The sequence below is a fragment of the Oncorhynchus masou genome, chromosome 1, assembly GCF_036934945.1.
Source record: "Oncorhynchus masou masou isolate Uvic2021 chromosome 1, UVic_Omas_1.1, whole genome shotgun sequence".
Taxonomy (NCBI): domain Eukaryota; kingdom Metazoa; phylum Chordata; class Actinopteri; order Salmoniformes; family Salmonidae; genus Oncorhynchus; species Oncorhynchus masou.
In genome coordinates, this window is record NC_088212.1 from 41,282,031 (window position 1) to 41,403,926 (window position 121,896).

The 121,896-nt window shown below is 43.3% G+C and overlaps 3 protein-coding genes across 5 annotated transcripts; 1 reads left to right on the plus strand and 2 right to left on the minus strand.

Annotated features, from left to right (window-relative positions):
- Nucleotides 1-23,906: 23,906 nt before the first annotated feature.
- LOC135544369 (zinc finger SWIM domain-containing protein 6-like) lies at nucleotides 23,907-73,139 on the minus strand. The gene is made up of 14 exons (XM_064971925.1): nucleotides 72,581-73,139; nucleotides 40,317-40,673; nucleotides 39,803-39,951; nucleotides 38,795-38,945; nucleotides 35,593-35,772; nucleotides 35,185-35,355; nucleotides 34,798-34,944; nucleotides 33,250-33,396; nucleotides 32,575-32,835; nucleotides 31,389-31,524; nucleotides 27,975-28,132; nucleotides 27,679-27,842; nucleotides 27,516-27,597; nucleotides 23,907-27,362 (listed from the first exon to the last, which is right to left on the minus strand). The coding sequence occupies exons 1-14, from the start codon at nucleotides 73,005-73,007 to the stop codon at nucleotides 26,497-26,499; spliced, it is 3,396 nt and encodes a 1,131-aa protein (XP_064827997.1). The 5' UTR covers nucleotides 73,008-73,139; the 3' UTR covers nucleotides 23,907-26,496.
- A 3,688-nt stretch (nucleotides 73,140-76,827) lies between these two features.
- On the plus strand, nucleotides 76,828-80,366 carry LOC135544389 (small integral membrane protein 15). Of its 2 annotated transcripts, none has more exons than XM_064971963.1 (2): nucleotides 76,828-76,934; nucleotides 79,292-80,366. In XM_064971963.1, exon 2 carries the CDS (start codon nucleotides 79,317-79,319, stop codon nucleotides 79,539-79,541), a length of 225 nt encoding a protein of 74 aa, XP_064828035.1. In that variant the 5' UTR covers nucleotides 76,828-76,934; nucleotides 79,292-79,316; the 3' UTR covers nucleotides 79,542-80,366. The 2 variants fall into 2 exon arrangements, with proteins under 2 accessions (XP_064828035.1, XP_064828030.1); XM_064971958.1 differs by having other exon boundaries at nucleotides 76,840-76,939.
- A 63-nt stretch (nucleotides 80,367-80,429) lies between these two features.
- ndufaf2 (NADH:ubiquinone oxidoreductase complex assembly factor 2) lies at nucleotides 80,430-115,856 on the minus strand. 2 transcript variants are annotated; one of them, XM_064971938.1, is made up of 4 exons: nucleotides 115,647-115,856; nucleotides 84,773-84,862; nucleotides 83,925-83,965; nucleotides 80,430-82,086 (listed from the first exon to the last, which is right to left on the minus strand). In XM_064971938.1, the coding sequence occupies exons 1-4, from the start codon at nucleotides 115,759-115,761 to the stop codon at nucleotides 81,844-81,846; spliced, it is 489 nt and encodes a 162-aa protein (XP_064828010.1). In that variant the 5' UTR covers nucleotides 115,762-115,856; the 3' UTR covers nucleotides 80,430-81,843. The 2 variants fall into 2 exon arrangements, with proteins under 2 accessions (XP_064828010.1, XP_064828018.1); XM_064971946.1 differs by lacking the exon at nucleotides 84,773-84,862.
- Nucleotides 115,857-121,896: the final 6,040 nt, after the last annotated feature.

Consider the following 121,896-nt stretch of genomic DNA (forward strand, 5'->3'; position numbering starts at 1 on the left):
CAGAGTCTAGACACTTGTGGAGATCAGAGAGGGATTGATGGCTTTTGAGATGATGAGAGTGCCACCTTACCTTCCAGTATGTTTGGTGGAATTCTTGCAGTACTGCATCTCCACAAGTGTCTAGGGGTTGGGGCTCGGGGTTGCTTCTGGACACTGCCCCACAACCCTTTGGGTGTGTGGTGAACCTACAGCACGACACTTGAGGCATTGGTTGGATGTTTCATTCCATTGCTACACACACACAGATTTGCTCAGATGTAAGTGGCCCAGATTGTAAAAAATATATATAACATTTTTTTATGAAATATTACATTTGCATAAGGATTCAGACCCTATTACCTTGTACTTTGCTGAAGAACCTTAGGCAGCGATTACAGCCGTAGGGTCATTGTCCTGTTGGAGGTGAACCTTCGCCCCCGTCTGACGTCCTCAGTGCTCTGGAGCAGGTTTTCATCTAGGATCTCTCTGTACTTTGCTCCGTTCATCTTCCCTCGACCCTAACTAGTCTACCAGTCCCTGCCGCTGAAAAACATCCCCACAGCATGATGCTGCTGCCACCACCATGCTTCACCGTAGGGATGGTGCCAGGTTTCCTCCAGACGTGAAGTTTGGCATTCAGGCAAAATAGTTCAATCTTGGTTTCATCAGACCAGAGAATCTTGTTTCTCATGGTCTGAGAGTCTTTAGGTGCCTTTTGGCAAACTCCAAGTGGGATGTCATGTGCCTTTTTCTGAGGAGTGGCTTCTCTCTGGTCACTCTACCATAAAGGCCTGATTGGTGGAGTGCTGCAGAGATGGTTGTCTTTCTGGAAGATTCTCCCATCTCCACAGAGGAACTCTGGAGCTCTGTCAGAGTGAACATCGGGTTCTTGGTCACCTCCCTGACCATGGCCTTTCTTCCTCAATTGTTCAGTTTGGCCGGGCTGCCAGCTCTAGGAAGAGTCTTGGTGGTTCCAAACTTCTTCCATTTAAGAATGATGGAGGCTAAAGTGTTCTTGAGGACCTTCAATGCTGCAGAACAGGCCCCCATTAACATCGCCGGGGCTGAAGTGGAGCGGGTTGAGAGTTTCAAGTTCCTTGTTGTCCACATCACCAATGAACTATCATGGTCCAGACACCCCAAGACAGTTGCAAAAAGGGCATGACAACACCTTTTCCCCCTCAGATCCTCAATAAGTTCTACAATTGCACCATCAAGGGCATCCTGACCGGTTGCATCACCGCCTGGTATGGAAACTGTCGGAATCTGACCTTAAGGTGCTATAGAGGGTAGTGCGTACAGCCCAGTACATCACTGGGGCCAAGCTTCCTGCCATCCAGAACCTATATACTAGGCGGTGTCAGAGGAAGGCCCCAAAAATTGTCAAAGACTCCAGTCACCCAAGTCATAGACTGCCGTGCGGTAGCAGAGAGAACAATCGGTACTGGAGCGCCAAGTCTAGGACCAAAAGGCTCCTGAACAGCTTCTACCCCCCAAGCCATAAGACTGCTGAACAATTAATCAAATGGCCACCCGGACTATTTACATTGCTGCTACTCGCTGTTTATTATCTATGCATCGTGACTTTTCAAATTACCTCGACAAACCTGTATCCCCGCACATTGACCCTGTACCGGTACCCCCTGTATATAGCCTCATTATTGTTATGCTATTTTCTTGTATTGCTTTTTTATTTTATTTTATTACTTTAGTTAATTTAGTAAATCTTTTCTTAACTCTATTTCTTGAACTGCATTGTTGGTTAAGTGTTTTTAAGTAAGCATTTCACGGTAATGTCTTCACCTGTTGTATTCGGCGCATGTGACAACATTTTAAAATTTTTAAATGTTTTGCTACCCGTCCCCAGATCTGTGCCTCGACACAATCCTGTCTCGGAGCTCTACAGACAATTCCTTCAAACTCATGGCTTGGTTTTTGCTCTGACATGCACTGTCAATTGACTGAATTTACCACAGGTGGACTTCAATTAAGTTGTAGAAACATCTCCAGGATGATCAATGGAAACAGGATGCACCTGTGCTCAATTTTGAGTCTCATAGCAAAGGGACTGAATACTTATGTAAATAAGGGAGAAGATGGGGCCGGAGGGGAGGGCTGCTGTTTTATAGTCTCTGACCCAACTGTGCTATTTGTGTACCCCAACCAGAAGCCATGGATTACAAGCAACATCCGCACTGAGCTAAAGGCTAGAGCTGCCACTTTCAAGGAGCGGGACTCTAACCCACAAGCTTATAAGAAATCCTGCTATGCCCACTGATACACCATCAAACCGGCGAAGTGTCAATACAGGACTAAGATCAAATCGTACTACACAGGCTTCAACGCTCATCGTATGTGGCAGGGCTTGCAAACTATTACAGACTACAAAGGGAAGCACAGCCGAGAGCTGCCCACTGACACAAGCCTACCAGATGAGCTAAATAAATGTTATGCTCGCTTCGAGGCAAGTATCCCTGAAACATGCATGAGAGCACCAGCTGTTCCGGATAACAGTGTGATCATGCTCTCCGCAGCCGATGTCAGTAAGACCTTTAAACAGGTCAACATTCACAAGGCCGCTGACCAACTGGTAAGTGTCTTCACTGACATTTTCAACTTCTCCCTGTCTGAGTCTGTAATACCAACATGTTTCAAGCATTCCACCATACTCCCTGTGCCTAAGAACACTAAGGTAACCTGCCTAAATTACTAACGACCCATAGCACTCACATCTGTAGCCATGAAGTGCTTTGAAAGACTGGTCATGGCTCACATCAACACCATTATCCCATTATCCCAGAAACCCTAGACCAATTCCAATTTGCATACCACCCCAACAGATCCACAGATGATGCAATCTCTATCGCACTCCACACTGCCCTTTCCCACCTGGACAAAAGGAACACCTTTCTTAGAACTGCATTGTTGGTTAAGGGCTTGTAAGTAAGCATTTCACTGTCTACACCTGTTGTATACGGCGCATGTGACAAATAACATTTGATTTATTTCTGTTTTTTATTTTTAATACATTTGCAAACATTTCTAAAAACCTGTTTTCACTTGTCATTATGGTGTATTGTGTGTAGATTGATGAGGGAAAACATTTATTTATTCCATTTTAGAATAAGGCTGTAACGAAACATAAAGTCAAGGAGTTCCGTTCATTTTGTAAACTGGTACCAGGCTACTTTCAGACTTGTCTTGTGAGGCTCGTGAGCGTCCTAGAGCAAAACGGAGAGCACCGACATGTACTTGTTCACGAGAGTCTCACCTTTCCATAGAGGGGTCATATTAGTGTGTAGCCCAAACTGTTCAGTCGCTACAGACAGAAGTTTACAGATCGGCAGTACTTCCGTCAGATGTCCTATGACGCTTGTGGAGGACATGCAGCAAAACGGAGAACATGATCGTGTCCGTGAGTGTCTCATCATACAATAGAGGGGTCAAAGTTTGTAGGCCAAACCCACTTGGACGCTACAGAGGTTTTCGTGAGAAGACCGATTTTCATCTCCTGGTCTGACAAACACGGCGGATTGAGACGCAGCCCATGCAACAACAAAAAATCATATCTCTAGCTCAAACAGACACATTTGTATTGGAATTTCTGTTTTGTGCTAAGTACATTTCTACAGAGGCATGGACATCGACGACATTTTTTGTTTTTCATGTGACTCTGTGCAGCCTATGCCAATGCCCACTTTAGGTATAATGCCAGGAGCAGCTTTTGGATTTGACAGCTCTAACGCAGTTCCATCTCTGACACCGCCAAAACAACTGCTATGCGGATGCCGGTTAAAGCGGATCGGATTGAATAGAGCCCTTAGTATATGATAACAACAAACAACAGCATAAATATAATGAAAGAAAGGTGGCGTTTTATGTTACAGGATTTTTGCTAAAACTTTGAAGACTCCAAGCATGAGAAAGGTTTTAAACATTATATCTTAATGTATTTACATGAAGAAAGAAAATGCTAATTATTATTCATGACTTTGTAACGGACCACGACAAGGAATGCTCACACACTCTTCGAAAAAAAGGGTTCTTCAACTGTCCCCATAGGAGAGACCTTTTTGGTTCCTGGTAAAAACTAATTTGGATTCCATGTGAATTAGAACCCTCTGTGGAAAGAGTTCTACATGAAACCCAAAACGGTTCTTCAAAGGGTTGTCATATGGGGACAGCCGAAGAACCATTTTAGGTTCTAGATAGCACCTTTTTTTCTAAGCGTGTACCTGGATTGCTTCCCCATTGCTTCCCAAATGGCACCATGTTCCCTCTATAGTGCACTACTTTTGACCTGGGCCCATAGATGCAGACCTTGATTCAGAACATGTTGGAGGCAGATGTTGCAGTGTACAGTACAGTATATGAGGAGTGGTATAGAGTTGCAGCATTGCATTCCTCTGGGGCTGAAAGGATGGCTGAGGTTGGGGAAGGTAATAATCACACAGTATAACTCACGTTAATGAACGCAGGACCAGTGGATCAGCCATAAAGAATGATAGGGAGTCACTAGGGGAGCACCTCATGCATTTGGCCTACGCTGGCAGCACTCCATGTAGTATAAATCTATAGTTGCTTGAGTTCAGGCTGCTTAGAGAGAAAGAGAGAGAGAGAGAAGGAAAAGAGAGAGGGGGAGAGCAGCAGCAATAGAGATAAACACAGAGAGAGAGAGAGAGAGAGAGAGAGAGAGAGAGACAGAGACAGGTCAAAACTCTCTCTGATCTTCCAGTAAGGGAAATAAATAGCTTCTCTTCATTAAGCCAGTGGACCAGATATTTCATGCTACGGCACTATGAACTGAGGAGAATAGAGCTGCAAATGTGCATCTTTGCTCATGTGATGGGTGCATACAGTCATCGAATTAGAGGTAAATCTTAGACCAAGAGTTAGGATTAAATTAAATTATCTCCTGCATTTAGTTTGGTATTATTAGTATTTCCAGCAGGGGGAAAGACGGTACACTTTCAACTCGCCAGCCCTCCTGGAATGTATAGTCCTCTACAGGGTAAGACACACACACACACACACACACACACACACACACACACACACACACACACACACACACACACACACACACACACACACACACACACACACACACACACACACACACACACACACACACACACATTTGTAACTTCATGGTTCTCCTCGAGTGACCATTCTCCCCCCCCCCCTCTCTCTCTCTCTTCCCCCCTCTCTCTCTTTCTTCTCCCCCTCCCTCTCTGTTCATCGGTATGCAGGCAGGGTCTGGCTGTAGCAGGGAGGGAGGTGGGGGCAGGCTGAGCTGCGCTGCTCCCTCTACATGTCTGCTAAATGACAGTAATTATTTTCCTGGGCTGCAGGCGACTCATGCATGTTTTATTTCTACCTCCACCTCCCCCATCTGCCTGGCCACGGCACACTGTGGTGAATTCAAAAACAGATGAGTTCTCCTCTCCACATCTCTCCCTATTGGGCTTCTCCTACCCTCAGTCCCTCACTGAGTTGGCCTATCCCAGTATTTTATTTAGTAATACTGGGATGTATGGAGAAATGGACAGACGGTGGCACATTCACACATGATGTGGGGAACACTCTGGCACAAAATGGCTGCCGTGCATCCTCAAGGTGGGTGCTACACATCACTGGTCCGTGAGGAGAGGTGAGTTACTCTTCTCGCAATGTAAACAGATATGTGGAACTTCAACAGACCAAGATGCATTCTCTTCCACATCAACGGTGGATACCACTGATAAAAAGCTACACTACATTACCAAAAGTATGTGGACACCTGCTCTTCTAACATCTCATTCCAAAATCATGGTCATTAATATGGAGTCGGTCCCCAGTTTGCTGCTATAACAGCCTCCACTCTTCTGGGAAGGCTTTCCACTAGATGTTGGAAAATTGTGTGGGGACTTGCCTCCATTCAGCGACAAGAGCATTAGTGAGGTTTGGCACTGATGTTGGGCGATTAGGCCTGGCTCGCAGTCGGTGTTCCAATTCATCCCAAAGGTGTTCGATGGGGTTGAGGTCATTGCTCTGTGCAGGCCAGTCACGTTCTTCCACACTGATCTGGACAAACCATTTCTGTATGGACCTCATTTTTGTATGGACCATGTTTTGTACACGGGGGCATTGTCATGCTGAAACAGAAAAGGGCCTTCCCCAAACTGTTGCCACAAAGTTGGAAGCACAGAATTGTCTAGAATGTCATTGAATGCTGTAGCGTTAAGATTTCCCTTTACTAGAAATAAGGGGCCTAGCCCTGACCATGACAAACAGTCCCAGACCATTATTCCTCCTCAACCAAACTTTACAGTGGGCACTATGCATTGGGGCAGGTAGCGTTCTCCTGGCATCCTCCAAATCCAGATTTGTCCGTCGGACTGCCAGATGGTGAAGTGTGATTCATCACTCCAGAGAACGCCTTTCCAATGCTCTAGAGTCCGATGGCGGCGAGCTTTAAACCACTCCAACTGACGCTTGGCAAAGCACATGGTGATATTAGGCTTGTGTGCGACTGCTCGGCCATGGAAACCTATATCATGAAGCTCCTGAAGAACAGTTCTTGTGCTGAAGTTGCTTCTAGAGGCAGTTTGGAACTCGGTAGTGAGTGTTTCAACCAAGGACAGACGATTGTTACGCGCTCTGCGCTTCAGCGGTCCCATTCTGTGAGCTTGTGTGGCCTACCACTTCATGGCTGAGCCGTTGTTGCTCCTAGAAGTTTCCACTTCACAATAACAGCACTAGCAGGGTAGGAATTTGATTAATTGACTTGTTGGAAAGGTGGCATCCTATGACGGTGCCACATTGAAAGTTACTGAGCTTTTCAGTATAGGCCATTCTACTGCCAATGTTTGTTTATGGAGATTTGCATGGCTGTGTGCTCGATTTTATACAGCTGTCAGCAACGGGTGTGGCTGAAATAGCCAAATCCACTCATTTGAAGGGGTGTCCACCTACTTATGGCCATGTACTGTATGTCAAAGCTAAAAGAAAGGTGCTGGATAAATACCATCCATTAAAACCGCATCTTTTTATTCATTAGCCACATCCTGTTGTGTGTCATGCCGTCGTATGACAAACGGCCTGCTTCGCGGGGATCTGGGGATCCCTAATACCCTAGCAGCCTTCATCAGGAACATGTGGCTGTTCTCTCCTGGGCACAATTTAGTGTCATTCATAACCGGAGGACAGGGCATTAGCCAGATGGTGCGTTGGATGGCATCTCTTTTCCGGCCATCCATTAAGACAGTGTTTGTGACATACTCTAGTCTTGTGCAACCAGCCACCCCACTTTAATCCTGGTCATGGAGACTGGGCTGTTGTAGGCTTTTGTTCTAGCCCAGCTATAACAAACCAGATTCAACTAGGCAACGAATCGTCAAGCCCTTGACGAGCTGAATTCCCAAGGATTGGGCATAATTGAAGAACATTCCACTGGACAAAAACGGGTTAATTCAACGTTGTTTCCACATCATTTCAACAATAAAAATTCAATGTGATGACGTTGAATCAACGTGGAAAACTAGTTGGATTCGAATGTTAGGGAATTGTGTATTTTTTACCCAACATTTAACCCAAAGGTGGATGGTGACATGGTGATTTTTTTATTTTTTTATTTTATCCATGTTTGTTGACAACTCAACCAAATGTAAATCAAAACTAGACGTTGTACTGATGTCTGTGCCCAGTGGGATTGTTCTGTTTTTAATGGTTTTACTATGTTTCCTTTGGATTTTGCATCTGAAGCGGGCACAATAGAACCCATATACATCAACATGCAGGTAAACCAGATCAAGTTATATAAACATTAGTTGAAATTGGTTAAATCCGAACAAGCTTGAGCTTTATAATGATCTCTGTCATTTGATTCCTGAATAGACCTCCCTGTGTATTTCTTTTTGTTTTGCAATTTAATTTGAATAAAAGTTTGCTCAGTCTTTTATTGAAATAAATGTTATTTCTGTATGTGAATTATGCCTGTTCGATGTATTTAAAACATGCAGGGCAGCCAGCACTGACATTTCAATAATCAAAGAAAGGTTATTGAAGGGAATGAAATCAAAATAATATGAAATGTAATACCATCAATTCAAATGTTTAAAGGGATACCTCAGGATTTTGTCGGTGAGACCCTTTATCTACTTCCCCAGAGTCAGATGAACTCGTGGATACCATTTTTTGTCTCTGCGTGCGGTTTGAAGGAAGTTGCTAACTAGTGCAAGCACAATGACTGGAAGTCTATGGGTAACTAGACTTCCAGTCATTTGAACTGCACTGTTGATTTTTAAGGGCTTGTCAGTAAGCATTTCAAGGTAAAGCCTACACTTGTGGTATTTGGCGCACGTGACAAAACATTTGAGTTGATTTGAGCTAACGCTAATTAGCATTGGCTCTCGAAACTACCTCTAACTTCTTTCAAACTGCACGCAGACTTAAAAATGGTATCCACAAGTTCATCTGACTTGGGAGGTTGATAAAGGGCCTCATTGACAAAATCCCAAAGTATCTCTTTAAGTTTGAATAATTGAAATAAATGAACAAACAAACACACACACACCTCTGCATCTCAGTCTGGCTATTGCTCTCAAACTCTCACTTCATCAGCGGAGGTGTCCGGGTCACCATGGCAACAGTATAATGGGCTGCCCTAATCCAATCCCAGTGGCGAGTGGGGGCCTGATGGAGATTGGCTCTGGGCCTGAGTCCTATTCAAGTCAAGACTAATGTGTCAGAGAGCAAGTGGATGCACAGACACTGGAGAGAGTGACGCTGTCTCAACTGATATTGAACTCTCAGCAGCCTTGCTCTGTTTACTCTCCCTCTCGTCTATTCAGTGTCCCACTTTATTTTCTCTTTCTCTGTAGTTCTCGCTTTCCTTTTCTTTCTCTTTATTCAAACCCCCACTTTATCCACCTTCTTTCTCTCCCTCCACCTCTATCTTCCTTCTCTCGCTGTCCTCTTTTTTTCTTCCTTTCCATCTCTCTCCCCCTAGGATTTCATTAGTACCTATATCCTTTTGTTATTGTTTTCCCTCCCTGTAGAAGACATGGATTATCACCCGATTCAGCGACAACTTAAAGTAAAAATGTGGAACTGGCAGCACACACACACACACACACACACACACACACACTTGCACAAGCTGACAAAAACTCATTAACACTGTCACATCTCAGTGAAAATGGAAGAAGTAGAAAAGAGGAAATTGAGGTAGAGAAAAAGGTGGAGTACATACAGTTGAAGTCGGAAGTTTACACACACCTTAGCCAGTTTTTCACAAATCCTGACATTTAATCCAAGTAAAAATTCCCTGTCTTGGGTCAGTAAGGATCACCACTTTATTTTAATAGTAGAGGGAATCATTTATTTCAGCTTTTATTTCTTTCATCACATTCCCAGTGGGTCAGAAGTTAACATACCAAATGCTAATTGAGTGTATCATTGCCTTTAAGTTGTTTAACTTGGGTCAAACGTTCCGGGTAGCATTCCACAAGCTTCCCACAATAAGTTGGGTGAATTTTGGCCCATTCCTCCTGACAGGTTTGTAGGCCTGAGTAAGGTTTGTAGGCCTCCTAGCTCACACACACTTTTTTAGTTCTGCCCACACATTTTCTATAGCATTGAGGTCAGGGCTTTGTGATGGCCACTCCAATACCTTGACTTTGTTGTCCTTCAGCCATTTTGCCACAACTTTTGAAGTATGCATGGGTTCATTGTGCATTTGGAAGACCCATTTGCGAACAAGCTTTAACATCTTGACTCATGTCTTGAGATGTTGCTTCAATATATCCACATAATTTTCCTCCCTCATGATGCCATCTATTTTGTGAAGAGCACTAGTCCCTCCTGCAGCAAAGCACCCCACAACATGATGCTGCCACCCCCATGCTTCAAGGTTGGGATGGTGTTCTTTGGCCTGCAAGCCTCCCCCTTTTTCCTCCAAACATAACAATGGTCATTATGGCCAAACAGTTCTATTTTTGTTTCATCAGACCAGAGGAAATTTCTCCTAAAAGTACGATCTTTCTCCTCATGTGCAGTTGCAAACCATAGACTGTCTTGTTTATGGCGGTTTTGGAGCAGTGGCTTCTTCCTTTCTGAGCAGCCTTTCAGGTTATGTCGATATAGGACTAGTTTTTCTGTGGATATAGATACTTTTGTACCTGTTTCCTCCAACATCTTCACAAGGTCCTTTGCTGTTGTTCTGGGATTGATTTGCACTTTTCGCACCAAAGTATGTTTATCTCTAGGAGACAGAATGCGTCTCCTTCCTGAGCGGTATGACGGCTGCGTGGTCCCATGGTGTTTATACGTGCGTACCATTGTTTGTACAGATGAATGAGATATTCAGCCACCATTACAAAACAACATGTTTCATCATTAAAGCCTTCATCGGAGTGCCTGGTCCAATCACAGCCATCCATACTGAGTGATGGACTTCCAGAGATTGACACAGGGGCAGGTTAAGGGGAACAGTTTGTAACAGTCGGGAGGATGGTGTGTAACGCCTGTCACTGGTTCTGCATATAGAGAAGCATGGGACTAGCCTGGGGCCATCTGCATTTGCATGCGGGGGAGGGGAATGGGGTAGTGATGAAATGTGCATCCCTTTGACTCCCTATCTCTTCACAGCAGAGCAAAAGGAGACTGGTGACTGCAGAGGTCGAGAACACAGGATAGGATAATCAAACCCGGCTGGTACGATAGTAACGAATGTAGAACCTTTCCACACTATGTGTTAGGTCTATAGAACAGCAACTGACCCGTGCATTTCATTCAAAAACAACCAGTATTCAATCAACAAATCCTATTTTATGTACATAGCTAATACTTTTCACAACTTCATTTTTTACTTAGCAGCCTAGGCCAGCACCCTCAAAAGAGCCAGCTACCGGCAACAGTTATGTTGTACTGGTGGCAGTGTCCCTACCACCTCACATAGGTAGTGTGGGCTTCACCCAGAAATGGAAAAATGTTCTGTCCCCAGGTGATATAACACTGGGAGATAATGTAAATGATCATGTTAGATGTTTGGTAGCCTTCAGGTCTGCTCTCCATGCGTTGTATGTGAGTCTCACTGACTGAATGCCCTATCCCTCGCTTTCCTTCCTTTGTCTCTGCTCATTGGGCACAGGATGCCAGCTGCAGAGGAGAGAAGTAGAGCTAATCTCAGTTTCTTATGTGATATAGAATACCACAGTACTTATGTTACGAATCCCTTTTGGCCCGACAGTCTAGGGGGATGGTAATGAGACCCGTACCATAACTCAGGCAAATTATAATAGTGACAAAGTAAAAGGGTGAACGAAATAACCAGGACAATTGAAATATATCGAAACTCAAGGTTTATTTGAAAACACACGGTAATGGGGGGGCAGGAAAAGGGGCTGAGCTGGACCTAAGGAAAGAAACAATAAGTATTCAAAAACACCCCTAACCTAGACTAGCCTACTTTAACAACATCTAACTAACTAACCAAAAATACAGTGGGTGGTTTGCCCAGTTCTAACTAGTGTATTTAACAAAGTCTACCTACGGGTAGTGTATGCCCATGGGCGACTTGTCTTGGTTTGCCCCTTTTCCCACCAGCAAACAAACACCATAACCAAAAACAATACTCATAGGTGAGGACAAAGTGCTATGGAGGTGCTCAAACAAAAGAGAGGTTAATACACAAAGAGAGAGTGAAACACAGACCTACAGACATGGGATTTACAGAGAGATTGAGCTCTAGTGCAAACAACTGATAGGGTTTTTAAACCAAGGGAAAGGAACTGTGATAGGGTAGGAAACATGAGGTGTGTCTTCTGATTGATGATTGGATTGGTGACTGATTGGGGAGTGATGATTTTCACCTGTGAGAGAAAAGAACACAGGATACACACACACACACACACACAGGATACTGGTATCCGTAACACTCTCACCCTTAAAAGAGCCACCCTAGGTGGGATTGCGTCTACAGTATTTCAATGAATAACCCACAAGATCAACAAAGTCAACCTCACAAAACATACAAAAATCATTTTTACACACGAGACAAAGCATCTGCCAATACATTATCAGAACCCTTTTGTGGCGGATCTCCAAATTATCAATTTGTACAATCAGCGCCCAACGCATAAGGCGCTGGTTCTGGTTGTACATCCGGTGGAGAAAAACTAAGGGGTTATGGTCGGTATATACAATCACTGGTAGGGCACTGGAACCAATATATACTTCAAAGTATTGCAGAGCCAACAAAGCAAGAGCTTCTTGTTGTATTGTTGCATAGCTTGTTTGACATTTATTAAATTTACAGGAAAAATAACAAACAGGATGATCCACTCGACTCGTCCTGCTGCAGTAGAACAGCACCAGCCCCTCTGGCACTAGCATCTACCTCAAGCTTGAATGGTTGTTCAAAATCCGGAGCAGCAAGTACAGGGGTACGACATAAGAGTGCTTTCAAAAGCTCTCTTACAATCAGGGGACCACACAAATGATTTAGCCGGACTTAGCAAAATCGGTCAATGGAGCAACTACTGCAGAGAAATTTTTACAGAAGCTACGGTAGTAGCCAACCATCCCTAAAAAGCGGCGTAGCTCTCGTCTGGTGGTAGGTGCAGGGAATGCAGTTATAGCCAAGACCTTGGCATCAACAGGGCCAACCTGTCCATGGCCAACCTCTTTACCGAGATAGGTAACAGTCGCCTTCCCAAACTTGCACTTTGCCAAGTTCTGGGTTAGAGAAGCAGCTGCCAACCGTTCACATACTACCCTTAGAGAGTCAACATGATCTGACCACTCAGACGAATAAATCACTAGGTCGTCAAGGTATGCACTACAATTAGGAACGCCAGCTAATTCGGAGTTAATCAGTTGTTGGAAAGTGGCTGGTGCATTTCGCATCCCAAAAGCCATGACTGAGTACTGTAGGAAGTTGTCTGGGGTCACAAAGGCAGAAATCTCAGAAGCACATGAAGTTAACGGAACCTGCCAGTAACCTTTTAAGAGGTCCAACTTAGTTACATACTTAGCAGCACCAATAGTGTCGATACAGTCGCCCAGTCTGGGTAACGGGTACGAATCTGGCATTGTGGCAGAATTTACCTTTCGATAATCCGTACATAACCTGGACTTACCGTCAGGTTTAGGAACCAGAATGCAAGGAGAACTTCAAGGGCTGGAACTTGGCGTAGCCAGGTCATTCTCCAACAAATATTTCACCTCATCCCTCATTATCTTCCTCGTGGAAGCGTTAATACGATATGGGTGTTGCTTGATAGGTGTAGCATTTCCAACATTAATGTCATGTTCCAACACGTTTGTGCGAGTAGGAACGTCATTAAAGAGACATGGAAAACTGTGTAGTAGCCTCACAATATCATCGGCCTGTCCGTCCGTTAAATGAACCAGACCTGACTGGATAGACAGCAGCATTTCTGAGTTGGGCAATCTAACACACTGCTGCTGAGTATTGCGCAACTCCAATCCATCAACAATATGACAGTCCACTATCATAGCAGTAGTAGCAGAGGAGACAGCAGTACTGTCCTCAGTTCAAAAACTATCTAACTGTGTGATGGGTCGGGTGTGGTAAACTGTCAACATGTTAATGTGACACACACGAGATTGGCGTTGTCTATCGGGAGTTTGAAGCACATAGTCAGATTCACTTATTTTCTTTTCAATTAAATAAGGACCAGAGAAACGAGCTGACAGTGAAGATCCTGGAACAGGTAATAACACCAGTACTTGGTCACCTGGCTGTAGTGGACGAGAAATAGACTCTTTATCATAGTGTCTTTTCATGCTCCTCTGTGAGGAAGACAGAGCTGCCTTTGCGAGAGCACAAGCTTGGTGTAGGCGCTCACGAAAGCAACTAACGTAGTCCAACACATTCTCGTCTCCTGTACACAACTCTTGGGACAAGAACTGTTCTTTAAGGACTTTCATTGGTCCTCTCACTGTGTGACCAAACACTAGTTCAGCCGGGCTGAAACCTAGGGACTCCTGCACAGTTTCACAAGCAGTAAACAAAACTAGAGGAACTCCCTCATCCCAATCTTTCTCAGTTTCCAAACAATATTTACGTAGCATAGACTTCAGTGTCTGATGCCATCTTTCAAGCGCACCCTGAGACTCTGGGTGATAGGCGCTTGACACGGTGCGTAATTGACAAGGATTTTAACACCTGCTTGAAGAGCTTGGATAGGAAATTGGTACCTTGATTGCTTTGTACCACCTTAGGTAACCCAAATGTCGTGAAGAATTTTATTAAGGCTTTACTCACTACCGGGGCTGTATTCCTTCGCAGAGGAATGGCCTCAGGGTATCTTGTAGCCATGTACATAATCGTTAACAAAAACTTGTTACCCGATTTTGTCTTCGGTAACGGTCCGACACAATCAACCACCACATGCTCGAATGGTTCACCTAGGACATGTATGGGACAAAGAGGAGCGGGAGGAATAACCCGATTTGGTTTTCCTGTTATCTGACGTGTGGCATATCCGACAGAACTGAGCCACATCTTGATTTAAACCCGGCCAAAAGAAATGTCGAAGGATCCGATCATAAGTCTTTGCGATTCCTAAATGACCAGACCACTGGTGATCATGAGCAAGGGATAATACATTTTGTCAAAAGGCTGTAGGAATCACTATTTGGTAAACAGCATTCCAATCTCCACTCGAGTCAACATGGGATTTCCATTTACGCATGAGGAGATTACCATCTACGAAGTAAGCCACGTTCTTCTTCTTTACATCTTCCAATGAGACAACACTAGAAAAACATTTAGCAAGCTTGTTGTCAACCTTTTGGTTAGCAATCAGCTGCTCACGAGTGACTGGTAACTGTATTGCATCAGCAATAAGTTCAACGTTCTTTGATTCTTTCCTGGGCTGTTTGTCAGAGGTGATCAGCTTCTCAGAGGTATCACACAATCCATCCTCTTGATCAACCTCTGAACAGAACAGTGTTCGACAAATCTATCACGTCACCCTCTTGTCGTGCCTGAGTACGAGTGACAGCACAAGCGGGGAACACATGTGGATAACTCTGTGCCAGCTCATTGGAGAGAGAGTGGTCACTTTTATCCAATACTTCCAATACGGGTACTACCTTTCCTCCGGCAATATCGTTACCCATTATAAAGGTCACACCTTTCACTGGCAACATAGGACGTACCCCCACTCTGAATATTCCACTGATTAACTCAGAGTGTACTTTCACAAAGTGCAATGGCACTGGGACAAAACCCATTTCAATACCCTGCACTAACACACTGGAACCACAGTATGTATCGTCAGATAAGGGCAACACATCAGGCAATATAAACGAAAGCGCCGCACCAGTATCTCTAAGGATTTTAACGGGACGCTGAGACGCGTCGTCATTCGTTAGGGACACAAACCCCTCAAATGAATGGTTCATAATTGCGGGCAGGGCCTGAGACTTTCAAACTACAGTTACCCTGAGGCACCTGTTTTGTTGCAGACCTCACAACCGTACAAATTAGAGCAACACCTGTTGGCAGCTTGGCACCAAGAGGCATCCCTTGTTTGCGTTTAAGCATGAAGCAATCATTAATAATATGTCCCACTTTATGACAATAGAAACAGGGACGCTCATTCTTCTGGCGTGCTTGATATACTATTGCTGGCTGACTAGGGCTAAAAGTAGGCAAGTCTGTGGCTCTACTCTCAGTTTGAGCCGAAAACACACTCTTGTGCGTAAACACAAACTCGTCTGCCAACACAGATGCTTCTGCCAGGGAGGATACTTTCTGTTCGTTTAGGTAAACTACAATGCGTTCGGGTAAGCAATTTTTAAACTCTTCCAACAAGATTAACTCCCGGAGAGAGTTGAAATCAGTTACCTTACTAGCAGCATGCCATTTATCAAACAGATTTCCCTTGTCTCTAGCAAATTCCACATAAGTCTTACTAGAAGACTTTCTATGAGACCTAAATCTCTGTCGGTATGCCTCAGGCACAAGCTCATAGGCACAAAGAACAGTAGCTTTGACCACTTCATAATTCAAACGGTCCTCCAGAGGTAGCGCTGACAAAACCTCTTGGGCTTTACCAGTTAATTTACATTGAAGCAATAGGCACCATGTGTCTTCAGGCCATTTCAATGCTACGGCTATACGCTCAAATACACAAAAATAAGAGTCAACCTCCGACTCTCTGAACAAAGGTACTAAGGCAATCTGCCTACTAATGTCAAACGTGTTTGAGGAGACAGCAGGTGAGGACGACTCACTAACAGTGACAGCAGGACCGGAGGCTAACCTCGCCGTCTCTGCCTCCAGTTCCACCTGGCACATTTTAAACGTCATCTGCCGCTGTTCTTTATCTGCCTCAATTTTACACATCTCAAAATCTAACTGCGGCTGTTCTCGTTCTTTTTCTGCCTCAATTTTACACATCTCCAACTGGAGAGTCTCTCGCCTAATTTGGGCTCTCTTCCGCCTCCAGTTGGAACTGTGCTAAACGGACATCCCTCCTGGCATCACCGTTTGACAGTGGATCAAAACGGGACAATGTGGCTGGTGTTTTAGCCTCGCCCTCATTATCAGACACCAATGGGCTTACAGGAGCAGCAACATCCCCTACAGGGGTAGTAGGCTCAGGCAGCGGTAACACAAGCACCTGCTCTTCCAACAATACATTTAACACTAGCTGTTTAACCTCCATCTTAACTAAACTCTGCGGAATTGATATTGAATAATGGTCAGCCAAGGTCATTAAATCAACTCTACGACATTTATCAAAAATCTCCCGCGAAGGGTTATCCAAAAAGGACTTAAACTCAAAAGTAGCCATCTTAAACGACTTCACAAGAGCCAACCAAAATAGCAAACACTAATGCTACCTCAGCTATAACGGTCAACACTGAACTATACCAGGAAAAGGGGCTGAGCTGGACCCAAGGAAAGACACAATAAGTATTCAAAAACACCCCTAAGCTAGACTAGCCTACTTCAACAACATCTAACTAACCAAAAATACAGTGGGTGGTCCGCCCAGTTCTAACTAGTGTATTTAACAAAGTCTACCTACGGGTAGTGTGTGCCCATGGGCGACATGTCTTGGTTTCCCCTTTTCCCACCAGCAAACAAACACAAACACCATAACCAAAAACAATACTCACAGGTGAGGACAAAGTGCTATGGAGGTGCTCAAACAAAAGAGAGGTTAATACACAAAGAGCGAGTGAAACACAGAGACCTACAGACATGGCATTTACAGAGAGATTGAGCTCTAAAGCAAACAACTGACAGGGTTTTTAAACCAAGGGAAAGGAACTGTGATAGGGTAGGAAACAGGAGGAGGTGTGTCTTCTGATTGATGATTGGATTGGTGACTGATTGGGGAGTGATGATTTTCACCTGTGAGAGAAAAGAACACAGGATACACACACACACACACACACACACACACACACGGGATACACACACAGGATACTGGTATCCGTAACAACTTACTAGAATTATATAGTAAACTGTAGTATACTGTTGAATACGACACTACACACGATCATGTGTAGTACTTATTATAGAATGTTGTAGTACTGTAGAATACTATAGTATTATCCACACAAAAAAACTGTAGTAAATACCACAGTAAAGTCAGCAAAAACTCTAGTCTGCAAAAACACAACACTTTTCACGAGTAAATACTAAAGTATTATCCGCAAAAACACTACACTTTAACAATAGTAAAAAAAAACGACTGTATTTAATTTGCATATACCCTGTCCATTCCCCTCCCCCGTATCGCAATTTGTGCCACCTGTAAGTGAGAAAACTACAGTACATGCCATGTATAGGCCATATATTGTTTTCCCTAGAGGTTATAGAAAAGAGCAGAAGCTCTGAACTCTCCATTCAGACCTCTGTCCTACAAGTTGTGAAACATTTCTATTTGACTATTTCTCTGGTAGGTTTCCTGAAGGAGAAAGCCTCCACTTCTATGTCAAAGATAAAACGAAAACATCTATAGTAAATACTACAGTAATGTCCACAAAAACACTACAGTAAATACTACAGTATATTACAGTCCACAAAAACACTACAGGAAATAGTACATCATAGTACTATTACATCATCTGACAAAAACACTACATTATACTACAATCCCCAAAAACAATACATTAATTGCTATAGTATACAGTATAGTACAGTTTTATTTAACTACAGTATTTATACTATGGCTAACTGTAAATACTACAGTATACACTACATTGAATACTACAGCAAAGTATTATACCATAGTATACTATCGCATTTTTTCAAATGGGGTATATCTCCAGCTCAGCACATGAACCATTGTCATGCTATTGATCATGCCTTTAACCGACTCCCATACCGTAGCTTCTATTGAATAATCAGAAATATTCTTTATTGGGGTCCTTTACTGTGAGACAATAAAATGTAGAAAGCATTACAGTGAACAATAGGAGAGTTATATTAAGGCATTAAGAGGATGACTGGGCAGCGCAGTGGGTTTTTCCTTCATTTCTCCATGTTCATATAACAGGATTCTAAACACCGGGAGAGAGATTTAGGAGGCTTGGACGCAGATCCGGCAATGTCCTGGCACTGACAGTGTGAGATGAAGTGAGAAAGTGTTTTTGCCAACTGGTCACTGCCACATAAAATGTCCTTATATTTGTTAATTGTCCTTGGAAACCATTTCATAGCAACACTCTCGGGCCCAGCTCATTTCTGAGCCAGAAGGGTAGGCCATTTGTGGAGCAGAGAGATGGGAGTGTCTTACTGCCACAGTTGACTCCCGGTGTGCACTATGGCATAGGATTTTTTAACGCTGTACTATACAGGAGCACGGATATGAAGAGCAAGTAGAAAGAATGGCTACTTGCATTGGAACTGATGACCTTCACGGCACTTATCCTGATTATACATATTATATTAGCAGTTGATTGTTCTGTTCATGAACTCTGAGCTTATTTTTTTTAAATAGTTTTATGTAGAGATTGAAAAGGCGAATGATTGTAGCTCACAGCTTTCAGCGCAGGGTCGTTGGAGCAAGCACGGCTCCAGCCAATCCCTGTCAATCACCGCATAGTATTCGGTTCAAAGTCTCGTCCCCTCTGCCATTTCAGAACGAACATGAGAAACACAAAATGGAGATTCACCAGGACTCTGAAGGACAAGGTTCTCGTGTTTAATGAAACGATCACCCTGGGACTGTTCAAGCTGCACTTGGCTGCCCTGTTACCATGTATAACATCTACACATTCTGATGAGTTCTATTGGAACATATTCTACCTTTGTGAGCCAATGATTGTGAAAGTATAAAAGTCAATGTACCGTCTAACATGGTTCTATCAAGTTTATATGCCTCTAAAAGTTATCCTGGTTTTTATGCTTGAAAAGGTCTACTTGTCAAAAGGAATAAAAAGACAAGTCTTCGGTGTTTCCACAGGGTATAACTTATGGCCCCTAACTTTCTCACTGTGTCAGGCGCTTTAACTCTCTGTCCTGGAGGACATATTAACTTGGTACCCTTAAATAAAGTCCTTTAAATAAAACTGGAGTTAAATAATGAGAGCTGCTCCCGCACTGAAGTCCCCTCGGCTTGAAATGAACTTCTCTCTTTTTATTAATGTCCCCGTATCGCTCATCGCGCTCACTGACCCGCTTCGCCAACCCCTTCCCACTCAACCAGAGAGAGCGCTCCAGCAAGTGGTCGCTCACTGTCGATGTAATTGAGGGCAATTTTCAAATTAAAATGTTAAAAACCTCCTCGATCTCCATGAGGCAGGTAGCGGGAGGGGAGTGGGGAACGGATGTCTTGATCAGGTTCTGTGGGCAGGTATCCCGGGCCGGTGAGGTGGAATGATAAACGAGGGGCATTAATCTCGGTGACAGAGAGAGGAGTTAGCGCCAGCGATAGCATGGCTAACGGCTTTAATTAGCATTTAATCAGACGCCCCGGGGCTGGTGGAGGGGAGAGAAGAAGATCAAACTGTAACAGCTCTCTCAGAAGAGAAAGAAGTACAGTCCCACGGGTGACCAAACCGCTGGGAGCACTGCTCGCTAGCGTATCACGAGTCGGCCTATGATCTCTCCTCTTGTACGGTGGTTTATGGCACAAAGGCTAGAAAAACTCTCTCTTGTGCCATAAAAGGTCTGGAACTTTTTTCAGGGGGAATCAAATTAAAAACAGCCAGAGAACAGGAGGAGGTCCCACTGATGACCAAAACACTATCCAAAACCTTTTTCGATGGTGGTTTAGTGAGAAAGCACACTATCTTTTCAGAGGGTGTTGTATGCTATCCTTCGGTAAGGTTGTTGGTTCAAATCTGGTCTCGAAGGACCATGTAAAAAAAGGGTCACCTTGCAAACACTGGCACTTCTTTCGGAGTCCATTGACTGCAAGGTGCCACTCGTTTCCAGGGAGGATACACTGACAAAAGACATGCATCAAGACTCTCCATACTACATATACAACCTCTTTCCGTAGTATCACTGATTTTCCACCGACACTTGTGATAAGATGCAATTAAACATGCATTAGGTACTGCATGTATCCGCAAAATGTTTACAGTATAGTACTAATGGTTTTCTCAACTACACAGCAAATTCTCCAGTATTAATTCAACACTGACTGTGTTAAATTTAACACTGGTCCAGTGGCTATACATTTTCAGTGTTAAATCAACACACCGTTTAGTGTAAAACCTTATTTGCATATTTCCTAGAGTGCCTTGCCCGTCGAGTGAATTGTAGTTATACCACCCATGACTGTATTTGTTAGTGACAGAGACATGTTTGTTGCATTCATTACTTTTCAGCCCTGAACTGACAGGATTTTTATGGGAAGTTCTTTATGATGGAAATTACAGTTCTGTGGGACATGGACATTGACTCTAGGGGGTTTAAATTAGAGCTTATTTTGAGGGCCTAGTTTTACCATAATACAGTGGCCTGAAACTCGTGGTTTTCAGGCCTGCAAATCACATTATGATGGCTTGCAAAGTGATGTGTAATTCCTATTGTAATCTAGCCAGAGTGGGGAAATCCAACATTTGCATTCATAATGAATGTCAAGTTGGGAAGACTAAGATATGAAACTGCCTAAACCATCTTAACTGGAACAACCATTTCAGTAATGGGTGCAATAAATCTAAGTAACAGATTGGATTAGTTTAGAAAAATGTATCCTATTTATTTTTGAGTAGCATAACGTTAATGAATCAATGTACATGCAAAAACATAGATATTGAAAACAAACAATTCTAAAAAGCTACCTGCAATAGAGCATGCTTGGAAATATGATCTGAATGGTTTTGGTTTAACTGGTTATTAACACCAACACTGGGGTTCTTTAGCACCAATGAGCTTTAATTTAACACTAGAAATGCTACACTCAAAAATCAACACTAGGTAACACTGGCCAATTTGCTGTATAGACATCAAGTATTAGGGTGATATCTGAAAGTGATTTGACAGATGTTTTAGAGAGTTTGTGTGTATGTGTGTTAGAGACATATAGGAAGATGTGTGTGTGTATGTGTGAGAGATTGATGTTGATGGGGAGGAAAAGGGCTTTTGGCACAAGGGGACTGTGTGTGATCATGATTTCATTAGAGGTATACAGTGAGACAGGTCTGTACAAGCTGCTGTACAGTAGGGACCCAAGGGACGTCATTAACACCAGCACTGCACCGGTTTTCTATGCTATGGCCATTCCCTACCACACACACACACACACACACACCTTGTTCTCTCAACACTTTGGGGAATTGAGATGGTGTGGCAACATTGTCAACAGGATTACAGACTCACAAGCACCAACTGTTTGTCACAAGAATGTATCCATCACATCACAACAAATGGACAGCTCTAACTTTCCTCTGACTGTTGTAATTGTGATTAATTGTGAAGTATCTGCATGTATATCTCTGTGGACAAACGTACCTTATTACTGTACCAACACGTACACACAGCTTGTGCTGCTGTGTTGCTGTGCCCACCTCTGTGTGTCTGTGCTTCATTACTGTTCACACACAGACAGTTCCAGTGTTTCTGTGTCAATATTTAATGAGGGATGGGAGTCTAGGGACCCTACGGCTGTCAGGACTGCCTGTAGTCTTGAGGTACCACCTGTTCCCACTCCCTCCCCTAACGTCTCTCTCACACACACACACACACACACACACACACACACACACACGATAACTGATAAACCATGTTCTCTCAACACTGTGGGGAATGTAACATACATGTTTGTTACATACAGTGGATTCAGAAACTATTCACACCCTTTGACTTTTTCCACATTTTGTTGTGTTACAGCCTGAATTTAAAAAAGGTATCAATTTGGATAATGTGTCACTGGTCTACACACAATACCACATTATGTCAAAGTTTTTTTTTTATACAAATGAATAAAAAAATGAAAAGCTGAAAATGTCTCGAGTCAGTAAGTATTTAACCCCTTTGTTATGGCGACCTTAAATAAGTTTGGGATTAAAAATGTGCTTAACAAGTCACAATAAATTGCATGTACTCAATAATAGTGGTTAACATGATTTTTGAATAACTACCTCATCTCTGTAAGGTCCCTCAGTCGAGCAGTGCATTTCAAACAGATTCAATCACAAAGACGAGGGAGGTTTTCCAATGCCTCGCAAAGAAGAGCACCTATTGGTAAGATGGGTACCAATAAGAAAAGCAGACATTGCATATCCCTTCGAGCATGGTGAAGTTATTAATTATACTTTGGATGATATATCAATACATACAGTCACTACAAAGATACAGGCGTCCTTCCTAACTCAGTTGCCAGAGAGGAAGGAAACCGCTAACCATGAGGCCAATGATGACTTTGAAACAGTCACAGAGTTTAATTGCCGTGATAGGAGAAAACTAAGGATGGATCGACAACATTGTAGTTACTCTACAATACTAACCTAAATGACAGAGTGAAAAGAAGGAAGCCTGTACAAAATATAAATATTCCAAAACACGCATCCTGTTTGCAATAAGGCAAACAGGTCCTGAACACAAAGCGTTAAGTTTGGGGCAAATCCAACAACAGTACCACTCTTCATATTTTCAAGCATGGTGGTGGCTGCATCATGTTATGTGTATGCTTGTCATCAGCAAGGACTAGGGAGTTAAGGATAAAAAGAAACAGAATAGGGCAAAGCACAGGCAAAATCTTAGAGGAAAACCTGGTTCAGTCAGCTTTCCAACAGACACGGGATGAAAAAAATTCACCATTCAGCCAGACAACCTAAAACACAACGCGAATTATACACTGGAGTTGCTTACCAAGATGACATTGAATGTTCTTGAATGGCCTAGTTACAGTTTTGACTTAAATCAGCTTGAAAAACTGTGGCAAGACTTGAAAATGGCTGTCTAGCAATGACATTGTTGACAGAGGTTGAAAAAAAAGTAACATGTGCAAATGTTGTGGAAAGATCTTAGAAACTTACCCAGAATGACTCACAGCTGTAATCGCTGCCAAAAGGTGATTCTAATATGTATTGATTCAGTTTGTTATTATGGGGTATTGTGTGTAGATGGGTGAGAAAAATAATATATTTAATCAATTTTGAATTCAGGCTGTAACACAACAAAATGTCAAAGGGTATGAATACTTTCTGAACACACTGTACAGGTTTGTGGGATTGGCCTAGGCTCCCCTAAATCTTGATTCACAAACTATGGATGTGAATTAATACTGCTGTATTAATTCACCCAGAGGTGATAGTTTAACTCTGCGTATTTGTTCTTCTTCTTCTGGTGTGGTTGATGTTGCTGCTGATCCAAACTCTCCTGATTGAGCTCAACTCGCTGGTCTGTTTCTATGTCGACCAACACATCTTGTCGAACAGTCTTATGTCTCAGAAAGAGATGTACTGTAACCATTCACAAAACCAAGGAGGCCAAAATGTACCTTAAAAAAAAAAACTTTAATTAAAACAAAACACAAATCAATTGACTCATTAATTAACAAGATTATAAAACAGTGATTTTAGTTACATAAATAAATTGATATTGGTGTATCAAATCTTAATTTCATAAGCATGTATACATGGATCATTGTAATAAATAAAATGGAAAAACAGAAGACTATTTCCTACACGAACAGAACAAAAAGAATAAAACAGCTAGAAAGAAAGAGGAAATCCTTTCATTAGAAGATGAGACACAGGACGACGTTTTTCCACCAAACACACGAGGAAATGCTTTGTTAAAAGCACAGAGTTTACAGAGCCCATTCAGTTACTAATTAAGGACACTAAAGCTGGGACCAAGGCGGCTTGGCTTTCACTTCTTGGAACGCATTTGTTTGGTTGTTAGAACTCCTGTTTGGTTACTTTAAAAAGTGTTAAGACAAGGCAAGAGAAAAGTCTGTTTCTTCTTTCAAAAGAACAAGAGAAAGCGCTTAAAAAACAAAACAAAAAAAAACAAAAAAATAAAGAAACAAGGCAAGTTATGAGTACAATTGCCGACCTTATACAGAGAGAGAGAGAGACACACTTGGTCTGTGCCGTGTTCAGATGCAAGCAGACAGGAGGAGAACTGTAGTACATTGCAGCGGAGCACAATTCCTGTCCTCGAGGGTCACAGTCCTTCTGGTTTTAATGGATCAATCAGTGTCATTGATTGACCAGAGATTTCACACTACTGGTTAGCCAAAGTTAGAGCTCTAAAGTAATTTCTCAACAGCTGATCAATGTTATGAAAAATCTATGCTCAGGTTGCCATATGCCATGTACAGTGTCATTGGAATATTGCACATCAGTCAAATTCATAAATTTGTTAATTGTGAAACAATAACATAGCTTCACGGTAGTCTAATAAATTGAATAGATACCAATTGAACCGTCAATACCGGTACAGTAATCTCAACCAATGTTTTAGTACTGACACTATTCTTGTGGGCCTACAGCAACCCTCCATTAGCCAATTCAGTCTTTCTGACATGTTCTGTGGTAAATAAAAGTACAGAAAGACTAACAGAAAAAGAGCGAGCTACAGCGGCTTCAAGTATTTCACATTACATAGAATACTCTGTATAATTTAGTTAACATATACTTTTGAATCCTCCATATTCAGACTTATACTATTGTATATATACACACACACAGTACAATAAATGCTCGCTCGTGTCGTGTCACGTTTTTGTTTTCCTGTACTCGTTCGCTCTTCCTTTTTCAATTTTCGTTTTAGAGAAATCCCTGAGAACGTCTGTTGACAGTTGCTGAAGGTTCTACACATAGAAGAGGCCTATTAGAACCCAAATTCTAAATGGTATTCTAATTATTCTATGGTTCCACACGCACAGAAAGCATTGACCCTGGCCCGTTCTGGAGCTACACACAACTAGAACCATGATCTGTAGTTAGTTACCCAGTCCGACACATCTTCCAGTAGCCTAGGTCACTAGTTGGTGCCGGTCTTTCTTTTTTTAGCTAACCTGTGTCTGGTTGTCCTGCCACGGCAGCGATGTACTGTAGCATTGAATACAGAAAAATCCAGGTAACCAGGCTAGTCTTCCGAGTACAGAAACAGTCAGGTAACCAGGCTAGTATTCTGATCCACCTGATCTCTAATGGATTTCTTCACTTTCTGAAACACCAATACAGTACATTTAGCAAAGACTGGGTTAAAAGGAAGAAGGTGTGAGACAATGTCTCCAGCAACAGTTTCTTTTAAGACTTCAACCAAAAAAAACAAAGCCACAATTACAAGTTTGATGGTTCTAAGTACATTTTGAGATATATCTGCCATTATACAGCAAAATGCTAGTAAATCACTTTGATAATACTATATCCTCATCTCACGGTGCATGTGGCATTACCGTAGTCCTGTACTGCCATCTTCAACCTAACAGATATTCATTATTACCACATCTGAAACAACGAGTCTGTTAAGAGCATTATTCTACAACCTCTCGCATGCCTAATGACCGAGAGAAAACGCAAGTGCCGAGTCAACAGAAATGCTAATGGTGGTTTTCTCAAGGAGCCAAGCTGTGCAGTGCATCCTACGTTCGGTAGCCAATAGCCAAGAGGTGCTGTGTGGTTTTAAAGCCATAGTGTCTCTTTGAGGCTGCCAATGCGTTTTTACACAAGCGCTTTTGCACAAGGGCCTTTAGCCACTTGACAACATATACTCAGTATAAAACCAAAATGAAAAACACAATAAAAAAAATGCTAATAATAAAAAAAAAGAGCAGAAAAAGCCATTTTCGTTATCCTGTTTTTCCTCTCGCACACACAGAGAAACACTCACAACATTCACAACCTGACACATTTCTTCTTCTGAAAATAGAACACGTCTGTACACATAGCAATGACAGTAACAACGTTCATAACAATAACAGCAAATCACGATAATACCGTGTGGCTCTGTTGAGTATTTTTTCTCTCCTTCTTTCGCTTCGTCTCCCTCTTTTACTTGTCCATGTTCAAGCCCAAAAGAAGTTCAAAAAGGCAGACTCGAGTTAATAGAAAAGTACTAGGGACCAACCCTGGTCAGCCAAACCGCTCCCTCACCAGCATCATGAGTTTCTTCTTGCCCTTATAGATCTGTTTGAGATTGTCTATGAACTGGGTGAACTGGATGTGTCCGTCGTGGGCCATGAGGAACGTCTCCCGGGACTTCCCCAGGAACTCGATGAACTCGCTGTAGTGCCGCGGGCTGATGTGCGTGAGGCGAGAGTGCGTGGTGTTGATATAGGCCCCGATTGTGGCGTCCAGCAGCTGCCTGAGCGGCGCCTTGTCCAGCGACATCAGCTTCCCAGAGTTCCTACGGCTGTGCAGCGCCGACACCATCCCCGGCGTGGTCAGGGTGCACCGCCGCAAAATGTCGGAAAGCACCGTGGCGCACTTCACGCTCTTCACCACCAGGGGGATGACGGCAGCTAGCTCGTTCTTGCCCAGCGAGTGACTCAGAGCGCAGGCCCACAGCACGTCGTTGATAGCCGGGTGGGTATCCTGGTTGTAGCTGAGGTTAAGATGAGCCATGGCTAACGTGGCTAGCTTGTACGCCCTCATAGGATACCCTCTATGCTCCATGTACCTAGCTATCGTAAACAGCTGCGTGTAGCTCATCCCCGCGACGGCCGCGTCCAGGACGATCTGGTAGGCCGTCTCGAAGGCGATGTGGTCCTTCTCGCAGAGGGTGAGAGCGGAGAGGGCACAGTTCTGGGGATCCTTCATGGCACACTGCAGGGCCAGGGTCCGGGCGGAGGAGGCTAGGTTCTCCTGCTGGTGACAGTCCAGGCGCAGGCGGACAATGGTGGTGTTGGACATGACGGTGGTGGCCACGATGCTGGTGGCCTCAGTCGGGGTGAAGAGGGTGAACCAACTCTGCATGATGCTGTCCAACGCATACACACCTGGGAGACACACACACACAAACAGAGGGAGAAGTCAGGGGATTAGCAGAGTGATTTTAATAACAAGACAATCCATTTCAAGCCTCATCCTGTCCACTAACTAAATATGTACTATATTATAGAAAGTCAAAAGGGAAAACGTTGTACACGTACCTACTTCGGTTGCACAGGTAACTAACCACCGTACCATTTCCCTCCTCCTCCAGTTCAGCGTAGACAGGGTTATCCTCATCACCTGATGAATGAGAGACGGTTAGGGATGGCAAAGAGGTGTGTGTGTGTGTGTGTGTGTAACTGTATGCCTGTGTTTGTGTACCTGTAGCCCAAGCTCCAGTGAAACTTTGAGCAGTGTAATGTCTGGCAGGCTGTCCATCAATGTTGCGATCTTGAAGGCATCCTGGGCCAGTTTAAAGATGTGAGACGAGGAGTGGATGTTCTTCTGGATGGACTCAAGCACCGTCTCCAGCTTACAACTATCACCTGGGACAACAGGGACAACACACATACAGTACAATGACAAAGGAACCCAAATGTGTGTGTGTGTTTACGCACGTGTGCGTGGTTACGTAAGTGTGTTTACATACGTGTGTGTGTGTGTGTGTGTGTGTTTACCTTTGGCTGCGGTCAGCATGGTGGAAGCCAGTTCACACTGCTGGGACTCTATGTGGGAGAGTGTGAACCAGCGAGGGTAGCGGTTGGGGACCACAGACACCATGTGATGGGGTCGCGACAGGTCACCTGACGAGGCTGTGGACTCCAACACAGGCAACCTGAGGAGCACAGAAAAACCATAGGATCACACACAGATTAGGATCACACGCAGACGCACACGAACACACACAGGCGCGTGCACAAAGTGCAATCAGAAACGCACCTCCAGCAAGGTTGAGACAGTGTTCTGGAGTGCATTATGGTTGTTGGCTTATTACTGAACTGTACTTCCAACCTAGTCCTTAATTACAGAACTGAATCAACTGCAGCAGAATGACTATTTTCTTGCAGTTAATGAAAACATGGGCTTGGAACACCTGCTAATGTATAAACAGGCCCTATAGGACAGAATGACAGCAGACAGAAACACACGGTAGTCTTCATGTCTGCTACTGTGGGCAGCTCATCTCTAATTCAACCCTCTTCTTCCAGCCCAGTTTCAAAGGTCTCGCTGCCTTTGAAAGAGAAGAGAACCTGGGCAGATCAACCAATCACAAAGCTAATTGAGTCCGTGGGGAAATTAGGGGATTCACCTTCCAGGCCTCTACGGCTGGACACACATCAAACACATCAGCGCATGTACACACGCACGCGGGTGCACGGACACTCACACGCTTCAGAGAAAAGGGCCAGAGATACCATTGCCACGTGAGCACCAACAAAATCTGTATTTAAACATCTTGATCTGATGCCTGTCGTGCCTAGACAAGGTAATAGGGGCCGGTCTGGCCAACAGTCTTGCTAGATAAAAGGTGGGAAAAAAAGCAAGGTGAGAGCTGTGTGAGTGTGAACACAGACTCGGTGTGAAACGGAAGACGTGCTGATGCCATAGCAACAAGGGGTTCATTCCAAACACATCTAAAGAGCTGCTAAGAGCTCCACCACATCGGGGGTTCATGGGGTGGAACGAAAGCAACAGCAACAAAAAAGTATTCCCTAAATATGGAGCCTTCGTCAACATTCCTGTCTTTGTGTGACTTACCTGAAAACCACTGGTCGGGGTTGGTTGCGGAGCTTCGATAAGCCAAAGCTTGGAAAATACTCCATGTTTTAGTGAAAATTGTACATTTTATTCTGACGCTGCATCTTCTATTCCACCTCAAAAACAAATCCATTGCTAGGGCTAGTATTCTCCTGCTCGTTCTCTTTCTCTCCTACTCAAAACAGCCTACTGCAGGTATATAGTGCCACAGGACCAATGGGACACCGTAGCTGTCCTCATCAGTGGCTTGGGACTGAAGGGTGTGTTACTACGGCTCACTGTTAAATGGATACACGTGTCATTGTAAAAATGGGACTTTTACGCCGCTGTTTTGGGTATTGGCTGTAAACACGGCATTGAGTGTTTTACAGTGTCATTGATATGGTAAGATCATAATGTTTATGGTTGATGTATAGCCTAGCTTGTGCAGCACGTTAAGTCAGCGTACATGCCTCAGGGCAAGGGGCTCTGAAATTGTGCACAAATGTTGCATTTTAAACGGCTGTTATATTAAATGAAGTGTCCTTTAATATGGACGATGTGAAAAATGTCAAACCTTTATTTTTCATTTTTATAATGAATAAAGACTTGCGAAACTGCCAAACTGCATTTTGACATGTCCCTCTGTGCGTCCTCTGTGACCTCTAGGAAGTTTAACCCACTTTACTCCAACATTGATCCAAGTTCTCACCATCATTGTAAAGTCCTAGTTACTTTTGTTGCTTTGACAAAGTCATTTCTGAAGATGATTATTTATTTCATGTGATTCTATGGACCCCAAGAAGAGTAGCTGCAGTGTTTAAAATGACATAAAAATAATCGAAATGTGTCCCTAATTTTAAGGTCAACCCTCTTACATGAACTGAATTCTCATTTTAATATGGTGAAACCATAACTTTTGAAATATATATAAAAAAATAAAGAAATATTGAATATCTAAATAGTCAAATAATAGTTTAAAAAGTAGGTGAGCTGGTTCTACTATTTATGACACTTTTCTAGTGTTTTGTGGTGGTGGGGTCAAGTGCAAGTGTTGGTTAAGAGAAATAACAGAACTCGGGAAGGTTGAAAACCGGGCGGGCTGCTACGTTCCAGATAAGTTGCAGGCCCTTCCTATAGTCATTTGTTTTTATTTAACCTCTTGAAATGGGAAAACTAGTTTTTTTTTTATTATTAAGTTGAATGGGTGCTCTTTATGACAGAATGTTAACATTTGCTAAACAAGTTACCCTACTTACTCACACTACTCAAAAAGGCACCTATAAATTGGTGGAACGACCCATAGATGGATGTGAAAGAGAGCAACTATCCAGTTCCTTCACAGTCTGGTCCTGGTTTCTGGTGAACATCAGTGAGACTACTGAACTCTCTACCTCCTGGTCTTCACCCTCAGACAAAGTAAACACTTCACAAACGTCTATCCACTTCCCCAACCTATCAAATCCCGGCTTCCGCTGGAAGACTTCGACTCAAGATCTCTTCTTCATACAAAACACTCCCGAGGGCCCCGCGAAGACGAGTCGGGGCTCCACGGTAGAGACATTAGAACATTTTGATGGACATGTGTCTTCATCAATCTTAAACTCCGGAAGCGTTAACAATACGAGGGTATTATCATGTCTTTCTAGATAATATTCCATCCGCCCTGCACTAGTGAAATCAGCTGGGTGTGCTTTTTGTGCAATCCTTGAGCTGAAGATCAATTCCTCCTTAGCGTTAGGCAGAGGTGTGAATAAGGAGAGGCTGTCTGAGTCTATGATAGTGTTGTAATGGGCCATTAAAAGCCAGTCCTTTTACCTAGCACTATATTTAACCAGCAGCACCTTTCCCATGAGGGTGGGAAAGCATACACTGCTATCATATTACGCCAGCACCACGCTACATTGCACACATTCATTACATGCTGAGCAGACAGACAACCAGGACCCCGGAGCAGCTAGAAGTAGTGGCCACATTATTCTACCTCACCCCCTTCCACAGGGCTGGGTGGAGCCCTGTGGAAATGCTGTGGTGATTTTCATTACACTCCGGCTTGCATCTTTCAGTACTCGACGTAGCTCCTACTCGTTCACAGTCATTTAGCATCACCACATTGTTAGCATTGTGAAATGGTAGAGAGATGTTAGCATTAGCTACGTAGCTGTCCTGTCCCTGTAGACCAGGCGTGTGCAAGCCTGCTCATTACACACACTAATTAAACTCTCATTAACATCATTAATATTCACTGATCCAGGTCCCCCTGCGAACATCAAAACAGAGCCGCCCCATCTGCATAACACACGCGCACGCAAAACACAAACGCAACACAAATAATGATAAGGTGAGAGACTCACCGCATGGCTCTCAGTGCAATCTTGTACGCCAGTTCAGCGTCATGAGGTAGGAGAGAGGTGAAGAGATAGCGGGTAAAGGTATGCATGGGAACACTCTCTCTGTGGACAATCTCTCCCAGGCCACTGTATGGCCCACCTGGAGACACACGGAGGGAGGAAGAACATGTTAACCCACGGACCAGTGCGAAGAGAGGGGGTAAAACAGTTTGGAACAAATTAAAAGAACATTGAAATATCAGATGCAAAAATAGCAAATACATTTAATTATATTTCGGTCTGTGGCGCCGTATAAAAGGAGAATGTGTGAGTACAGCATACTTATAAGTGTGTGTGTGTGTACTATTGCGTGGCTAGACAGTGGCTATCATAGTTTCCTCCTCCCAGTCTCAGTCCAGAGGAGAAAAGGCCACGCAGCACAAAGCGGTCACCATGACGTGGTGAATGCCATATGGCCAGATGTGCAGACTATGCTTCCCTCCCCTCATCTCCACTGGGTTATTCTAGACTGAACAGCCCCTCCCCACCCCCCGACCACAAGCCCCATTACACCCCCCCAACCACAGACCACGAGCCCCATTACAGTCTCCAGCAGTCTTAGGCCTTAGAGCCTGGGACTCAATTACTAACCAGCCCAGAGGTGGGTGGTCATCCTGGGCAGAGGCAGGGGTTAGGGTGGGACTGGAAGTTTGAGGGCTGGGTCTACCATCTCTCCCACTCCCATAACCAAACCACAGCAGTCACATTCTGTCCCAGTACAAGATGTCAGTACAGTGTGTGTGTGTGTGTGTGTGTGTGTGTGTGTGTGTGTGTGTGTGTGTGTGTGTGTGTGTGTGTGGCTGCCGACACCGCTAGTTTTACTGTGAGGCTTATTTTGGTCTGGCTTAAGGCGGTTCTAGTTATATTTACCCCACTGAATGAAAGATAATAAGATAATACATATTGAGATGGAGGAGTGAAATGTGCTTCAGCATAGAGCCTCAATGCTTGGAGAAGGAGAGAGGGAAGGAGAGAGGGAAGGAGAGAGGGAAGGAGAGACCAAAAGCCCGCTCTCGTTTTACCTCACACAGCTACAGCTCAGCCATGGAAACACACACTCCACACATTCATAACAACGGTATGGAAGATTATTTGACACTTTATCCGATAACCAAAATAAAGGACACTGTGTGTGTGTGTGTGTCCTCACTCTCTAACAGGAAGACAGCTTGTTTGCGGAAGATCTTGACCAGCGTGTCATCCAGCTCCACTTCCTGCAGCTTGGCCAATAGCTGCTCTTCGTTGCGACACACCTTCTCCTGGGCATACAGCCCATCAGGCATGACCCTCTGCTGGCCTAAGCCAATCAGAGCAGTCTCTACAGCCAGCGCCCCGTATGATTCGCCCTCGCCTAGTAACCTCTGCACTGGCAACCGCTGCAGCTCCGCACGACTCACCACACTGGAACAATCTAAGCGAGAGAGAGCGAGAGAGAGAGCGAGGGAGCGAGAAAGAGACACAAAGGGTCAGTACCTAGTAGTCAGTTTTTCAGTGTTCTGAGGTTTGGAGCCTCCCTCCTAGTCCACAACACCAAGGGTCAGTCTGTCCTAAACAGCACCCTACAGACTGCACATTTGACCACGTCCCAGGTCAAAGTATTTGGGACGGGCCCAAGACCTCCAGCTAGTACTTTTCCATATCACCGGGCCAGCGTAGCGTGTGCCGTGACAATTTTTTTACTAGGAGAGGAAAGACAGAGGGATAAGAAAAGGGGAATGTGAGGGAAGGGTTGAGAGAGGGACCATCTGAGTGAGAGAAAAAAAAGGAGAAGAGTAGAATCAAAGATGGAGACAAAGAAGACTAGATTGATTATTATTTTTAGTACCTGAGAGGTCAAGGCAGGTGTTGGCCCCCTCCTCTGCCCCCCGTCCCGTCTCAGTGAGGGTGCTGAACAGGGTTCCGATGGGATCTAGGGGGTGACCCACCCAGCCTTCCATGTTGGTTATGGAGGTGATGGCTTTATGGAGCAGCTCTGTCACAGACAGGATGCAACACATGTCAACTACAGGGCACATACAGTGAGGGAAAAAAGTATTTGATCCCCTGCTGATTTTGTACATTTGCCCACTGACAAAGATATGATCAGTCTATAATTTTAATGGTAGGTATATCAACAAAATCCAGAAAAACGCATGCCAAAAATGTTATAAATTGATTTGCATTTTAATGAGGGAAATAAGTATTTGACCCCCTCTCAATCAGAAAGATTTCTGGCTCCCAGGTGTCTTTTATGCAGGTAACGAGCTGAGATTAGGAGAACACTCTTAAAGGGAGTGCTCCTAATCTCAGTTTGTTACCTGTATAAAAGACACCTGTCCACAGACGCAATCAATCAATCAATCTGATTTCAAACTCTCCACCATGCCCAAGACCAAAGATCTCTCCAAAGATGTCAGGGACAAGATTGTAGACCTACACAAGGCTGGAATGACCATCGCCAAGCAGCTTGGTGAGAAGGTGACAACAGTTGGTGCGATTATTTGCAAATGGAAGAAACACAAAAGAACTGTCAATCTCCTTCGGCCTGAGGCTCCATGCCAGATCTCACCTCGTGGAGTTGGAATGATCATGAGAACAGTGAGGAATCTAGGGGGAGGATCTTGTCAATGATCTCAAGGCAGCTGGGACCATAGTCACCAAGAAAACAATTGGTAAGGCACTACGCCGTGAAGGACTGAAATCCTGCAGCGCCCGCAAGGCGAGCGAACCTGCTCCCCTCAGCCAGGGTATTGAAAATGGGTCGTGGATGGGTATTCCAGCATGACAATGACCCAAAACATACGGCCAAGGCAACAAAGGAGTGGCTCAAGAAGAAGCACATGTGGCCTAGCCAGTCTCCAGACCTTAATCCCATAGCAAATCTGTGGAGGGAGCTGAAGGTTTGAGTTGCCAAACGTCAGCCTCAAAACGTTAATGACTTGGAGAAGTTCTGCAAAGAGGAGTGCAAATCCCTCCTGAGATGTGTGCTAACCTGGTGGCCAACTACAAGAAACGTCTGACCTCTGATTGCCACCAAGTACTAAGTCATGTTTTGAAGAGGGGTCAAATACAGATTTCCCTCATTAAAATGCAAATCAATTTATAAAATTTGACATGCGTTTTTCTGGATTTTTGTTGTTGTATTCTGTCTCTCACTGTTCAAATAAACCTACCATTAAAATTATAGACTGATCATTTCTTTGTCAGTGGGCAAACGTACAAAATCAGCAGGGGATCAAATACTTGTTTCCCCTCACTGTAGTAACATAGTGTCAACCCTATTGACACTACTACTTTAGTGCAGATCTAGAGCTCTGTTACATACTATGAGACTTTATAAGAGTCCATTGAGACTTTACAGCAGTCCTATGGCATCTAGTAAGTGCAGTCTGACCTTTCTTATGTCGGCGGAAGTGCTCCAGTTGTCTCTGCTGCTGCCGTCGTAGTGTGTTTACCACGGCAATGGCCAATCGAAGTGCTTCGCGGGGGTAACCATGGGAACGCAGGGCGTCCACCCGAGCACAAGCCGTCGGGACGTGTTCTGAGAGACACAGAGAGATGAAGAGATGTTGCCTTTATCCCTTTCTATAAGGCTTTTGGCAAAATGTGACCACTTGACATAAGACGACACACAGTCCTCCGTTTCCCCTTTACATACACCAAGCGTCACGATACACACAAAAAATAAACACACTCACAGTTCTCGGTTTCCCCTTTACACACACAAATCATAACGTTACACACTAAAGATAAACACACTCTCAAACACAGACACACTCACCGTGCCACATGGGCCATCCACGTGTGTCGAAGAGCGAGCCGTCCTGGTTGTCGTGGTAACAGTAGTTGGCATAGAGGTCGCTGGCAATGATGTGCTGCAGGTGACGATCCTGCCAGTGGAGGTCACACGCCTCGATTGCCCGTGTGAACACCGTCCTGTGGGGACGTGACTCTGACAGGATGGAGAGGGAGAGAGACTCGGATTAGACAGAGAAGAGAGAAGGGAGGAGGGATAGAGGGATGAAGTGGGAGAGGGTACTGGAGGGAGGGAGAGTTCAAACGTTAGCTGCAGGCTAACAAAAGAGAGAGATGGAGCGTGGGAGACCGAGAAGACAAGAAAGACATATACACACAGAGAGAAAGAAAGATGGAGGGTTGATGTGGAGAAAGAAAGAGTCCCGTCTCTCACCTTGGTTGCCATGGGCACCCTGAGGCAGGGAGTGGGTGAGGTTGGGCAGATCGTTGCCATGGTTACCATCCTCCCAGGGGCACACGTCCACGCTGTTCCACCTCCTCAGCTCTCTGAGCCACGAGCACTTCTGCTCCGTCTTACAGTGGGGGTTCAACACAATACACATCCACAGGGCACCTGCACACACAAACCACACGTGCACACGCGAACGCGCACGCACACACAGGTTAGGTCTTATCCTACCCAAGGTCATGTTTGACTTCAAGCTAAAATCAGGAGAGTAGTCTGAAGGTGGTAAACCCACAGAACCAAACTAAACTGCAGGTAAAACAGATCTCGTCAATCTTTTGTTTTGAACCCACATTCTTTGGTCTATTGTCGTGTTGTTATTTAGAGATGGGATTTACAGTTTATCCAACTTTTCAAAGAAATCTAAAGTTTAGATACTCCGTAACCCCCCCCCCGCAAAAACGTAAGGGAGTTGCATACTTTGTAGTCTTGCGTTGACGCACAAAATTTCCTTGTCGACAAACTCTTTGAAAAGCGGGAACTGTATTTGTCCTTCACGCACTGTCACAGACACACACTGCATGCATCAATACCAGGTAAACAGAAAACTAAAAGTAAAGAAGTCTCCATGGATATCATAACACATTCAGGAAGATGTAGGACAATAGTGTCACAAAGACAATCCAAAAACACATCAGCTAACACACACACACACACACACACACACACACACAGCTATTACAACTATGATGTGGCCATAAAGGGGGATGAAAATGTTCAGAAAGGCAGAGAGAGAGAGAGCAACAAGGACAGATGGTCAGAAAAAAAGAAAAAGGGGTGGTTCGCCAACAGAGATGAAGTAGAGGAGAAATGAAGGAAGGATGGCTGTGTCTGGATGAGAGGAGAGAAGTAGCGGCCCTGAGGAGGACTAAAAGACTAAAAGACAAAAGTGGAAAGCAGCCGAGGCGAGAAGCAGCATTTGCCACATATCAAGCAGTCAGAAAAGGACTCCGAGAGTCTGGACGTCAACGCATTGTTACACTTCTAAAAATACAAATAAAAGCAGAAAACTGTCTGTCTGGGAAATAATAAATGTGAGAATACAGAAATGAAAATAGAAGGCTGACATCCAGAGACTTTTTTGTCCCCATTTGCACATTAGCAGGAGAGAACAACTAACATAACAAAGGCTGCATAACCCAAAAACCTCAATCAGTGTGGTGTGTGTGTGTGTGTGTGTGTGTGTGTGTGTGTGTGTGTGTGTGTGTATACAAGTAATCTGTACTGAAGGCCACAGTGGACATGTGAGTGCTTCCTATCTTAAAGTCGATAAATAAATAATTAAGCAGAGATAAAGGGAGTATGGTATGGTGATTACATTTGTAGAAAATGGCAGCAGAGTTGAATGATAAATACAAAAGTATGTAAGGTTGCCATGTGTTGTCTGTATCAGTAAATATGTACAGTACATAAAGAAGCATACAGTATGTGTGTGAGCATGCATTTTTGTTTGCAAATGTTAATTTATCCTTCAGTTCATTAGTGTGTGTGTGTGTGATATATACAGTGCCTTGCGAAAGTATTCGGCCCCCTTGAACTTTGCGACCTTTTGCCACATTTCAGGCTTCAAACATAAAGATATAAAATTTTATTTTTTTGTGAAGAATCAACAACAAGTGGGACACAATCATGAAGTGGAACGACATTTATTGGATATTTCAAACTTTTTTAACAAATCAAAAACTGAAAAATTGGGCGTGCAAAATTATTCAGCCCCCTTAAGTTAATACTTTGTAGCACCACCTTTTGCTGCGATTACAGCTGTAAGTCACTTGGGGTATGTCTCTATCACTTTTGCACATCGAGAGACTGACATTTTTTCCCATTCCTCCTTGCAAAACAGCTCGAGCTCAGTGAGGTTGGATGGAGAGCATTTGTGAACAGCAGTTTTCAGTTCTTTCCACAGATTCTCGATTGGATTCAGGTCTGGACTTTGACTTCGCCATTCTAACACCTGGATATGTTTATTTTTGAACCATTCCATTGTAGATTTTGCTTTATGTTTTGGATCATTGTCTTTTTGGAAGACAAATCTCCGTCCCAGTCTCAGGTCTTTTGCAGACATTCTTCCAGAATGGTCCTGTATTTGGCTCCATCCATCTTCCCATCAATTTTAACCATCTTCCCTGTCCCTGCTGAAGAAAAGCAGGCCCAAACCATGATGCTGCCACCACAATGTTTGACAGTGGGTATAGGGTGTTCAGGTTGATGAGCTGTGTTGCTTTTACGCCAAACATAACGTTTTGCATTGTTGCCAAAAAGTTCAATTTTGGTTTCATCTGACCAGAGCACCTTCTTCCAAATGTTTGGTGTGTCTCCCAGGTGGCTTGTGGCAAACTTTAAATGACACTTTTTATGGATATCTTTAAGAAATGTCTTTCTTCTTGCCACTCTTCCATAAAGGCCAGATTTGTGCAATATACAACTGATTGTTGTCCTATGGACAGAGTCTCCCACCTCAGCTGTAGATCTCTGCAGTTCATCCAGAGTGATCATGGGCCTCTTGGCTGCATCTCTGATCAGTCTTCTCCTTGTATGAGCTGAAAGATTAGAGGGACGGCCAGGTCTTGGTAGATTTGCAGTGGTCTGATACTCCTTCCATTTCAATATTATCGCTTGCACAGTGCTACTTGGGATGTTTAAAGCTTCTTCACAACAGTATCTCGGACCTGCCTGGTGTGTTCCTTGTTCTTCATGATGCTCTCTGCGCTTTTAACGGACCTCTGAGACTATCACAGTGCAGATGCATTTATACGGAGACTTGATTACACACAGGTGGATTGAAGTTATCATCATTAGTCATTTAGGTCAACATTGGATCATTCAGAGATCCTCACTGAACTTCTGGAGAGAGTTTGCTGCACTGAAAGTAAAGGGGCTGAATAATTTTGCACGCCCAATTTTTCAGTTTTTGATTTGTTAAAAAAAGTTTGAAATACCCAATAAATGTCGTTCCACTTCATGATTGTGTCCCACTTGTTGTTGATTCTTCACAAAAAAAATACAGTTTTATAACTTTATGTTTGAAGCCTGAAATGTGGCAAAAGGTCGCAAAGTTCAAGGGGGACGAATACTTTCGCAAGGCACTGTATATATATATATATATATATATATATATAAAAATGCTCACCTAGTTCGTCCCAGAGCTGTCTGTACTTGTCGTTCATGGTGGTACCCTGCTGTCTCCACAGTGCCAGACGAGGGTCGGCCATAAACTGTTCTGTGATCAGTGTTAACATCCGTGCTCCGTTGGAGTCACGCATACGCAGCATCTCCCTCACCTATGGGACAGGGAGGAAAGCATGAGTGTGTGTGTGTGTGTAGAGCTTAATGCAGGCAGATGTTAAAACTAGGGGCGGAGGTTCTATGCTAAATACTTCACATTAGCGCTCGGCTAAACATTTCACATTAGCGCTCGGCTAAACATTTCACATTAGCGCTAGGCTAAACATTTCACATTAGCGCTAGGCTAAATATTTCACATTAGCGCTAGGCTAAATATTTCACATTAGCGCTAGGCTAAATATTTCACATTAGCGCTAGGCTTTAGGATGTGTCCCTAACGGCACACTTTGTCCTATGTAGTGCACTACCTCTGACGAAAGTCCATACCCTATTCTATAAAAACTACTTTTGACCAGTCTCCAGGTGGGCCATTATCAAAAAAAGTGCACAACATAGGTGACAGGGTGTCATTTGGGACACAAAGTATATATTTTAAATTAGGCTAAATCTACACTAGAAGAGCATATGATATTGCTGAGGTTGGCACACCAGCCAGACTAACACTCATCTGGTGTAGAGACAGGTATACATCAAGGGCTAAAAACAACATCAAACATCAACAATTGTACTGTTTAATGTATGTGCCAACTGCCATGCCAATGGCTCTTTAGACTAACAGAGCCACTAACAGTGGCTTTGAACTGAACAGAAACAACTTGGCTGTGGAAATACACTGGGAGAAATGCAATGTTGATGATAATGCGTTTATTATATGAAAGGAGATATAATGCAACGTTTCAGCCTCTTCCACTGGTAATAATAGTCATTGCAAAGTTTTACACAGAGACGCGGTGTGTCTAGAGGAGGGGAATGTGTGTGTGTGTCTGATGGGCATGTGTGTGTGGTGTGTTACCTTGCTAAACAGGAGGTTTAGTTGTTTCCCAGAGCCATGGTATCCTCCCTGTGACAGGAAGAGTTTCACCTGCTCCTGGACCTGCTCCTCATCTAAGTGCCAACAGTTCTCATCATCCACACTGGCCCCTGCAGTGGGGTCCGGGGCCCCTACACACACAGAGACAGAGAGAGAGAGGTTTAGTTACACACACATTTCTCGTCATCCACACAGGCCCCTGGGATCCGAGGCCCCTACACATGCAGGCACACTAACACACAATGAGACATTCTACATTTGATTTGTTTTATAAAGAACTCTAATCTAATTTAAGGTAACTTGTGGAGCTGTCGAAACCTTTCACCCTTTAACCTAACCGTATCTCTAAGGTAAATAAAGGCCAGGTCTTTAGTGTTGTTTAGAGGTGGACAGAGCTTTAGTTTACAGGCAGGATCAGACTAATGAGCAGCACTGATCTGCCCAGCCTTTACCTTTAGCCCCGAGTCAATGTCCTCAGTGGGGCCTACACACTCACCGTGGACCTGGTTGATCTCAGAGTTGGTTGACAGGATCTCATCTGCCAGTTTCTGTGCGGTGGGCAACACCTCTGTATGATGCACTGATATCAGGTACTGGACAAACTTCTGCAGCTGATCTCTGCTCATCTGGAACAGCGTCTCTGAGATGGGCAGGTGCAGTTTGACCTGCTCGGGCTTCCGCACGCGGTACAGGGCCAGCGCTACCACGTGGGCGCAGTAGAATATGTCCTTGTTGCCGCAGCTACAGGTCACCGCGGTGATCTTACAGCGGTCGAAGCTGACGCTCACGCTGCAGACCATCTCAGGCTGAGAGGACGTGGCCGGGTCTGTTACCGTACCACTCAGATGGAACCCTGGGAAGGAGGAAGAGAGAAGAAGAAAAAACAATGCGTTTCAACAAGCCTTTATAGTGCATCCACTATAAAACAAAAAGAGGAGAGGTGAAAGAAAGGGGCGTGAGCGATAGGATATAAAAGAGGAGGATATATAGAGGGGGAAAAAAAGACAGGGCTATGAACTTCAAGCCCATTATGATTGGGACGTCATGCAGGACTTAGGACACAGAAGCCCAAACCTGTCGAAAACAACACAAAAACATCAGGGAGATGTTAACTAAATCAAGCAATTGACATTTTATTGAATTAAAAATGACTAAGCCATGTCCTCTCAATAAAAGGCATGTCATGGGTAAGGATCACGTAAACCTTCCTAAACCTTATGAAAAGGGGTGCAAAGATATTCCATATTCTCCGAACATAAAAGCATGGCCACATTGAGTACAGATAGATGTCCTGTGGAAGGTCGGGTCAACAACGATAGCAGCACAGATAGAGAGAGAGAGATGCAAAGTATGTGTGTGTATCAATAATGGAGCCCGCTCATTTGAATAGTGTTTGATCTCCTCCCGAGCGCTGCTTTCCAGAGGCGGGGGGGGGGGGGCATTATTCCACTATGAATATGCATGAGGAGGGCAGGGCTGCTAGCGCTGGTATTAAAACACACACTGATGAGCATATGAAAGAGACGCTGCCAGCGTGAGATCATGCATTTATTAATATTGGGGAGGGGCCAGGGGGACAAGAGTGGTATGATTTAATTTATGTGCTTCATAGAGAGCGCGAGTGAGATAAAAACATATTGGGGCCAAGTGGAGACATACATGCATAAATACGCTTATCAAAAGGGATGAGGCTTGCTGTGATATCAGCAGTGTAATAACAGGGATATCAAAGCTGCTGCCGCTACTCAACATGGGGCCGTGCATTACCAGAGGGAGGCTTGAATACGGCATCCCATACAAGATGAGATCGCAACGAAAGTGGTCGCAACCCGAAGCCTACCCCTATGCTAAAATAAACCCTTTATGAAGAATGAACGGCAAAAATGGGGGAGCAGGTAGAGGTAGACATCTAACAACCCTGCTGATCCTCAACACTGGGGCCCCACAAGGGTGTGTTCTGAGCCCTCTCCTGTACTCCCTGTTCACCCACGACTGTATGGCCACGCACGCCTCCAACTCAATCATCAAGTTCGCAGACGACACTACAGTGGTAGGCTTGATTACCAACAACGATGAGACGGCCTACATGGAGGAGGTGAGGGCCCTCAGAGTGTGGTGTCAGGAAAATAACCTCACACTCAACGTCAACAAAAGGAGATGATCGTGGACTTCAGGAAACAGCAGAGGGAGCACCCTCCTATCCACATCGATGGGACAGTAGTGGAGAGGGTAGTAAGTTTTATGTTCCTCGGCATACACATCACAGACAAGCTGAATTGGTCCACCCACACAGACAGCATCGTGAAGAAGGTGCAGCAGCGCCTCTTCAACCTCAGGAGGCTGAAGAAATTCAGCTGGTCACCAAAAGCACTCAAACTTTTACAGATGCACAATCGAGAGCATCCTGTCGGGCTGTATCACCGCCTGGTACGACAACTGCTCCGCCCACAACCGTAAGGCTCTCCAGAGGGTAGTGAGGTCTGCACAACGCATCACCGGGTGGCAAACTACCTGCCCCCCAGGACACCTACACCACCCAATGTCACAGGAAGGCCATAAAGATAGTCAAGGACAACAACCACCCGAGCCACTGCCCGTTCACCCCGCTATCATCCAGAAGGCGAGGTCAGTACAGGTGCATCAAAGCAGGGACTGAGAGACTGAAAAACAGCTTCTATCTCAAGGCCATCAGACTGCTAAACAGCCACAACTAACATTGAGTGGCTGCTGCCAACATACTGACTCAACTCCAGCCACTTTAATAATGTAAAAATGTATGACAAATGTATCACTAGCCACTTTAAACAATGACACTTCATATAATGTTTACATACCCTACATTACACATCTCATATGTATATACTGTACTCTATACCATCTACTGCATCTTGCCATCTTGATGTAATACATGTATCACTAGCCACTTTAAACAATGCCACTTTTATATGTTTACATACCGTACATTTCTCATCACATGTATATACTGTACTCGATACCATCTACTGCATCTTGCCTATGCAGTTCTGTACCATCATTCATTCATATATTTTTATGTACATATTCTTCATTCCTTTGCACTTGTGTGTATAAGGTAGTTGTGAAATTGTTAGGTTAGATTACTCGTTGGTTATTACTGCATTGTCAGAACTAGAAGCACAAGCATTTCGTTACACTCGCATTAACATCTGCTAACCATGTGTATGTGACAAATAAAATTGGATTCGATTTGAACCGGTGAGACTCCATGCTGTTTGTTTGATCCCCACGGCCTTTGGATGGAAGGATTCGGGCCTAAGCCGCGTCTCAGAGCAATAATGCTACTCTTAAAAACAGTGTGTGTGTGCGCGCGCGCGCGTCTCAGAAACCGGTTCAGCGTGTGCTCTCCAACCTTTCACAAGCAAGTCCCAGTCCAAAGAGCGCAATAACAAGGACATCAGAAACACGTGCGGTTCATAAAGACAACTCGGGCAGCTCTGATACACGCCTGTAGAAAAACTAACATCTACCTGTCACTTATTGTTTTAGCAGAACAGAAACATACACCATACAATGACGGATAGTGATAAAAGGAATCAAATGGAAACGTTAAACCTATGGCAAACTCTGAAAAGCAGAGTCCAGATAGATTCCAATACACAAAAACACCAAAGCCGATCACATTTTAAGACTGCTGCCAAGGCTCTTTATTGTGGGCTCTCTCCATCTCTTACACACATGCAAAACATGAAAACGCACAAAAAACACACACACACCTTTCTCTCCCTCTTCTTCCCCCGACTGCTGGTTGGTATGAGGCCTTCAGTATCTCATGTGCTAGCTATTAGACTGTGTGTTCCCGTCACCTGCAGCTGCATAGTGCAGCTTAGGGCTGTTGCTGTGTGTTGGAAAGGCCAGGGCGGACTTTCAAAGGAACCGTGGCGGACATTTTTAGAACAAGGCCTCTGTGAGGTTGCCCTAGAAACCCCTCATGACCGGTCTGGTGAAATCACACTTGGCTTCAAGCACACCCTGAGTGTGTGTGTGTGTGTGTGTGTGTGTGTGTGTGTGTGTGTGTGTGTGTGTGTGAGAGAGCGAGTGAGTGAAGAGTGAAAGCGGGAGGAGTGTATGCAAGCAGTAGAGAGTGAGTGTATGTGTAAACCCACAGGGCCTCCGGACCACCCATACACTTGGGGCCCCACATCAAAGCACTAGCCTAGATACTCTCTCTCTCCCTCTCTCTCTCTGGATTTTGAAACCGTATGAGTGGTGATAAGCCAGCAAGCTCTCTCGACCAGCTTCAAGCCCTCCTTCCTCTCATTCAACGACATGGGGCCCTCAAAATACCAAAACCCTGATCTTATTTCAGGGAGAAGGAGAGGCCAAAGCCCCTCCAGAATTAACCCACTCCGACCCACAGGAGGAAGAATGTAGGCTTTATATAGGATTTGAGCATTCCCACATTAAAAGACCTAGTTGAGGCTGAGAGGCTGCTTGCCTAAGCACAAAAGCTTTCAGTTTAAAACCACTGGGGTAAATTTGACTGAGCATCATACATATATTTCCAAGTCAATGCAGACAATTCAGCCACAGCGGTGGGTGGTTCATGAAATGTATTTGCTGAATTGGTTTATGAGTAACTGTCACTTAGATATAATATGACACAGTCCTGTGTGTGTGTGTGTGTGTGTGTGTGTGTGTGGGGGGGGGGGTTATAGAGAAGAGGATAGAGAGAAGAGAAGTAAGGCTCATTCGCCACTTTAGCTTTGAGATCTAATCAAATTACCCCAATTTGAGCTTAGCAGAAGAACTCAACAGAAGGGGATCCTATGGTAGCCAGAGGGATCCTATGGTAGCCAGAGGGATCCTATGGTAGCCAGAGGGATCCTATGGTACCTGAAGAGCATGTTGCTAGTCTGGAATTTCACCGGTCCTGAAAGAAGATATACTGTAGAACCAGAGTTGGGATGCATATCCGTATGGGTCCTGGTCAAAGGTAGTGCACTATATAGGGAACAGGGTGCCATTTGGGATGGACACTTGAGAGTTCTGGGTGGAACTAGGAACCCTTCGAAAAGTGAGTGATGTCATCCATCTGAAATGACCTCAAATGGCTTAGTTTATATGTTCATATAAGAAGAAAATAAAGAATCAGAGGTTTCAGGGTGTACACCTCACATGTGTGCAGTCTTACTGGGAGAGGGAGGGGGCATAAGAGGTGTTTATGTGTATTCCCATGTGTGTGTTAGAGAGAGAAGAGTGTGTGTGGTCCTATAAGGAAGACCCCGTACAGAGATCATAAACACAGATCAATGCATTAAGCAAGGGACGCTGCTTTAGTGGTGTTAAACTGTGTGCGCTCTAGGTTAGGGACAGGCTGGAATAACACAGCTGAGCACCAAGGGCGGCCCTGTTTGTGCCATGACCCCTCTAACAGAGCAAAGGACTTGTACTCCACAGGTGCTGACAAACACAGACACACACAGCTAAGTGTATAAAATATATATATATATATATAAAAACATTCAAACATTCCGTGAATTTCAATTCCATTACTTCGACATGCAAATGTTACTGTAAATCTGCATATTAATCACCGGGATGGAGTGTGTGTGTGTGTGTGTTCACGTCTTTGTATGATTGGAGGTGTCATCCTACGGCTGCTGAAATGACAGTCTACTCTGGTCTCCTCGGGTGAAGCCGCCGCTTAGTTGTCACACGATGCGTCAGGAATCATTTCCAAACTATCCCTTACAAAATGGAGTCTAATTTGATTGAATTGGACTTTCAGGCACAGACAGTTTACTGGTCTGTTGAGTGATTCTGTAGCTTGGCAAGAGGATGGCTGTCTTGAATATCCGTGGGACATTCAACTGAACTATCTGGACAGCAGGGCTTTGGCTAGCCTATGTATGAAACCACATGCCTCAAACAAGGCTTTGGTCTATACATCCCCCAACCATGTGTGGAGTTCATTAAAATGGGAGAGAAATTATATATGCATGGAAATGAGCATGCGTAATTACCAAGAGAAAGTCCCTCAACGGTCTCTTGGCTGAAGATGAATGTAACGGGTTGGTGTGAGTGTGTGTGAAGATTAATGTACTAGGGATCCATTGAAAAGCCAATGTCAGCTCTTTAAGGCAGAGTGTGTTTGTAAGGACAAGCCTCTACATTAGGAAGGGGATTACAGACTGGCAGAGGGCAAATGAGGCTAGACCTACATTAAAAAAGCCACAATGGCCATAAAGTCATGAGAATGGTACAAATCCACGCTGGAAAAAAACACACTTTAAAAACATTCCACTTGGAAAGTCACCCAAGACACTCCTGACTCCTAAAGTATATATCCTACTCCTACTCCCACAAACACACCCATCCTCTTTCCTTGTTCCTCTCTCGAATATGAGACTCCTCCCTCCCTCAGTGATGCCTAGCCCTAAAGCGTACTACAAGCTCTACACAGACACAAGATTTGGAGTGTTGTAATACAAGTATTTTTTTTCATTATAAATCGGAATATTTCACATGGAGATGTAGGAAGCTGGAAAGGCTAGCTAGCTTAATATATTTTTTAGCCAGGCTAAAGCCAGCCTGCCAGCTAGCTACTACTAGCAAGGGAAGGCAACTCTTTGCTTTCACAAAATGAAAATGAAATGTAAACGTTGCTATGGGAGTGGGACTGGCGAGGATATCGTGTTACCGAATGGTGTTCACGACACACACTAAAAATCCCACAACCCACGGATGTAGATCAACGGCGTGACGATTGTAGTGACCTTAAACTGACCTGCTGTGTGTGTGCTGACGTCACACACCAGACACACACACCCAGAGGGGAAGCTGCATTCCAGCACGGCGCACGCGCACACACAAACGCAGAACAAAAACACACACATGGGTGGGAAGCATTGGGAGCGCTCAGCTGTAGCGAGGGAGAGAAAGGTTTCGCCGTCTGGGTTCCTCTGAGCGCAGCACTTCGCCTTTCTGCTTCAGCCAGCTGCTGTTAGCGTAACGCAGCCCTGCCGGCTCGGACTTAACCCCTTCCTTCCTGGAGTCACTTGGGTCGTTTACCCTCAACTATTGACATCCAGATTTACTAACACCTCAGCCCCCACCCTAACCACAAACATACACAGCCAAAATGAACACACACACGCTGCCCACAGTCCAAGATAACGATGACTAAAAGCCTACACACCCATACATGCCAATTTAACAACTAGCAATCCTGAATGTATGGGTGAGAGAAGTAGTGGGGGTGCTGTGGAACAAACACACACACCTCCCTGGTCCCATCACACAGAGAGAAAAATTAAACACCTAGGAAAACGACAGCTTGGAAGAGCTAACCCCCATAAGCCAATATTTCATTGTTTGGCATTTTGCATTCACAGTGTACTGCCTACTATCCTGAGAGCCCAGATCAATAAGCCTAGCTCTCACACTTCTACACTACTCAAATCTTTTTTGCAACAGTGTCATTTAGGATATAGTCTACATTTACTATCCATTCGTGAATGGCCTGGTTTCAAGTAGTAGCCCATAGACAGGTAGCCCATAGGCAGGTAGCCGTTGAGGGGTGTGTAGCCCGTAGGCAGGTAGCCTAGGTCGCTAGCTCGAATCCCTGAGCCGACAAGGTGGAAAAAAAAATCTGTCGATGTGCCTTTGAGCAAGGTACTTAAAGGGATAGTTCACTCAAATTACAAAATGACATTATTTCATTACCCTAGAAGTAGTCTATGGCCAAAGTATGACAGCAATCCATGCCTTGGTGTAGTTTCCCTTGCACGGTTTCCACATGATAGCATTCATGGCACAAATCCCATCAAGTCATATATATTAGATTTGTTCAAAACATCTATGAGTGACTTTTGTTCAGCTTTACAATCCATTTTAGATACTTTCCGATTATTTGGATATGAAATAAATAAATCGGTCCAATGACTTGAATGAGATTTGTGCCACAAATGCTAAAACATTACCATGTGGAAACAGTGCCAGGGAAACTAAACCAAAGCATGGATTGCAGTCATAGCTTGTCCATAAACTGATTACAGGGTATGGAAACCAATGTGTCATTTTGTAATTTGGGTGAACTATCCCTTTAACCCTAATTGATAATGGCTGTTTCACACATGTGTATAATACACACTTGTACATGTGTGAATCAGGACACATATTTACACCCACCAAACTATTATATTATAATTATTATTAAATTCCTCATTGAAAGGACAAAGGCTGCAGAGAGTGAACGGAACCACAACAGCTTACAGACGAATTCATTAGCAATTAGATTAGCTAACGTGTCCTAATAGTTCCTCACTGCCGCAGGCCCTGATTAGCTCCAATATGAAATCGCAAAAGCATGTTACTGCACATATGGTACAAGACACATATCACTACGCCGTCTTACCTTTGCACTTAGGCTACTTCACATAGACATACACTGGGCCTTGTCTATCAATTGGCACCAAATTCCATATAAAGTGCACTACTTTCGACCAACACCACTATATAGGGAATATGTTGGGGATAGGGTGTTATTTGAGCTTGACTTTGTCCTTCCTGAAGCTGCCTTTGTCTATGTAGGACAGAGTGAGCCCGGGTCATGCTGCCCAGCACGATTGGAGGGGTAATACATCAGACATGCCATTTTTTTTTACCCCCAAACAGAGACGAGACGTGTCATTCTTCACACTAACCACAGTGGACAAAGCCAGGAACGAGAGGGGAGGAATGGAGGGCTCTCACGTTTAATATCACTTGACACACGTCATCTAGCATCTCTCAGCCCTCCGCTGAGTCTGTGTCAAAGCCTCAGCCGTCACACACAAATATCAAAACAAAGAAAAGGAAAAAGTCAAACATCTCACCAGCCCAGTGCTGCTATCGACAGATACTGAGGAGGAGAGAGGGAATAGAGAGATGAAGAGGATGAGAGAGCGAGAGAGGAGATAATACTGTTCTTAAGAGGTGGTCGATTCTCCTGCCTGTAGGCAATTCCTGTAAATATTGACGTTGAGGTTAAGGATATTCCCTAAATGGATAGGCTATAAAATGCATAGCTAACATTGTCTCTTAACGCTGTAAGCATCCGACATTATATGCAGGGGCACTTTTCTTTCCTCAAACAAACACACACATGGAGAAGCCAAAGAGTGGGCCTATTGAACGCGTCAACAACTTGCCTAAGAGCGGTTACGAGAATAGGGAACCGAGCACTCTGAATGGGTCTGCAGCCACTTTTGGTTTCGGTCTCTCCAGCTAAAAAACGCAGACAGCTGATATTATCAAAACCCTTTCAGAATCCTATTTCCCTGAAATGGCTCTCATTACTTGTAAATAGCTACCCTTTACTGACAGATGATTGAGAAGAATTGCCCGCTACAAGACAGAAAGGAATATCCCCCCACAGCTTTGTTGACATGCGAGGTGCCATGACAACGCTGTCTGTTGTGTGTGTGTGTTCAGCATGGCTAGCAGACCTATGTAACTGTGTGTAAGTGACCCCCACACACAGTGAGTGGTATCTGACATCACCAGGTAGGCAGCCACAACACATGCTTCACGCTATGGATGGTGTTAGACGGGTGATGAGCTGTGCCTGGTTCTCCAAACATAGCGCTTTGCATTCCGGCCAAAAGAGTTCCATTTGTGTCTCATCAGACCACATAATCTTTTGCCTTATGCTCTCAAGAGTCTTTCACATGCCTTTTGGAAACTCCAGGCGTGCTGTCATGTGCCTTCTTCTCAGGAGTTGCTTCCATCTGGCCACTCTACCATAAAGCCCAGATTGGTGAAGTGCTGTCGAGACTGTTGTCCTACTGGAAGGTTCTTCCATCTCAGCCACGGAACTCTGTCGTTCTGTCAAATTGGTCATTGAGTTCATGGTCACCTCCCTGACCAAAGTCCTTCTTACCCAGTTGCTCAGTTTGATCTGACGGCCAGCTCTAGGCAAAGTCTGGGTAGTTCCATATTTTATTTATGGAGACCACTGTTTTACCCTTCCCCAGATATATGACTCATCACAGTTATCTCAGAGATCTACAGACAGTTCCTTGGACTTCATGGTATAGCTTCTGCTCTGACATGCACCGTCAACACAGAGTTGGAATAGCCTTCATTTCTCAGAACAAGAATAGACAGAGTTTCAGAAGAAAGTTGCGTGTTTCCAGCTACAAGTCATTTACAACAATGCCTAAACTGTATTTCTGATCAATCTGATGTTATTTTAAAAAGGACATAAAATGTTACTTTCAAAAACAAGGACATTTCTAAGTGACTCAAAACTTTTGAATGGTAGTGTGTGTGTACACCAAAGGTTGACCGATTAATCGGAATGGCCGATTAATTAGGGCTGATTTCAAGTTTCCGTAACAATCGGTAATCGGCATTTTTGGACATCGATTATGGCCGATTACATTGCACTCCACGAGGAGACTGTGGCAGGTTGACTACCTGTTACACAAGTGCTGCAAGGAGCCAAGGTAAGTTGCTAGCTAGCATTAAACTTAGAAAAAAAGCAATCAATCTTAACATAATCACTAGTTAACTACACATGGTTGATGATATTACTAGTTTATCTAGCTTGTCCTGTGTTGCATATAATCGATGCAGTGCCTGTTAATTTATCATCAAATCACAGCCTACTTCACCAAACGGTTGATGATTTAACAAGCACATTCACGAAAAAAGCACTTTCGTTGCACCCAATGTGTACCTAACCATAAATATCAATGCCTTTCTTTAAAATCAATGCACAAGTATATATTTTTAAACCTGCATATTTAGTTATATTGCCTGCTATGAATTTCTTTTAACTATGGAAATTGTGTCACATCTCTTGCGTTCTGTGCAAGCAGAGCAGGGTATGTGCGGCAGTTTGGGCCACCTGGCATGTTGCGAACTGTGTGAAGACCATTTCTTCCTAACAAATACCATAATTAATTTGCCAGAATTGTACATAATTATGACATAACATTGAAGGTTGTGCAATGTAACAGGAATATTTAGACTTAGGGATGCCACCCGTTAGATAAAATACGGAACGGTTCCGTATTTCACTGAAAGAATAAACGTTTTGTTTTCGAAATGATAGTTTCCGGATTTGACCATATTAATGACATAAGGCTCAAATTTCTGTGTGTTATTATATTATAATTAAGTATATGATTGGATATTTTATAGAGCAGTCTGACTGAGCGTGGTAGGCAGCAGCAGGCTCGTAAGCATTCATTCGAACAGCACGTTCCTGCATTTGCCAGCAGCTCTTCGCTGTGTTTCAAGTATTGCACTGTTTATATAACTTCAAGCCTATCAACTCCCAAGATTAGGCTGGCAATACTATAGTGGCTATAAGAACTTCCAATTGTCAAAGGTATATGAAATACAAATGATGCAGAGAGAAATAGTCCTATAATAACTACAATCTAAAACTTCTTACCTGGGAATATTGAAGACTCATGTTTAAAGGAACCAGCTTTCATATGTTCTCATGTTCTGAGCAAGGAACTTAAATGTTAGCTTTTTTACATGGCAAATATTACACTTTTACTTTCTCCAACACTAAATTGATTTTATTGATGTATTATACAGTGGGGCAAAAAAGTATTTAGTCAGCCACCAATTGTGCAAGTTTTCCCACTTAATTTTCATCATAGGTACACTTCAACTATGACAGACAAAATTAGAAAAACAATCCAGAAAATCACATTGTAGGACTTTTAAATTAATTTATTTGCAAATTATGGTGTCAGCTCGGGGGATTCAATCTTGCAACCTGACAGTTAACTAGTCCAACGCAATAATGACCTGACTCTCTCTCATTGCACTCCACAAGGAGACTGCCTGTTACGCAAATGCAGTAAGCCAAGGTAAGTTGCTAGCTAACATTAAACTTATCTTATAAAAAAACAATCAATCATAATCACTAGTTAACTACACATGGTTGATGATATTACTAGATATTATCTAGCGTGTCCTGCGTTGCATATCATCTGACTGAGCATACAAGTATCTGACTGAGCGGTGTTAGGCAGAAACAGGCGCGTAAAACATGAATTCAAACAGCACTTTCGTGCGTTTTGCAAGCAGCTCTTCGTTGTGCGTCAAGCATTGCGCTGTTTATGACTTCAAGCCTATCAACTCCCGAGGCTGGTGTGACCGAAGTGAAATGGCTAAATAGTTAGTGCGCTAATAGCGTTTCAAAATGTCACTCCTTCTGAGCATTCTAGTAGTTGTTCCCCTTGCTCTGCATGGGTAACACTGATTCGATGGTGGCTGTTGTCATTGTGTTGCTGGTTCGAGCAAGGAGAGGGACGGAAGCTATACTGTTACACTGGCAATACTAAAGTGCCTGTAAGAACATCCAATAGTCAAAGGTTAATGAAATACAAATGGTATAGAGGGAAATAGTCCTATAATTCCTATAATAACTACAACCTAAAACTTCTTACCTGGGAATATTGAAGACTCATGTTAAAAGGAACCACCAGCTTTCATATGTTCTCATGTTCTGAGCAAGGAACTTAAACGTTAGCTTTTTAACATGGCACATTTTGCACTTTTACCTTCTCCAACACTTTGTTTTTGCATTATTTAAACCAAATTGAACATGTTTCATTATTTACTTGAGGCTAAATTGATTTTATTGATGTATTATATTAAGTTAAAATAAGTGTTCATTCAGTATTGTTGTAATTGTCATTATTACAAATAAATAAATCAAAATTGTCCGATTAAAAATCGGTATCGGCTTTTTTGGTCCTCCAATAAATCTGTATTGGTGTTGAAAAATCATAGTCGGCCGACCTCTAACTAGTCGGTCGACCTCTATTGAACATCTCTGGAGAGACCTGAAAATAGCTGAGCAGCGACGCTCCCCATCCAACCTGAGAGGATCTGCAGAGAGGAATGGGAAAAATTCCCCAAATACAGGTGTACCAAGCTTGCAGCATCATACCAAAGAAGAAGTAAATGAGTAAAGGGTCTGAATACTTATGTAAATGTGACATTTCCGGTTTTTTTTATTTGCATAAATTTGCAAAAATAAAAAAAATAAAAAATAAACCTGTTTTTGCTTTTTCATTATGGGGTATTGTGCGTCGATGGATGGAGGGGAAAAAAACTATTTAATCCATTTTAGAATAAGGCTATAACGTAACAAAAATGTGGGAAAAGTCAAGGGATCTGAATACTTCCCGAATGCATCACGCACGCACACACAGGTCCCCAATCAATACTTTAAATTGCCCTAACAGCACCAGAACATCAAGATGAAATGTATTTTGAATTTTGTTCCAGCAATACGGTGCATTAAAAACTAAATGGTAAATTTACCTAGCTCAGTGGAAACCCTAGGAGCCTCAAGAGTTAGCCAATCCTGTGAATGGGTTAGGCAACTCAGGTGTCTATACTGTATGAATAGTGTGTAAACAGTATTTTTGTTGTCTCTTGATTTCTTTCCAATATACGCATTTTATATTTTATTTTATACGTAAAAAAAGGTACAAAAATTATTTTAAATGTCCTTGTCTATTACTGTTCTGTACTTTGTCATGTATTTGTATGTTTTATGTAGAACCCAGGAAGAGTAACTGATGCATGTGCAGTAGCTAATAGGGATCCAAAGTAAACTAAATACCAATGATTCACACACCTAACTGGTATCTATTCTATTCAAATGTGAATTCTATTCCATTTGTAGACACAGTATTCAAGGCTGTTATTAACTGCTTGAATCAGGCCTATTACAACATCATCTGTAAAAATGCTAACTCTGACTAATCATATTAATGCAATGTTTCATCTTTTGTTACGTGCCTGTGGTCGGAGATCGTCATTAGCTCAATTTGAGATGGTCCACTGGTTAAGCAGGGCGTGGTTTGGGTGGTGAATGGGGGGGGTACAACCAATGACCGTCGCAATGATAATGGGGGTTCAGAGACCCCTCTGCTGATCAACACGGCATCCATCCTTGAATTAGGTCAATGATATTTTGTCTAAATGCCGTGCTGTTCTGGACAGACAGCCAGAGTGGGAAGAGAGGACAGGTGAGAGGAGTCTCTGGACTAATGTGGTTATGGGAGCAGAACCAAACAGCTGACTTGAGCTGAGTTCATCATATTGGTTAGATAGCTAAATTACTGCTACAGGCCAATAAAATGCAGAAACACACTAGCGTGCACACACACACACACACAAAGGCATCTTCTTCACATCAATCTTCAGCCAAAACAATTTCTCCTCCACAAATATATCTGATCAAACACTCTGCATGCATCACAGATTTGTTTTGATTGGAAACGCTCTTGAAAAGCAGTCAGTTTCAGTTACAACGCTTTTAGGTATAACCATTTGCCTCTCCTCTCCACCCCCCCCCCCCCTTGCTGTTTGGCTGTTTTCTTCTTCATCATCCTTCTGTTTCCCCCAGAGGCAGGCATTTTGAAGAATCCATATATGGTATGTGAAGTTGTTCTGTTCTAGTTAATAAATGGCAAAGCAGAGAAGACTTTGAAGTCCCCAACAGGTTTGATTCACTTTCATCAACAGCGCTGTCAGCGCCTGGTTTAAACAGCTCAAAGAAAAGTGGGGCTCCAAAGGAAACTTTGAAAGTTCTCCAAAAAACGACCACAACAGCAAAGATTGTATTGAGAACCAAGCCGTGGTTGGCCTAATTATCAATGTTGCTGTACTGGAACCATCCTCTGTCACCTCACTGCTGATTCTCAAATGGGTTGTCTCGGCCTATTTTACACAAAGGGTAGTAGTATTTGTGTGCGAGTGTCACAGTGCATGTGATTGCATGTGTGCGAGTGCCCCACAGCATGCTACAGCTATGTGTCTCTCTCAACTTTCTCGTGTCAGTACTGTCTGATGTGTCCCCCTGCCCTAGACTAGACTTACAGTCGTCTGTCAAACACACAGAGAAACACTGACAGGTGTCTGACGTGGTTCACGTCTCCCACTGTTATGTGACGCACCAGAGGCCTGGCTCGGCCTCATCACAGCATCCTCCAGCTCCTCCAGTCTGACAGACAGGGATGGGGGGACAAAAGGCACTCCCCCCTGGGCAACCATCAAACTGGTCTGGCTTGCCTCGGGACGCGAGAAGGCCCACTTCTCCTGCCCATTGTGTTTCCCTACCTCCCCCAACGCCAATCATATGTCACGTTTTATTTTTCAGAGAGCGTGTGTGTGTGTGTGTGTGTGTGTGTGTGTGATTCTGACCCCCCCCCCCCATCAATCATATGTCACATGTTTTATTCTCTCTCTGTGTTAGTGTGTGCCCAGGCTGTGTGTAGGGTCGGGCGGGGGTTTGGGAGACTGCTGTCTATATTGGTTATGGTGAAGAGACAGGCAGAGCTGAGCCCATAAAGCATGATTTACCATACAGCTGAGTGACAATTACAGAAAGCAACAAATCTGGTTTCAACCCTGCTTCTCTGGAATCAAGTCTTGTACCAGCCAGAACTGCTCATAAGGCAGGAGCCTATTTCCTGTTTATGTAGGCTAGCATGATGTACACATCCTACGAAGCAAGCTAGATCTACTCAGGCTTTTATAAAGCTAGCCTGCTTCAGTTAGCTTCACATTCCAGGCCAAGCTTCATCAGTACTATGACGGTGGATATTGCACGTCGTCTGCCTGTCGCTAACTCTTGCAGGCTTGTAACTGAGCATGCATGTCTCACATGGCTAGTTGAAAGCTGAACTCCGAGACAATTCCCGAAACATCAATCCATTGCGAGTTAGCGCCACATGTTAATTTATGCCGAAATCAAAATGAAAGAAAAGTTCTTGTAAATTCAGCATGCTATGACGTGAAATAGGCTTTTAGAATTTCCATCTTTATTTTATTACTCATTATAAATGCCGTCTTTGGTTTGCTTATCAATGCACGACCACCTTTTTCGCATTCTATCGATCCTTCTATATGTGGAACCTCTTGTTGCGTTGTGGCCATAGACAAATAACCCATAGAAGGGCTTTTAAACTTCTAAACCTGGCAATTTGACTGTTAAAATCATGGATATGCAAGCAATGGCTGCAAGTCTTGACTTGAATGGTAACTGCCATCTATGGATTATGTCTATGGTTGTTTGCAGCTGTCGGTTTGCCTCTTGCAAATTTCAACATCAGACAAATGTGTAATGTGATAGGTATTAACATAATTTTTTTTCCACACACCAAAAAAAAACATTTGATTAATAAAATATTTAAAATCATTCCTCTTCCTCAAATGAAGGGGATGACAACATTTGCGAGAGGAAGGGTATCTAATTTCATTGGTCCTCAACTCGTGGCTCTGACACGTCATTCTGAATAAATCTCGTTAGCCCCGAGTTGGCCTGCCCGGTGCAGGTTAGTTGTGAAGGACGAAATCAAATCACATTTTAATTGTCACCTGCTTCATAAACAACAGGTGTGGTAGCACAAGGAACAAATACACAATGAGCAATGATAGCTTGGCTATATAAAAAAAAAATATATATATATATATACACACACATACACACACATGGGGTACCGGTACTGAGTCGATGTGCAGGGGTAAGAGGAAATTGAGGTAGATAATGTACATACAGTATAGTTAAGGGTAAAGTGACTATGCAACAGAATAGATAAGACAGTAGCAGCAGAGTATGTGATACATTGTGTAAGTGTGTGTGTGTGTGTGTGTGGCGAATGTGCCCGTGTCTACATGTTATGTGGGTGTACGTGTTGTGTGAGAGTGAGTGTGTGTGTTGGAGTGTAAGTATGTGTGAGTAGAGTCCAGTGTGTATGCACAGAGTCAAATAGAGTTAGCGCATAAAGGGCCTTCCTCTGACACCGCCTGGTATAGACAATCCTGGATGGCAGAGAGTTCGGCCCCAGTGATGTAGCGTAGAATTGTACCTGGCTAAAAACGTGAGCCACTTTTGTGGTACTGGTTATCCCGAGTCGAGCTCAAGAGTTGACCGAATTTACCTGGCTAATTCCTATAATGAATATGTTGTATTCATGTCTCCATGAATACATTTTTGGGGAGGTGCTAGAGCTAAGCGATATGGCCAAGAAGTCATATTGTGATAAATGTAACCATTTTTCTCAATAAAAATAAATATAATGTGAGAAAAATGTTTAATGGACAGTTACACGGAACCCAAACCGGCTGCGCACGTGTGCCATCATGCATAAATGTATTGTGTCCCCCCACACCAAACACGATCACGACACACAGATTCAAATATCAAAACAAACTCTGAAACAATTATATTAATTTGGGGACAGGTTGAAAAGCAAATAAACATTTATGGCAATTTAGCTAGCTAGCACTTGCTAGCTAAATTGTCCTGGGATATAAACATTGAGTTGTTATTTTACCTGAAGTGCACAAGGTCCTCTACTCCACCAATTAATCCACACATAAAACGGTCAAACGAATAATTTCTAGTCATCATCTCTCATCCTTCCAGACCTTTTCTTCTCTTGACTTTATATTGCGATTGGCAACTTCCATAAATTAGGTGCATTACCACCACTGACCTCGATCATCATCAGTTACCCACGTGGGTATAACCAATGAGGAGATGGCACGTGGGTACCAGCTTCTATAAACCAATGAGGAGATGGGAGAGGCAGGACAATCTGCATCAGAAATAGAACTGAATTCTATTTTAGCCCTTGGCAACGCAGACGGTCATTGGCGCACGGAAGCAGTGTGGGTGCAATAATTTAATAATATAGATTTCTACATTTATTTTGCAACGCTCGCGCACGTGACGTGCCAAATAAGTGCCAAATTAGACAACTAACACGGTAGCCTATTTCATCTAACATATCCAGGGAATGCAGAATTTATATGTTGATGTGCAACCTGTCAAAATGGGATCCAGAATTATCAGATTTCTATTTGGCTCTTTAGAATTTGCCGACATCTTTGTGCATATTGACTTAAACAGTAAGAGAGATTCCTACCTCTAAATGTGATATTGTTGCTCTATAGCAATGTATGTTAATTGCCTAATCGAACAGTAAATGTAGGATAATGTCCTACAAAAAGTTTCCAGCACTAGGCCTAGGCTACATGTTCGCGCTATGCTCCGTGGGCGCATCAAAACTATACTATAGCCTACACCGGTTTTAAAGTGGGCCATGAACTCAATATTAAAGAGGTTTGAAATCAAGTATATACTTACAGAAAGCTGCGACTCTTCCCCTGTATCTAGAACAACAGTAGTTGCTTTTAACCATAATTACATTTGAGCAACGGTCATGCTTGTGCTTCTCAGAATGCATCTCTCCCTCCTACGTGTGCACAGTGGGGATAGGGAGTGAGAGTGGCTCACTCAAACAGCAGCCAACAGCGAAACAGACAGGGAGATACTTTTATAGAAGGAATCCACAATGCATTAGCCATTACTGTTGACCAAATAATTAGTTTTAGAACAAAGTGTGGCAAAATCAGCAAAAATGACCCACATATGCAAAATGCTTTGGTAAGAGGAAGGCAATGTGAGATCAGTCATTTTAGGGTTATTGTCCTAGCTCAACTAAATAGTATCATGAATGATATGACTTAAGTATGGTTACATTTCATTTGCTCGGTTATATCAAAGCTAACCAGGGCTGGGCTTGGTTAAAACCCTGGATGGGAGACCAAATGGGTAATCCAATGTATTTCCCGCGTAGATTCCATGTCATAATATGTTGAAACAATGTTGATTCAACAAGTGTGCCCAGTGGGGAGTGGGTTTGGATGAAACTAACTATCCATCAAGCAACGCCAAATCAAACCATCCCATATGAGCTCAGTCAAAGGTTTAGACTAAACAGCCCAGAGAGGGTTTGTTGTTTCAGAACTATATAGTACACAAATATGGAGCTAGGACCAGAACTAACTGGAGATGAAACCCCCCCCAAAAAGGCCTCTGTAGGGGCCTCCATAGGGTAGGGCTCGGGCTGGAGCAGGAACATGGGCTGGGAGCCAGACAAAGGGAGGCTGTAGCTGAGGCAGGGCCAGGGATAGAGATAGCAGCCAGCCAGAGAGAAAGAGCCAGGGCTGGGACAGAGCAAAGGCTGTGGTGAGGTGGTGTGTCTGTTCATACGAGTGTGCATGTATATGCGCATGTGTACGTGCAGGGTGCATGTGTCTGTGGAAGCTAGAGTGTGGTTGAAGGCCAGGGCTAAAAGTGGGGGCCAGAGAGAGCCAGCGCTAGATCCAGAGCTCAGCTGGGGCAGGACCAGAGCTGGGGCTGGAGCCAGGGCTAGGGGCCAGGGGAGGAGGCTGAGTCTGAACCAGGGCCACAAGCTCCAGATATAGTCAGCTGTTCTCCTGGCCGCTGCTGGAGGGAGAGGCAGGATAGAGAGAGAAAGGAGAGGGAACAGAGAAGATGGAGAAGGGATAGGGTAGAGAGAAGTAATGGAGGTTTGGAAGCAGGACAGTGGAAAACCCATTAGAAGCTTATGAGAGAGAGAGAAAAAAAACAGCACTCAGCACAGACAGACAGAGGGTGGGAACCTCTTAAGGCTCTAGGGGAGTGTTTGGAAGTTCGGATGAATGACGCGCAAAGTAAACTGCCTGTTACTTAGGCCCAGGAGCTAGGGTATGCACATAATTGGTGGCATTGGATAGATCACACTCTGAAGTTTCTACAACTGTTAACATAATGTATGTGAGTAAAACAGAATGGATATGGTAGGCAAAGACCTGAGGAAATTCCATCCGGAAAATATTTTTTTACATTTTATTTGTACATTATTTTTACCCCTTTTTCATGGTATCCAATTGTTTTAGTAGCTACTATCTTGTCTCATCACTACAACTCCCGTACGGGCTTGGGAGAGACGAAGGTTGAAAGTCATGCGTCCGCCGATACACAACCCAACCAGGCCACACTGCTTCTTAACGAAGCGCGCATCCAACCCAGAAGCCAGCCGCACCAATGTGTCGGAGGAAACACCATGCACCTGGCAACCTTGGTTCGCGCGCACTGCGTCCGGCCCGCCACAGGAGTCGCTGGTGCGCGATGAGACAAGGCTATCCCTACCAGCCAACCCCTCCCTAACCCGGACAACGCTAGGCCAATTGTGCGTTGCCCCAGGGACCTCCCGGTTGCGGCCGGTTATGACAGAGCCTGGGTGAGAACCCAAGGTCTCTGGTGGCACAGCTGGCGCTGCAATACAGCGCCCTTAACCACTGCGCCACCCGGGAGGCCCAACATTTATTTTTTTAAGGTCACAGGTCATTTCAATGATAGCCTATGGAAAAAACAAATAGATAGTACCCATATTGCAGTTCCTATGGATTCCACTAGATGTGAACAATCTTTAGAAAGGGTTTTAGGCTTGTTTTTTTTTAAATGAACAAGTAGTTTTTCCAAGGTGTCCCACATTAGAAAGGTAGTCTTGTTGAACGCTGAATGAGGTACACGGTCTTCGTTATTCATCTTCCCTATTGAACATACTATTCTCAGTCTTACATTTTATAGTTTATTTAGATATTAGAGGATTAATGAGAAACATCGTTTGACTTGTTTGGACGAACTTTACCGATAACTTTTTGGATTTGTTTGTATGCATGTTGAACAGGTGGATTAATGAAATCAATGGCGCCAACTAAACAGACTTTTTTGGATATAACAAGGGACTTGATCGAACAAAACAACCATTCATTGTGTAGCTGGGACCCTTGGGATTGCAAACAGGAGGAAGATCTTCAAAAGGTAAGTAATTTATTTTATTGCCATTTGGGATTTTGTGACGCCTGTGCTGGTTTGACAAAGTCTTTTGATATGGGGCGCTGTCCTCAGATAATTGCATGGTATGCTTTCGCCGTAAAGCCTTTTTGAAATATGACAACACAGTTAGATTAACAAGAAGTTAAGCTATTAAACGATGTAAGACACTTGCATTTTCATGAATGTTTAATATTACAATATTGCAATTTCACCGGATGTTGCCGTAGTGAAACGCTAGCGGGACACCGATCCCAAAGAGGTTTAAAGACTCACTGGGTTTGCAACAGCTCTTCCCTTCCTCTTTCACCACTCCTACATCTCTCCATCCATCCAACCCTCCATCCCTTCTGTATTCACTCCCTCCCTACCAGTTGTGGCTCTGCAACAGTCAAGCTATTCATCACCCATGGTCTGTAGTCATGACCCCAATCACACACCCTAATACTCACACAGAGCTGAAAACCCATCCCTGCTGAAGACCCATGTGACGGAATGAGTGTTGAGGGGAACAGAGGGGGACTTTGGTCTGTAATGTATTTTTCGTGATGCGTCAGACACCAGTAAGACTAGCTGTCGCCTCTCTGCGGGTTAACGGCAGAGGGATACAATGTGGAATATAGATCAGTGGAAGATGGATGGAGGACCAGGAGCTCTGGTCGGTCCCGCAGGTCCCAGACCAGAGATTAACTAAATATTAGCTGACACAAACACAGGGGAGAGACACAGCTGCTGCTGCCTGCCTCCAGGACAATGGAGACTGCTTTTATCCTCTATAGTAACTGAAGAGTCTCTCTCTCTATCCATCGAACCCTCCCCTCTCTTCTCCATCCATGCTGTATTCTCTCACTGCCTCCCTCCCAGTTGTGGCTCTGCAACAGTCAAGCTATTCATCACCCATGGCCTGTAGTCATGACCCAAAACACACGCCCCAATACTCACAGCGCTGAAAACCCATCCCTGCTGAAGACCCATGTCACGGGACGGAATGAGAGTTTGAGAGGAACAGTGAGAGAGGGAGAGTGAGCGAGAAAGCGAGAGAGAGAGAGAGAGAGAATTCCCATACCTTAACGATGACAGCTTCCCTATCATAGACAGGGAGATCAACCACTTGCAGGCTCAGGGACATGTACTAGTCTGTGGCGACCTGAACGTCAGAACTGGACAAGAACTTGCCACTCTCAGTACAAAGGGGGAAAAACACCTACCTAGAGGTGACAGCATTCCCTCCCCAATATGCCCCATACAACGAAACAATATATATAAAAAAAGTACAGCTCATCTCTTGGCAGTAGCGCTGCAGATTACTTTATCACTGACCTCAACCCAGAGGTACTCAGAGCGTTCACAGTCAGCCCACTGACACCCCTATCAGATAACAGCAAAATTAGTCTACTTGTCAACTTGGATGGAAAATGACTGAGGATGATCGTTGACGATATCGCCATCTCTTCAATCTAAGCCTACATGAGTGTGTGCACTCAGACCTGGAAGGTAGCAAACATCATTCCGCTACCCAAGAATAGCAAAGCACCCTTTACTGGCACAAATAGCCCAGGATGTTACCAACCCTTAGTAAACGTTTGGAGTGAAAAAAATGGTTTGACTAGGTACAATACTATTTCACAGTAAACAAATTAAAAACAGATTTTCAGAATGATTATAGGAAAGGGCATTCAACATGTATGGCACAAATGACTGACGAATAGCTGAGAGAATGTGGGAGCTGCTTTGTTAGACTTGAGTGCAGCTTTTGACATTATCGATCATAATCTGCTGCTGGACAAACTTGTGTAATGGCTTTACATCCCCTGCTACATTGTGGAACGAGAGTAACCTGTAACAGAACAGGGTGTTCTTTAATTGAAGCCTCTACAACATAATCATGGTAGAGTCAGGCATTCCCCAGGGCAACTATCCAGGCCCATTACTTTAAAAAAAATCTTTACGAATGACCTGGCACTGCGTAAAGCCTGTGTATGCTAATGGCTCAAAACGCCAGGTAAGTAGTCCAGGTGCTACCACAGCAAGTGAAATCACTGCAACACTTTACCGAGCTGATGTCAGCTTTAGAATGGGTGGGAAGAGATAAGTTAGAAATATTTAGGACTAAAACTGAAAGCATTGTATTTGGGACAAATCATTCACTCAACCTCAATCTTGTAATGAAACATTTGGAAATTGAGAAAGTTGAGGAGACTAAAATGCTTGGGATAACTCTGGATTGCAAACTCTAATGGTCAAAATATATTGATGCAACAGTAGCTAAGATGGGGAGAGGTCTGTCGATAACAAAGAGCACCTCTGCCTTCTTAAAACGCTATCAACAAGACACTTCCTACATGCCCTAGTTGACGCACCTGGACTACTTTCCAGTCGTGTGGTCACTGGTGCCACAAAGAAGGACTTACGTAAATTACAAATTGGCCCAGAAAAAGGAAGCAAAAAGAGAGCTAACATTAATAATATGCATGTCAATCTCTCCTGGCTCAAAGTAGAGATCGACTTCATCACTACTTGTATTTGTGCGAAGTATTGACATTTTCAATGCACAGAGCTGTCTGGTGGGAACTGGAACACGCTGTTGTACACATAGATCCAAAGCATCCCAAACATGCTCAATGGGTGACATCTGGTGAGCATGCAGGCCATGGAAGAACTGGGAGATTGTCAGCTTCCAGGAATAGGGTACATATCTTTGAAAAATGGGGCTGTGTATTATCATGCTGAAAATGAATGGCACGACAAATGGGCCTCAGGATCTCGTCAAGGTATCTCTGTGCATTCAAATTGCTGTCAATAAAATGCAATTGTGTTCAGTTGTCTGTAGCTTATGCCTGCCCATACAATAACCCCGCTGTCGCCATGGGGCACTCTGTTCACAACGTTGACATCAGTAAACCTCCCGCTCACAGAACGCCATACACGCTGTCTGCCATCTGCCCAGTACAGTTGAAACCAGGATTCATCTGTGAAAAGCACACTTCTCCAGCATGCCAGCTAACATCAAAGGCGAGCACTTGACCACTGAAGACGGTTACGAAGCTGAACTGCGGTCAGGTCAAGACCCTGGTGGACACACAGATGAGCTGCCCGGAGACGGTTTCTGACAGTTAGTGCAGAAATTCTTCGGTTGTGCGAACCCAGTCATGGACTGGCGTGGTTACACATGGTCTGCAGTTGTGAGGCTGGTTGGACGTACTGCCAAATTCTCTAAAACAACGTTGGAGGCAGCTTATGGCAGAAAAATTAACATTCAATTCGCTGGTAACAGCTCTGGTGGACATTCCTGCAATCAGCATGCCAATTGCACGCTCCCTTAAAACTTGAGACATCTGTGGCATTGTGTTGAGTCACCAAACTGCACATTTTAGAGTGGCTTTTTATTGTCCCTTGCACACTACCTGTGTAATGATCATGCTGTTTAATCAGCTTCTTGATATGCCACATCTGTAAGGGGATGGATTACCTTGACAAAGGAGAAATGCTAACTAACAGGGATGTAAAGAAATTTGTGAACAACATTTTAGAGAAACAAGCTTTGTGCATATGGAACATTTCAGGGATCTTTTATTTCAGTTCATGAAAAATGTTGAGTTTATATTTGCACATTGCTACATTACTGAACATAGCCATAATATAACATTTGAAATGTCTCTATTCTATTGAAACTGTGTATGTTTACTGTTCATTTCTGATTGAAATAAACACTTTTCCTGAGGCAATGTAAACATGTTTCCCATGCCAATAAAGCCCTGTGAATTGAGAGAGAAAGAAAGAGATGCGCACACACACACACACAGAGAGACATGTGAACTGCATAGTACACACACACACACACACACACGGGGGCACCCTGGGAAAACCAGGCTGCTAATCACATTCTCTCTTTCCCTTCCCGGCGGATGGAGGGAGGGAAAAAAGGAATACATCTTTATTAGGAGACGTGTCCCTGCTCTATCGATCCGACCGCCCCCCCTCTTTCTCACCCACTCTCTCTTTGCTTTATTTTGTTTTTATAGGTGTGTCTGCCATCCAGTCCAATAGACTGACTATGTCAGAGAGTGGGCCATTACCCATCTCTCCCTGGAATAACCATGTCTCCAAGGGCCCTGCTGAGACTGCAAGGAGGGTCGGAGCATAGAAATACAATGACTTTCTGACCATTCTATTTCTATGAGCCTCGGTGGGTTGGGCTGGGAGGGCCTGGGTGGGTTGGGCTGCCCGGGGAAACAGGCAGGACAGAATGGGCCACGTCAGACAGACACAGGCACAAATCTAGAACACTGCATCAATTCTGCTAAGCCAGCATTCCAAATGGTAGTGTACACCAAATATGGCCACTGGTGTTCGCACTCCCCACCGCTGAATGCTGTTTCGGATAGGAGTGGTGTGGTTCAGAGAGCATAGAGCCTCAGGTCATGTCTGGCTCATGGTACTAGAGCAGGGAGTAGAGTTTCCTGTGGGAGCCTTACGGACACAGGAAGTAGTATAGAAACACTGTGGGCCTATCTAGATGGACGAGTGTAAATAAGATATGAGCTTCTATTACCATGCTTAAAAAGGATGTCCTCCAGTGTTTTTTCTACTTATCCTATTGAGTATAAATACAGTAAAGCACACACACTAAAGGGTAAAAAAAATAAAAATGTTGAGCAAAATAGTTGTTTTTTTGACAACTGCAAACTTCAAGGAGTAGGGCACTCAGGGAGTTGGTCTGAATGCCACTTTATGTCATTGGTCTCCTACTTGACTGAGAAACAATAGAGGCGCACTAGAGAACAAAAGAGGAAAGGCCACCACCTCACTTATGTCATGTCATGAGGATACCTGGACCACCTATTGTGAGGTACCTTTTGTTAAGTAAATCAGGTGTTCAATTAGTTGAAAATGGGACAAATTTAAAAGGCCCAGTGCAGTAAAAAAAATAAAAATAAATCCTGTGTTTTATGTGTATTTCCACATTTGAATAATACTGTGAAATTATGATAAAACTAAAAACGCATTAATATTGAGAAATTGGTCTTTGCTAAGAAGCTATTTCAGTTGATTTTTCACATATTTAATTGAAAACTATCACAGTAAGGTACTTAATGGTTACCCAGAAATGATTTGATATTGAGAAAATAAATGGCTGCATTGGACCTTAAAAAATGTATAAGGATCTGATAGTAGGGAAGAGCTTGAGAACAGACAAAGAGAGAGATAAATGGTGAGAGTGAAAGAATCTAAGATGGAAAGAAACTTGAGGGCCAAACTAAATTCCATTGGTCCTTTAAAAACAGCTCTCATCCCCCTCATGCCTGAAGAGCCATTCACTTCCACTTCCACATAGCAGTGCATACCTGACATACCACCCAACTCAAATACAGCAGTAGCCTCTGAATAGCCACAGGCTCCTCACACAGACACAAAGACTGTCTCAAATGGCACTCTATTCCCATATAGTACACCACTTTTGACTAGAGTCCTAGTGGAATAGGGTGGCATTTGGGGACATACACAAAGGTTCCAGATACAAATTGAGCTTAACCTCTAAAAGCAGTTGTTACTAAGATAAAACAATTCCATATGTTAAGGATGGTCATACCATGGATCATTTAGCCATTTGATTTGGAATTTTAGGACCTCATTAGGTATAAAAATAAATTGATAAAATATTGAATTTGGCCTTTACTTCTTTAGCTCATAGAAAACACATTGAATAACATTCATAAATTGAAAAAAAAATGAAATCACAAGAAATAGGGTTTTAAAGTGTCTTTTTCCCCCCTTTTTGGAAACACATTTAACCCCTTATTTTTGTTAGCATAAAACTACCTCCATACGTTTGTATTGTTGACCTTCATATGAGTCCCGTGACACTTGTGAGGGTCGTAGAGCAAAACGGAGTGGTCATAATAGTTTTGTAGACCAAACTGTTTGGACAAAAAATACATTTTTGTGAGAAGACTGCTTTTTTTTGGGATGATCTGACAAACACCGCTGTAGCCCGGGCCACCTTCCACCGCAGATGCGGAAGGCAGACAATAGGCAGGTGCGGTGGATTGAAGCTCAGCCCATACAACAACAAAAAATATCTAGAGTAAACTGGTGGATTTTGATGCAGATTTTTAAAATTATGTTACTTAGACTTGACACACGGGCCCGTCAATAGACTTAATTAACCACACATACGGGATCAAATTCAGATATTCATCATCGTAATACCAAGTTTAAGCATACAGCAGTTATATCATATATGCTACTGCGATATACAGTAGACCTGCCTACATACTCAGTGGTGTCATATAAACTTGTGCTTTTTTACTCAGTGTCATATTGTGCTTTGTGTTACTCTGGGGGTGTTTATGTGTCCTCAGCCAGATACCTGTAGAGGGTTTTGCTACACTATTTAAAAACACGTCTTCTGATGCGTGTAATGTGTATCTGGAAAATGATGATCATGCACCTTCTCTCTCCAATCAGCGTGAGTGACAGACAGCGTTGACATCTCTCCAACGCGAACAGTTAGAAACAGCTTCCTCGATATCCACATACAAGCTCTTTCTGCTAGTGAAGTTGTGTTTATTGGAAAACAATCATGCGACTCTCTGACTATTCTGAACCTCGTTGTCACTGAGGAGGGCGGAGCCGTTGAGTGAACACCTTCACCCGAAGTGAGAGTGCGTGCGTTGCCTCATAGCCAGGTAAAACCCTCATCCTCGTCTGGTATTGCTTATTGTGTGGGCACCAGAGAGAAATAAAAATATATATATATATATATATAACTTGCCTGGCGCCCCAAGGCTATGAGACAAGTGTGTGTATGAGAGAATGGAAACAAGATAGGGTGAGAATGCTGATTGACGGGAATGCCATCCACCCTCTTATCATTACAGTGCCTGAACTATATCCAAGTTGACACACACACAAATGACTAGAGTAGGCTATACTGTATCTACAATTTATCTTTAGAAACTTATTTCAGATGAGAATTTCCCTATCCAAACACAACAGTAACCGTTGAGCCGTAAACAACACAAACCAGTCTTGGTTCAGTTAGGGACAGGAAGCAACAGTCAAACCGCCCATTCCCCCCAGTGGTGACTGGTCGCTCACCATGTTTGTTTTGGGCAGATAGAGATGTTTGTTCTCAATCAGTAACGACAGCAGGTAGGCTAACCATCCACCTCTCTGCTCCAGGCTTAAATGACTGAGGACCTGGACGGGGGAAGACATGTACACACAAACCGGGATCCAGGTGCTATGGGGGCGGGGAGCCTGTTCATCAGGTGCTGTGGTGGAGCTGAAAATACAGAGAACTCTTTCAGACACGCACCTTTCAGTTTTTGCCTCTGGGCTGATTCAAAGCTCTTTAGCGACTGAAGGTGTGAAGGAACAAACAGCTGTTGACCACACACACACCACAGAGAAGCACTGTTCCATGGTCATAATGATAACGTGTATAACATGGTTAGTACACACACACTGTATAGAAGCGCACACACAGGATCACTTTCCTCCCACAGTCAGCGGTGGCTTGGAGAGATTAATGCTTATTTCTGCAGCAGCCCATTGCTGCAAAGAGGAATTAATTATGAAGAAAGAGAGAATAGAGGAGAGGGAACACTGTTTTCCCACCAAACACTCCTTACCCTTGGATGGTGCTACTGTTCCCTTTGGAAAGTCAGCTGTTTACACTACCCCAGGCCGAGCCATGTTTCCATGACGATAGGATCCCAGGGTCAGTCACATGGCAAGGGGGAGAAGGGAGTCTCAGGGCCCGATTCAATAACAACAAGCTAACCTGGTTACTGGGTTAAGGTAAAAATAACATCAGAGTAGGCCTTAAGTCTGAAAGATTACATGCCGGAGTTTGTTTTCTATTTCACACAGTAAAATAAATTAGAGAAACAATGTCAAAAAGCCCTCTGAGTATGCTTTAGGAGTTGGAAAAGGAGATAAATGTAAACTACCCCTTGGCCATGTCGCTATTGTTTTAAAATAAAATGTGTGCTCAGATAACTAACCTGGAAGAAATAAAGGAGCAAACTATAAGTAAATAAAGGCTCCTCTAACCCCCCCCCCCCAAAAAAAAAAACAACTTCTGTGAACAAAATGCTTAAAATGTCAAAGCAGGCCCCTGAAAAGGCCCCCGGATAGCCCTGGTAAATTCTTTAAGTGGCTTTTGCTGAAGCACTGAAGCAGAGAAAATCTAATAAAATGTTATGTCACATGCTTTGTAAACAACAGGTGTGTGTGTGGGGGGGGGGGGGGTGTTGTGCATTTGTTCAATACACACATGCTTAATGACACCGTCTCTAAGTCATAGACATTTAAAATATCTTACAAACACGTACAACAACCTGTCCTCTCAAGTACGAGCGAGTATGCACACACACACGCACATGTTGTTTTATCCCCTGCTAAGGAGGCTAGTCCTCTTCCTCATTTACCCCAAGGTGATTCAAAAGAGTTAGTGCAAAGGGGGTGGGTGGGGGTCCAGACTTGCCATGCGGTAGCTGGAGTGGCTGGAGTCTTTGACAATCTTTAGGGGCTTCCTCTGACACCGCCTGGTATAGAGATAATGGATGGCAGGGAGCTCGGCCCCAGTGATGTATTGGGCCTTACTCAGCCCTTTTGCGGTCGGATGCCAAGCAGTTGCCATACCAAGCGGTGATGCAGCCAGTCAAGATTCTCTCAATGGTACAGCTGTAGAGCTTTTTGAGGGCCCAAGCCAAATCTTTTCAGCCTTCAGGGGGGGGGGGGGCTTCTTCAAAACTGTGTTTGAACTATGATAGGTCCTTAGCGATGTGGACACCAAGGAACTTGAAGCTCTTGATCCGCTTCCCTACAGTCCTGTCGATATGGATGGGGGCGTGCTTGGCCCTCCGTTTCCTCTACGCCACGATCAGCTCCTTTGTCTTTCTAACGTTGAGGAAAAGGTTGTTGTGTTGGCATCACACTGACCTCTTCCCTATAGGCTGTCTCATCGTTGTCGGTGAACAGGCCTACCGCCGTCATGTTGTCAGCAAACCTAAAAGGTGTTGGAGGGGACTAAGCACACACCCCTGTGGGGCCCCTGTTTTGAGGATGCGTTCTTGGCTTGGGCCATTACCACCCAGGGATGATATGAGCGATATGAAGGCCTAAAAGATAGGAGGAAATATGTAATGATGACAGTACTGCTTGCACACTCATCATTGGCATATAAGTGCTTAAGACATGGTTTACTAGGACACACACACACACAGAGAAAGCATGGAGTAAACAGCTTGATGCCAAGATAATTGCAACATGGTGACAATCATCTCCATAGCTCATAATGTGTACCCAGTTATAAAGCAGTACAAAACCCCTTTTTCTGGCTAACATGCCAGCAGGTAATGGAAGAGGGGCCAGTGCATAGCCCTAATCAAGACTCGCCAGGACGTAAAGAGGTTAACCCTTTTCTCTCTCTCTCTCTCTCACACACAAAATCATAAGCGGACCAAGAAAGGATGACATTGACACTCATGCAGACGTGATATTTCCCTCAGTGATACTTCAGGCAGAGCAAAATATGACCTGGATGAGAGTAATGGAAAAGCAGCGTCCCGACATGCTTTTGTCATGCTATGTTGGCCATCCCTAAACTGCATTCTCAGCTCAAATCAGACACAGAACAATAGCTAGCCATAGTCCACGCAAGGTGCCACGTGTTGTTCCCTGTGGCACTGATCAGAATGAGCACATTGTGTGGAATTCAGTTCAATAGTTCAGGTGAATTCAGCGTGCTCGTTTGGCATTGTCAAGCCTGTAGGTATTGACCAAGCAGACCACACAGTGACTGGTAATAAGGCCACAGGTACACATCACAATGATAGAATACATCACTGCCCTAGAATCCTGGGGCTGTTGAGAAACTAGTATGCTTAACAATTATGTTAGTGCTCACTTGTTCGTATTTTCTTGGGAAACAGTATTAACAAAGAGCAATAGCCCTAACGAGGCGATGTTCAAGCCTGTACATTGTTATTACGCTAATTACAGACGTTATTGATGTAGAAATTACCTCGGTATAATGCCCATGTATGTAATGTTGCAGAATATTCCTCTGGAGCATCAGTGTTCCCAGAGTGGGGAATGTCAGGGAGAGGGGGAGCGTTTCATTATGCTACATACTGGATCTACTGTTTATCCTTCCCCGCCTCTCTCTCCCCATCTTTGCATCTTTTCATCTTTTTCCACAATCTCTCCTACCCCTCCTCCTTCTACAGCACCCCCCTCTGTTCAATTCCTCAAACCCAGCATCGATGTAGGGGGGTATAAAATAATGTGTGATTAATGTCTTTGAGAAACAGATAAATAATCACAGGAGACCAGGGGGGCTGCTAGTTGGCCTTAGGGTAGTAAATATGGAGAGTTTTATAGCTGTTCACCAGGGAGAGACAGAGAGGGGGAGGAGAGAGGGAGAGACAGAGAGGGGGAGGAGAGAGGGGGAGAAGTACAGACGCAGATTCATTCAAGTATATTGGCTTTTCCCTATACACACAATAACCTCTGCCTTCTCTCTCTCTGTTCCTGTACTGTCTTTCATCCTCATCACCCAACAGTACACACACACACACTTAAGGACAAATTCCCCTGTGTTTGATGTGTCCCTACATGCTGTGGTTTGTGATGCGGTTGACAGCCCGCTCCACCCCACGTCACCCTGCTTTTAAGCCGTTCCTCCAGTGACAGCCTGTCCCCTGGAGAAGATGGCATCATTTATTTATCATATTCTTGCCTTGTCTTTATTTTCACAGCAAAAAAAAAATCTGGGGTGAAAATGTCAATCAGCACAACAGGCACTCCTGCTGTGGGCTCACCGGTCATCCTCACTATTCCTGTTAGCATGCAGAATGAGACCGACAACACACACTCCCCCTCTTTCTATTCCTCTCACACTCTCCTTTTTTTCATTCTCTCTCTCTCTCTCTCTCTCTCTCTCTCTCTCTCTCTCTCTCTCTCACACACACACACACACACACACACACACACACACCAAATCCGAGCTAACACTCATTTGCAAGAACTGACAATCTATGTCTCCCAGAGAAGCCAAACAGCAGAACATAAACAAGCCCTAATGCTGAGGAATCTGGTAAACAGATAGGAGCTGGTGGAGTGATGCTCTTTGGGGCTGCTCACAATAGTAACACAGATCCTTCTGAAGGGAAAGAACAAGGGGAGGAGGCTGAGGAAAGATCATGCATAAAATCATGTTTGCAGATTGCATTATAAATTCAGATGAACTGCTGAGGGTAATGGGATTAAAATGCTGAAGTGTTTCCAAGGGTGGGGAGGCAAAGAGTGACAGCTGAGTTTATTGCACTGACGAATGCAGGGAAATCTTATGGCTCTGGCAAGGGGAAGCAGTTGAGCCAATAGCAGTCTAAATGTCTGTATTTATTTATACTTGGATATCCCACAAATAATAATGTATTATTGAACAGGACGCATGATTGTGCGTTGTTGGCATACATTAGCGCGTACCATTTCATAGCCTTTCTCGTGTTTGAAAAAAAAAAATTATCTCACGAATGCTGAAAACGTAGCAGAGCAAAAGCTTACATGGTGTTTAGCAAACAAAATAGAAGCGCTGTGGCTTTAAATCCCCGTCCCTCCCAACCTTTCTAAATATCTTCTATTTAGCCAGTGGTGAAAATGGGGGCTTTTGTCTGGTTACCCATTGGAGGGGGACAGCAAGCTGAAAAGACACAAACGATCACGAAAATAGGAACAAAGTGCTAAGCTTTCAATTGGGAATGGCTCAGAGCAATTTTATATGCGCACTGGGCAAAAACAAGGGGGTAGGGTAGCTGGGTTGTTTTCTGTAGGTTACCCTACCCCCTTACTGGAAAATATAGAATCGCATAGGATGAGTGTGGGTAGAAAATTGCAAATGACTTAGTCTGTGAGAATTCAAATAACACTAGCCTTTTGACTAAACATGGTTCCCTTGAAATTCCAAGCAATGTGGGTTAGCTTGGAACTGTGTTAGCTACTCCCCGGCCAGCATCATATTTCCCAGCAGCCTAGCGAAAGCTACTTACCGACTTGCAGTACGTTGTCCACCCAACCGCCCTCCAGCAGAGTGACACCCCGTAGGAAAGGCAGCTGGGTCTCGTCATTGTTTTCCCCGCTAGTTCCACTCTCATCTCCCCCTGCGTTGAACGAAGAATACATGCAGATCTCCTTTTCGCTCCTCGGAAACGACCAGTACACGATCCTTCTCTGGACGGGTTCTGGAATCCGTTCGAACCGTTCTTCCACCCTTTGGAATGGCCACTTCTCTGCGACTCTCCGAGCCGCGATGTCGAGCAGCGATTCGGGGTTGTGTGTTTTTCCCAATCCCCCTGGAGCGGACCCCGGACCGCCACAAAGTACTCCTCCAGCCCGCTGCCCCTGCCTGCATGCCGGGTTGTAGCCGGGCCGGCAGCAGAGCCGCTTGGCCGGGGGCTGCTGGACTCGCTCCGCCATGATCGCACCGCTGTAACTTGTAGCGCAGTTCCTCTCGGATCATATAAACGGGATAAGGAAGAGAAAAAGACGCTCTCCAGCCGATTGTTTTCCGTACATGGAGAGACGACCCTTATTTGGAATAGTGGGCGGTGTCTTCGGGTTCAGTGAAGTCCTTTGTGTTGTCAAATTAACAGAGATGGGTGTGATCCTGGACAGATTCCAGCGCACGAGTGGCGCTAAAAAAGGAACTGAAGGCGGAATTCCCGAACGTCGGCAAATCCTTTGTGAAGCCATTCCGGAGCGAGAGGGCGGGGCCTTTGCAGCCGAAGAGACTTTGAAGTTTGTTTGCGTTTGAGTTTAAAGGCGGGGTCTAATCCATGTGTGGTCTTATAGGGTAAAAGAAACAAGAGTTGAAATAAAACTGAATTTTAAACTGGGTCCGAATTGAAGACTTCAACCAACCGCAGGCTCTCTCGTCTCAATAACATCATGAGTGACTGGGTTGTTTTCTAAATTCAGAGGGCTCTGAAAGGAACCTGAGGATATGGATGAGTGAATTCTCTAGTTATTGTATAAATACAGGTCTTATTCTATTATCAATAGCCTCTCTCTTGACCTCATCAAGCTTACACACACACACACAGTCCACTTGCATGCTCGAAAAAGTGCCTTAAATTCAACACGTTTTATGAATGCCCATGTTTATTAAAGGGTTTGAATACGATCCTCGCTATATGAGCCAAGTTACAGTTCCCACCAAGTGGGTTAACCCTATTGGCGCGATGTGAACAGGGTTCGCTTCTCTGCTCCACCGTTCACTACGTTGGTGTCAGAAGTGGGATGTGGCCACCGGACATGTAAGGGGGCTGAGTAGTCAAAGCTTTCCCGTTTGGAGTGGGCAATGTAGCGATCCTCACTATATTTAAATTCAGTTAAGAACAATTTCTTATTTACAATGACGGCCTACCCCAGCCAAACCCTAAAACCCTAAATATCAATCAATCAAATGTATTCATAAAGCTCTTTTTACATCACCCGATGTCACAAAATGCTATACAGAAACCCAGTCTAAAACCCCAAAGAGCAAGCAATGCTGATACAGCCTGGAATCGAACCAGGGTCTGTAGTGACTCCTCTAGCACTGAAATGCAGTTAGCACTTAGACTGTTGCGCCACTCCGGAGCACCTATATGGGCCATATTACAATTCCTACTAATTGAGTTAACGCTATTGGCACGTTGTGTAAGGTATTATTTGCCTTTCACACCTGAGACCCAAGTTCACCTCCCTGTCCTGCTGTTCCCTACATTACTTTATAACTAGCCTATATGCCTAGACTATGTAGAAATGGAATGATAAATATTTATATATAGCTATTAAAAATATTACCTAGATAGACCATTAATCTGTTCCAGCTGGCTGATAGGTGCTATTAGGCACTGTTTGGCGTAGCACAGCACATTTTTGACCAACTTTAACTTGTCAATACTTTCTCAATATCCGAATTGGAAGGCAACCAATGTGTTCTAAACGTCTATGTCAAGTTGCAGGGGGTTCATTTTATTTAGAAAAATGCTCCATTATTAAATGAAAATGTAAAAATCTCCATTAAGTAATCCAACAATGTGTTTGCCACCATCTTGTCTATTTCAAATCTTCTCTCATTGATGGAGAGAGTCCACCCCAAAGTGCAGCATGTCATGATGACACTCACCTGTATCGATCAATGAGAGTAGATTTGAAAGACAAGATGGCAGCGTACACATTGTTAGATTAATTCATGGAGCAAAAAAAACAATTAACCGCAGAGCATTTTCTAGATTCAAACAAACCCCCGTGCAACTAGACATTGATATTTAGACATTGGTTGTCTTCCAAGTTGGGAATTGAGGATGTATCGCCAAGTTAAAGTTGGTTGAAAATTCTCTGTGCTACGCCAAACAATAACTAACTTGTAACGGTTAATGGAGCATCACATTAGCCCGTTACAATCTGATAGCTTTTTTTATCCAGTATATTCAGTTCATAGCAACCATTTCAGCAAAGCTCTATTACATGCACCAAAATTATGGAATAAACAAAACTGTTTAAATAGGGCATATTCTGTAAACCTATTACAAGCCCATTACATCATTTGTAATGGAAATTAAGTTTAGGTCCAGAAAGGTGCACGTTCCAAGTAGGAAAATAATAATTTAAATATACTGTAGTATTACTGTAAGCCTATATGGTCTGTTGAATGCTGTGATTTTAAAAAACAAACATATTTGCCTTAACAAGAACAGATGGATAGTCATGGACTCATTCACTGAACAGGAAAGAAAACCCTTGCCCAGTTTAAATGAGCATACAAAATCCCAACTGCAAGCCCTCTGCTTGGTATGTGCATTTGCCTGTCTGGATGTCCTGCATGTGTTTCAGTCTGACCCCTCTCCTTCCCCTGTGTGCAGGGGCCTTTGAACTGCTCTGAAAGTGATCTGTGCCATATGAATGGAGCAGATGTGACCAAACCCGATTTGGTTTCAATACTTCCTCACAGGAAGTTCAAACAGCCTGCAGCTCCTTTGTCAAATTATTCTTGTTTTTCTTGTCACTCAGGGTCAGAAAACTGGTTGCTTATTTTGACCATCAAAGGACATTTAACACTGCCTTCTTCAGTTTTAACTCAAATAAACAAACATTGATGCAGATGAAGTAACATAGGCCTACCCTTTGAACATAACAATTGTCAAAACAGCATGGTCCCAAAATGGTTTCCTCCGAAGAAACACACTTGTGACACAGCACAAGACATTCAGAATGAAGCCACACAGCGCTCACCTGAAAAGGTCTAGGGGTGATTTTATACATGTCTACCTGTTCACAATTGATTTGGGTCCTTTGTTAAACATGGTCCAAAATGGGTAGATCATATCCCGTCACACTGGCAAAGAATGTTCTTGAATTTACCGTTTTTTTATGGATGGCTCTCGACTCACTACATGCACACAATAATGCGATTATTGTTGATAGTCAGATTAATATAAGAGTTCGATTAAAACGTTTACATGCTTTGCAGGAAGAACGATTTCCCTGATAATGCTGTTTACATGGACACATATGAAAACAGGCTACCTGATAAATGCAGAAAATCGTCAGTCAAAATAAATGTTCTACCACAGCGAACATGTTATTTTTGGGAAGCATGTTTGATTCTGAGTTAGGACATAAATCTTGTATATGAAAACTACTTATAAAAGACGCATAACGTTCCAATCAATTTTCCCGAACTCACTTCACTCATAGTAAAAAGAGAATCTCGCTCGGCTGGTCCTAGCACATGCGCAGTTCAAACACACCGCTAGAATGCAGAGAACGCCCATTACGGTGTTTACGTGCGTTCGTAAATTCACTTTGGCTATCTACTCCGGTTTCAGAGCTCTCGTTTGAGTGTACAGTAAAGCAGAATAACTGTGTAATTTACAAATGGGCGACACCCGTTGAATATGACTGGTGCCAGTAAACGTCGGCAAAAAAACGCAATTAAATTGTTGCCATCAGAACAGTTACAGTCACCAACGCTCTGGATAACATTAAACCAGCCTAGGAACATGGTCAGAGTGAGGTGATTTCTCGTGTGAGTCTGGAATTAGCTAGCAAGCTAGCCAACATTAGCTGGGTGTTTAACTGCTGGTGAAGCTAGAAGGCTCAGCTCAACCCTACTCCTCGGCTAGAGCGCTCTGAACGTTCCAACAGCGAAAAACTCTGATTTTACGAACCCCCAAAGTACACTCTGGCACTTCAACTTGAATTTACAAACGCACCCCTAGTGCGCCTGAAAACGTACATGTTCTATCGCGATAAAACTACAGTTCCCTATATGCTAGGGTGTCACGTCATAACCAATTGTGAGAACCCACTTCCTGGTGCCAGATCAGCGTGGGATCAAAATAAAAACTTCTCTTAGTTGAGTATGTTTAATTTAATTATACGATGTGAACTGTTATCTCTGTGCTTACTGCTAAACTAGATCAAAGTTGCTGGGGCAATGAAGTGGTTTTACAATGTAAATAAAGGAGCTATCTTAATTGTTTACAGAAGCTAACGTAATGAAGCTAACAGTTTTATGTAGCTTTCTAAATTAGCTAATGTTGGTTGTAAGAGGCAATGTCTTTTGCTGCTCGAGTACTAAAACCTCCCTTTAAACATCATTGTCATGGTAAAGAATACTAGCTAGCGTTAGCTAACTACACGTCACCAACTTTTAGAGTATCTAGTTGACTGTTTGATATGCTAAATAGGCGCATTTAATCCATTATTGGGCTACCTATTGCCTAACGTTAGGACCTTATTTTATGTTAAGAGACGAATTGGCTCTGACAGTCAAATACACCATCTTAACGGGAATGGATTCTCAATTGCGGTACGGTTCTAGAACCATAAAGCTATCTACTTTCATATCACATCAAAATAAGTTCACAAATGCAAGATATACACGTATTGTTTAACACAGTTGCAGACGGTATTTTTCAGTGACAACACGTCTGTGCCTTCCGTTTACACACAGGTGTACGGAGACGCAGATAGCTAATCAGCACAGGTAACGTTAGTCAATGCTGTCATCCATCTGTGTTCCATAAACATGCGCAGTAACATGGAAATATGACCGTGTGAGAACCCTAACCCTATTTAGCGTCTGAATTGGCTACTAGCTATCTGGACTGTGACATAAGTTAGCTTGTGGAGTAACACACTATATATACAAAAGTATATGTGGACACCCCTTCAAATTAGTGGATTCGGCCATTTCAGCCACACGTTGCTGACAGGTGTATAAAATCGAGCACACAGCCATGCAATCTCCATATAGACAAACATTGACAGTAGACTGACCTTACTGAAGAGCTCAGTGACTTTCAATGTGGCACCATCATAGCATGCCACCTTTCCAATAAGTCAGTTTGTCAAATGTCTACCCTGTTAGAGTTACCCCGGTCAACTATAAGTGTTGTTATTGTTAAGTGGAAATATCTAGGAGCAATAACGGCTCAACCGCGAAGTGGTAGGCCATACAAGCTCACAGAATGGGATGCCGAGTGCTGAAGTGCGTAAAAATCTCAACACTCATTATCGAGTTCCAAACTGCTTCTGGAAGCAACGTCACCACAATAATTGTTAGTTGGGAGCTTCATGAAATGGGTTTCCATGGCCAAGCACAAGATCACCACGCGCGATGCCAAGCTTCGGCTGGAGTTGTGTAACGCTCACCGCCATTGGACTCTGGTGCAGTGGAAATGCGTTCTCTGGAGTGATGAATTGTGCTCTGACTGACAAATATGGGTTTGGCGAATGCCAGGAGAACACTACCTGCCCGACTGCATCGTGGAACTGTCAAGTTTGGTGGAGGAGGAATAATGGTCTGGGGCTGTTTTTCACAGTTCGGGCTAGTTCCAGTGAAGGGAAATCTTAACGCTACAATGACATTATAGACAATTCTGTGCTTCCAACTTTGTGGCAACAGTTTGGGGAAGGCTCTTTCCTGTTTCAGCATGACAACCTGTTGTTGAGTAGAAATGTTAGAGTTAGCTGTTAAATGTTCAGCAGGACAACAGTGTGTGGGACAGTGGTACCTTTTGGCATAGTGCCTTTGGAAAATATACTCAAGTATACAACAAAAGGAACACCATCCTAATATTGAGTTGCACCCCCTTTTTGCCAATCAGTTTAGCCTCAATTTGTCAGGTCATGGACTCTACAAGGTTGAAAGCGTTCCACAGGGAGGCTGGCCCATGTTTACTCCAATGCGTCCCACAGTTGTGTCAAGTTAGCTGGATGTCCTTTGGGTGGTGGACCATTCTTGATAAACAAGGGAAAAACCCAGCAGTGTTGCAGTTCTTGACACAACCGGTGCGCCTGCACCTACAACTATATCCCATTCAAAGGCACTTAAATCTTTTGTCTTGCCAATTCACCTTCTGAATGGCACACATTCACAATCCATGTCTCAAGACTTAAAAATCTTAATTTAACCTGTCTCTTCCCCATCTACACTGAATTGAAGTGGATTTACCAAGTGCCATCAATAAGCAATCAGAGCTTTCACCTGGTCAGTCTGTCATGGAAAGAGCATGTGTTCTTAATGTTTTGTCCACTCAGTGTATATGTTACAAGATATAGGCCTAAACATTACTTTCTCTGACATTATTTCTTCCCATAATTGTTTAGTTTTGGATTGGATAATCTGAATGTAGATCCGTGGTTAAGTTTTGCCCCAAGCTTCTAATTTGTTAATAATTACATTTTTCGTTATTCCCATATTTCAGATTGGAGTTGCTTTTGGCGATCAGGATGATTGATGTGCGGGCGTGGGCGGAGTACGTGGTGGAGTGGGCGGCTAAGGACCCGTACGGCTTTCTGACAACGGTTATCCTGGCGCTCACACCCCTCTTCATTGCAAGCGCCCTGTTGTCGTGGAAACTGGCCAAAATGATTGAGGCGCGTGACCGCGAGCAGAAGAAAAAGCAGAAACGCCAGGAGAACATCGCCAAAGCCAAGAGGACCAAGAAAGACTGAGCCAGAGAGCGGGATCAGGAGAGAAGAGTAGCTACAGTACACAGCTATGCTCAATGCTCTCTTTACTTGCCACACCCCCACCCCTCGTCTCTTCAACCCAGCCCAGCGCAGGTCCCCAACCTATTACTCTTGTCCAGTGTCGGAGGGATGTAGGCCCTACATGGAGGCCATACAGCGCTGAGGGAACGGTATAGACCAGGGAGGCTCATTCGATGGGACTATCATCACAATGTGGAGATCCACCGTCTGAGCTTGGTGGGGTTGCAGTACCTTGCATTCCATTTGTAACAACTTCACTCCAATGATTTCATTAACTTGTAAAAAAAAAAAAAAAGTTCTCCATTTGTAGTTACTAATTAAATATCTGAATTATTTTCTTGTTTTTAATGAAGTTCTGAATAAAAAAATATGGCTGTTTTCTCCTTGCAAATCATAACCCTCCTTGAATGATGCTTAACGAAAAGTTTTGAGTTCCTGCCCAACTAGATGCAGTGCAACACCTGTGCATCAACCAATGGTTGCATGTCATGTCAACTGTTCAGTTGGCATAGATGAATAGCTATATCATGCGTTTTGCTTATAGTTAAACACCAATCCAAGTGTTTTGACATCTGGCAGGAGTGTACTGTAGTCTGGCAGGAACTCGACCAAGAAGTGAGCCAGGCAATTTTCATACATGGGCTTTATTCAGTGTTTTTAACATCTAGACAATATAACACACACTTCTTGTAAAGGGACATCTACTCCTGAGACCTGCAACCATCTTATGAGCTGTGCGATATCCTTTCCGTCATTTAATAAAAATAAAGAATTGTTTAAAAGGTTTGTAGTGTCATGTGTTGGTGTATATATAAAATACAAAGCCATTAAATAAATTACACCTTGTCATGCCAAGAAATATTTAATATGTATGCCATTTAGCAGACAATTGATCAAAATCAACTTACACGAGTGCATACATACCTTGCTACCTTAAGATGAGTGCACGAGCTGTGGATAATCAAACCCTACATCATGATCTACCAATTAAGAAACACAGGACCACCTACTTTCCAGTACTTACATCACATCCCAGTTCTCTCAAGCCTTGCAGTTTCATTTATAATCCACAACAAATCAAACAAGATATATTGACTACCTACAACTGAACTTTATATACAAAGAGTTTACAGTAGGGTCAGGGAGATCAGATAAATTGTCTTCCACATCCCATGAATGCCATTCACTGTCAAGTACTCCCTGATTCAATGCATATGAAGAGCAGAGCTTCCATTATTAGTTTACATCATAACCAGGGTCATATTCATTAAACTGCTTATGTCACATTTAAGAGCATAGTGACCGGTTTCCGTTGCCAACCGTTTTATGGTGTGCACTAATGAATACAACCCAGTCCAGCTCCCAAAATGCATGTGAAAAGTGATAAAAACAAATGAGTTAGTTGTGCAAGACATTTTATAGATAAAACAATAAGTAGCATATTGTTTTTAATGTGTGCATGCTTTTCTCCTCCGACAAACAAAAGCTGATTCAAAAGGGGTTTAAGATTTCAAAACTCTTCCGCAAAGATCTCCGGTAGGATAGACATGACTTTCCCTGATGATAGGTGGCTATCGAGGAGGGGAAGACACTTTTGTTCACCTGCTAACGAATTGGCATCTCCTCAACCAGTTATCGGTTTCTGGGTCACAGAGGAGAGGACAGAAGAGAGAGTGGAGGACGAATTTATGCGCAAATGAGAAAAGGTAATTGAAGCTGGCCAGATCATGCTTCCTTCCCATCATCCTCTCTCGATCTTGCCGATTTCAATTGTTCAGTCTTTTCAGGTCGCTGATCCATGGTGGTAATGATGGAAGGAAGCCTGTGAATACTCACATAAGGGAGGGCCTATACTTGTTTACAGATGTCTAGTTTTTTGGATGTAGGTATGAAGAGAGTGCATATGCACAGTATGCATGTGTGTGTGTCTATTTCTTAGTTGTGTGTGTGTGTAGACAAACTATGAATAGCACTGCATATAGCCTGTGTGTATTTCTTGTGTGTAGCATTGTGTCATTGTGTGTTAGGTACCAGTATCGCGATACTCAGAAGTACCATGGCAAGGGAAGAAAACATGAAGCAGAAAAACAGTTCTAATCTTGTAAAGACACAGCCTTCTGTTGTTACCCAGAGTAATTGTTTATTTTCCAAGCTATATCACACAACTGCAGGAGTTCAGTTTGCTTCATGTTTTTATTTTTTTACCATGGAAAATCCAGTATCGCAGTACTGGTATCATGAACCAGTGAGCGTGTGTGTGTGGCTATTTCTTGGCTGCGGGTATCCAGGAACCAGGCTGGAATGTGTTGGCTGTACTGACAGGCTCCTCACTGGTCTCTGGCTGGCCGAAGCTAGTGGCGGCGGCGTGGCCCTTGGCTATGGTCTGTGCAGGCCGAGCCACCAGGCCCTCCTCGTACTCCTTAGCCTGCAGAGCCAGCTCTCTCTCATCCACCTCCCTCGCCTTTCCTTTGATGTGCTCCCTGTAGTGCTGGTTTTTCACCAGCTCCTGTGGGGAGTAGGGAACATACACACACACAATATTAACCAAGGCTTTTCAACAGAGACTCAGTCCTTTGAAGGGATAGCTACTGGTGACAGTGAAGTCCTCTCAAGTCATCCATAAACTAGTGTCCAGTCTGTGGTGTTAGTCTTGCCTTGGCAGAGTCAGAGGCGAGTGAAGCCTGGATGTGTTGATGTTGTGTGTTGGCAGCAGAACTAGTGGGCTGGGAACGGCGAAGGGGGACCAGGGCAATACAGCCCTGCTTTGGGGAGCAGGGGGAGCATATTGAGCTGCTTCTCCAGCTTGTTAATGACAGGATTTAATCCAATCAATTTATGTTGACTTGGACAGGGACGAGAGGAAACGTTAAGAAGGGGACAAAGTGCCGGGGGAGTGGTTTTGGCTACACCACTGTCCAGCTGTGGACGACTGCGAATGGGCTGACAGTAAGCAGAAAATTGGAATAGAATGTTCTGGCAACACTGAGGTGGGATGACATTGGCCATTGGCATGGAATATACAGAAGAGGGTGCCTGGGTATTTGCTTTCTAAAGGCTTTCCCATAGCCTCCCTTTCAAATGGACAAATAATAATAATAATAATTATAGTTGATTAGATGAACCTTGTATACCAACAAAGCGAAAACTGAATATGACTTATTGAGACTACAAAAGGCAGTTATACACCGAGTGTACAAAACATTATGAACCCTCCAGTGGAGGCTGCGGAGGGGAGAACGGCTCATAATAATGGCAAGAAGGGAGCAAATGAAATGGTATCAAAACACCTGGAAACCACGTGTTTGATGTAATTGATATCATTCCACTCCAACCATTCCCACAAGCCCGTCCTCCCCAATTAAGGTGCCACCAACCTCCTGTGGAACTTTCCTAATATTGAGTTGCACCCCCTTTTGCCCTCAGAACAGCCTCAATTCGTCAGGGCAAGGACTCTACAAGGTGTCGAAAGCGTTCCACAGAGATGCTGGCCCATGTTAACTCTAACGCTTCCCATAGTTGTGTCAAGTTGGCCGGATACACACAGGAAACGGTTGAGCATGGAAAAACCTAGCAGCGTTGCAGTTCTTGACAAAAACCGGTGCACTTGGCACCTACTACCATACCCAGTTCAAAGGCACTTCAGTCTTTTGTGTTGGCCATTCACCCGCTGAATGGCAAACACACACACACACAATCCATTTCTCAATTGTCTCGAGGCTTAAAAAAATAAATAATAATCTACACTGATTGAAGTGGATTAACAAGTGACATCAATAAAGGATCATAGCGTCACCCTGGTCAGACCATGTCACGGAAAGAGCATGTTCGTACACTCAGTGTATAATTTCAAGTCAATCGTCCTCTATGAACAAGGAAACATTAAGATGTCCGAGTTCAGGTTGGCCTTCGCGCTTCAGCAAACAAAAGGAAAGAAGTGCTCAACAATGATAAAAATCACGAGAATGGCTTACCAAGAAAAATGTCCAAAAGGGCCAATTTAGAGGTAAAAAGGAGTTGGAGCCCCCGACAAAAAAAAGAGGAAGAGATTGATTTTTTTATTCTCACTTTAATCCTTTGTACAGGATGCGAAAAGATGACTGACGTTTCCTCGGAGGAAGACGTCAGCTTGACGTCGAAATGTCAGGCATATTGCTGTGACTGTCTACACTCACTAGCACCTTCACACGCCAGCTCCAGTTTATTTTTAACACCTGTCCCCCAAACTTCCTTGGCTCTGTTGGAAACTGAGAGAAAGCAAATCAAAGTGTTTCTCTTGAGCGTCTTCCTCCCCCCCTGGTTACCCCGCCCCACAGCGCTCCCCAAAAACACAGCAGGGATACGCACCTCAATGGAGGGGGGCTGCTTCCGTCTGCCTCGGATCCAAGCTGGATGAGGGAACAGACAGAGTTAGAGCACCCACACTGCACACATACCACGCCAGCAAAATGAACACCGGACATCCAATGTAACGCCAGTTGCATGGCATCACACGTGTGTAATTACTCTATAGGTACACTAAAATAGTATCTAACTAGTAAGTGATCTCAAACAGATTTTGGCCTGTTTTTCATGCATTACAATTCCAGCTTGACAACAGCCAGAATATGGCATCACTCTGATTTGCCAGTCTAAGCAGAAAGGGGACTGTAGTACTGCTACTGCATTTCAACTACTGTACAGCATAAGAGTAGAGACTGCAGATTTCTCCTCCTCTGATCCTTAGAGCAACCTCTCTACATCTATCTAGCTCTCCCGCCTCTGTTCTTTTTTAGGTGTATTTTGGAAGGGCAGGCTCTGGAGGAAGAGAGAGATTTCCCAGCTTTTCCTTCAGCATGCCGGGACTCTGGGCTTCTTATCCCCCTCTTATTTGCATCCTGATGAAAATGCATGAGAGCGGGACGATGAGGGCTTAATGTGGATAAAGCAATTCAGAGACAGAACATTTTGTATCTAGTTGTATGGGAAATGGAAACCGTTTTTGACATTGGCAGATAGGGTGACTGATACATTCATGAATACATTTCTGAATAAATAGCCTAGGCGATTAATGATAGTTCTAGTACACTTGTTGTTGTTGCCTAGCACTATTCTGTTCTACAGTGTATTCCCGAGCTCCAGATTCACAGTATCCATGACACCATATCATGGAGACTAGCAGACAAACACCTAAAGTGTCGGTGTTTCAGCATTACCATCCCACTCTGAGGGTATGTTGCCTTCCAGGTACTCAAACTCTGTAGGGTTAACAGCCACCACCATCCGCTTGGCCCGAACAATCCTCCCTGAGTAAACAATGAGAGGTAGAGATTTTTGAAAAACATTCATGCATGAAAATGCACATGATCAAGCGCATAAAAAAATCTAACAAAAAAAAAACCAGACAAACATTTTAGATATCGCACGCACACGACAGGACATGGATGATTAGCTCGTGGCCCTTAGGCCTGCTTCTCAGATCTCTCCAAGTGTGTCGAAATCTGGGCTAAGCCTTATGTAAATCAACCTCTCTAACCTCCTCCCCCCCTGACACCCTCCATCCAACAATGCCCTCCAAATCAACATCAAGCCGTATAGGAGACAAAAGAGGTCAGATATCACAGGCAACCCAAGAGAGATGAGCTGAGAGGAATACTAAAAACACTCTCACATTCTGTATCCTACAGCGCTAGTAGAAACACCAATTATTTGGGGGGGGGGGGTGCTGATTAAACAAGTCGAGCAGGCCCAGTCACATTCAGGTGGAGGGAGGGTTGAAGGGATGGAAGGATGGAGAGAGGGTAAGAGAGAGGCGAATGATTTTAGGCCATGATCCTTAGGACGCAGCTGTAGAGGTACTCACAACTTTCACTAATGAATGATGTCTGCCCTCCTGCCACACTGACATATCACATCACATTCCCAGAAGTGGGAGTGTGTGAGGGAGAGAGAGAGGGAGTGAGAGATAGGGGGTGGGGGCTCTCTAGAGAGAGATGATGCGTGGTGCATGCATTGCACATCAGCTGTTGTGAAGGATGAATGGACGGACAACATTCCACACACGGATCAATCTGTCAACATGCCATCAACTTCCAAACACAGACCAATGTCAACATTCCATCACCATTACACTCAACTCCATTAATCTTCACAGAGCTAAAGACCAGTGGACAAATGGCACCACCATCTCCAAACACACACCAGATTGATGAGCCTGATTGTTGTTCCAATGATAACAGATAGATATGACATGTAGATGGATGGATAAGGCTGGAGTAGTAGAAAAGCTAGTCTACCACGGACCGTATCCAACATGTAGCCTCCTCTCCTTTATTAAGACAGAGGACAGGTGAAAGCAATAAGATGTATGCCAGGTAGGCCTATCTGCTTCACCAGTTTCATTTTCCCATCACACTCTGCCTCTAACCCTATTACAGGGGCTGAGTCACTGGCTTACTAGGGCTCTTTCATACCGTCCCTAGGAGGGGTGCGTCACTTGAGTGGGTTGAGTCACTGATGTGATCTTCCTGTCTGGGTTGGCGCCCCCCTTGGGTTGTGCCGTGGCAGAGATCTTTGTGGGCTATACTCGGCCTTGTCTCAGGATGGTAAGTTGGTGGTTGAAGATATCCCTCTAATGGTGTGGGGGCTGTGCTTTGGCAAAGTGGGTGGGGTTATATCCTTTCGGTTTGGCCCTGTCCGGGGGTGTCATCGGATGGGGCCACAGTGTCTCCTGACCCCTCCTGTCTCAGCCTCCAGTATTTGTGCTGCAGTAGTTTGTGTCGGGGGGCTAGGGTCAGTTTGTTATATCTGGTGTACTTCTCCTGTCTTATCCGGTGTCCTGTGTGAATTTAAGTTTGCTCTCTCTAATTCTCTTTTCATTCTCTCTCTCAGAGGACCATGCCTCAGGACTACCTGACATGATGACTCCTTGCTGTCCCCGGTCCACCTGGCCGTGCTGCTGCTCCAGTTTCAACTGTTCTGCCTGTGATTATTATTATTTGACCATGCTGGTCATTTATGAACATTTGAACATCTTGGCCATGTTCTGTTATAATCTCCACCCGGCACAGCCAGAAGAGGACTGGCCACCCCACATAGCCTGGTTCCTCTCTAGGTTTCTTCCTAGGTTTTGGCCTTTCTAGGGAGTTTTTCCTAGCCACTGTGCTTCTACACCTGCATTGCTTGCTGTTTGGGGTTTTAGGCTGGGTTTATGTACAGCACTTGCAATATCAGCTGATGTAAGAAGGGCTATATAAATAAATTTGATTTGATCAATGCAGGTGAAGGAAAGGAGACAAGGAAAGGAAGGCCCTTTAGGCTGTTGAGATACACCCATAGTAAATCGGCCCTACTGCTCTTTAGTTCTTAGCTATGCTCTAGACTAATGACTAGTGTACAGGCAGCTATGCTGCAGTAGTTACTAAGTTACATAGGCCTAGCTACTGTGCAGTGGGCTTATCAGTTGGTTCAGACTATGAGGAAAGAGATCCTATATATCGTTCTATTTGTTTACATACAGGCCTTTATCATTCAGCTGAGAGCAGCTTCGTAGGAAAACCAAGAGGACATCAAATCCAAGCAAAAAGACTGGCATCTTAGGTAATACCAACAAATACATTTAAAACAGGTAATAAGCTAATTATAAACAGGTGTTATCCACATTTGCATTGGGTGTGGGTGGTGGAGGATAAATATAATGGTTAAAATTATACAAATTATACAAGCGTTCTGCTTAACTATAGCCTAGCCAGCGCTTAAGCATAGAGAGAAGCAATCACCCCCCCACTTCTCTCACACACATTTACCTCCCCTCTTGCTTTCTCCAACGCCCTCTCTCTCTCTCTCCGCTTCCCTCGTCTTGCCACTTTTGAATTGCTGGCATGACTAAATCCTTCTACCATGGCTTTTATCCTTGGATTTTAATAAAAAATATGTACATATATTTATGAAACAAGCCCATTCCTCCCACCACACCCACACCCGTGCAATCTTTCGCGCACACTGGCAATTCTCATGAAACCAAGTCTGAAGAATTCAGCTATATATTGTCCAAATTTTTAAATAATTGACTATCATACTAAGGCTCACTTTGCTTTGTTTCTGGCTCGTTAAGTTGTTTTGAGCTTAAACTGCAGAGCCAGCTTAAGTTTTTTTAAAGAAAATGTTTACTCAATGTCATTACCATAATGCATCCGGGTCAATTTTGTAGGACTTTAAATACATTACATTTGTAAAAAAAACAAAAAAAAAAACATTTAATTAAAACCAATTAAATATTGTTTAAAGCGGTACATATTAAAAGAGAGTTAGCAGTTCTGGGTATTCACATTACAAACTAGTCATAAAAAAAGTGTCTGCACACGTTTCTCATTACCGTAGCATTTCTGCACAAAGTGTTAGTTTTTTTGTATTACGTTTTTTCGACCCATAATTCATTACTACGAAGAGAAGCTCAAAGATGTCTACAAGATAAGCTGGTCCTTTCTCATGTTTAAATATGATAATTCACCCCTTTATCCATTTTAGATTATCATTACTATAAATGTGTAATGTTTGAGCAAAATTGATTTCATAATTTACAGTATAACAGAGCATGAATGTGTGTCACTAATGGCTTCTGCCATTGTTAACTAAATTTCCTAAGAGCTTCTCATTACTGTAATGCCAATTTCTTATTACCATATGGTTGTCTGTTATGGTAATTAGACGTTCAGTTAAGGTAATGGTAAAAACTGTTTATGATTCATGTACAGTGTAACTCCCATCACACTGTGTGTGCAACAGATACACTGCTAACCAAACAGTGCTATGTGCATGCACACTTGAATTAAAGGTTAACTACACTCAAAAACAATTTTTTCTTATATTTTTCCCAGACCCCCAAAAAATGGTATCCTGGGAAATCATTCTAAACAGCACACCTTATAACGCTTCTATACTTAGAAAGAGGTGGAATCTAAAGATGGAACAACTAGGATGGGTTGCTAATATGACTAGGATTATGCCCTTGGCTTCTGGACAACGAAAAAGTTGACAGCCAATGATAGCCAATGGAACAGGGGAGAAATGGTATAGCGGTGAGGCCAATAGGGAAGTAAATGGAAACAAATTTGCTCAAATTATATAATTACTCCTGTCTATACATTAAAAAAAAATTGAAAATAGTTCACCAGAAAGCATGATTTAGCCACAGAGGAATCGATGATCATTAGCTTCTTTTAAAAAATTGCTGTTGAATTGTTTCAAATCACACGCTTGTAGGCCTATGCCTATTTGGAAAGCCCACAATTTGAGCAGTGCGTGGCAAAAGGCCTGGCTGATTGTTGAGTTGCGGCTGTCATTGAAAAGCATCTAAAATATGTTTGAAGATAATGTGTCTAGAGTATAATTTAAAATGTTGCGACAAGGAGGGGTTGTTAGCGAAGATATAGGCGAGTCTCTCTGCAGAATGGCTCCTGACAGTTCTTGCACATTCATTGTGTCAATTGTTTGCCCTTTGATCCCCCCCTACTTGTGAGAAACAAGTTTATTTTTTTTCATAACCATCATTTTCAGTCATTGTCAATTTTTTCATTGTCTTTCGTTTGGAGTGCTCCATGTTAGCAATGAGCATGTGTATGGTTTTTCTGTCACCTAAGTATGCATAGAAGTACCCTGGCCTGCTGCGTAGAAATGTAGGATTTTTATTTATTTTTTACATCGATTGCGAATGATAATATATCACAGTGAGCTATTTAAAAAAAAATCCAACAGTCTCCCAGCGGCGCAGCGGTCTAAGGCACTGCATCTCAGTGCTAGAGGCGTCACTACAGACACCCTGGTTTGAATCCAGGCTGTATCACATCCAGCCGTGATTGGGAGTCCCATAGGGCGGCCACAATTGGTCCAGCGTCGTCCAGGTTTGGCCGGTGTAGGCAGTCATTGCAAATAAGATTGTTCTTAACCGACTTGCCTAGTTAAATAAAAAGTTATTGGCCTATAGACGGAGTTCCATGCGCGGATTTTCTTTTAACCACCCATGGATCACGGTGTATCAATGTGTCCATTTGGCAGAAGCTGGTGATCTCACATTAGTTGACGTTTAATTTTTAGATTTGAAACATTTTAATTCAGATTTTTATGATTGAAAAATTAAAACATTATTGAAATGAAAAAAATTATAACTGCCACGCAGAATGATAGAAATGGTAGGATAAATTGTAAGCTTTCCCAAACTGGAAACTCACCGCCTATGAAGTCTTTATAAAACAATGACCTCCATGTTTCCATGGTCTAATTTTGCCTATAGGCTACTTTGAAGCAAGGTAAGACATGCCTAATAATATTAAATAAAACATTCAGATTTCAACAAGTATGCTTTCAAAATGCATACTGCTTCTTGCTTACATTGTAAAGCGGTGGGTGACACATTAACAGCCTGTTGCCTGCACTTGAACGGTGAATGGGAGGTGAGCTACAATTACCAGTTGAGAAATAAAAATAGTAGCTATTTTTAAGTGCACCAAAACTGTTTTTAACATGCGATTGCATTTAGAATTGTTGCGCAATGAAAGGGCTTATAAAAGCATGTTTTACTCCAATAACAACCAGCTGAGGACCTGCAGGAGAAATTTAGCTCAAAATGTACGCGTGTGATCTGTGTGTTGGATAAATAAGATACATGACGGCTAACAAAAATACTCACAGGCTAATGTACTTCCACTAAATGATGCAAATGAACCTATAGACCGTTAAACAAGATGTCAAATGTTGTCAGAAGGTGGGTGTAGCAGGTGCATGAACTCAGGCGCAGGAGAGCAGAATGAGTGAGCAATGTACTTTACTCAAAATAAAAGGCACAAGGTAACAATACACTTCACCAACAATAAACGGTAATCAATTAGGCACGGGTGAAAACAGCACCTGTCGAATACCAGCCATCACGTACAGAATGAACATGGAAACATTCACGCACAAAAACATGGGGGAAACAGAGGGTTAAATACATTAACATGTAATTGGGGAATGAAACCAGGTGTGTAGAAAACAAAGACAAAACAAATGGAAAATGACAGGTGGATCAGCGATGGCTAGAAGATCGGTGACGTCGACCGCCGAACGCCGCCCGAACAAGGAGAGGGACCGACTTCGGCGGAAGTCGTGACAAATGTATTTATATCAATGAATAAAAATCATTACTTTGCAATGGGATTTTTTTCTCCCTGTCATTTTGGCTGGCAGCAGTTTTTTTGTTTTTTTAAAATCGTCTTTTCATTTTTTGTGGGAGCCATAAGCCGGCTTATGGCCACAAGACACACAATCAAGAGTCTCTTCACAGTCCCCTTGTCCAGCACAGAGGCTGGGAGACGCACAGTACTGTATAAAGCAATGACTACATGGAATTCTCTTCCGCCTCAGGTAACTCAGGCAAGTAATAAAATCTGTTTAAAAAAACAAATAAGGCAACCTCAAAGAACATTGCGGGCTGTGAAGAGACGCAAACATTATTCTTAGTATTACATTTGTTTTCTTTTTCTCTTTCTTACTAATACTTTTTAAATAGTAATACTGTTCTCTTTAGTCGTAGTGTTCCTAGTTTCCATTTGGGATGCTGTTCCTGTATTTTGTCATGTTCTGTGTGGACCCCAGGAATAATAGCTTCTTCAACAGGACACTGGGATCCGAATATTATTTAATTTTTTCAAATTCAAAGATGAATACAAGATGATGCCGAAACATTGGTGGTTTATACCCAATACATTACTGGGAGCTTACAGCGCCTTCAGAAAGTATTCACACCCCTTGACTTTTTCCACATTCTGTACAGCCTGAATTTAAGATGGGATTTTGTGCCACTGGCCTACACCCAAAACCCCCCCATAATGTCAAAGTCAAATTATGATTTTAGACATTTTTACAAATCAGTTAAAAATAAAAAAATATTTAATGTATTGGGTCAGTAAGTATTACTCTTTGTTATGTCAAGCCTAAATACATTCAGGAGTAAAAATGTGCTTAAAAAGTCAGAATAAATTGCATGTCCAATGATAATGTTGAACATGATTTTTGAATGACTACCTCATATCTGTACCCAAACATACATGTAATTGTAAGGTCCCTCAGTCGAGCAGTGAATTTCAAACACCGATTCAACCAAAGACCAGGGAGGTTTTCCAATGCCTCGCAAAGGGCACCTATTGGTAAGATGGGTAAAGAAAAAAAGAAGCAGATATTACATTTAAGCATGGTGAAGTTATTAACTACACTTTGGATGGTTTATCAATACACCAAGTCACTACAAAGAAGCAGTTAGCACAGTTGCCGGACAGGAAGGAAACCGCTTTCACCATGGGGCCCAATGGTGACTTTAAAACAGCTACAGAGTTTAATGGCTGCGATAGGAGAAAACAGGATGGATCAACAACATTGTAGTTACACTGCAATACTAACCTAAATGACAGAGTGAAAAGAAGGAAGCCCATACTTAAAAAAAAAAAAAAAATCTAAACATGCATCTTGTTTGCAATAAGGCACTAAAGTAAAACTGCATAAAATGTGGCAAATAAATTAACTTCATGTCCTGAATATAAAGTGTTCTTTTTGGGGTATATCCAACAACACATCACGGAGTACCACTCTTCATATTTTCAAGCATGGTGATGGCTGCATCATGTTATGGGTATGCTTGTCATCGGCAAGGACTAGGGAGTGTTTTTGGGGGATAAAAATAAACAGAGCTAAGCACAGGCAAAATCCTGGAGGAAACCCTGGTTCAGTCTGCTTTCCAACAGACACTGGGAGACAAATGTACCTTTCAGCAGGACAATAATCTAAAACACACCTCCAAATATACACTTGAGCTGCTAACCAAAACAGCATTGAATGTTCCTGAGTGGCCTAGTTACAGTTTTGATTCAAATTGGCTTGAAAATCTGTGGTAAGACTTGTCTGTCTAGCAATGAACAACAACCAACTTGAGAGCTTGAAGAAATTTGAAATATTGCAAATATTGAACAATTCAGGTGTGCAAAGCTCTTGGAGACTTACCCATAAAGACTCAAACAACAAATCAAAGGTGATTCTAACAGAGGTGTGAATACTTCTGTATTTCATTTTCAATACATTTGCAAAAATTCTAAAAACATGTTTTCACTTTGTCATTAATGGATATTGTGTGTAGATGGGTGAAAAAAATATTAAATCAATTTTGAATTCAGGCTGTAACAAAATGTGTAAAAAGTCAGAGGGTATGAATACTTTCGGAAGGCACTGTACATATAGAGTGTGCGATTCTCTTTATTTTTATAGCCTACAGCTTACTCACATATTGGTTTCCTTACCCGTAAGCAGTCTATGAATGAGACAAGACAGCAATCCATGCTTGGGTTGTGTTTACTTTTTTCACATTTAATTTCCAAATCATCTTAAAGTAACTTTGAGCTACACAATCGTCACACTTTGGGATGATTTGGACATGGTTTTGTGTTATAAATGCTAAACAAAAACAAAGCATGGATTGCTGCCTCACAGCAATTCATTGTTCATCGACTGCTTATTCGTTAATGAAACCAATGTACTAATGTAATTTGGGTGAACTATCCCCATAAGACTACTTTTGAGGTAGGAAAACAACTTAACATTTGCTTGTGTGATGCCCCTTTAGGGGTTGTGTACTGTAATAATGTAGTCTAACAAAACAGAACAATCGGATTAATCAAACATCTTGTTACTAAAGAAAGAAAGACGCCTGCATCAAAAGCTCGGGTGGAGAAGCATGAAGAGCAACTGTAATAGAAATCCAGAGCTGCTTGAGGAGAACACAAGGAAAGAGGTATAGTGCATTCGGAAAGTATTCAGACCTCTTGACTTTTTCCACATTTTGTTACATTACAGCCTTATTCTAAAATTGATTCAATTGTTATTTTTTTCTCAATCTACACACAATAGCCTATATGGAAAAGCAAAACGTTTTTTTTGTGCAAATGTAAAAAATAATAAATAAATATCACATTTACATAAGTATTCAGACCCTTTACTCTGTACTTTGTGGCAGCGATTACAGCCTAGACTCTTCTTGGGTATGACGCTACAAGCTTGGCACACCTGTATTTGGGGAGTTTCTCTCATTCTTCTCTGCAAGCTCTGTCAAGGTTGGATGGAGAGAATTGCTGCACAGCTATTTTCAGGTCTCAGAGATGCTCAATGGGGTTCGAGTCTGGGCTCTGGCTGGGCCACTCATGGACATTCAGAGACTTCTCCCGAAGCCACTCCTCCGTTGTATTGACTGTGGACTTAGGGTCATTGTCCTGATGGAAGGTGAAACTTCGTCCCAATCGGATGTCCTGAGCACTCTGGAGCAGGTTTTCATCAAGGATCTCAGTACTATGCTGCTCATCTTTCCCTTGGTCGTGACTAGTCTACCAGTCCCCGCTGCTGAAAAACATCCCCACAGCATGATGCTGCCACTGAGAAGTGGCTTCCATTCGGCCACTCTACCATGAAAGGCCTGATTGGTAGAGTGCTGCAGAGATGGTTGTCCTTCTGGAAGGTTCGCCCATCTCCACAGAGGAACTCTAGACTGCTGTCAGAGTTACCATCGGGTTCTTGGTTACCTCCCTGACCAAGGCTCTTCTCCCCCGATTGCCCAGTTTGGCCGAGCGGCCAGCTTTAGGAAGTCTTGGTGGTTCCAAACTTCTTCCATTTAACAATGATGGAGACCACGGTGTTCTTGGGGATCTTCAATGCTGCAGAATTCTTTTGCCACCCTTCTCCAGATCTGTGCCATGACACAATCCTGTCTCCAAGCTCTACAGACAATTCCTTCAACTTCAAGGGTTGGTTTTTGCTGTGACATGCACTGTCAACTGTGGGACCTTATATAGACAGGTGTGTGCCTTTCCAAATCATGTCCAATCATTTGAATTTATCATCGGTGGATTCCAATCAATTTGTAGAAATAATGAAATGACGATGAATGGAAACAGGATGCACCTGAGCTCAATTTCGAGTCTCAAAGCAGAGGCACTGAATACTTATGTAAATAAGGTCTGTTTTTATTTTATTTTAATAAATTTGCACACATTTCTAAAAACCTGTTTTCGCTTTGTCATTATGCGGTATTGTGTGTAGATTGAGGAAAACAAATTATTTAATCCATTTTAGAATAAGGCTGTAACGTTACAAAATGTGGAAAAAGACAAGGGACCTGAAAACTTTCCCTTATGCAAATAAAATAAAATGTATTTATATAGCCCTTCGTACATCAGCCGATATCTCAAAGTGCTGTACAGAAACCCAGCCTAAAACCCCAAACAGCAAGCAATGCAGGTGTAGAAGCACTGGATATATAGAGAGTAAAGTTGTAGACGAGTGTTATTGATGACATACTTGACCTTACAAAAAGGTTTGGTAACAATTCACATGACATTCATTGCTTTTATACCGGTGTTGTAGCCAGAGCTCTAAATCAACATTTTTCAGAGGTAGAAAAGTTGTTTGTTTGTTATTGATTAAGATTTAGTCTACATTGCATCTCCCTGAAGAATACATCCATTTTTCATTTCTTTCTGTGCCACCAAATATTTGCATAGGTAAAGTTACCAGGTTGTTAGTAGGGCTGCACGATATGGGCAAAAAAAAAAAAAAATGGAATTATGATTTTTCAACCAAAGATTGCAATTTGACTTGTGATATAGATTAAAACACTTGGGTGAACTGTCGGGATCAGAAATTGAATAATTATTTTAATTATTGTTTGGCATGACAACAAATGAAAAAGCCAGGATGGAGTGATACATTTACATTTTACATTTAAGTCATTTGATGACAGTGTAGGACCCAAAGTGTTTCCCAGGGGATCCTAATCACATTTGATTCAGAACATGCTGTTGCACAAACATGCCGATCTACACCACCGCTGGGAGCAACCTGTATTGGAGGTAACGTTTGCTTTGCCCTAGCTAGTGCATTTAGCGAAATGGCATTTAGCAAGCCAGCTAGTTAGTTAGCAATTAGCATTATTTTAGGCACTTGTTGCAACACTGTCGTCAACCTTCACTAGTAACCATGTTATTGCATTATAATTGCATACTAATGGAATTTTAACTGTTGGGATTGGGAGGGACTGTTGATAATGAAATGTAATTGGATTATTTTCCATATTTTCACAGGTACTAAATACAAAAGAGAAATGGACTCAGTGACAGACTTGACTTCTAAGGAACACAAAAGCATGGTACTGAGAGGGGGATGGGATGTGGTAGAGCTGGGTAGTGGTGGGGAGTTAATGAACAATGTTGTTCTTAATGCTTCACATATGGTTCCAAATGATATTTTTTGCTCTTGATGAAGTACCATTTACTCATTTACTAATATTATTATTGTAATAACTCTCCTGAATCTTAGGCAAAAAAAATAATTAAAGTGCAAAATGTTCATCGTGCCATGTTTACAAGTGTTACGGTAATGAGATGTGTTTGTTTTGTGCAAGGTCTTGGAAAACGTGTAAATAAACAAAATAATCATTCAGTCTGAACAGTTAAGATTATTAATTTAACAGACAATTTGAGATGGTATGTTATCCATTACAAAATAGAAGAAAAAAAAATATATTTACCAAGAGTAATACCAAGTTTGTGAGAATGACTCACAATCACACATATGAGGGAGGCCGGTCTGTTTGTCCATCTGTAAGAGGTAAACCTCTCTCTGCTCTACTGTCTTTTTCAGGGCAATATCAATATTTCATTATACACGTCGTCCAATTACAGCTGAAACAGAACCCACAATCAAAACAGATCCTCCTAAATACTACAACCAAATCTACAACAACAACTAAGGTTTCTTCTAGGTTGGAAGTAAATGAGGCAGTGGTTTGGTTAGATTGAATAAGGTCAGCTACCTCAACATTGACTTTGTTGTCAGGCAAATATTATACCAATACAGGTTATAGTGTACAAAACATTTGGAACACCTGCTCTTCTTAAGACAGACTGACCAGGTGAAAACTATGATCCCTTACTGATGTCACCTCTTAAATCCACTTCAAATCAGTGTAAATGAAGGGGAGGAGACCAGTTAAAGAAGACTTTATAAGCCTTGAGATAGGGATTGTGTGCCATTCAGAGCGTGGATGGGCAAGACAAAAATATTTAAGTGTCTTTGACTGGGATATTGTAGCAGGTGCAGGCGCACCGGTTTGAGTGTGTCAAGAACTGCAACGCTGCTGGGTTTTTCACGCGCAACAGTTTCCCATGTATATAAAGAATGGTCCATCACCCAAAGCACATCTAGCCAACTTGATACAACTGTGTGACACATTGGAGTCAACATGGGCCAGCATCCCTGTGGAATGCTTTTGACACCTTGTAGAGCCCATGCCCCAAAGAATTCAGGCTGTTCTGAGGGCAAAAAGGGGGTGCAACTCAATATTAGAAAACGGGCCCACAGAGGAGGTATAGGCTAGTCACACATTGTTAAATTTTGCTGTGCTTCACCAGATTTAGAGGGAAACCATCATTACATGACAAATGGACCTAGGCCAGTCTTAATGGACCATTTGGATCATTCTCAGACAGGACAATAGGTGGAAATCCCGCACTGTATTTCTGTCAGTGGGTTTCATCACAACCACCTCAGAGCAGAGCTCTCAGTATATGCAGGCTACACAGAGTATGCCTACCTTCAGTGAATAGCCTACATACCCCTAGTCTAAAAGGGATTATTCAGAGTTTTGAGCCAGTCAGTGTGGGGGTGTTTTCTGCTTCCCAGTTTAGAGCTGAATCCTCCCACCCTGTCTTACCCCACACTCCCTCACCTTCGGTCTCCTCTCCCAGAACCTGGGGGAAGGGGGATGGGTGAGGAAAGTGTGTGTGTGAGGGGCTCCTTCTCTCAGTCTGACCCTATGACAGGCTTGCGTCCTCAGGGGAAGGCTTAGGCCGAAACCGAAACGTTTATCCTGGGGGCCGTATGTGTGTGTGTGTGTGGGGGGGGGGGGGGGGGGGGGGTTTAAGGGCCTGTGACTGACAGGGGCTCTAAATTATTAGAACATTAGGCACATTTATTTCTTCAATATTAAATTATTAACCTTTCATCATTAATATAATATTAAGGATGTCTTGCTCCCAGGCAGACTAAATAACTTTTTTGCCCGCTTTGAGGACAATACAGTGCCACTGACACGGCCTGCAACAGAAACATGCGGTCTCTCCTTCACTGCAGCCGAGGTGAGTAAAACATTTAAACGTGCTAACCCTCGCAAGGCTGCAGGCCCAGACGGCATCCCCAGCCGCGCCCTCAGAGCATGCGCAGACCAGCTGGCTGGTGTGTTTGCGAACATATTCAATCAATCCCTATACCAGTCTGCTGTTCCCACATGCTTCAAGAGGGCCACCATTGTTCCTGTTCCCAAGAAAGCTAAGGTAACTGAGCTAAACGACTACCGCCCCGTAGCACTCACTTCCGTCATCATGAAGTGCTTTGAGAGACTAGTCAAGGACCATATCACCTCCACCCTACCTGACACCCTAGACCCACTCCAATTTGCTTACCGCCCAAATAGGTCCACAGACGATGCAATCTCAACCACACTGCACACTGCCCTAACCCATCTGGACAAGAGGAATACCTATGTGAGAATGCTGTTCATCGACTACAGCTCGGCATTCAACACCATAGTACCCTCCAAGCTCGTCATCAAGCTCGAGACCCTGGGTCTCGACCCCGCCCTGTGCAACTGGGTACTGGACTTCCTGACGGGCCGCCACCAGGTGGTGAGGGTAGGTAACAACATCTCCTCCCCGCTGATCCTCAACACTGGGGCCCCACAAGGGTGCGTTCTGAGCCCTCTCCTGTACTCCCTGTTCACCCACGACTGCGTGGCCACGCACGCCTCCAACTCAATCATCAAGTTTGCGGGCGACAACAGTGGTAAGCTTGATTACCAACAACGACGAGACGGCCTACAGGGAGGAGGTGAGGGCCCTCGGAGTGTGGTGTCAAGAAAATAACCTCACACTCAACGTCAACAAAACTAAGGAGATGATTGTGGACTTCAGGAAACAGCAGAGGGAACACCCCCCTATCCACATCAATGGAACAGTAGTGGAGAGAGTAGCAAGTTTTAAGTTCCTCGGCATACACATCACAGACAAACTGAATTGGTCCACTCACACAGACAGCATCGTGAAGAAGGCGCAGCAGCGCCTCTTCAACCTCAGGAGGCTGAAGAAATTCGGCTTGTCACCAAAAGCACACAAACTTCTACAGATGCACAATCGAGAGCATCCTGGCGGGCTGTATCACCGCCTGGTACGGAAACTGCTCCGCCCTCAACCGTAAGGCTCTCCAGAGGGTAGTGAGGTCTGCACAATGCATCACCGGGGGCAAACTACCTGCCCTCCAGGACACCTACACCACCCGATGTTACAGGAAGGCCATAAAGATCATCAAGGACATCAACCACCCGAGCCACTGCCTGTTCACCCCGCTATCATCCAGAAGGCGAGGTCAGTACAGGTGCATCAAAGCTGGGACCGAGAGACTGAAAAACAGCTTCTATCTCAAGGCCATCAGACTGTTAAACAGCCACCACTAACATTGAGTGGCTGCTGCCAACACGCTGACACTGACTCAACTCCAGCCACTTTAATAATGGGAATTGATGGGAAATGTAAATATATCACTAGCCACTTTAAACAATGCTACCCTATATAATGTTACTTACCCTACATTATTCATCTCATATGCATACGTATATACTGTACTCTATATCATCGACTGCATCCTTATGTAATACATGTATCACTAGCCACTTTAACTATGCCACTTTGTTTACATACTCATCTCATATGTATATACTGTACTCGATACCATCTACTGTATCTTGCCTATGCTGCTCTGTACCATCACTCATTCATATATCCTTATGTACATATTCTTTATCCCCTTACACTGTGTATAAGACAGTAGTTTAGGAATTGTTAGTTAGATTACTTGTTGGTTATTACTGCATTGTCAGAACTAGAAGCACAAGCATTTCGCTACACTCGCATTAACATCTGCTAACCATGTGTATGTGACAAATAAAATTTGATTTGATTTATTTACAATGTTTCTTTTTCCTTTTCTTGTTTTTGGCAAAAAGTTAACATCCGTAAGCTGAGAAGAACAAGACTGAGAACAAGATATATCTCAAAGTAATGGCTGGATTCCCATAAAATTTGTTGTGCACAATCAAGACCCCAAGTGGAAGAAACCTATTGACCTTTCCTCTAGCGCCACCATCAGGCATTTTCATTTCCATTTTGTTTTCCATTTCCACTTTCACAGCTGCTAATTTTCTAGCTGGTATGTATACTTAGTTCAAAAATCTACTGCGGATTTTATTATTCTGTTTGTTATATTCTATAGATGATCATTTATTTTAATTGAAGAGCTTAATGTATATTTAAGTTGTATTTATTTTAAGTTATTCATTCATGTTAAGAGAATTTTCGATTCAAGAATTTTACCTTTAAAATTACATTTAGACTGTAAAAGATGGCCTTTAGCACATTTCTTATAGAGGGTATCAGTCTTGCATCAAATAGGGAATTCCACTGTATACAGAATGTTGCATGCATGTCTGCACAGTGTTATATTTTCACAGTTCACTGTCAGTAAATATTGTGCAGTAAATATTGGACTACAAGAGAGTGCAAGCCTGCAAAGGTAAGAGTTATTTAAAGTTTTGAATGGGTCGATTAGGTTCTGGAGGTGTGTGGTTACAGCAATTGCACAGGGTTGGTGTGGCCTGTGGTGTTGGGGCCCAATGTGATATCTTTTCATGGGGCCCAAAATCCCTAGCGGCGCCCCTGCGTTTATCTACTTACCCCTGAATGAAATAAATACTAAAAAGAAACCTTGAATCTCCTTTTTGAGAATGTTCCAGTTACATCATTTAGGCTTGCCTCCCCCTCACTCACCAGGGGGGCACATAGTCCCCAGTCACGTGCGTGCACACACACAAACAAACAGGCCCAGATTAACCTGCAGGATGGGAGGGAGGACAGTGTTGCTCACCATGAAGGACGAATGCAGTGCATCAAAGGAGAGGCCACACACAATCAGATTAAATCCCTCCTCATGAATATTAATGAGCCATCTCACCGGTCTGAGCACGATTCATCTGCGAGGCTGCGATGAGACTAGGTTGAGGGAGGAGCGGAGGGAAACGGACAGATGAGGGGTTGCCGTGGCAGCGAGAGCGGCAGCCAATCAGTGTGTTTCTCCTCTGTTTCTGAGGGATGTTGTGCTGTGAGTGGGCTCTTTGAAACCTGAACAGACCCTGTTAAACTCCCATCATCTGCTTCAACACCCAACACACCCATATGCCTCTGCACACACACAGACACACACAGTCCAAATAAGTTCTACTGAAGAGGACCTGACATGTTTTTTTACCCTCTGCAATGTCATCCATGACACAGAACTGGGACAGTACCTTACATCTATCCATCCCTCCGAATCTTGAATTAGTTTAATTTTTGATTGATTATTTAGTCCAGAAGCTTTGACCAGAGCCTTTATCCTGCCTTTGCTGTGAGCTGGCTGTAGAGTAGTCCTGTCCTAAACCTCTGCATGGCAATGGACAGTTTTATGAAGAGAGTGATCAGGTGCAGCCACATCACCCGCCCAGCTCGTCCACCCTACCCCACTCACATCTTCCCCTCAATATCCTTCCCCTCATCCTTTACAACAGCTAATGTGTACATAATTCGTCACACATCAGCTCTCTCTAGCGGCTACATTCATAATGTAGGGAGCCCCCACCCCGCACACACACTCTTCAGTCAGATAAGTAGACTAGACTATTATGCAACCTTCACATGTAATCTGTAGTGGTGGGCTCCACTCAGAAGCAGCCTGTAGTGATGTCATTGTTCTAGACATTCATTTCAAGCTTGGCCACCACCTATTAACACTCTCTAAAGGGCTGTCGGAATCATTCACCTCACAAACCACTGCATCTGACCATTACGTTGTGGAACATGGGCTATAAAAAAAAAACAGGTAGTGAAGCTAGTCTTTGTATGGATGCAGACCTGTTTCTCGCTCTGAGCTGTATGTTGCTTCGCCCGCCCAGCACATGACGTCCATGAAGAGAGCTGTCCACCCCTTTCTATTCTTCTCCATCCATCATGCCATTCAACAAACCCCTCTCTTTGTCTTCCTGTCACCTCCACCTTCTCTCGCTCTGTACTCATCTGTTCCCTCCACCTTCTCATGTCTCCCTCTTTCTGTCAGTATCCTTCCCTCTCTCGCTCCCTCCCTCCCCCAAAATCATAATTTCTGTAAGTAATCCCCCACCTCTCTCCCCCTTGGTCAGAATACCCCCTGTATCTATCTCCCTCCTTCCCTGTATCTTTCAGTCTGTTAGTTTTATGAGAATAATGAGAATTCAATAAGCAGAGGAGCAGATTTGAGGAGCGGAGGAGGCCGTCTGTCGTTTCCGTCTGACCTGTTGGCTTTCTGACAGACAGAAGTGTCAAGCCCTCTCAGTCCAGAACGAACCCAACTGACTCAGATTGATGCCAGCAGACATCAAAAAACAGACTCAAAATAGCCTTATTTGTTTTCTCCTCTCTTCACACATAGGCCCAACGTCTCTCCATCTTCGATCTCCTGTTGAAAGAGGGGGGAGAAAACAAGCCTCGGCAGAAAATGGACTCCTGAGGTAGCCTAGGAGGTTATGCCTTGTGGTGTAGAAATAACCATTAGGCCTACATCATATACTGTAGCCTATGGCCATTTCCGTGGATAAACCCCCGATGATCACTAACACAGAAGTTCATAGGAGCACATCAAATTTGGTGTCAAATGAAAGCGAAGGGTCTACATTTTCCCACTCAACATATTTGGGAACAGGCCTAAGCAAAGGCTTTGTTTCCTGGAAAAGTGGTCTTAGAAAACATCTAGAAGAAAAAGTATTTTTTTTAAAGAAGGTCCAACGCAGCCATTTTTATCTCAATATCAAATCATTTCCCGGTAACAATTAAGTACCTTACTGTGATTGCTAAGAAACCATTTTAATTTAAAGAAAAAAGCAATTTCTCAAGTAATAACTTTGCTAGGACTCTCTGGGAATGGTTTGAGTGGGGAGGGAAAAACTGAAAATGTGCTGTTATTGGCAGAGGGGTTTGGAACTCTTTCTTATGGGTCTATTTAAGTAAATTTACCACATGATGATGTCACCATGGAAGGCCAAAACTCCCTTCCACCAAAACAGGAAGAAATTTCAGGCGGTCTTTTCAAACAGCTCTAACAGTAAAAGGGCATTATAATAAATGTACACAATATTATTCCAACCTCATTGTGGAAATAATACACAAAACATTAAGAACACCTGCTCGTTCCATGACAGACTGAGCAGGTGAAAGCTATGGGCCTGTCATGCCAAAAAGTGTCTCCCCCTGCATCACAATGGGATTCGATGAGTTCTAGCTTCTGTTGCTAGGGTTGTTGTTAGAACTTGCAAAATTTTGACCGGCCTAAGTAATTAACAAAAACGTCCGTTGCCATGCTGGTTTATTGGCTCCATTTTACTTCATAGCGGTCGCAAAGGACGGAGGCCTCGGGCAGAACTGGTTCTACTTCACCTCGTAAGTACTCGCTCAGTCCGCGCAACATTATTACCTCAGAATGTCTCACCAAGGACAGTGTTTTTGACGGCGACTACCTGCCGACTACCTACTGCTTCAGAGGACCGAAAAGAGAACACTTTGTTTACCATATATTTGTCTTTATACAGTTCATTCAGAAGATATTCAGACCCCTTGACTTTCCACTGTTACATTACAGCCTTACTATAAAATATATTTTAAAAAAATTAAATCGCAGCAATCTACACACCATAACCCAGTTTTTTAGAATTTTTTGCAAATGTATAAAAAATAAACTGAAATATCAAATTTACATAAGTATTCAGATCCTTTACTCAGTACTTTGTTGAAGCACCTTTGGCAGTGATTACAGCCTCGAGTCTTCTTGGGTATGAAGCTACAAGCTTTGCACACCTGTATTTGGAGAGTTTCTCCCATTCTCTGCAGATCCTCTGAAGCTCTGTCAGGTTGGATGTGGAGCGTCACTGCACAGCTATTTTCAGCTCTCTCCAGAGATGTTCGATTCAAGTCTAGGCTCTAGCTGGGCCACTCAAGAACATTCAGTGACTAGTCCCGAAGCCACTAATCCATTGTCTTGGCTGTGAATGCACTGTGCATTTGCAATATGTTTCAATGGGCATTTATCATCACGAATTTGGCATGCTCAAAAATACTGCAGAAATGCAAAATTGACTGCCCCGATGAACTCGGGATGGCTGGGCAGTGATTCTGGTTCCTCTCCATCGCTCGTTGGTGTTGATTTCAGAATGTCATTTTGGTGATGTTACCTCATTGTTTAAACATATTGCAAATGGACCAAAGTCAGCCTGCAAGTCACCGTCCATCAGTCAATTAGATATCATTCTGACACCAAACTGATAAACTGACCCCACCCCCACTTTTTCCAACTAGTTTAGAAGCCAACTATCACATATTCAGAGCTGACCCAAAATTCACAGCTCCTTCTGTTCAAACCATAATAAAAACATAAAACACGTAGTTACATTCTAGAAACGTTAGGGTCCGTCTCTATGGGCCGAGGCGGTCGCAAGGCACCTAGTCTTGCGACTCTGGGACATTTCTAAATGTTGTCATTTTCATGATGTCAAAATGAATTGAAGTTATTGCAAATGTACGAGGCTGTTTCTCGGTCCGAGAACCTTCTAGAGCCACAACTCACCATCAACCTGAGCTCTAGAACAGGTTTCAAAAGTTTCAGAACTCTAGGTCTGATGGTTCTTTAATAGTTCGAACAAAAGTAACTATTGCAGGCTCTGTCTTTCTCTACGCACCACACTGTGTCCCTCCGTCCAAGCTGTGTGTGTGTGTTTTTTTCTTTGAAATTTTATGGGAGACAAGACTGATTTGCAGTTCATGAGGGTTGCCTGATCGCACATATTACGTTTTGGAAAGATCTGACCTTTTTTAGCCCTTCGAAACCAATTATGGCACTTCCGGTTGGCACAAGAAGCTAAAAGTGAACACATATCCTCATTGGGGTATGCTTTTACAGAATCCTGAGTTAAGTGTTTATGTTAAGAATTGACCGATCTAAACAGGGTTGAATGCAGCCATTTTCACATTTGCAGGTTATGTACATCAAAACACAGGTAGACCTCATAGTGGCCTGATGGATTGTCATCAAAGACAGGTTCATAAGTCATTCATAACACACATAGGCGTCAGGTTGAATTTAGGGGTGCAGGCAATGTATTCCTATGGGGAGAGAAGTCCGTGAAAACTGTTTGATGTAAACACCTTCTTTTAACTGTTAAGAGTTAATGCACGGTCAAGGTTAGGCTTCCACAGATCGGGAGGACCTCAGGAATGTTCCTGAGGTCGAATTGTGCTTCGAACCCTAATTGTTCTCCTGCTGTCACCCAAAAGCACCTGCAATTTAGGGCCAGGCTTCATTATGAGCTCAGACCGAGCAAGCTAGCGGTCTAGCGGGGCATCTCTTTGAACTCGGCACAGCCTAGAGATTATGGTAATGCCATTGCAGGCTCAGTGTCTTTAAGCACCGCACTTTGTCACTCCATCCTTGCTGTGTGTGTGTGTGTGTGTGTGAGAGAGAGAGCCAGAGCTTTTCTTCGACATCTGTTGGGAAAAATGACTGATTTACAGTTCATGAGGGTTGCCTAATTTATTTATTTTTTATTTGACCTTTATTTAACTAGGCAAGTCAGTTAAGAACAAATTCTTATTGTCAATGACGGCCTAGGAACAGTGGGTTAACTGCCTGTTCAGGGGCAGAACGACAGATTTGTACCTTGTCAGCTCGGGGGTTTGAACTTGAAACCTTCCGGTTGCTAGTCCAACGCTCTAAACACTAGGCTACCCTGCCGCCCCATGACCAAAAGTATGTGGACAACTGCTCATCAAATATCTCATTCCAAAATCATTTACATTAATATGTAGTTGGTCCTGCCTTTGCTGCTTTAACAACCTCCACTCTTCAGGGAAGGCTTTCCACCAGATGTTGGAACATTGCTGCGGGGACTTCCATTCAGCCACAAGAGGTCGGCACTGATATTGGATGATTAGGCCTGGCTCGCAGTCTGCATTCCAATTAATCCCAAAGGAGTTCAGGGCTCTGTGCGGGCCAGTCAAGTTCTTCCACATCGATCAACAAACCATTTCTGTATGGATCTCACTTTGTGCACAGGGGCATTGTCATGCTGAAAGAAGAAAAGGGCCTTCCCCAAACTGTTGCCACAAAGTTGGAAGCACAGAATAGTCTAGAATGTCATTGTATGCTGTAACGTTAAAATGTCCCTTTACTGGATCTAAGGGACCTAGCCCAAACCATGAAAAACAGCCCCAGACCATTAATCCTCCTCCACCAAACTTTACAGTTGGCACTATAAATTGTGTCAGGTAGCGTTTTCCTGGCATCTGCCAAACCCAAATTCTTCCGTCGGCCTGCCAGATGGTGAAGCCTGATTCATCACGCCAGATGATACTTGTGTTTCCACTGCTCCAGAGTCCACTTGTTGAGAGCTTTACACCACTCCAGGCGATGCTTGGCATTGCACATGGCGATCTAAGGCTTGTGTGCGTCTGCTCGGCCATGGAAACCCATTTATGAAGCTCCAAATGAATAGTTATTGTCCTGACATTGCTTCCAGAGGCAGTTTGGATCTTGGTAGTGAGTGTTGCAACTGAAGACAGACAAATTTACGCGCCTCTACACTTGGCGTTCCCGTTCTGTGAGCTAGTATGGCCTACCACTTTGCAGCTGAGCTGTTGTTGCTCCTAGACGTTGCCACTTCACAATAACACTAGGATAGCTCTAGCAGGGTAGAAATCTTACACACTGACTTGTTGGAAAGGAGGCATCCTATGACAGTGCCACGTTGAATGTCACTGAGCCCTTTAGTAAGGCTATTCTACTGCCAATGTTTGTCTATGGAGATTGCATGGATGTGTGCTTGATTGTTGTTGTTTTTTTACACCTGTCAGCAACAGGTACCTACCTTCAAACTCAGTGCCTCTTTGCTTGACATCATGGGAAAATGTAAAGAAATCAGCCAAGACCCCAGAAAGAAAATTGTGGACCTCCACAAGTCTGGTTCATCCTTGGGAGCAATTTCCAAACGCCTGAAAGCACCACGTGCATCTGTACAAACAATAGTACGCAAGTATAAACACCATGGGACCACATAGACGTCATACTGCTCAGGAAGGAGACACATTGTCTCCTAGAGATGAACGTACTTTGGTGCGAAAAGTGCAAATCAATCCCAGAACAACAGCAAAGGACCTTGTGAGGATACTTTTGTACCGGTTTCCTACAGAATCTACATCCACAGTAAAACAAGTCCTATATCAACATAACCTGAAAGGCTGCTCAATAAGGAAGAAGCCACTGCTCCAAAACCGCCATAAAAAAAGCCAGACTACGGTTTGCAAATGCACATGGGGAAAAATATCGTACTTTTTGGAGAAATGCCCTCTGGTCTGATGAAACAAAAATAGAACAGTTTGGCCATAATGACCATTATTATGTTTGGAGGAAAAAGGGGGATGCTTTCAAGCTGAAGAACACCATCCCAACCGTGAAACACGGGGTGGCAGCATCACATCATGTTGTGGGGGTGCTTTGCTGCAGGAGGGTCTGGTGCACTTCACAGAATAGATAGCTTCATGAGGAAGGAACATTATTTGGATATATATCAGCAACATCAAGACAATAGCCAGGAAGTTAAAGCTTGGTCGCAAATGGGTCTTCCAAATGGACAATGACCCCAAACATACTTCCAAAGTCGTGACAAAATGGCTTAAGGACAACAAAGTCAAAGTATTGGAGTGGCCATCACAAAACCTCAATCCCATAAAAAGAATTGTGGGCAGAACTGAAAAAGCATGTGCGAGCAAGGAGGCCTACAAACCTGACTCAGTTACATCAGCTCTGTCAGGAGGAATGGGCCAAAATTCACCCAACTTAAGCTTGTGGGAAGCTTGTGGAAGGCTACCCGAAACATTTGACCCAAGTTAAACAATTTAAAGGCAATGCTACCAAATACTAATTGAGTGTATGTAAACTTCTGACCCACTGGGAATGTTATGAAAGAAATAAAAGCTGAAATAAATAATTCTCTACTATTATTCTGACATTTCACATTCTTAAAATAAAGTGGTGATCATAACTGACCTAAGACAGGGATTTAACTTTCTTTTTTTACCCCCCTTTCTCCCCAATTTCATGGTATCCAATTGTTAGTAATTACTATCTTGTCTCATTGCTACAACTCCCGTACGGGCTCGGGAGAGACAAAGGTCGAAAGCCATGCGTCCTCAGAAACACAACCCAACCAAGCCGCACTGCTTCTTAACACAGCGCGCCTCCAACCCGGAAGCCAGCCGCACCAATGTGTCGTTGGAAAAACTGTGCACCTGGCTACCTTGGTTAGCGTGCACTGCGCCGGGCCCGCCACAGGAGTCGCTGGTGCGCGATGAGACAAGGTTATCCCTACCGGCCAAACCCTCCCTAACCCGGAGGACGCTAGGCCAAATGTGCATCGCCCCACGGACCTCCCGGTCGCGGCCGGCTGCGACAGAGCTTGGGAGTGAACCCAGAGTCTCTGGTGGCACAGCTGCGCTAACCCTGCGCAGACAGGGAATTTTTACTCTGATTAAATGTCAGGAATTTTGAAAAACCGAGTTTAAATGCATTTGGCTAAGGTGTATGTAAACTTCCAATTTCAACTATGTTTCCTACCCCCTCCTCCAAGTTTTTTGGATTGGACCAACCAGACTCTCAAGACTGCCATGGGCAAGTCCCTTGACGTACCAGGAATGATGGAAGGAGAACATGAAGGTAATTCTCTTTGCACACAACAGCAGCGTCCAGGCCGCCACCGAGTACTTGCCCTATCACCTGCTGTATGGACAGGAGCCGCAGCTGTTTACTGAGGTAAACAATGCAATTGCATATACCCTGTCCCCTTTTAACTCTGCTCCTGTTCTCCTACACTGATATTTTGTGTCTTGCTAGGGTTACCTCGGTGGAAGCCAGCAATCTTCTCCAGTTGGACGGTCGACCACTGAAAGCTCTGACGCCATACACTTCGTTGAAACCCAATAGACAAAGTATGTTAAGCTTTGGTTGACATATGAAAAAGCAAGAAATGTTAGTTATGCTGAGCTTATAAACATCTACCTCTTCAATTTACTTTGCAAAAATGACTTTAGGACCATCGACTGTCCGAGCCACCCAGAAAGTATCCCATCCACCAGAGCCAGTGAGTTCGGACCAGTCTGATTCTCAGAGGGGGATCCGCTTGAAGTAGGCTATACTTTCAAAAACTTAAAAGTACATATCTCCAATTTATAACAATGCACTAATCCATACATTTTCTCACAGTAAAGTGTAACCCCTGTGTGTTTGCTCGTTTACGTCTCTGTCTCCTACCCTGTTCCCTTTAACTCTACTCCGGTTCTCCATGAACTAGGGGTTCTGCCAAACACCCAGACGTGGATGCACCTAATGTCCTCCATTACCAACTACCCTCCAACTTTTCATTACATCTACTGTTATTGTCATTATCTGCTAAGAAAGTTGTCTTGCTCGATCATACTGGGCACATAATATGTGAGATACACAGGTGAATTAGAAACTCTAGCACTGCAAACAAGTCAGAACAAAGAGAGCCGCAGTGCCTGGACTTTGCAGTCTCCCTGTTCAAATCTCCCTTTCCGAGACTGGCTGCCTGTTGAGAACAAGTCTATCATTACCACGTGAGTGTAAAAATAATCTGTGAAAATAAATTAAAATGACACAACTGCACCAAAAATCGAAACGTTTATATATTTAAATCGTAAATGTCGTAAATGTTTTCACAGCTGTTTCACAAGGTGTTTTTCATGGTTGTAAATTGTACGGTATCCCTTGATGGTATTTGTTAGTTCCACATTATTCTTTGTTGTATCCTAGGACCTACAATATATATGTATATTATTCAACCACAAAGGTGTACTGATGAGCTATGTGAGAGAGAAAACAATTAAATCAGAAGAGGACAAATGAAATAATATTATTTCAGTGTAGATAAAGGAAGGTCAGCTTAAAATAAAAACATGGCAGCCAGACAAGCCAGTGTATGACTCAAACGGATTTGCATATGGAGTGGAAATTAGCTGACTTTGATCTGTAAGGTAAGTAACTTTGTGTCAAGCAGATTACACCTGTTCTTTGCTATTCCTGAAATGTAGCAATGTTTAAGACATGGATTTCATGTTGGAATGTAAACATGGTATCCAAAAGTAGTTTGAAGTAATGTTGTCATCTTATTAGCTAAACAAAGGTTGTTTAAACAGCAAAATTGTCATGGAAATCAGCCTTGTTTGCATAGCAGGGATGGAAATAATGTCATTATTTGGCATGAAAGGCCCCCCGGTTGCATAAAACATCTTAGGTTCTTACCTTAAGGAATAATTTCCCCTTGCCTAAGAGAATTGTTTAAGAACGTTGCATAGAGCCCTAAAATATATCCTTAGGTAAGGGCACACTTAACCCTGAAGGAGTTTTACGGTAGTTTGAAGGCATGTATGGCAGAAAGAGTATCTGGTTACCATGGAGACGGCCTGATTCACTAACTAAACCTCCTTAAAAGAGAGCATTTCTCTCTCACAAAATGAAGGGGGAAATTTAAGGGGGAAATTGACCTTAAAATGAAGGAAAAGGAAATGAAGGAAAAATAAAATTTACTTCAGGTGTTTTATGCAACCGGGCCATGATCCTTTATTGATGTTACTTTTTAAACCCACTTCAAAAAAAATCAGTGTAGATGAAGGTGAGGAGACAGGTTAAAGAAGGATTTTTAAGCCTTGAGACATTTATTATGTATGTGTGCCATTCAGATGGTGACTGGGCAAGACAAAAGATTTAAGTGCCTTTGAACAGGGCATGGTAGTAGTTGCTAGGAGCACCAAAGCTGCTGGGTTCTTCACGCTCAACAGTTTCCCGTACAGTGGAGAACAAACTAGAGATGGTGGGTGTTGAAAACTTCTTTCTTGTGCTTTTTGAGGTGGAATGACATGTTATTAAATCTAAACCTGTTCCAATAAAATAACACTTAAGGCCTGGCTAATGTGTGTCCATAAGAGGACAACATTGCTAGCTGCTATATGAACTTGGCATGATGATGGGTAAACAACCTTCATTGAAAGCCCAAGCATGGCAACGCTGCCATTCAATGAAGATGATTTAATACCCCAGGCAGCTTTGGTCATAGGCCTCCATGACAAACCCAGTGCTGGCGTTGAAGAGAGGCCTACAGCTTCCTTCATCTCCCCCTGGGGACAGCTTGTGGCTGAGTAAACAGCCATTTGGACCCCAGTCGCTCTCGGCTGTGACTTCTTCCATGGAATATATGCAGCCCGAATTAACGCTCTGATGACACACAGCCATCTGTTGTTGTGTTAAGTGTGCTAAGGCATGAAGTGTTGAGAATTCACTAGCTCGTTCTCTTTAAGGTTCGCAAACGTGCACGCGCACACAATCTCCCCTCCCACACTAGACAACCTGAAAAGGCACAACCAACCAAAAGCCTTTCAGTTTTCACTTCATGGAACAGAGCCTCAGAATGAATTAAATAATAGGCAAAGGGAGAGGATAGTAACAGGAGGACAAGTCAATGCCTCTTTTCTCTCACAGTGTGGTGCACCTCTGAAGCCCTCAGATTCCTCCTCGCACAGCGCACGGACCAATAGATTAAAACTGCATAGCATACAACGCTAAGTGAATAGCACTAAAAATACATCCTTTTCACTGCCACATGAAAGGGGCTGCCTTTCCCCTGTCCACTATTGAGCAGCCACTGATTCCAAGACAAAGGCTACACCTCCTCAAAGAGGCAAGGGGGAAAAAAAATAGCAATCATACAGGCAATTATTTTCCAATCCGCCTGCAGCGGGCGATAATGTCAGCTCTCCTCTCCGCTCTCCCTAAATAAGAGGGGATGGGCATCAGTGCTGCAGCCCGGCTGCCATTAAGACAAATGGGCCAATCTCCAGAATGCCTTGCTTTCTTCCAGTCAGTGTGATAGGGCGTCCCTGCAGTGAGGTTGAGCCAGTCTGGGTACCTACAGTATAGCGACACAGAAAGACAGAGGAACACAGAAAGGGATAGGCTTATGCTCTGTGTTCATACGGACATAGGCATCGTAGCCTGGTAGCCAGATCTAGGCCGAGTTTGCCTTCAGCCAACTCCTTTGTTGTCATCATGTTTGGAAACAGATCTGGCTAACCAATAACCACCAGGTGGCCCAGGCTAGGGACATGGAGTTAGGCCGACTTTTCATTACTATGGCAGAGGCATAGATAGTCTGTTCTGTGTACACATTCCATTTAACCGATAGCCAGTCTGTTTCTCCTTTAGCGTTGCTAAGCCAAAAGGAGTTAGCTAAAGCTAGAATGGACTGGCAACCAGGCTAAAAGAGGCTCGGTGTACATTTACAAGGGTACTGTAGTATGTTGCTGGGCCCAGCCTTTCACATAACACAACCACTCTGATATTCTACACAGCTCTGGACAGGCATCAAAAAGAGCTGGAGTACAGAGAGAGAGGGGGAGGGAGTGAGAGAGAGAGAGAGAGAGAGAAAAAATAAAGTGATAAGAGGGGAAAAGATGGAAGGGAGAGGATAGAGATAGCTTGAACAAAATAACACTGGAATATTTTTCCAATTCTGTCCTGGGCAACCGAACCGAACACAGCATTATATTACTTACGCCCCAGTTTCATACAGCCCAACAGATTGAGAGGGATAGACAATAGGAGCACTAAAGTACAAATAAATTAATTAATTAAAGGAGGACAGATAGGGACAGGTGAATAGATTGAGCAGATAGTTGAGAGAAAGAGAGTTACCTATGAATTTACTAAAGAGAGGGGGAGGGAGAGAGATAAATAGTTTCCTCCTCTACCTGCGCTGCTGTTGTATAGAGCCTGCAGTCTGTCTGTGCAGTTTAAGATTTTTTTTTAAAAGAGCAAGACATATGAACTTAATAATACATCCCCTTTATTTCTACAAGGTTGGAGTGAGAAAAAGAAAGAGGAGAGATAGCGTGCGTCAGTGGCGTAGCGCAGTTTCACAGGGGCCCCGCCCCGCGCAAGGCAATATGTAATACAAATCTCCAAACCTTTTTGTTTTGTTTTATAGCACTACTAAATGCTCTAATTTCGTTAGCATTATGGACTGTTTTCCTAGATTTAGAACATAAAACAACACTTCTAAAGCACACATTATCTCTTAGGTCTTGCACGGCAAATACTTCCATTGCTTAAGCATGTGTTGCGGAACAGTGCTGAAAATATTTTTGCAGAATATTGAGAGAAAAAAGAAGAAGTTTAAGGGCGTTAGCCATAAGTGACAAAGTTGACAAGCCACTGACTGAGTTGACAACAGATACTCAAAACAGACATTTGTGTCTTTAAAAATAAAAAGTTCAATACAAACATTTGCAAAATATGGAAAATGATTCATTTGAATATCCCCAATAAAACAACCATTCTGTCAGATTTGTCCCACTCTTACGGAGTTGAGTTGACATTAGACAAAAATTTGATAGGTCTTTTATTTTTTTCTTCTTGTTCATTCACACAGTAGCAATTTAGTTTTCCTCAGTTGCTTTATGACTTTAAAACCTAGTTAAATGTCACGTATTTGAACCAAAAATAATATTATATTTTAATCTATCAGAGTTGGCAGTTTATAGTTGAGACTAAGGTGATTCCAATATTGTTAGTTTAAATCGATCAAAAGTAGAGAACTTTACAGACCATGAGTGTTCTTGTGGCACTACATGCAATGAGGACATGGGTGGGAGTGTGTAAAGCTTGTCGGGGCTACGGGTTGGGTGCTACGCCAATGGTGTGTGCGTGGTAGTAGCTGAAGACAATGCAAAGCTCTGGCCTCCCTGTGGTGAGGAAGAGTGAGTGGAGAATCAACCATTATGACCCGTGTCATTACACAGCCAATACGTGATGACATAAGTGTGCATGTACTTGAGACCTAGGCTATTCATGCACAAGAGGTCCCATTGAGAAATCACCGTAGGCCTAATGACTGAATAACAAAAGGAGGTCTTCCTTGTGCAGTAGCCTAGACTTAGACTGTGCTGAACACAGGCCTCTACGATGGTTGAATACCCAGCCACCTACAAGCTTTGAAATAATTTACGGATTACTTCACATTAATAAATAAGACGAGGTGGGCAGAGGTCTAGCAAACAAACACGACGACAACAAGGCAACAGGAAACACGTCGTCCCCCACAAATGACGCAGTTAGTGAGTGAATGGGTACAGGGCCAATATCTCCTCGCTAAATCCTACACCGCGAGAGGGAGATCATCTTGGTAAATGAATTAAGATAACATAGGTTTACGGATTGAACATGCAGACCTAGTCAAACCATTTCAATAGGACGAGTGTGGGCGGACTGGGGCTCTCACTACATCGAGTCGCTGTCAGTCGATACTGTAAAATGTTAAACCTTTACCATGTACCTATGTTTGTCCTGTGTAAAATCGGGCCTGTTTTTGTTTACTGAATTCCACACCAACAGTTTCCTAGTTTCTATTGCTCTAAAATGGCAACTCAGCGCGAATGCCCCAATTTAATCTCAGATTACGTAGGGTAATCTACGTTTTAGAGCAATTGAAACTAAGAAAAGGTTGGTGATTGTATTTGACAAAAGTTTTATTCAAAAGTATGGATTTCAGCAAATGACAGGCCCGACTTTACTTAGGACAAACATACGTACACTGTAAGCTTTTAAGATTTTACAGGTATCAACTGACAGCGTCTCAATGTAGTCGGAGCTCCAATCCACCCACACTAGTTAACGCTCAACTCCCTTGTACATTGAGATTTCTCAGCAAAGATCAGGTCCCCTCAATCCATACTAACCGGATTCATTATGATCTAAAAGGCAAAACTGATCCTAAATCTCTTCTCTCCTAGATAGTACTGACACGTGAAAGGACTGGGTGAATTTCAATCACATTGTTTTGCATTTTTCAAACTAGATCCTGAGACAACACACACTCCTTACGTTATAAATTGAAGAAGAACGTATCTCCGCTACAATGTCAAGCCTTGTCAAGTCATTGGTGAAGGAAAGGAGACGAGGTAAGGAAGCTATTTCAGTCTACAGAATAGCCTGAATGTCCTCGACCTTGCCAACTAAGAACCTTGCTACCTGAGGGACAACTGTGCCTAGTCACCACGGCTTTGTCTACTGACTCACATCTGAGGCTCGGCTTATATATTAAGCTACATACACACTATCTTTCTCAGCTGAGAAATCTGACCTCGTTCTACATCCTCAAACAATGGTTGAATGGAAAGTGTCTGAAGAGTAGAGGCAGATTAATTTATTGTAATTATGTGACAGGGTTGCAGTGCCATATTGAGGGCATTGATGATGGGATGTTTTAACAGAGATGGGCTTCACTGAGCTTTGACGTGTCAAATGTGTTTCAATTAACATACAATGAAGAAGAGTGTATGGAATGTATTGAAGAAACTGATGTGATTTGTTTGGGATATATCAAAAACAGGTACACGTACTCCATCTAGTGGTCATATATTACATGAAACAAAAAGAGAGCCAAGATCTCAATAACATGAAGCAAAGAGATCAGAATTCAATACCACTAATGTAATAATCTCGATTAAAATTAAAATGTGTAGGAAAATTGTCACGGTTTGAACTAGCTATCATTTTACATATTGAAACGAATATTTGCTAGCTAACATAGCTACTGTTACATTTGCTTACTTTGTAGCTTGTACCATTTTACTGTAACGTTAGCTAGCCATCTAAAACGTGTAGATAGCTAATAAAACTGGAGAGTTTCAGAAGATAGCTGACGTTACTTGTACCTGGGACAACATTAACGTTACAGAGGTGGCTTTCTAGGTCAAAGTTTCTAGGGATGAGGTAGCTAAAGCGTTAGCAACTTACCCGTCCAAGTTTTTTGCTCGGGCTGCAAGTAGTATTTATTTCCGAAATGGTCGGTGCCCACATGTTCTTTTATCACCCCAAAGCTCCGGCGTAATAGACCCCCGATCCTGCTCATATTGAGGAAATATGATATAGCTATCAGGCTCGTATTTTTCACCACACAACCTCCCCTATCAACGCATGTTCAATTGGATTTGTTGTTTATGCAATGTCCCGTATCTAAAAACAGACAACAGTAAGATATGTTTTAATTGGATGGCAGAATCAGAGGAACCAATCAGTGCACTTGTTATACCAGCGAGGTCTCAAAAAATCCTGACGTAACAACATGGCCGCGCACACCCCTTGTTGGCTGGAGCTATACTAGCTTGCTAAATGAGTTTAAATAAAACAGATAGCGTGAAATTTGGCTGATTCAATTATTTTATTGACGTTTATAAAATTCAGATCACAGTGATTTATTGTACACAAAAAAAGTTTGCAAAACTGGTTTAGTGGCTAACGATATTGAATTTGTACATGGTTAGCCAAGCTAGTTATGCTATGCTAGCTTTAGAACAACCATAACAAACAGTCATGCTAGCTAGCTATATTATTTAAATATACATATATTGAGGGAAGTTTTGGGGGTTTCTAACAGCAAGACAGGCTGGACTCGACGACACACTTTGCATGAGACGGGCAGAGTCAACAATGAGGGGGAAAGTTGGCCAAATTATCATCCCATCTGAACACTATTACATTGTTTCTTTGATGGATTCCCTTTTATACGTGGGTTTGAAGGATGCTTGTTTCCTAAAATGAAAAAAAAATGCTCGTTTCCTGATGTGTAGCCTATTTGGTAAGTAAAATCAAAGTTTATTTATATCATTAAATATGAAATCTCTCTTCACTCTGTCATTGGTAGTAGGTCTGACAATTGAGAACATTATTTTGTTATGATTACCATATAGCCTAGGCCTATAACGTAATGCATGCTTCCTCCATAACCTGATTTCAACATAACTTGATACATGAGCAAGCAACCTACAACAACTCAACATGGACATGTGTTGCCTTGGTAGCACATCTTTAGAGTCCCGGTGCTGTTGGAAGCTAACCCTCTCCTCTTGTCTGTTCCGTAGCATGCTATCTAGAGGGGCAGATGGAGTGATTGTGGTGTTTGACCTGGAGAACAAAAGCAGGAAACCACAGTACTACCCCTGTAAAGCAGTGTGCACGGTAGACAGTTGCGTGTGTGTGGCTCACATATCTGATGGCACCCACTAGATGGCAGCATCACTATAACTGTGTACTTCACTAGGTATTGGTGGACAGGAGTGGTGTGAGAGAGAGGGTATGATGAGTGTGCAAGCAGTAGTGTATGTATTTGACAGTGCATGTCAGAGCAAAAACCAAGCCATGAGGTCAAAGGATTTCTCCATAGAGCTTTGAGACATAATTGTGTCAAGGCACAGATCTGGGGAAGGATACCAGAAAATGTTTGCAACATTGAAGGTCCCCAAGAACACAGTGGCCTCCATCATTTTGAACCAGGTCGAACGTCTCTGGAGAGCACATAGCCAAGACAACACAGGAGTGGCTTTGGGACAAGTCTCTGAATGTCCTTGATAAGGCCCAGACTTTAACCCGGTCGAACTTCTCTGGAGAGACCTAAAAATAGCTGTGCAGTGACGCTCCCCATCCAACCTGGCAGAGCTTAAGAGGATCTGCAGAGAAGAATGGGAGAAACTCCCCAAATACAGATGTGCCAAGCTTGTAGCTTCATACCCAAGAAGACTCAAGGCTGTAATCACTGCCAAAGGTGCTTCAACAATGTACTGAGTAAAGGGTCTGAATACTTATTTTTTTAATCAATTTGTACAAATTTCTAAAAACCTGTTTTTGTATTGTCATTATGGGGTATTGTGTGTAGATTGAGGGGTACCAGTCAAAAGTTGACACACCTCCACATTCAAGGGTTTTTCTTTATTTTTTACTATTTTCTACATTGTAGAATAATAGTGAAGATATCAAAACTATGAAATTACACATATGGAATCATTTAACGACAAAAGTGGCAAACAAATCAAAATATATCTTATATTTAAGATTATTCAAAGTAGCCACCCTTTGCCTTGACAGCTTTGCATGCTCTTGGAATTTTCTCAACCAGCTTCATGAGGTAGTCACCTGGAATGCATTTCAATTAACAGGTGTGTCTTGTTAAAAGTTCATTTGTTTGAGCCAATCAGTTGTGTTGTGACATGGTAGGGCTGGTATACAGAAGATAGCCCTATTTGGTAAAAGACCAAGTCCAGCTCAAAAAACAAAGAGAAACGACAGTCCATTATTACTTTAAGACATGAAGGTCAGTCAATGCGGAAAATGTCAAGAACTTTGAAAGTTTCTTCAAGTGCAGTCGCAAAAACGTCAAGCGCTATGATGATTCTAGCTCTCATGAGGACCGCCACAGGAAAGGAAGACCCAAAGTTACCTCTGCTGCAGATGATACGTTCATTAGAGTTAACTGTACCTCAGATTGCAGCCCAAATAAATGCTTCACAGGGTTCAAGTAACAGACATCTCAAAATCAACTATACAGAGGAGACTGTGTGATTCAGGCCTTAATGGTCAAATTGCTGCAAAGAAACCACTGCCAAAGGACACCAAAAAGAAGAGACTTGCTTGGGTCAAGAAACACGAGCAATGGACATTAGATCGGTGGAAATCTGTTCTTTGGTCTGATGAGTCCAAATTTGAGATTTTTGGTTCCAACCACTGTGTCTTTGTGAGATGTAGAGTAGGTGAATGGATGATCGCCACATGTGTGCTTCCCACCATGAAGCATGGAGGAGGAGGTGTGATTGTGTGGGGGTGCTTTTCTGGTGACACTGTCAGTGATGTATTTAGAATTCAAATGCATACTTAACCAGCATGGCTAACATAGTATTCTGCAGCGATACACCATCACATATGGTTTGTTCTTAGTGGGACTATCATTTGTTTTTCAACAGGACAATGACCCAAAGCACACCTCCAGGCTGTGTAAGGGCTATTTGACGAAGGAGAGTGATGGAGTGCTGCATCAGATGACCTGGCCTCCACAATCACCCAACCTCAACCCAATTGAGATGGTTTGGGATGAGTTGGACCGCAGAGTGAAGGAAAAGCAGCCAACAAGTGCTCAGCATACAGTGGGGCAAAAAAGTATTTAGTCAGCCACCAATTGTGCAAGTTCTCCCACTTAGAAAGATGAGAGAGGCCTGTAATTTTCATGATAGGTACACTTCAACTATGACAGACAAAATGAGAGAAAAAAATCCAGAAAATCACATTGTAGGATTTTTAATGAATATATTTGCAAATTATGGTGGAAAATAAGTATTTGGTCAATAACAAAAGTTTATCGCAATACTTTGTTATATACCCTTTGTTGGCAATGACAGAGGTCAAACGTTTTCTGTAAGTCTTCACAAGGTTTTCACACACTGTTGCTGGTATTTTGGCCCATTCCTCCATGCAGATCTCCTCTAGAGCAGTGATGTTTTGGGGCTGTTGCTGGGCAACACGGACTTTCAACTCCCTCCAAAGATTTTTTATGGGGTTGAGATCTGGAGTCTGGCTAGGCCACTCCAGGACCTTGAAATGCTTCTTACGAAGCCACTCCTTCGTTGCCCGGGCGGTGTGTTTGGGATCATTGTCATGCTGAAAGACCCAGCCATGTTTCACCTTCAATGCCCTTGCTGATGGAAGGAGGATTTCACTCGAAATCTCACGATACATGGCCCCATTCATTCGTTTCTTTACACGGACCAGTCATCCTGGTCACTTTGCAGAAAAACAGCCCCAAAGCATGATGTTTCCACCCCAATACTTCACAGTAGGTATGGTGTTCTTTGGATGAAACTCAGCATTCTTTGTCCTCCAAACACGACGAGTTGAGTTTTTACCAAAAAGTTCTATTTGGTTTTATCTGACCATATGACATTCTCCCAATCTTCTTCTGGATCATCCAAATGCTCTCCAGCAAACTTCAGACGGGCCTGGACAGGTACTGGCTTAAGCAGGTGGACACGTCTGGCACTGCAGGATTTAAGTCCCTGGCGGCGTAGTGTGTTACTGATGGTAGGCTTTGTTACTTTGGTCCCAGCTCTTTGCAGGTCATTCACTCGGTCCCCCCGTGTGGTTCTGGGATTTTTGCTTACCCTTTCTTGTGATCATTTTGACCCCACGGGGTGAGATCTTGCGTGGAGCCCCAGATCGAGGGAGATTATCAGTGGTCTTGTATGTCTTCCATTTCCTAATAATTGCTCCCACAGTTGATTTCTTCAAACCAAGCTGCTTACCTATTGCAGATTCAGTCTTCCCAGCCTGGTGCAGGTCTACAATTTTGTTTCTGGTGTCCTTTGACAGCTCTTTGGTCTTGGCAATAGTGGAGTTTGGAGTGTGACTGTTTGAGGTTATGGACAGGTGTCTTTTATACTGATAACAAGTTCAAACAGATGCCATTAATACAGGTAACGAGTGGAGGACAGAGGAGCCTCTTAAAGAAGTTACAGGTCTGCGAGAGTCAGAAATCTTGCTTGTTTGTAGCTGACCAAATACTTATTTTCCACTATAATTTGCAAATAAATTCATTAAAAATCCTACAATGTGATTTTCTGGATTTTTTTCTAATTTTGTCTGTCATAGTTGAAGTGTACCTATGATGAAAATTACAGGCCTCTCATCTTTTTAAGTGGGAGAACTTTCACAATTGGTGGCTGTCTAAATACTTTTTTTGCCCCACGGTATGTGGGAACTCCTTCAAGACTGTTGGAAAAGCGTTCCTCATTAAGCTAGTTAAGAGTGTGCAAAGCTGTTCATAGTTTGTCTTCACCATTATTCTACAATGTATAAATGTATAAAATATTTTAAAAAACTTGAGTGAGTAGGTGTCCAAACTTTTGACGGGTACTGTACATACTGTTGACATTAGCCCAATGTGTACATTGAAGGGCAAGACTGCTGCTCAGCACTTGACCATATCATTGGGCAATAGTCAAGATTAGATCAAACAAGAGCCTGTGGTGTTACAAATGTGGTTTGAGAGAGAGAGTGTGTGAGAGAGTATAGGAGATAGAGGGCGAGTGTGTGAGAGAGAGTGAGTGTGTGTGAGAGAGCGAGTGGGTGTGAGAGCGAGTGTTTGAGGAGAGCGAGTGTGAGACTGAGTGTGTGTGAGAGAGCGAGCGAGCGTGAGAGAGAGAGCGGCTCAAAGGGTCACTGTGCGTGTGTGTTGCAGGTCCAGTCGGTATGTCCACAGGTTCAGTGTGCAGTGGTACCCGTACGACACGGGAATAACTATGTCCAGCTCCTTTGACAAAACCATGAAGGCCTGGGACACTTGACTCTAAAAGGTATACCTACATTGGGGAGAACAATTATTTGATACACTGCCGATTTTGCAGGTTTTCCTACTTACAAAGCATGTAGAGGACTGTCATTTTTTATCATAGGTACACTTCAACTGTGAGAGGCGGAATCTAAAACTAAAATCCAGAAAATCACATTGTATGATTTTTAAGTAATTAATTTGCATTTTATTGCATGACATAAGTATTTGATACATTAGAAAAGCAGAACCTAATATTTGGTACAGAAACATTTGTTTGCAATTACAGAGATCATACATTTCCTGTAGTTCTTGACCAGGTTTGCACACACTGCAGCAAGGATTTTGGCCCACTCCTCCATACAGACCTTCTCCAGATCCTTCAGGTTTCGGGGCTGTCGCTGGGCAATACAGACTTTCAGCTCCCTCCAAAGATTTTCTATTGGGTTCAGGTCTGGAGACTGGCTAGGCCACTCCAGGACCTTGAGATGCTTCTTACGGAGCCACTCCTTAGTTGCCCTGGCTGTGTGTTTGGGTCGTTGTCATGCTGGAAGACCCAGCCACGACCCATCTTCAATGCTCTTACTGAGGGAAGGAGGTTGTTGGCCAAGATCCCACGATACATGGCCCCATCCATCCTCCCCTCAATACGGTGCAGTCGTCCTGTCCCCTTTGCAGAAAAGCATCCACAAAGAATGTTGTTTCCACCTCCATGCTTCACGGTTGGGATGGTGTTCTTGGGGTTGTACTCATCCTTCTTCTTCCTCCAAACACGGCGAGTGGAGTTTAGATCAAAAAGCTATATTTTTGTCTCATCAGACCACATTACCTTCTCCCATTCCTCCTCTGGATCATCCAGATGGTCATTGGCAAACTTCAGACGGGCCTGGACATGCG

What these genes read in the sequence shown, in the direction of transcription:
- ndufaf2 (XM_064971938.1), bottom strand. Translation starts at nt 115,761, where the DNA reads ATGAGCAGGATCGGGGGTCTATTACGCCGGAGCTTTGGGGTGATAAAA. An exon ending in CGAGCAAAAAACTTGGACGG is followed by an intron (nt 84,863 to 115,646) that starts GTAAGTTGCTAA and finishes TTGTTTACTCAG; the next exon opens with GGAGGATTGTTCGGGCCAAG. An exon ending in CATACCCTCAGAGTGGGATG is followed by an intron (nt 83,966 to 84,772) that starts GTAATGCTGAAA and finishes TCCCTCATCCAG; the next exon opens with CTTGGATCCGAGGCAGACGG.
- LOC135544369 (XM_064971925.1), bottom strand. Translation starts at nt 73,007, where the DNA reads ATGGCGGAGCGAGTCCAGCAGCCCCCGGCCAAGCGGCTCTGCTGCCGG. An exon ending in TGGATGGCCCATGTGGCACG is followed by an intron (nt 34,945 to 35,184) that starts GTGAGTGTGTCT and finishes TGTGTCTCTCAG; the next exon opens with AACACGTCCCGACGGCTTGT. An exon ending in CACCTGCCTTGACCTCTCAG is followed by an intron (nt 32,836 to 33,249) that starts GTACTAAAAATA and finishes TCTCTCGCTTAG; the next exon opens with ATTGTTCCAGTGTGGTGAGT.
- LOC135544389 (XM_064971963.1), top strand. Translation starts at nt 79,317, where the DNA reads ATGATTGATGTGCGGGCGTGGGCGGAGTACGTGGTGGAGTGGGCGGCT.